General features: G+C 35.4%; 11 protein-coding genes and 3 non-coding genes across 22 annotated transcripts; 4 read left to right on the forward strand and 10 right to left on the reverse strand.

Annotated features, from left to right (window-relative positions):
- The first annotated feature begins 5695 nt into the window (after positions 1-5695).
- Positions 5696-11558, forward strand: LOC140183627 (uncharacterized). Its single transcript, XM_072232091.1, has 5 exons — positions 5696-6017; positions 6072-6153; positions 6442-7428; positions 7499-9363; positions 9538-11558. Exons 1-5 carry the CDS (start codon positions 5696-5698, stop codon positions 11556-11558), a joined length of 5277 nt encoding a protein of 1758 aa, XP_072088192.1.
- Positions 11559-18234: 6676 nt separating this feature from the next.
- On the reverse strand, positions 18235-22957 carry LOC112733964 (cyclin-D1-1). Of its 2 annotated transcripts, XR_003168309.3 has the most exons (7): positions 22441-22957; positions 22192-22278; positions 20346-20444; positions 20062-20263; positions 19682-19812; positions 18792-19566; positions 18235-18647 (listed from the first exon to the last, which is right to left on the reverse strand). XR_003168309.3 is itself a non-coding variant. In XM_025783106.3 (6 exons), the coding sequence occupies exons 1-6, from the start codon at positions 22708-22710 to the stop codon at positions 19318-19320; spliced, it is 1038 nt and encodes a 345-aa protein (XP_025638891.1). In that variant the 5' UTR covers positions 22711-22957; the 3' UTR covers positions 18235-19317. The 2 variants fall into 2 exon arrangements, 1 of the variants encoding a protein (XP_025638891.1); XM_025783106.3 differs by having other exon boundaries at positions 18235-19566.
- A 20466-nt stretch (positions 22958-43423) lies between these two features.
- Positions 43424-43497, reverse strand: TRNAV-AAC (transfer RNA valine (anticodon AAC)). Its single transcript has one exon. It is a non-coding gene; the product is annotated as a tRNA-Val (tRNA).
- A 50-nt stretch (positions 43498-43547) lies between these two features.
- LOC112733965 (uncharacterized) lies at positions 43548-49542 on the forward strand. Of its 2 annotated transcripts, none has more exons than XM_025783107.3 (9): positions 43548-44057; positions 44398-44556; positions 45265-45348; positions 45968-46063; positions 47108-47197; positions 47284-47427; positions 48238-48345; positions 49007-49058; positions 49142-49542. In XM_025783107.3, the coding sequence occupies exons 1-9, from the start codon at positions 43722-43724 to the stop codon at positions 49168-49170; spliced, it is 1098 nt and encodes a 365-aa protein (XP_025638892.1). In that variant the 5' UTR covers positions 43548-43721; the 3' UTR covers positions 49171-49542. The 2 variants fall into 2 exon arrangements, 1 of the variants encoding a protein (XP_025638892.1); XR_011880394.1 differs by having other exon boundaries at positions 43550-44057; positions 48527-49058.
- A 1714-nt stretch (positions 49543-51256) lies between these two features.
- On the forward strand, positions 51257-51330 carry TRNAN-GUU (transfer RNA asparagine (anticodon GUU)). Its single transcript has one exon. It is a non-coding gene; the product is annotated as a tRNA-Asn (tRNA).
- Positions 51331-51373: 43 nt separating this feature from the next.
- On the reverse strand, positions 51374-56300 carry LOC112733966 (protein PLASTID REDOX INSENSITIVE 2, chloroplastic). 2 transcript variants are annotated; one of them, XM_025783110.2, is made up of 4 exons: positions 53281-56300; positions 53079-53183; positions 51567-51777; positions 51374-51468 (listed from the first exon to the last, which is right to left on the reverse strand). In XM_025783110.2, the coding sequence occupies exons 1-3, from the start codon at positions 53536-53538 to the stop codon at positions 51583-51585; spliced, it is 558 nt and encodes a 185-aa protein (XP_025638895.1). In that variant the 5' UTR covers positions 53539-56300; the 3' UTR covers positions 51374-51468; positions 51567-51582. The 2 variants fall into 2 exon arrangements, with proteins under 2 accessions (XP_025638895.1, XP_025638894.1); XM_025783109.2 differs by having other exon boundaries at positions 51374-51777.
- Positions 56301-56313: 13 nt separating this feature from the next.
- LOC112733967 (uncharacterized protein At4g14342) lies at positions 56314-58757 on the reverse strand. Of its 2 annotated transcripts, XM_025783111.3 has the most exons (4): positions 58109-58757; positions 57773-57858; positions 57570-57693; positions 56314-56554 (listed from the first exon to the last, which is right to left on the reverse strand). In XM_025783111.3, the coding sequence occupies exons 1-4, from the start codon at positions 58112-58114 to the stop codon at positions 56507-56509; spliced, it is 264 nt and encodes an 87-aa protein (XP_025638896.1). In that variant the 5' UTR covers positions 58115-58757; the 3' UTR covers positions 56314-56506. The 2 variants fall into 2 exon arrangements, with proteins under 2 accessions (XP_025638896.1, XP_025638897.1); XM_025783112.3 differs by lacking the exon at positions 58109-58757 and having other exon boundaries at positions 57773-57864.
- A 128-nt stretch (positions 58758-58885) lies between these two features.
- LOC112733970 (probable inactive purple acid phosphatase 1) lies at positions 58886-64075 on the reverse strand. 2 transcript variants are annotated; one of them, XM_025783114.3, is made up of 13 exons: positions 63769-64075; positions 63512-63688; positions 63238-63329; positions 63063-63132; positions 62839-62961; positions 62312-62404; positions 61968-62097; positions 61656-61737; positions 60983-61115; positions 60460-60665; positions 60245-60370; positions 59523-59832; positions 58886-59353 (listed from the first exon to the last, which is right to left on the reverse strand). In XM_025783114.3, exons 2-13 carry the CDS (start codon positions 63686-63688, stop codon positions 59048-59050), a joined length of 1848 nt encoding a protein of 615 aa, XP_025638899.1. In that variant the 5' UTR covers positions 63769-64075; the 3' UTR covers positions 58886-59047. The 2 variants fall into 2 exon arrangements, with proteins under 2 accessions (XP_025638899.1, XP_025638900.1); XM_025783115.3 differs by having other exon boundaries at positions 63872-64049.
- A 2095-nt stretch (positions 64076-66170) lies between these two features.
- On the reverse strand, positions 66171-67821 carry LOC112733971 (uncharacterized). 2 transcript variants are annotated; one of them, XM_025783117.3, is made up of 3 exons: positions 66918-67821; positions 66648-66704; positions 66171-66491 (listed from the first exon to the last, which is right to left on the reverse strand). In XM_025783117.3, exons 1-3 carry the CDS (start codon positions 67720-67722, stop codon positions 66361-66363), a joined length of 993 nt encoding a protein of 330 aa, XP_025638902.1. In that variant the 5' UTR covers positions 67723-67821; the 3' UTR covers positions 66171-66360. The 2 variants fall into 2 exon arrangements, with proteins under 2 accessions (XP_025638902.1, XP_025638903.1); XM_025783118.3 differs by having other exon boundaries at positions 66171-66369; positions 66918-67819.
- Positions 67822-74992: 7171 nt separating this feature from the next.
- LOC112733974 (DEAD-box ATP-dependent RNA helicase 22) lies at positions 74993-80055 on the forward strand. 2 transcript variants are annotated; one of them, XR_011877735.1, is made up of 8 exons: positions 74993-75451; positions 76072-76362; positions 76707-76820; positions 76920-77353; positions 77719-78046; positions 78888-79040; positions 79150-79331; positions 79477-80055. XR_011877735.1 is itself a non-coding variant. In XM_025783122.3 (8 exons), exons 1-8 carry the CDS (start codon positions 75146-75148, stop codon positions 79527-79529), a joined length of 1731 nt encoding a protein of 576 aa, XP_025638907.1. In that variant the 5' UTR covers positions 74993-75145; the 3' UTR covers positions 79530-80055. The 2 variants fall into 2 exon arrangements, 1 of the variants encoding a protein (XP_025638907.1); XM_025783122.3 differs by having other exon boundaries at positions 79280-79331.
- Positions 80056-80157: 102 nt separating this feature from the next.
- Positions 80158-80230, reverse strand: TRNAR-ACG (transfer RNA arginine (anticodon ACG)). Its single transcript has one exon. It is a non-coding gene; the product is annotated as a tRNA-Arg (tRNA).
- Positions 80231-82253: 2023 nt separating this feature from the next.
- Positions 82254-83532, reverse strand: LOC112733976 (peamaclein). Its single transcript, XM_025783124.2, has 4 exons — positions 83158-83532; positions 82981-83034; positions 82817-82856; positions 82254-82669 (listed from the first exon to the last, which is right to left on the reverse strand). The coding sequence occupies exons 1-4, from the start codon at positions 83233-83235 to the stop codon at positions 82485-82487; spliced, it is 357 nt and encodes a 118-aa protein (XP_025638909.1). The 5' UTR covers positions 83236-83532; the 3' UTR covers positions 82254-82484.
- Positions 83533-85181: 1649 nt separating this feature from the next.
- LOC140182808 (serine/threonine-protein phosphatase 7 long form homolog) lies at positions 85182-88504 on the reverse strand. Its single transcript, XM_072230242.1, has 4 exons — positions 88242-88504; positions 87072-87814; positions 86903-86990; positions 85182-86800 (listed from the first exon to the last, which is right to left on the reverse strand). The coding sequence occupies exons 1-4, from the start codon at positions 88305-88307 to the stop codon at positions 86546-86548; spliced, it is 1152 nt and encodes a 383-aa protein (XP_072086343.1). The 5' UTR covers positions 88308-88504; the 3' UTR covers positions 85182-86545.
- A 1369-nt stretch (positions 88505-89873) lies between these two features.
- On the reverse strand, positions 89874-93255 carry LOC112733978 (IAA-amino acid hydrolase ILR1-like 6). Of its 2 annotated transcripts, XM_025783126.3 has the most exons (6): positions 93207-93255; positions 91928-92719; positions 91206-91331; positions 90839-91135; positions 90641-90769; positions 89874-90357 (listed from the first exon to the last, which is right to left on the reverse strand). In XM_025783126.3, exons 2-6 carry the CDS (start codon positions 92318-92320, stop codon positions 89980-89982), a joined length of 1323 nt encoding a protein of 440 aa, XP_025638911.1. In that variant the 5' UTR covers positions 92321-92719; positions 93207-93255; the 3' UTR covers positions 89874-89979. The 2 variants fall into 2 exon arrangements, with proteins under 2 accessions (XP_025638911.1, XP_025638913.1); XM_025783128.3 differs by lacking the exon at positions 93207-93255 and having other exon boundaries at positions 89874-90367; positions 91928-93139.
- Positions 93256-106406: the final 13151 nt, after the last annotated feature.

The following is a 106406-nucleotide window of genomic DNA, read 5'->3' on the forward strand; positions in this document are numbered from 1 at the left end:
ATCCAACTATTATAAATAGGTTGCTTAGGTAATTGTAGAAGGCATCAGACAATAGAAAGCAGAAGGCTAAGAGTACTCATATGCTAGGAGAGCAAGGAGGAAGCTGTCGAGGCGATTCTATAGTCTGAGGAAGAATTCCCTTAGGGAAAAATAATTCTAAACTTCCCTCTGGAGTTAGTATCTACAATCTCCCCTCTGAAGATAAAAACACCTTATGTAAAATATACTAAATAAAGGAAGTTTTTCTCCAGAAAGATACATCTTCATCCTAGTCTTTAAATTATGAATTATTTAGAAAGTTTAGAATTAACAGAAGAATCTGATTATTTTAGATTAACTGCTTTATTAGATAATGAAAAACAGGCTGTGCTAAAAACAGAATTAAATCTCAAATCAAATGAAAACTTTAATAAACAAAATCTTTTAAAAGAAGTTTTTAATAGAAAAAATATAATATACTATGGAAAAATTCAACTTGAAGTCCCTATAAAGATAAAATCCGCCAATGGAGAACTTGAAATAGCTTTGATAAATGATGAAGAATTGAGTAAACAGATTGAGAAAATTAAGGATCAACAAAAAAGATCTAAAATTGTATGGATTCATATTAGTACTATACAAGTCTTAATCAAATCTACATATATGAAAGGAATTAATTCACCAATAAGCTTAGCAATCTGTGACAAAAGAATTACTGATGACCCAATAGATCAAATAATCGGAATTGTTCATGGAAACTTGACAAACGTAAATGTCAAATTCAATGCCCATCTTGGATATGCTATACCTTTATCAACTAAAAATCTTGAAAGATCTATAAGTTTGGCTTATAAATTTCACAGAAAGAATCTAATGGAACAAGATGATGAACCATTTTCAATTACATATGCAATAAATTATGCTTTAACAAATAGCCATTATAGTATAATATTTAAAAACAGAGAAAGAATTTATGTCGATGAATTATTTCAGAAAATTGTAAAAACAGAAATACCAAAATATAAAGCTATTGAAAACTCGGTTCTATTATTAAAAGAACCATCAGGAAAATTAGTTTCATCAAATTTTCAAATAAGAGAATCTAAAATTAATAACCCTTTGAGTTTATCTAAGTTAAAGATTAAAGAAGAAAATTCTGAAATAAAAGAATTAACAAAAAATGTCGAAAAATTAAATGAAATCCTAAACACTAAATTATGACAATAAATAAAGAAGAAATATATGTAACTTATCAAGACAAGAAACAAGAGCTCTTTGAAAGAGAAAATCGTTTGAATTATTTACAGTTCTCTGAAATAAATCAAAGAGCATTTGAAGCTCTAAAGATAATCTATGACAAGTTGAAAAGAGAAGTTGAAGAGTTAGAAAAATTAATAGAATCTCTAGAAAATAGTGATGAATCGATGATAGAGTTCGCGGAAATTCTAAAATAAATAATGAAGCATAAAAAGATTGAAAAACCAGAAAATAAAATAAAAAGAAAAAGGGCGGAAAAATTAAAAAGTAAAATAAAGGAGTATAAAAGGGAATTAAATAATGTTCAGATCGAAATTGATGACCTTTTAATAAAAAGGATAGAAATAAGAATAAATATAAATAAGTTAGAATTGAACTTAAAAAATTTATAAATGCCTGGAAAACCATATTATGACTTAAAAGAATTAAAGCTGTTGAAAGAAAAAATGGAGAATGAAGTCGAAAAATTAAAAAGATATTTAGAAACAACAGAAAGTGTAGAAATAAAAGAAGTTTTTGAGGATTTGAGAAATTATATTAAAGAAAAAGACAAACAGATAAAAGATTTTATATACCATAATCCATGCAAAAAAGAATATTATAAACTAAAACAAGATTGAAAAAATTATAAAAATGAAATCAGAATTATAAATATACATCAAAGACTAGTAATAAATGATCATATAACAAATACAAGAGAAATAATAGAAATGGTCAATACTTTAGATTATGAATTTGCAAATTATTATCAAAATCCTTTAAATAAAGCACCACCAATTGAATCCATACAAATTATAAATTTATTCGAAGTAAAATATGAAGAGTTAATAGAAATTTCGAAAAAGAAATTAAAAGAAAAATCGACTCTAAAAAAATTGGTATCAGAGTCAAGTTAACGATTAAGGGTAATACTTTCTCTTTAAGCAACACTTTTAGTGACACGCTTTTAAATCAATAACAACCACAAAATGAAAAAAATCTTTAGAAAAAGTTGAAATTGACAACTTTATCAGAGTGGCCCCCTTTTACCAAACCATCATGTCTTTTCATAACTACGTATGACTCTTCAAAAATTTTAAACTGATCCGTCGCCTTATAACTCGGTTTTTATTGTGCATTATGAGTTATAACTCGGCCTTAATTATCATTCATTCTGTAGCTGACACCTTCATTACCGACTTAATGACAATTATTCTAACTTAATGATCAATGGTCATACTATCAATTCTATTCATCAACTTTATGCCTATAAAAGGCACCAATCTCTATATATACTATACATTCTAGAGACATTCTAGATATATTCTATATTCATAAAATTATTACACACAACACATAATAACTTCTATTTCATGTTTTACATTCTATATTCATAGAATTATTCTTATACCTCTTAAACACTTACTGACTTGAGCGTCAGAGTGTCTTTTGCAGGTACCCACCCCCTTGTTCTCTCATTGCCGACGTATACCTCATATTGACGGAGAGCTTACAAGTATTTACCAGCGGACGAGTTATACACCGGCCAATCTCAACAAGAACAATTGGCGCCGTCTGTGGAGACGAGTAAAATAATTCCCGCTCCCCTTAGGTTCATAAAACTTGATTTACATTCAAATTTTTGAACCAATCTCAACAATCTTGTTTAAGATTTTATTTAATACCTCTTATCAAATTTTAATCTATCGTAACTTTTTATAAGGTTTATATTTTATACCTTTAAATTGCTTCACTTTTACGTATCATAATATTTCACATCTTATAATCGATCAATTAACCAATCCGAGAATAAACTTAGCTTTCAATCAATCCGAGAACAAACTCAGTTTTCAATTTTGCTTTCTTTTTCAAAGTTCTCTATTTACACAAGTAAAATTATATATTTTATTCAACATACATTTGCATTTATATTTTGTATAACTAATATTTATTGATTTATTAGTTATATTCAAACCTCAATATATGTCCTATACAATAATGACATATAACAACCATGTCAATTACGTTTTTATTTCATTATTGCTTAGTGATTTCATTTATACAATTAAATAATAGTAATGATGAGTTCAAATTTTAAAATTGGATTCCATCCAAAATTAATTGTATATCAATTGTATATAACTGTCATACTATTCACTTTATGCTATTAAATTTTATGTTACTAGCTATATGATTAGTGCAAAAAGTTAAGCAAAAAATAATTACAAATATGCAAATTTATTATTTTTGCACAAAAAATATACCTCATAACTAAACAAAATTTATTATATCATTAAATGACTAATTATTTTATTTTTTTATTATCAAATTAAAGCATGTCCTACAAAACAAAATTCAGATATTTACATTTGGCATGTATGACATTCATATATGTCGTCTTCTTCTCTACAATTTCAACTTCAAGGTATATTTTTTTTACTTTGAACTATTTTACTTTTACAATATATGTTGCGACTTTATACCTATTCATTTTCTCAATTTATCTTATTCATGTTACATCTTCATTGTAAATTGTAAATATTCAATAACTAATTGCTTTGAGAGAGAAATTTATCAATAAGTTGTTGTGGGTCGAAAAAATTTCCAAGACAATTAACCATTATTATATCCTCGGATCATACAATCGATTCCGTCAATGGATATCTATTTTTGAACTTTTCAGTTCACATACAATCAAATGCTAAAATTGTTCTTAAGCGGAAAAGTATCCCCCACACAACTATCTTGATTGAATGACTCTTATCATTCAATTATTTTTTGAATAAGCGCCGACATAATAACCCGACTAAGCTTGGGGGCTCACCATATCATTATTCACTTATCTTTTAACCGAGTTATAAATCATTTTATTTTCTAAGTTTAGCCGGATCATATGATCGGCAGACAAAGCTTGGGGGCTATGATCCGTCACCTTATAACTCGGTCTTTATTGTGCATTATGAGTTATAACTCGGTCTTTATTGTGCATTATGAGTTATAACTCGGCCTTAATTATCATTCATTCTGTAGCTAACACCTTCATTACCGACTTAATGACAATTATTCTGACTTAATGATCAATGGTTATACCATCAATTCTATTCATCAACTTTATGCCTATAAAAGGCACCAATCTCTATATACACTATACATTCTAGAGACATTCTAGATATATTCTATATTCATAGAATTATTACACACAACACATAATAACTTCTATTTCATGTCTTACATTCTATATTCATAGAATTATTCTTATACCTCTTAAACACTTACTGACTTGAGCGTCGGAGTGTCTTTTGCAGGTACCCACCCCCTTATTCTCTCATTGCCGACGTATACCTCATATTAACGGAGAGCTTACAAGTATTTACCGGCGGTCGAGTTATACACCGGCCAATCTCAGCAAGATCATAAACTATTAAATAAAAGTACAAAATAATTATTTTTTTTACAATATTTTTTAATTTGCGAATTCAAACACTAATTATATATTTAATATATATCTTTTTCTCTCACACAGTAATCTCTCTTAAACATAAAGCATAAATTACATTTACACATAGATCTAGTTGTCTTAAGCTAAAAATATATTTTTAAAACGGTTAACATAAAATTATGTATTTTAAAAATTTAAGTTGTTTATTAGATAAAAACACAACAATATATATAAATAGAGAATAATATTACACCAATATCTTAAAAACCGAAAAAACTTGCATGCATGCATATTCGTTTTTTACACTAATTTTATATAAATTGAAACTATTAATTTTAATTTAAAAATAAAAATTTCACTCGGTAATTTTTTATTTTATAATTTACTTTCATATTGTGATAATAACCACTCAGATAAAGACGTCTAAAATGTCTTTTTTAAAAGATATTTTTTAGTAATAAAAATTTAACTCATATAATTAATTAAATTATGTTATTTTTGTCAAAATTATGCCAGATAAATTAATTTGACTAAGAAAATAATGAATCAAATCTTGAACTGATCTAAATTAATATTATTTTTATAAAAAATGACCACAATATCTCTATTATAGAAAATAATTAAAATACTCCTATTATATATATTAATTTTGAACATCCTAAATTATATCCATTTACTTCTCTGCCGCCATAAGGTTAGGATTTAGAGTTTTCAAAATTAATATATATATGAGTATTTTAGTCATTTTCTATAATAAAAGTATTATAGTTATTTTTTATAAAAATAATATTAGTCTAGACCGGTTCAAGATTTGATTTATTATTTTTTTGATTAAATTAATTTGTCTGGTTTAATTTAGACAAAAATAATACAATTTAATCGATTATATATGTTAAATTTTAATTAAAAAAGATATCTAAACAACACTCTGCTAGGGTTTCTACTCAGAAAGACGATCTAGTACAGAGAAGTACTAAGAAAGTCAAAACACGAGGAGAGGTGAATCTTAATCACCCTCCTGATTGCATGGAAGTTATACCAATGGAGGAGAGGAGCACACCAATCCAAAAATGTTCTTATAAGGATTCTCTTCTGACCGGCCCTGGTTTAGGGAATGATCATGAACCCGAATCCCTTATGGAGGACGATGAACCCAACCCGGAGGACAAGTGGTACAAAGATGACGAAGACGGGGTAAATGGTGAAACACCTTTCAATCCATGTCCTGAGATTCCAGTGTCAAAAGAAGAATTTGAGGAGTGGTGCAAACCATGGAAGAATGCTCTTATGGTCAAAGTATTGGGGAAGCGTGTGACTTTCGCCTTTATGGAGCAACGCCTACGGAGAGACTGGGAAGGTAAAGGTAAGATTCATGTCATTGATATGAATCGTGACTATTTTTTGGTTCACTTTTCAGATGAGGAGGACTACACTCATGCACTTATGGAAGGGCCTTGGATGGTGGCTGGGCATTATCTGATTGTTCAGAGATGGAGACCGTTCTTTTTATCAGGACATACAGAAGCTAGGAAAATCGCTGCCTAGATTCGTATCCCGAATCTCCCTATCGAACTCTACAACCACCGGTTCCTTTGGAGGGTAGGCTCGGCCATTGGGCATATGCTCAAAATCGATCGAACCACGTCTATCCACTCGAGGGGAAAATTTGCCCGTATCTGTGTGGAGATCGACTTGGCAAAACAACTTGTCCCACGTATCTCGGTGCTTGGATGTGAATTACATCTGGAATATGAAGGTCTATATCAAATTTGTTTCTCATGTGGCAGGTATGGGCATAGATCAGAGCAGTGCTCGGAGAACCTCTCAACCAATGGAAATCCTATGGATGGCGCCGTCGCCGGAAGCAATCCACCGGTGGATAGTACGGTTGAGCATGGTGATGACCAAAATAGAAAGTTTGCGGCTCCACAGAATCAGCACATTAATGTTCCCCATGGCAACGGCCAAAATATCCCTGACTTTGAGCCTTGGATGATGGTGAAAAGATACTCTAATAAAAAGAGAAATCAAATAGGAACGAAAGAATCTCAAGGTAATCAAAGGCAGATTACCAAAAATAATGAGGAGAGAGACAAGTCTCCAAGAAGGAAAGATCCTGATGGATCTCGCTTCATGGTATTGCATGAGAAAACTTCGGAGGAAGCCCAGAGAAGCGTAGATCATGGCGAAAATGGACTAAAGGAATTAGAAGTTGATGGGCTGCAACACTCCCAAGCCCAAACTGATGTGGCCAAAACACCGGTCCAAAAAAGAGTGCTGAGAAATGGGGCTGGGAAAAACCCACAAAGCCACAAGAAAGCCACACCCCTCTCCAAAGGTCTATCCGATTCGGGTGGAAAATTGAACCACGCAAGGAAAAAGGAAAGTAACCCGGTAACTGACTCTCCCGACCCTAAAGGGCTGGAACCACAACCAAAAGCTACCAAAGGGAAAGAATCTGACCCTGACCTCGAAAGCATGGAGCTGGTGGTTAGAGATTATATGAAGAAGATGGAGCAAGAGAAATGGGAAGCCTTCAATTTCTCAAAGAGTGCCTGTATGAGTCTGGACCATCACGTCGTCCGAGAAAATGTGCTGTACAACTCTGAGACTAACCACTACTTAGCCGGTGATCGCTCTGAGAGTGGTGAGCCCAGAAGGAATCATGTGAAGCAACCAGATGTGTTGATGATAGAAGCGGGTAGCAGAGCAAGTAAGGAGGAATCGTCCTCCAAGGGCCGTAGTGGTCCGGAACCAAGGGCGTCTGCCCGTAAGTAAGTCTGGGTTTGATGGCCCCTTCCCCTTTACATCTCTGATTATGAATATCATCAGCTGAAATTGTAGGGGTGCTGGTAGTAAAGCCTTCCCGTCAATCATTCGGGACCTGCGGCAGGAATATGATGCAAATTTCTTCATTTTGTTGGAAACACATGTTAGTGGACCACGAGGTAAACAAATTCGAGATAAGATGGGGTTTGACAAATCCTTTGTTGTGGATGCTATGGGTCACTCTGGAGGTATATGGTGTCTTTGGGATTCTGCTGTTTGGAACGTTGATGTGGTGGATCAGGACAGGCAATACATCCACCTTAAAGTCTCTGGTAAGAACTCAAACCCCTGGCTCCTCACTGCTGTTTATGGTAGCCCCCAAAGGGTGACCAGAAAAGCCCTGTGGAATTCTATTGAAACATATGCCAGGAATGTGAATCTACCTTGGTGCCTATTGGGGGATTTTAATGCTATGTTACATAACTATGAAAAACGTGGTGGGGCGACCAACAATAATCAAAGTGCTTGTAGGGAGTTTCAAGAATGTGTTTCAAATTGTGGCCTAGTCGATTTGGGCTACTCAGGTTGGCCTTTCACTTGGAAGAGAGGTAACCTTGCGGAGAGATTGGACAGGGGGTTGAGTAACCTGGAGTGGCAACTTGCCTTCCCTGAGGCGTATGTTAAACACCTTCCTATGCTCAAATCAGATCATTCACCTATTTGTTTACAACTTTCCAATGCTGCTACACAGAATAAAGGGAGAAGGCCTTTTCGATTTCTTGCTGCCTGGATTACTCATCCAGACTTTGGAAACTTTGTTGAAGCCAATTGGAATGTCAAGAATTCTTGGGGCCAGGGAATCGCTGAGTTCAAGAACCAAATCAAGGAGTGGAATAGCTCAGTCTTTGGTGATATCTTCAAACGGAAAAACAGAATCCTCCGCAGGCTCCAAGGTATTGCCAATAGGTTAGGATATTCTCAAAACTACTACTTAGAGAAACTGCAAAAAGAGTTGTGGTTGGAATACGAAAACATTCTCATCCAGGAGGAAATCTTATGGTTCCAAAAAGCTAGAACCAAATGGATCGAGTTTGGGGATCGGAATACCAAATTCTTCCATGGCTCCACAATGATTAGAAGACGAAAAAACAAGATTACCTCATTGCAAAATAACAACGGGGACTGGATAACAGATAGGACTGCTCTGGAGGATATGGCAACCACCTTCTTCTGCAATCTTTACTCCGACGATTCTACCTACACTCCTTTCATCCTGAAGAATAACTTTCCTGCTCTAAATCGCTCTGACTATAACCTTCTGGCCCAAAATGTGACCAACGAGGAAGTAAGATATGCTGTTTTTGGTATGGGAAGTTGGAAGGCTCCTGGCAGAGACGGGCTTCAAGCTATCTTTTATCAAAGTCAGTGGAACAAAGTCGGCAATGATGTGTGTGATTTGACCAAGAGCTTTTTCGAAGACCCGAGTAAGATCAAAGAGATAAATGAGACTTTAATCACTCTGATCCCGAAAGTGGAACCTGTATCAAATTTAAAACAACTGAGGCCCATAAGCCTCTGCAATGTTTCCTACAAGGTGATTACTAAAATTCTCGCAAACAGATTAAGGAAAGTGATGGACAAGTTAGTGATGCCTAACCAGTGCAGCTTTGTCCCCGGTAGACAAAGCTCTGACAACATCATCATTACCCAAGAGGTCATCCATTCTATGAGGCAAAAGAAGGGGAAAAAAGGATGGATGGCTATCAAGATTGACTTGGAGAAGGTGTATGACAGACTAAAGTGGTGCTTTGTTGAGGAGACCCTGGCAGATATTGGGCTTCCCCAGAATCTTGTGAACCTTATTCTCTCCTGTATCTCAACTCCCAAGATGAGGGTCCTGTGGAATGGGGAAGAATTGGAAGAATTCACACCTTCCAGAGGTATTAGACAGGGGAACCCCATCTCCCCTTACATTTTTGTGTTGTGCATTGAGAGGCTATCCCAACTCATTAGCGCTGCAGTGGATCATGATTTTTGAAAACCAATTCGACTCAAGAAGAACGGTCCCCCAATTTCACACCTATGCTTTGCAGACGATATTATTCTGTTTGCAGAAGCTAATATTGATCAAGCAAATGTCATCAATAAGTGTCTTAAGGCTTTCTGTGGTAGCTCGGGTCAAAGCATTAGTAGAGAGAGAACTAGGGTCTTCTTCTCCAAAAATGTGGGACATACAGTGCGAGCAGAACTGAGTAATGTTTTGCAATTTGCCAGAACGGATGACTTGGGCAAATACCTAGGCGTTCCTATCCTGCATTCAAAAGTCTCCAAACACACCTTTGAAGGCATCATCAACAAGCTTCAAGCAAGGCTCAATGCTTGGAAAGCTTCCTCCCTCTCCCTTGCGGGAAGAGTAACCCTGGTGAAATCTGTCCTCTCCTCTATGCCTTTATATAATATGCAATCTGCTGTTTTACCTTCCTCTACTTGTAATATGATTGACCGTATTTGCAGAAACTTCCTCTGGGGGAATACAGAGCAAACAAAGAAAATCCATCTCATTAGTTGGAAGAATGTTTGTGAACCAAAAAGTGGTGGGGGACTGGGTATTAGACATGCAAGCCAAGTGAATCAAGCTTTCATGATGAAGGCCGGATGGGGTCTGATTGCACAAAAGGAGGCTCTTTGGGCTAGAGTTCTAAGATCAAAGTATGGAAGTGGTTCGGATATCATACCAAAAGTGGAAAGGAGGCGAAACAGTTCCAACCTTTGGAAGGGCATATGCTCCTCCTGGGAAAATGTTCAAGCAAATTGCATTTGGAGAGTGGGAGATGGTTCCCTTATTCGCTTCTGGGATCACTACTGGATCCCGGATGTAGGAAGCCTAAGTGCGACTATAAACCAGGTTAGTAACATTACTAACTCTTCCGATATGCTAACAGATTTCCTTGATGTTTCAGGGCAGTGGGATATCAGAAAGCTCCAAGAAGTTTTACCGGAGGACATTGTCAAAAGGATCGCAACCATCTCCCCACCATCCCCTTGGAAGGAAGCTTATCACATAGTGTGGGGGCTATCCTCAGATGGTCAATTCAGCATCAAAATAGCTTATCAGAATCTTAGGGACACTCAAGCTACTCCCAACAAGATATTTCGGTTAGTTTGGACGTGGAAGGGCCCTGAGCGTGTGAGAACTTTTCTCTGGCTTGTAATACACAATGCAATCCTCACCAATGTAGAAAGAAGCCGCAGGCATTTAACCATGGACAATGCTTGCCCCAGATGCAGACAGCATGAAGAATCAATTCTCCATCTCCTTAGGGACTGCTCCTATGCTAGAAGAGTGTGGCAACGACTTATACCGACGAATGGCATCAACTCCTTCTTCAACACCAGCCTCCATGATTGGCTTATTCTGAACCTGACTGCGAATAGCTATTGGTCTTGCCTCTTTGGAGTTGCAATCTCATCTTTATGGTTTTTCAGGAACAAACTAGTCTTCAATGGAGAGATTGTCGATGCTGCTAGTGGTAGCTACCAAATCCAAGCGCGAACCAAAGAATTCTTGAAGGTGGCGACTAGCAACCTGAAACCAAAAAATAATCAAGATACCAGCGGGAGTATTGTTAGATGGGTGAGACCGAATGGAGAGTATATCAAATTAAATGTGGACGGGTCCTGGTTTGCTCATAGAAGTAATGCTGCTTGTGGAGGAGTTTTCAGAGATTCTGCTGGAAGATTTCTAAAAGGCTTCGCAGGAAATCTAGGTAATTGCTCGATTATGCACGCGGAGCTATGGGCGATTGTTCATGGGCTGACCATTGCCATCACTCATGGATACCAAAACCTGATGGTTGAATCCGACTCAGTTGCTGCTATCAATTTCATCAAGAACGGAAGCTCCCCGGGCCACCATTGTGCTCCTCTGATCCAGGACGTCCGAGTTCTAACTGAACGCCTTAAAAAAGTCTCTTGGATACATGTCTTTCGTGAAGCAAACACGGTGGCTGATCAATTAGCTAAGAAGGGGCATGATCTCCCCCTTGGTCTGCACATCTTTGACAGCTCCCCTCCGGATATCAATTATGCTTTGCTATGCGACTGCATAGGAACCGTTAGGCTTAGGGGATCTTAAGTCCTTTCTTTTTGTTTCTGTTTGTTTTCTTTCCTTTGCTGGGGTTTAATCCCCCCATACCATCAAAAAAATATGTTAAATTTTAATTATTAAAAAATATTTAAAAAAAAAAACGTTTTGCATGTCTTTATCTGAGTGGTTCTCATTATGATAAAACTCTAAAAAGATCCAATACTTTTAATTTCACAAAAAAAAAAAAAAAAACCCATATATAACAAATTAGAGAGCATATTAATTCTATTATGCTTTATCGGAATTTTTCAAAGCGACAATAAAAGGGAACAGAGAAGAGTATAATTGTATGTTGCATGTAAGCCTATAGTTAATTACAAGTGCTATGAATCAAATTAACTAGCAAGAATCAATGATAACATACAATATATATACAAAGAGAGTTTTACGTGTAAATATGATATGATACGAAGGTTCGGTTACCATAATTTATAGGGAGTGATTCAGATAAAGACACTAAAAACGCTTTTTTATAAAGATGTTTTTTAATAATTAAAATTTAACATATATAATTGATTAAATTGTGTTATTTTTGTTAAAATTAGACTAGATAAATTAATCTGACCAAAAAATAGTAAATTAAATCTTGAGCTGGTCTAAATTAATATTATTTTTTATAGAAAATGACTAAAATACTTCTATTATATATATTAATTTTGAGAATCCTAAATTTTAGTCATTTATTTTTCTATCGTAGAGTTAGAATTTAGAATTTTTAAAATTAATAATAATAATAATAATAATAATAATAATAATAATAATAATAAGAGTATTTTAATCATTTTCTATAATAAAGATATTGTACTTATTTTTTTTATAAAAAAATAATATTAATTTAGACCAGGCCAATTTAAAATTTGATTCACCATTTTTTTTATTAAATCAACTTGTCTAACCTAATTTTGACAAAAATAACATAATTCAATCAATTATATATGTTAAATTTTAATTACTGCAAAATATCTTTAAGAAAAGACATTTTAGGAGTCTGCGTCTAAGTGGCTCCCTAATTTATATTGTCTAATAATAATAACCAGCGTTCACTTTTTTCATTTGTTGCTTTTCCCTAACGTACCTTTTTATTTTTATTATCTGTCTTTTATTCTTTCTAAAAAATAAAAATCCAATTGAATGGGACATGAGTGTCTGCATGACTTTAGAGTAGTAGTGCTGTGTCTTGTATTCAGCATCAGAATCCTCAGCAAAATAACCATATATCTCATGAGAACTCACTATCATTCTCGCTTTATTTTTAAACCCTCAAGGGACATAAATGGAACTTTATTTTTTCAGACACCCATACCCACCAAGTATATGCTTAAATTTTACAACCAAAAGACCAAATAATTTTCCATCAGGGCGTGGTTTTTCTTTAGGGAGAATCTTTGCACGTTATTATAGCTTTTTTTAATACTTAAAAATATTTTTAACCAATTAATAATTTTATATTTAATTTGTATATTATTAGTATTATTATTACTATTATTATTATATAATTGAAATAGATGGTTATATCTTTTTTTCCGCTAAAAGACACATTAAATGAATTTTAAAAAAATGCAATAATCTCTTCCTCCTTTACACATGGCCACCAAAAGTTGGAATAAATTCCCTGACTATAAGAGAGGATAAAGAGCTATATATATATATATATATACCCAAAAGCCCTACCAATTTTTTGAGAGGAGAAAAGTATGGTTGGCTTTTTTGTTGTATACTTAGGATTCCTAAATATTCCCACTTTAAAGTTCATTTTGTTTACACAAAAAAAAAAAAAAAAAGGAGCTTCGTGGGGGAGGGTTATATTTTTCTTTAGTGCAAGATAAGGAAAGCAAATAAATGTAATGGATTACTATATACATTTAAGACAAAAATAAAGGAAACTTGGTAGTGCACAATTGGTCCCCAATGCCATGCTCTAATATACACAATGTTGATTATAGTATAACTACTTGTAGAGTTTTCAATAATAATTATTGACATGATTATTATATTCCTTATGTATGCCATAATAATAAGTAAATCATAAGCCACCCCATAACAAGCTAAGGTCTTCAATATTGATAATGAAGAAAGCCCAAACTCCCATGTGTACTAGCTAGCTAGTAGCTAGTATTTTAGGCTCATCATGAGAAAGCTAATGGCCTTAGAATCTATATGTTGTTATTATTATTATTATTATTATTATTATTATTATTTACCTTACTAGTCAATCAATAAAAACTTGTACTTGACATAAAAATAAGTAGCACAATGAAAAACTCAATTGCCCACCCCGATAAATTAAATCTTCTGTGAATTAGGTACATAAAATTTAAAAATAATAATGACTAATATAAGCATTTCCATCCAAGTCCTAATAATAAATCACCGGGTTTGGTAGCCTCGCACCATTCATATATAAAAAATATATATTATTCAAAAGGGTCCCTAGCTAAACCCATAAATCATATATACTTACGTCATCAAATCATCATGATAATAATAAACCCTTTACTTATCTAGCAATTAAGGGAAAAATAATAGTATATATAATATGTAAACATTTCATGAAACGAGCTATAAATCTCATCTGCTTACTTAGCTAGCTACCGTGTTCTAAGGTTTGTTTGCATCGCAAACATACAAATTTGTGTCACTTTTACAAATTGGTTAGGAACGGGTCATCGATTTTATTATGTTTGTTATATTAAATTTATGTATTAATTGGTAAACAGCAATGTTAGAGAGATAATATTAAAATATTTATAATTTTATACGTATGATATTTATAATTATATATTTATTATATTTAAAATTATATATTATTTTAATAATAATTAATTAATATTAAATAAAGTCACTTTAAATTATTTGAACTAATTTTTATTATTTTTTAAATATTATTGATTGACAAACAAAAAAATATTAGTCAAAATTTATCAAAGTTTATTATTTTTTATTTTATTTAATATATCTTATAATAAATAAGATAAATTTAAACTATTTGAATTGATTAACTTTTATCTCTCTAATTTGACTGATTAGCAAATTATTGGATTCTTTCCGCTCCCGTGTTTGTCTTAATATCCGTCCTATTAACCTTATAATTTAAAAGCAAGCTTTTATTTAATTAATTAATGTCTAAATTTTTTGTCGCACATGAACCGTGAGTAACAATTATGTTTCTTTATATGTATTGTGTATAAATATCAATGATCAATTAGATTTAATTAGCACTTGATTCAAATTTTTGGATCACGTCCCGTAGTGTCGGTCTAATGAGGGATATGCAATTAAATTGATTGATTGGAGATGCAGCTACCTTTAATTAATTGGCACGTCTCTGAAAAAATTGCCAAGTGTGGGAATAAGACATCTAATTTGGGTTAGAAAAAGTAACCCCATATGAAAAGAGATTATGACTCGGATGACTTAGATATTTTTATGGCACAGAAGAATTCTTGTGTATATCATAATTAAGAAGGATAAAAATATGTATAATAATTACCAATTTCCCAAAATTTAAATTAATTATTTTATTTTATTTTATTTTTATACACATACAGTTCATGCTAATATCCAATTAAAGCAATGGGAGAAATAAAGAGATACTGAGCTATAGGATTGTTGTCACAAATCTATTATAAGTTGCTATAATTTTCTTTACTCAATTAAAAAATTATTTAATACAGCTAGATCTAGTCTTTATTATAGACAGATTTTTGGTTATAAACAAAATTATTGACAGATTTTGTCTTTCTGTAAAAGTTTCGTTGAAAATTATTTACCGACGAATTTTTTTCCATCGGTAATTTACCGACAGATTTTTACTAGTTACCGACAGATTTTTTTTCGGTAAATTCTTCTCTCCATTTCTCTGAAACATCGAACTTTTCGATGGATTTTTCGTCGGTAATTAGAGACGGATTTTTCGACAAATTTTTCGTCTGTAATTGAAACCTTGGAAAACTATCTCTACCTCTGAATACAGACAGCAAATCCGTCTGTAAATCCGTCAGTAAGATAAAATAGAATTTTTTTTTAGATTTTTCCATTGCAAAATAAACCTGTTTTCATACAAAATAAATATAAATTTAATACAAATTTTTATCTAATTTGTATTCGAATATTTATAATATTTCAAAAAATAAACAAATTTATCGTATTATCAAACTAAAAGAAAAGTACTATAAACAAGCAAGTCAATATAATTCAAAACACAAAATCATGGGACGCACACGGTCACAAATTCATGGGACACACACAGTCACAAAATCACAAACACAAATCAAATAATCAAATAAGAGAAATGAAAATTCTGCTAATACTCCAAACGCAAAACTACCAAGAAGAAGCATTACCAGAGAAGAAGCCATTAACTGAATTAAATTTTTGTTCTAGACAACTATAGCATTCATCAAGCTCATATTAACAATGTTCAGCAATATTCAGCAATCCAAATTAACAATCTAAACATTTCTCAACTATTCATAATCAAAACCTAATCTAATCCTATTTTAACAACCTGAAAATCCACTAATCAGAAAACAAATCTAACTAAACTAATTACTAAAATCAAACTAACTAAACAAAATTAATTGAACTCAACAGAAATTAAAAGAATTTTAAAACCAAAACCTGAAAACAGAGACAATCAAAACATGACAGAGGAAAAGAAGGATGCCCAGGTCTCTACAGTTCGAACAGGGAAAAAGAGAGAGGTGAAACTGCAGCTGACGGTGGAACCAATTTTGGTCGTCACGGAGCTAAGGCTTGCACAAAGGTAACCGCGGCATTGACTGGAGGAGATGATGGCTGTAGCGCTGAGAAGATATGCGAGCCAGAATTGAGGGGGATAAAAGGAGAGAGAGAGAGGCGCGGCGGTGGTGGAGCTTGAACTTGCTTTGTTCTGCAAACGAGAAAGAACGAGAGAGACAGGGTCTGTGTTTTACTGGTTTAGTGTTTAAAAAAGAGGAGAAGAAGGAGAAGGTAGCTGCGGCGGTTAGGGTGGCCGGCGGTGGCATTGTGGGTGAGGAAAGAAGAAGAAGAAGCTCGTCGACGGAGAGGGGAATACTAGGTTTAGCTCGTTTGATTTGTGTGCTGTAAATGGAGCTCGGACAACCTTAGGTTTAGCTCAATATTTCCGATGGAATATTTTAAATTATAGATAGATTTTTTATCTGTAATAATTTAATAAAATGCAGCGTTTTTATTTATTTAATTACAGACAAATTTTCCATCAGTAACTACTTTTCACGAAAAAAAATTAATTTTTTCGATAGGATTGTCGATGAATTTTATTTTCTGTTTGTAATTTATGCTAATTTATTTTTTTTTTTAGTTTTTAACAAAAAAACTTCTCAAAAGTTCTATCTATATTTTTTGAAATAAAATTTGTCAAAAATATCCGTTTATAATAACTAATTTTCTAGTAGTGAGCATGTTCCCTCCTCTGGGAAGTGGAATATATATGGTTTGATGAACATAGATTAATTAGACTTTAGACACAAGCTTATGGGATGTGATGGAGAAAATGGAAATTTGTGCCAATAATATAAGCTGTCATGTGGTTGTCATGCAAACGTATAGAAGGATGATAAGATTTCATGACAAATGGTTAACACTTATTAACATGCATGTTTATTACTTTTTCTAAGAAAAATGAAAAAACAAAAAAGACATGGTGGTGGTATGTTAGTGCTACTGGATGCAAAAATAATATACCTTATGTCGGAGATAGGGGGCTAAATGACAACGTCTTATAGAGCTGGACATTTCACTATTTGAAGAGACTACATAGATATTATTATTAGAGAAAAAAAATTCTTGATTAAAGTATCTTTTCTGAGATCTGTATGCTTTTTCCAGCTTTTGCTCTTGTTTTTTTCTCTCTCTTTTTGAGCTTGGCACTTCTAGCTTTAATTTGTACTATTTGTTAGCATAATAATAATTATTGAAAATAATAGTTGCTTCTCAAAAGATAGAAGATATATATAGAGAGTAATTAAAAGACCGGGTTATATGTTCCTATATATTGGTTTCAAAGCCCCCTCTTTAGATGGCCATTGTTAATTGTTGCTACCCCATGCATGTTCCACTTCATTATGGATCATTTAATTGTCTAATGTGAAAAAGAAACATGGTAAATAATGATATCCACATGTTTGGATCCAGAAATATAATGGAAGAGATTGTTGGGGGGCTAATTCAAGATGGTTTGTATATATAGAATACCATAATAGCACAGGCTGGAGAGAAGGTCACGAGGCTCTTAAGATCAGAGGAGTCATAGTCACTGATTGGTAATCTTTTATGACTTGAGGGACCAAGCATTGCACCCCCTACTCTTCACTAGATTCCACACAGCACAATCTTACATGCAATTTTCTTTTCTTTTGTTTTCCCCATTCATTCATTTGAGTAATAAGAACAAAGGCAAAACTACAAAATGAATCACATGAGAGCTTTGAAAGGAACAACCAGATGAATATATACACAAATATACAATACATTTTTGAGTGGACTAATAAGGTCACAAGTCTAATAATTCAGGGTGTAAGTTAGGATTTGCATGGATATATATTACATTATGTTCAGTTTTGAATTATTTAGGGGTCAGAGAGAGCAGCACATAAAATCACATGATAAGACTTTAAGATTAAGAGGACATATGACCAAAATATGAAATTAATAAAGTCATTTATTAATGAATTCAATACAAAGCACACACAAATAAAAGGCCCCAAAGACCTTTTTCTCTCATTTTTATAAGCCAAATTTAGGCCACTATGAAAAAGAGGGTTCTCTCATGATCCCTCTCTCTCTCTCAAACAAATAAAAGAAATCCAAAGTTTAAACCTATAAACACGTATTTCCCATCACACGCGTGGACACCAGCCAATGGAGTCCTGTATAGTTAGGCCATACCCCGAGGCCAAAGAAGAAATAAAGAAAAAATGTAAAAAAAAAAATTAATAAAAATATATCACACTCACACACACGTAATTGGCACGTGAAAACAGCACCATCTGCACACGTGCCACAGTAAAGTCCACAAAATGTAGCCAACTCCAAACTGTTGCTGAGTAGTGTTGACTGTAGAAGAAACAATGATGCATGTTGGCAAAGATGAGAAGCTTGACTAATATGATGACATGAATAATGATGAACAGCTACCCCCCAACCTTCAAAGCTTCAAATTCAATCCCTTAAGTTATATATTTATGTAACTTTACGTACCTGGCTCCACTATCTTCATCTATTTCACCAATAATCAATGCAACCTTTGAATATTCGTCCAATCTCCAACCCCCTCTTTCTTTCTTTCCATGCATCCACACTTGCATTGCAAGACCAAGCCATAAATGAATCTATCAGTACTCAGTAGCTAGTTACGTTCACAGCATTTCCCTTTCTCAATTCTCACTCAGAGCAAATTCTATTTATGTTACAAAATCTTCCCTTCCCCAAGGGAATCTGCAAAGCCATTAATGAATGGCAATGCCAACCAACTTGAAATAATAATTATTATAAATTATAAATTCTCCAAGCTCCAAACCCATCAAACTCACATCATACATATACAATATACACTTTATAGTAATCTACACCATCACTCATGAGTCAATTTTTAATCACAAAAAAAAAACCTTGTAAAAAATTTTGAGGTTTCTACATAGACAGCATGGACCACCACCTTATTTCCTTCCTTTTCTTTTTTGTTTCTCCCTCCCTCATTATTTATTCTTCCCCCACCCCCTCATTTTCACACGGAGTTCCCCTTTTCATCTTCATTCACCCACAAACAGTCATTTAATTTTCTCCTTTTATTGTAAGACAAGGATAATGAAGAAGAGGGCGAGGGGAATGATGATGCAACAGTAGTAGTACTCGACCTCATTCGGGTCCTAGTTGTTACTCGCATCTGTGGCAAATACTTAGGGGGATTTATTCTCCGATTACTGTGAATCACAATAAGTTCTTGCATCAACTGGTAGCACCCTATAATTTTTTCCTGCAACGACCACATGCATATATATATCTTATTTGGAACCTGATCTGATATCTATAATAATATTGATAACTTGTATATCTATATCTATTAATTATTTAGCATAGTACATGCTTACTTTTCTTAGTCCCTGGCACCATGATTCAGCATTCTCAGGCTTAACAAGAGAGCAATTAGGAATTTCATTAGCTGCACAGAGTATTGCTGCGGCAGCAATACATGATGGCCTGTATGCAAGAAAGCTAGCCTCTGTCCACCAAAAATTAAATTATAAGTTTATAACAAAAAATAATTATTAATAATCACATTGAGCAACTAACAATGCATGCTTTAATTTCATTACTTTCCACTAGTATTTGATTATGTCAAGTTTCAACGGTGTGATTCATTTATTGTCTATGACGTCCAGCTACCTCAACAACAGTTAACTACCATAATGTCCAACAAATTGAAGGAAGGGCTCTTTGAAAATATATGCATTTTAATTTCATGACCTACCTTGGATATTAGACAAGATGATTTCCGTAGCTCGAGAAATGAGGAAGGGAGTAAAAGTTCCAGCTGAATCAACTTTGCACGCAAAGAAACCAAGGAAGCTAAGTGGGGTAACTGATCTCAGCCTCCAATCCAACACACTAAGAACAAGTAGCTCCATCCTACGTATGGTTCGCGGCTCAAATACGTATTTGGCTCCTTCCACCTGTTTAAATAATTACACATGCCAAATCAACATAGTTTCTTATTAATTATCTATTTGAACTTTGAAAGGATTCCTCATATACCTGAAGGTCCAAGAGAGAGGGAACAAGAGGTTCCTCCATCTTTGCCGCTAAAGACAAACAAGCAACTGATAGAAGCTGAAGAGTCCACCCACTTGTTTGCTGTAATCAAGTGTCAACATAACCGAAATGCTAATAATTAAGTAATTATCATTATCTTCATTCATGATCACTGTATAATAAACCATTATTTCATAGCTTCTATATGTCTTAAATAGTATTCACACATCAGCCATGCACGTGCCAGGTTAGAGAGTATATACTAGAAGCTTGCCCGACCTGTCATTTTCCATGAGTATCCAAAAATCTACAACAGTATACTTTTACAAATAAAAAATGCCAGTAGTATATTAATGGGCAAGAGGAATGCTAGGTGAGCAATTTTTGTGATTTGTAGCCATTAAATAGTCATCAATGATGGTTTTAATGGTGTGAGATTTCATCCAATAGCTCATTTTTCTTTGCTAGTTACATGACCAGAATTTAATAAAGTTGACCCCCTAAACTTTTCCAATGGGTAATGCTAGGTATACAAAAAAACAGTCAAAACTTGCCTTATTTAATGCTAAATAAGACAAATTTTGGCTATTTTTTACTGATTTTCTTTGATTACCAAACATTTATCTATTATTAAAATTAGTCACTAATATATTTATGTATAAATATAGATATAATTTAATTATTTTTAATATATATTTATATTTTAATATATATTTTATATTAGTAATTAATTTTAGTGGCTAATTTTGACACATAATATAATCGGTTCCAAATACGCATACATTATGAAAAAATGAATTATATATGTATTCTGTGTATATATGTTTTTGTATTTTTTATTAAAAGTGATGAAATATTAGGTAATTAATATGTTTTTTTGTTTTTAAAAATTAACCAATTTTATTTTTTACTAAAAATATTAGCTAGCTACTTGATATTTGTTTTTACGTGAAGAATTGACTTGCTAATAGTATATATATTATTCGTACACAATTATAGCGAAAAAGGTACTTTTACATATATATATTTATAAAATTCAAGACTATTTTATCATTTGTCGAATATAAACAAGTGCTTTATTTAATCAATAATTGACGAGTTAATGTTATAGTAGCTGCGCTGCTTTTGGATTCAACTGAAAACGATCCAAAACCAATTAGAGTCCTAGACACAATAATTAGGTCTTAAATATGAATACGTAACAAACAAGATAATAAAGGGAGTAGGTATTTGCACACTACTGTAGCCCAATCTAAAGTTTGTTAAGCAATTAAGTAATCAAGTAGCAACATATTATTGACTCTTGCCGATGTTATCACGGATAGTCATACCATGGGTTGCTATAATGAAATACTTTTTCCTTTTTATTTTGGTAGACAATGAAATGAAAAACACAAGAAACTTAACACAAGAAAAAGTTAAAAATCAAGAGTAATTAATTTTATATACAATTAATAATTAAAAATTATTAAATTATTTTATAAATTTAATTATATTATCATTTTGTTAAAAACTCAGGTAAAATAGACTTCATCAAAAGTTGATACCTGATAACCGTTAGATGAAAAATTAGCTAAATCAATTAAATCATTTATTCACTCTCAGATATCAACTTCACGTAATGTCGACTGCATTTGAGTTTCCACCTTATCGTTTAATATCTTTTAATTATTAACTTGAGATGAAAAGAGAGTACATGAGTTTTCACCATGCAATTAATAAGAAGTTTTGGCATTTGAAAAGTTGTATGTGTAATTACTGCGTTAGAAAATTTCTTGCCACGCACGTGACAATATGATTTGATTTGACGAAACGTAAATTAAAGGTGCGGAGAGATGAGAGTGCTGACCGGCAGGTGGCGAGAATCCAAAAACCGATCCAAGTAATTAACGGAGAGGTATGCCGTCAGAGGCTGAAAGCCATAGTACGAGTGAACCTGCGAAACACGTAATAATAATTAAGTAATGGATGCAGGGAAAATCGAAGATCTAGAAGTTACTAGAGAAACGCAGTAGTTAGTTACGGCAGTGGCATTAATGTAAAATGAGGCAATTTTGGAAGGAACGGAACGAGAGAAGTGATTTTCAGTTGTAACTACCTTGAGGATCCATGCAACGGATTGTTCTCTTGCGTTGGCGTCGAGGGAGCGAGACTGAAACCTGGAGAGGTACTCCAATCCGGGGACGAAGTTGCGTTCGTGCTCCATGAAACACGCGATGGATTCCTCCGTCCACGACGACGACAATGAAGAAGATGAAGAAGACGATGACGAGGGTGATTCCGGCGAGTGTTGTGTGGAGAGGATTCCGGAGGAGTCCTCGCAGCAGAGGAGGTCATGGTGGCAATCGGAGCAGGTGGAAAGAGGCATGTATGTGTAGTTAATTCAGTTTGCTGCGGCCATGTGGATGGTTGAGTCGGCGGAGAGAGAGTGATGGACTTTAAAAGGAGTGTGTGAGAAATAAAGACAGAGTGTGATGAGTGAGTGGAGGAGCGGGGTTGGTGAAAGAGATGTATGTGTTGTTGTGTTTGGTTTGGTTTGTTTTGAAGCTTCAGCCTCTGCCTGTTTCACTTAAAATATGAATTCATCAATTATACATTTTTTTTCAAATAAGTATATATAATAAGTGCGTATTTGATTTGATAAATAGAAGCGTGGGGACAGTAACAGTAGTAGATATCAAACTGAGATGTGGTGGCATGAGATGATTGGGCTTCCATAAATCACCCTAATGAAACTATTTGAGCAGTATTGATAGAAAGATGAAGATGAAGATATTGTTTGGATTAGATGGAATTTGAGACAAGTCATTTTCTCACTGTTTGGATTCACGGTTGGTCATTGGAATTGAAATAACGGAAATGGAATACAACACTATTGAACATCAATTTTATCGAGGAAAAATAAAGCATCACGCATACTATATTTAAAAAGAAAATGAACAAAAAAAATATAAGTAAATAATGAAAATATTAAACAACGTGAATAATTGATATATTGGATGTTCATTTTACTAGGTATGCAGATGATTATTTTAATATTAAAATTTATGTAGGTAATTTGGATATGTAATGTATTTTGATTTGATTGGTGGTTGTTCATATTGTTTAAGAAAGTTATTGGTTACATAACATTATCCAAAAATAAATAAAAATGACTGGGTATCATATATTATGTCTGCAATATTATACAATTAACAAATTTTATTATTGTGAAATTTCGTAGTTGGAGAGATTTGGGCTCTCATCAATCTCTGTCAAGTAAGTCCAAAGGTGAAGGGTGAAGAAGTTAGAGAAGGGAGTGAGAGAGAGAGATGAACAGAGGAGGAAGGTGCAAGCGAAGAAGAAGCTGTTAGTGAATTGGAATTTTGGAGAATTATTAGAATATGCAGAAGGAGAGAATTGGAGAAGATGAGAAAGAGGAATTTTGGCGAAGATGAAAGTTGTTTTCATTCATCATCTGTTTTTGCATTACATGCTTATCTTTATATAGTTACGGAAGAGCTAATTAACTTAATCTACCAACTAACTTTGCTAGCTGGCAACTCTAACTGACTAATATTAACAGCAGCAATTTACTAACTAATTCTAAGTCTGTTATATCAGGTTACAGCCTCCCTCAAACTAGGACTATGAATATCCAAAAGGCCTAGTTTAAAAATGTTGCTTGAGAAGGGACCAGGGGCTAAGGCCTTGGTAAGGAAGTCAGCCAACTGGTTCGATGAAGAAACCGGCATGAGGTGTGTGAGACCTGAGAGATGTTGGTTTCGAGTAGTGTGTCAATCAACCTCGATGTGCTTAGTTCTCTCGTGGAAGATAAGATTAGTGGCTATGTGGATGGCTGATCTATTGTCGCAAAAAAGTGTGATGGGCTCTGTCAGTGGCATGCCCAAATCATTCATGATGTAAGATAGCCATTGAGTTTGGCATGTTGCCAGGGCTAGAACTCTGTACACAGTTTCTGAGGACGACCTCGCAACAGTGTTCTGTTTCTTGCTTTTCCAACTAATGAGTGGCTTTCCAATGTAGAAGCAATGGCTAGTGATGGATTTTCTGGAATCTGCACACGTTGCTCAATCTGCATTCGAGAATCCTGTGAGTTTAAGATCATTGGTAGGCAGGAAGAACAGACCAATTGAGGGACATCCTTTTAAGTACCGCAGCACCCTGTGAGCATCTTGCAGGTGTACATCTATGGGACAATCAATAAACTGACTAAGTCTTCCCATTGCATAAGCTAAATATGGCCTTGTGTTGGTCAGGTACAAGAGCCTGCCAACTAGTTGTCTGTATGGGGCTTGATCCTCTAATGCATTGCCGCTTTTCCTTGACAATTTTGATGCAGAAGTGTAATCCATTGAAGTGCTAGCTGGCTTGCATTCTAAGAAGCCGAAGTCTTTGAGGATGTCTAAGACATACTTGCGTTGACAAAGATGGATCCCTTTTAATGAGCGGGTCACTTCCATGCCTAGAAAGTACTTCAAGTTCCCCAAATCTTTAATTTTAAATTTTTGATCAAGTAGCTGCTCGATTGAATCAATCTTAGCAAGATCATTGCTTGTCAAGACCAAATCATCCACGTAAACTATGATGATTGTAACCTCCTGAGCTGTGATTTTAGTATATAAAAAATGATCCGATTCTGATTTAGAGAAATCAGCTGAGCTCAATGTTTCAGTCAATTTTAAATTTCACTGCCTACTAATTTGTCACAAGCCATAGAGCGATTTTCGCAATTTATGACATTAAAAATGGCTGATTCTATATTATATTTGTGTGTACGGACTTTTTTTTTAATCTGTTTTTTTTTTTTTTTTCCCTTCAGTCTCAACGTAAATGATTTGTTTTTTCATTGTCAAGAGATTGAATTATTGAAGGGCGCATAAAGCTATTATACATTGCTTATTATTAAGTGCAAATAACCATGATAAGTGACAAGTTACTAATTAACACATTGCATGATCAAACATGTTTCAACAGACAACACATCGCAAAATTAAATTACAGAGGGCAAATCGCAAATAAAACTATGGTGAACTGTTAAAAAAATTATTCATTAATGACATGTAATAATTACTTAAGTTTACAATGTTTTTACTTAATAATCATGCATAACCATATTATTTTATATATTAAGCATAATTATAATAAGAGTTTAGCTAATATATATTTTAAAGAGACATGATAAATTTAGCATAATTATAATAATTAATGATAACTGAACGTTGGTTGATCAATTTCATTGATATATAAAATAATAGATAATATTTTTAACAGTTAGAGTTATTGGATGAAACGCACAAATGATTTAAAAATTCAAAATGTCCATGAGTTACACTAGCTAGCTAGCTAGTACGAAAATATTCTTGAATTTGTTTTATATAACACGCTGAATTGATAAATGAAGCTAGCTAGGAAACTAGCTAGTGAACCATATTTGATATTAAATATTGGTGATGATTAATTAAATTTGGGACCTTTGAATATCTATTATTAACAATCCTGCTAGTTAGATAATAAGAGATGCGAACAATTTGAATAATGGACTATATTTTAGGTTTATTAACTATTTAAAACAAAAATTATATTTAATTAATTTAAAATTTAATTTTTAAAATTAAAATTAACTTTTTTTCTAATCTATTATTTAAATTGTTTCAAAAAAAAAACGTTATTTCTGTATACTTTTTTATTATCAACTTATCACCCCAAAAATGCAATTGGATTACCATTTCGCTTTCAGCCTTGTTCCCTTTGTGTGGGCCATCATAACATTTTCGTATATAGTATTTGTTTGTCTTTTGCATGTAGTTTCCTAAGCGCCAAGTGCCCAAATAAAATCCAATCACATACAAGTTCATATTTTGTTTGTCTAAAAATTAATTTGCACACTGCAAGCGTGTTTTTTTTTTTTTTTTTCTAATTGAATCCCTATAATTAATTGGTTGCATATATAATTATTTATGTATCTTTTAATAATTTAAAAGTTTAAAAAAATTAGTTTTATAACATACATAATACTTAGTCAGAGTTTTTATAGTCAAAATTAAAAAAAAAAAATCTAAAATTCGATCTTTCTTTTAATTCGATATGAAATGAATTTATTTATTATTTATACTTCAAATGCAAAAGATATAAAGATATAATAGATAAGTAAGATTTAAAATTCAGTAAAATTTATTATTTTTTATCAACATTTATAGTTATTAATCTAATTCTTTTAATTTAGTAATTTAATAACATACTTATAATTTACATTTTAAAATATTATTAACTAATTATTGATAAAAAATAAATTCTGCTAATTCTCTTGCATTACAATTTTTAGAAGACTTCCATGATTGCTTTTAAATTTAGAAGAATAAGAAAATAAAGTTTAAAAAAAAGTTATTTTCGTATTTTTCCTTGTCTTTCGTTGATTAAATAAATGACATAGCATTATTCTTACTTAGTAGTGTTACTCTTAGACATGGATGTAGCATAGGTTGGGTATGGATAGGGGTGGCAAGCAGGGAAGCCCGCCCTGTCCCGTCAGAAGTCTGTTCTTTGGCGGGTTGGTTCGTTCCGTCCTGTCTAGTAAGGCGGTCCCAAAATTTCAACCCGTTCTGTTTAACGGCGGGCTGACGGGCCAGCAGGTTAAGTCCGCCAAATATCTTTTTTTTAACTATTAAATAATATATATAAAAGTATAAAAAAATCTCTTCTGTTTTTTACTTTTAATTATTATAATTTCTAAAAGTATAAACAAAGAATAAATTATCATTTGTACCAATGAAAGATATAGACGCTGACAAATATACTCGTATAAGAATCAAACGACAATTTTAACCACGGAAGATGTCTTCCATGTACCAAGAGTACCCGGACGTTGGTTAAAAATACCCCTTACTAAAAAAATACTAAGTCCGACGAAGAAGTTCGCCCCGCCAAAATCCGCGATTTAAGCGGTGCGGGTTAGGTGGACTTATGCTATTTGACGATCCCAATTTTCTAGCTTAACTTGCTTTTTTTGATGGATTACGTAGATCGACCCGACGAGTTTAGATCCGTTTACCACCCTTAGATATAGAGCAATAAGCAATGTGAAGCACTAGGTTGTACCTTCCCAATAGGTAATATTTGTGTACAGCTTTGTATGTTGAGTTTATAGACGCAACGAAACTGAAATATGCTCTGGCTAGTGGCTACTCTAACAGGGCATTATTGTTATTATTCAACCACTCCCTAAAAAATTAATTGAAAAAATTACTGTGTCTGTCATTCTTAGAGACCTTAATCAAAATGCAAATAATATCAATAAATAAATAAATAAATGACTAGATATTTTTTTAGATCATTTATCAGAATTCGATCCATAAAGAGAAAATTTTTCTATATGAATATTAGTCATTCTTTTTTACATTATTATCAAAGATAAACCAATATACTAGCAAGCTATAAAAAAGAACAAACAATAATAAAACAAACAAAAACCATCAAAGCAAATCTAATATATATATATATATATATATATATATAGAGGAAGAGTTTCAAGTATATTGAAAACACCGTCCAATTATTTTAACCGTTGATCTAAATAGATTATTGAGTTTAGAATTTAAAATTAAAACACTCATACATACATGTGGTACAAAATTAAAATTTCCTGCATCTTAACATCAATGTCTTGCTGATGTGGACCTGATGGCTCTCTAGAAGTAGTTGTAAATATTGGTCATCAAATAATACACTTATATAAGTTTTAATTTCCTTTTGAAATAGGAAAAACTACCATTTGTACCCATGAACTTTGCAAACGCTGACAAAAGTATCCATAGAAGAAAAAAAGTGACTTTGTACTTATGAAAGACTGGATCCGTCTGTCGATAGTACCTGAACGTCAATAAAACGTTAGCTCCGTTAACTTAAAGGCCAACATGGCACGTTAAGTGCTTACCTGGCTTTTGATTTTTAATTTTTATTTTTTTAAGAGTGAGAGAGAAGAGTGAGAGATAAACGTTAGAAGCACTCCGCGCCATTCCATCTTCTTTCTCACCACCTCTCTGCATGCCCTAGCAGAGAGAGAGACGTGAACCACGGACTGAACCCTACGCCACCCACCAATCCGTCCCACCGCCTCCGTCCGCACGAAACGACCACTGGCGACCAGCATTGCCCAATCCTTCTTCCCTTTTCTTCTCCATTTTCCCATTTCTTCCCTCCTTTGCGCGAAGTCACCCTGTTTCTGCGCGAACAGCCCCTGCTTCGCATCTTCCAGTCCAGCGAGCAACCAACGGCGGCGAACTTTTGTGCCGCTGCGAGTCTGCGACCACCACTCATTTGCCTCGTCCACTTTCTTCGTCCTTCCCTCTCATCAACGCATGTTCCATTCCCTTCCCTTACTTTCCTGTCTTTCTTTTCTTTATTTTTATTGTTTTTTCATTCTGTTTTAGTGATCTGGTTAGGTTAAGTTAGATGATTTCTGTGTTTTGGATTGAATTTGTTTGTTGTGGCTGAATTTTCTGGGTTGTTTGATGCCTACATCGAACTAAACATGCTGTCTGAATTTGCTACACACCACATGCTCGATATATCGCCTGAATGGAGTTTTTGATTTAAACTTTATGTCTAATCAGCATAGGGCTTAAGTTTTATTTTCATTAGGCATTTTAATTTACAAATATGCAGTTTTCTGAACTTCTTGATGATGATTGTGATTAAACTTTGGTTATGCGCTAGTTGAATGTCCTTGTTGAACACCAAATTGGTGAATTTGGTTGGTTAATATGTACAAATTTTAGCTCTTAATCATATTTTTGGTGAAATTTGTAGCAGTGCATACCATGTTTTGTTTAGTGAGTTGCTGAGTTGCTTACTCATGTGTTCTTGAACATATACAATAGTAGGTGTATTGATATGGACTATTCATTTTTTTATGTTTTATTCATGTTTTAATGTTAAAAAAAATTGGGTGTTGGGTAATGATATAAACTGATTATATTTGTTGATGGTTCATTCAATTTTTTATGATTCATTCATTTGGGTGTTGGGTAATATTAGAAGATATGAAATTTTTTTTTGTTATTGACAGAAATGGCTACCACGACACATATCACGTTAGTAATACACCATAGAGGTAGACTTGAAAGGGGGTTGGATGGCAAGTTGTGTTATGCAGAAGGTGAAATTACTGAGGTGGAGAGAGTTAACGTGGATACTCTGAATGGCTTCTTCATTAGTGACCTACTGAAAGACATTGGGTATCCAATCATATCCGATTTCTACTGGCGGCAGCCTGGAATGAAAATTGAGGGTGGTTTGAGGCTTCTGCGACTTGACATGGATGTTGTTAAGATGTATGAAGCTGCTGTGGAGAATGGGTATAAGATTGAGTTATACACAAGCCCATTAGCCAAGCAGACGTTATATATACGAATGAAGAAGCTGTTGTAGAAGCACCTGGTGAAGTTAATGTTACTCCATCAAGGAGGAAGAGGAAAGTTTGTGTTAGGAGGACTCCAACTCCAAAGAAGGCAAAAGGTCCTAAAAGAATTCTTCAACTGGAAGGGGTACAAACTAAAGTCCAAATTACAGAGGAGACCCATGGTACAGAAAAGGCCCAAGCAGATGCCAGCCCAAATCTATCAGTTCCAGTTACACCAAACACAGTTCCTGTATCTGAAGAATCTGCTAACTTCTCAACTGCATATGTGCCACCTAGACCTATCATGAATCCAACCATGTCCAAGAGACCAATTAGGAGGAGAAACGTTAAGAGGCCACCACCGTCCCAACCTTCTCCCCTCAGACCTGCCCCACCACAACCTACTCCCATAACGCCTACCACACCACAACCTTCTATTGTTAGGCCTACATCACCAACTAACCAACCTCCTCCAAAGGTTACCAGACAAACAATGCATGGTGCAAGTCGAGGGACGACTACAAGATTTATTTGATTCATGCCAACTCCACTATCCACAATTCAAACAGCAGGCAGATGGCCAGCACCTGGGTTCCGTCCACCAACAGAAGCATCTTCAAGTGGCAACAACAACGGGGTTTCTAGTGGTAGCAGCAACTCCACACCCAACAAATAGGAGTTTATAGTGTGACTTTATTTTTTGATCAAGGACTTACTGTAATGAAAGCTCTATCAACTCTGATACTATGGTTTTTTTGTAACTTATGCCTAGTGCTTATATTTCACAACCTGATGCTTTCATGTTCATGGTTTGTATTGGTACTATTAGGTACATTTGATTTGCTATTGCTACATCAGACTCATACACTTGTTTTGAGGCTTTTGTTGCTAAATGCTTGTGTTAAAATTATGTCAAAGTTTATTATAGCTTATGAAATGAATATTTAGTTCCATTTCCAGGTTACAATTTCGCTATTTAGTATACAATACCAGGTTTTTGGCTAGATTTGTCAAATCACGACATTTATATGTCTTTTTTGTCAAAATTGTGTTAACTCCAATATCACAGATATCAAATACATTAACAATCATGGACATTAATGGTCATAACACAACTTGACTTTTTTCACAACAGCTGAATATATTAACAGAGTTTTGAAGTTCATCATCATCGAAACCAAACAGCTTTGAAGTTCATCATCATTGAAAACCAAATAGCTGCACAAAAAGACCCCAGGACAACATACACCATACGTACAGTTACATATTGATTAATTGGAGTAGATTCAGGCCTACACAAATCAATAAACTCAAAAAAATTGTTATAATCCATGATCTAATAGTTCTAATTTCACCCTGGAGCTTCCCTATCTTTAACAAGATCTTCACACTATTCTCTTGAATCTCTCTTCTTTACCCAGTGACATTGACCTCATGGTTACCACAGGAGCTATCTTAATTTTTTCTAACAAGGGCTCTTGCCAGTCCCTCCCATCCTTCGTTAATCTCATCCACCCATACAAAATACTTGCAATCCATCGTCTGTAGCATAAAAGGGAGGAATAAGAATCGTTCACAAATAAGTTAATTTGAACAGAACCACAAAAACAAAAAAACTTACCTTCCATAGAGGACACCTTACGAACCATCTCCCAAGATTTGTTAAGGTTCTAGATTGTAGCAATACCACACCCTGTCCACAAAAGCATCTCCCAGACAAAGTCTTCTCTCCACCCCTCTTGGAAGACGAAGTTCCTTCTTTGCTGATGCTTCCATTCGAACCTCTGCTTCTCCTAGACATTCTAGGGTTTTCAAATTGAAATTAGGAAAACAGTTGACGATAAATTAGGGAATTGAGTGATGTTATAACGGTAACAACATGCTGGACACATCAGACTGCTGATTCAAAGCCAGGTAAGCACTTAACGTGCCATGTTGGCCTTTAAGTTAACGGAGCTAGCGTTTTATTGACGTTCAGGTACTATCGACAGACGGATCTAGCCTTTCATGGGTACAAAGTCACTTTTCTTCTTCTATGGATACTTTTGTCAGCGTTCGCAAAGTTCATGGGTACAAATGATAGTTTTTTCTTTGAATAAATGCCAAAAAAAAAAACATTACTTTTCGAGTATTGTGTTCATCTAAATTGCAAATTGACCTGAAGACTTGCATACTATTATAGACACAGAATAATGCTATATACTTTATTGGTTGGGTTGAATTGTCTTCTTCCTTGAAACCAAACATTAAAAATTTGACTCCCACAAATATAGTGGGAGGTGCATAGTGGTGCTCTGAGCTGTGCATTTCCACATCAATCATATAATAAGTGCCTTCAAATTAAAGATAGCTGGAAAATACTAATTTGACAATTAGACATGAATAAGCAATTAATAATTATAATAAATAAGTTTGAATTGTCTTTACTAGTTTACTACTCTCTTAACTTAGCATAAATAATCACAATTAAAAAAAAAGCACTTAAATTAAATAATCAGATAACCAATATAAATGCAATCTTGTATGACTTTTAAAGATGGCATATATGTATGTGGATGATTTATTTATTTATAAAAAAAGTGGCTATCATAGAGTTTTCGATCACCAAAATTTAAAAAAAAAATAAATAATAGAATATAAATTGAAAAAATATTATATTTAACACAAGAGAACAACTAGAGAACCAAAAACATATCAGCAAAAAACCAGCCAAAATGTGTTTGGGTTCCATGAAAAATTGGATTTTGGTTTGTATTCCGTGATCCTAGGAGCAGTTTTTAAACATATTATTCAAAAAGTGATTCTAATTAAACGGTTTTGTTTACTTTTTGGCTGATTACCTTTTGGTTCCATATACTTTTCCTTAACACAAATATTAAAGTATTAAATTAATAAATTTTTTATTTTTTTATTTTTTTATGTGCGACTAATTTTATGCATTTCTCACGTTCTGTTAAGCGTTAGGTGGTTATTATTGGTCAATCAATTTGGCTTTGCCAAACATATATGGTTAGAAACTAGTTGTCTTTCATTCGAACCTAAAAAGGAAAACTTCAATATAATTGAACTAAATAATTCCATAATTTTGTTACGAGGACTAGTGTACTACTAGTAGCTAGTACCCATGGAACAGTACCCTGTATTAGTAAAATCTAAATGAAGTCGAAGTTAAATCGAATTATAGAGTACTTAGAAATGGTCAAGTGAATTTAGATAAAAATAATAACACAATTAGCTAGTTACCATTATTTAATAATATATACTCAAAATTCACATATATAAAACTTTATTAAATAGCCCTGGCCTTAACTTTAATTGCTTTCAATAATTGAGATTACAAATAAACTAACCTAGCTTGGCTAGCTAGAATATGCAATTGATAACCTATCACTAGCAAATCCCTTGGTATTACTAATTGGTGAATGTTGTGGTGTTTATAACATTGTACCCAATTTTACTAAAAAAAAAATAAATAGATAATATTTAATAAATTTTAAATATTTTATTTTTATTTTACGTATTTTATTTTTTATTTATAAAAACAAATTAGATAATTTAAATATCACAATAAAAAGTATCATAGAATTCATCTTTTTAATTTGGTAGATGGGTTCTTTTGTCAAAATATTAAGTATTAACATCATTCATTATGCCTATATTTAATGATATATAGTAATTTTTATTTAAAAAAGGGCAAAAATCCACTTTTATTTGTATAGAATTGCATCAAGATGACATCATTTTTTTCTTCTTCTGGTTTTTGTGTTAGTCACAATGAGAAAATTGAAAAAGACTTTGCTTCTGTTTGACTAAGACAGCCCATGCCCGGAAATAGGGATATGTTCACCCAAAAAAAAAAAAATCATATGTGGTTGTTTTCTTTCTTTGTAGTTTATAGCATATGAATTTATCTAGTGATAATTCATAATTGATTACTTTAAAAGAAAAAAAAAATGCAAAGTAGCTAAATAATTTTCAGTACTATATAGTTTATTTTCTTAGCCTTTTTCCCTATTGGCTATTTGATCCTTGTATTATCTAGTTTCATAGATATGAAGAGCCAAGGCATTGCATCTTTTTTCAACACTTTCTTGTTCTTTTCACATTTTTGGTTTATGTTTCTTTTTCCTTTTTCATGTTATTTGAAATGAATTGAAGAAAAGAAACTTAAAAGTGGCATGGATTGTGATAAGTACAATTGAGTTTGATTTAAGGGCGCAATTCCTATCAAAGTTAGGAGGCTCTCACAAAAAGAAACCCCATTATTATATATCTACATGCTTTTTTCAAACTTTGGTCGGTCAACATATAGATTGAAACACAAATCCTCAATTAATCCACATTAAGAATTGGGTTTTTGAATGTTTGATCATGTGGAAGAAGCATAAGGATTAATTCGAGCAAACTATTATTTTTTTTTATATATCTAACAAATATTTTAACTATAAAAAAATACAAACTAACTTTATATTCATAAAGATTAGTTGCTTCAGTAAAACCACTTAAAATGTTCGACAACATTATTCAATTAATTACTCATTTTAAACATATTTGATAGATAATTTGTTAAATAATTTTGTCAAACTAATTCAATATCCATAAAAATTGGATTATTAATTTTATGAATTCTGTCTAATATTATATCAATATCGGGCTAGGTAGTATATATATTTTCTCAAAGACTAATAGGCCATTGAATTAATGTCAAACCTACATTATGATTATGTTCAACATGGTTGAGATTTTGGTCGTTTGAATAGTTGGCTTAATAATATATATGGTAAACTATTCAAAATATATTCGAATTATTTTGTAGTTGACAAAAAATATTATAAATTTTATTATCGACAAAAATATTATCAATTTATTTAAGAATATGATAAAAATAATTCAAGAAGCTTGAGATTTTGGCCGTTGGAATAATTGGCTTAATATATATATATATATATATATATATATATATATATATATATATATAAGTTAAATAGTCTAAATTCACTACTAAACTGTCTTTGTTATATGTTATCTAATCCCTTTTTTTCTCCCCTTTCAAAGTGGCTAGGGTCATAGGTTACCTAAAAGTTTTTCCTCCCAATTTATTTGTTCGTGGTAGCTATATAGAGGCATAACCCACCACTTATGTGCACTGTTAGTTGAAGTTTGTTTGATGTCTAAAAATTAAGATAAATCTAATACTAATTTTTCTCTTAGAATAAATTTAGGGGTTAAATACGATTTTAGTTCTCAGGATATAGGTCGAAAATTTTTTTCCTCCCCAATCTTTTTATACATACAAAATTGTCTCTAAAATTTAACATGATTTTAAAATTATCCTTACTTTAGGGACCAAAATCATACAGAGGTGGCGGCAGAAACGTAGGCAGAGGTGAATCGTGAACAACTTTTTCTTTTTTTTCTTTCCCCTTCTTTTTCTTTCCGTCCTCCTTTATAGAGCAGAAACACTCTCTTTCTCTCTTTTTTTTTTTAATTTTATAATCTTTTTGTTATGGGTGATTTGGTCCAAAATTTTAATATTTAAGTAAAAATGACAATTTTAAAATTTAATTTTAAACTTTAAACACGATTTTGTATGCAAAAAAAGATTGAAAATGAAAAAAAATTTCGATCTATACCTTACTTAACCTAAATTTTAAGTTCTTTACCAATCTATTTTTTCACTATTATTCGTGTTTCTTTTATTGATTTTAATTTAAATAGTTAATTGATTATTATATTGTACTTGTACTTGTACCTCCAGCCACGTAAGTTAGACCATTTTGATAAATTGGAGAAACGGTTTTTGTTTATAGTAAGTTTTTTTAAAATTATTTTAAATTTATTGATTTTTTTTATCTCCATACCAATGGTCTAAAATTCAACGTGATTTTATTGAAATAATAAAAACTAATAAACTTTGTATTTTAATTGTTCATGGTTTTTCTTCAACATCGTGCTAAACAAGTAGTGACGAGTCTACTATAAAGTTATGTATATTGTGTTTACTGAAAAAATATCGATCAATATACATAAAATACTGATGATGATATTATTATTTTTTCAATGTCCATTTCAATCTTTTCCTTCTTTTTTATGTGGCATTGGCACAGTGGGCATATAGTTGTTAATTGTAACATAAATATTAAATAAATGAACTGACCCCATGCATTCAAATTTTCAACGTACAAAGAAAAGAAAACAAATAAATTAAAATATGAATAAGAAAAAAATTTGAAAAGATCCACAATAATGTGGCTGCAACTGATGACAAATCGGTTTGTCCATGGTAAGAAGACTTTTGCCTTAATTTCTCATCAAAACCAGTTAAACTAAACTGAAATAGCTTACAATAATATATTCTCCAAGCAAATTGTATTAATAAATAGCTCGGTGTTTTCTTGTACCCTATAAAACATTAAGCATGTCATATAATAACAAATCTAGATATGGATAAGGAAACCGTATATTATAAGAAATCCAAACTTTTAGAAATCCTGAAATTAAAAGCGAGCTTTTGCAACAAGATTCATAGAAGTTTCTACTGTTGTATATAAAAAATCAGATATTAAAACGGTTATTTATATAAATTATGTAAAATTTGCATGTAAGCATAGAGAAGAATAAGAACAGAGAAGTCAAGAAGGAATTGAGAATTGAACTTGTATAATGATGAGATCGATTTAAAGAATACAAAGTTATAATTTGCTATTTATACAAACACTATTTCTAACAGAATGTTATAGCTGCTCTAACTAACTATACAACTCAGCATGTGCAATCAAACCTACTACTAACAACTTTCTATATAAAAAAGAAATAATAGCTTATATTAACAAATTTTAACTAATAGAATAAATATCAAGTAACACCCTCCCGTAAGCTTGGAGCATTGGGAGAAAAGAGATCCAACAATCCAAGCTTAGAATAACCTGCATTGAAAGGCCCAGGAGCAAGAGGTTTAGTAAGAATATCGGCAGCTTGATTATTGGTGAAAATGGGAAGAAGATGAATCAACTTTTCTTGCAATTTGTCACGGACTATATGGCAATCAGCTTCGATATGCTTGGTACGTTCATGAAACACAGAATTAGTTGTAATGTAAATAGCTGAATTGCTATCACAGTATAAATTAATAGGCTTTGTGATTGGAACACCAAGATCTTGAAGAACATAGCTCAGCCATTGGGCTTCTCTGGTGGCCAGAGCTAAAGCTCTATACTCTGCTTCTGAGGAGGAGGCTGCAACTGTAAGCTGTTTCTTACTCTTCCAAGTAACCAATGATAGTCCCAAATAAAAACAATATGCCGAGATGGATCTTCGAGAGTCAACACAACCAGCCCAGTCAGAGTCAGAGAAACCAGTAAGTTGGAAATCAGATTCTGCAGAAAAGAAGAAGCCTGCAGCAGGGAAACCTTTTACATAACGCAGCACTCTATGTGCTGCCTTCAAATGCTCAGTAGTGGCGCAGTCCAAAAACTGGCTTAGCTTCCCAATGGCATAGCTTATATCAGGCCTAGTATTTGCTAGATATAAGAGCTTGCCCACAATTCTTCTATACTGACTAGAATCAGTGAGCAATTTTCCAGCAGTTTTACTGAGCTTTGCTCCATAATCGATGGGAGTGGTGGCAGGTTTGCACCCTTCAAATCTTGTTTCCTTGAGTAAATCAATAACATATTTTCTCTGGTACAAAGCAATTTATGTCTTGGATCTTGCCATTTCTAAACCAAGGAAGTACTTCAAGTCTCCCATTTCTTTGATCCGAAATCTCTCATGAAGAACATCTTTAACTGAGTTAATTTCATTTAGATCATCACCTGCCAATACTAAATCATCGACATACACGAGAATTGCTGTGAATCCAAGTGAAGTAGTCTTGGTGAAGAGGCTGTAATCTGATTTACATTGAGTGAATTTTAGCTCGAGTAAAACAGATTTGAGCTTGCAATTCCACTACCTACTCGCTTGTTTCAATCCATACAAGGACTTTTCAAGCTTGCAAACTTGACCAGGCGAGGCTTCTAAACCTAGAGGCACCTTCATATAGACCTCCTCATCAAGTTTACCATGTAAAAATGATGTGTTGACATCAATTTGTTTAAGGTGCCACCCTTTTACTGCTACAACAGCAAGTACCACTCTCAAAGTCTCTAGCTTTACTACAGGACTGAAGGTATCTCGATAGTCAACACCAGCCACTTGTGTGAATCCTTTGGCAACAAGTCTTGCCTTATGCCTCTCCACTGTACCATTTGGATGGTATTTGGTACGAAAGACCCATTTACATCCAATTGCTCTCTTTCCAATTGGTAAAGAAGTTAGCTTCCATGTTTTATTTTTTTCCAAGGCAGTCAGTTCAGCTCTTATTGCCTCTTGCCAACAAGTTTGAGTGATTGCATCCTTATAGGTTTTAGGCTCTAAATTTTGAATAGCAACAGAAAATACAAAATGTATGGGGAAAAGCCTAGTATAAGACAAGACATTAGAGAGAGGATACCTTTGAGCTGTAAGCTGCGATGAGGGTGAAACAGTGTTGATGGTTTGACACTCATAGTCCTGCAAGTATGCAGGTGGTTTAGTTTGCCTAGTTGATCTCCTTACATCAGCAACTTCAGGCATAATGGATGATTCAGGCAGAGCAGCAGAATTATGAGTTGAAAATCCTTCATGTGATGCAGATGTGGTTTCCAAATGATCATGAATTTTAGGATAGGGGAGAATTTCATCAGTTTCATTTAATTCAGAAGAAGCATTATCTTCCTGCTGGCTGAGATTTGGGTGATGCAAGCTTGGTTGAGTGGCTGCATCATCAGTGTTTAAAACTTGTATCTGACTCCTTTCCAAAAATTCATAATCAAAGGGATGAGATGCAACATGAGATGAATGAGAGGAAGCTGAAAAATTGTCATTGTTGGTATTAGTGGAGTGAAAGTAAGGAAAGTAATTCTCATAAAATTGGACATCCCGAGATAAAAAAAATCTCTCGAGTTTGCAAATCAAAGAGCAGGTATCCTTTTGTGCCCTCCCTGAATCCAAGATGTAAGCACTTTCTTGCTCTTGGATCCAGCTTGCCTCATTATCGTGCAAGGTTGCCAGCATATGCTAAACAACCAAAGACTCTGAGAAGGGAAAGATTTGGCAAAGTCTTATAAAGAACTTGATATGGAGACTTGTTTTGCAAAAAGGGTATCGGCAGTCGATTAATTAAATAGACCGCATGTCCAACACTGTAATTCCAAAAAGATTTTGGTAAATGAGCATGAAACAAGAGAGTTCTAGCCATAGCAAGAATGTGTTGATGTTTGCGCTCAACAATGCCATTCTACTGTGGAGTTTCCACACAAGTTCTTTGGTGAGATATACCATTAGAGCTATAGAATGCAGGCATTAAAAACTCAGGCCCATTATCTGTGCGAATTGTTTTAACCACTGCATCAAATTGAGTTTTAGCAAAAATGACAAAATCTTTAACCAATGAAGAAGCCTCAGCTTTAGTTTTCATGAACAAAATCCAAGTAAATCGAGAAAAATCATCCACTATAGTAAGAAAATAACGCTTCCCAGTAAAAGAGGGAACAGAAACAGGTCCCCAAATATCAACATGAATGAGGTCAAGTACATTAGCTGCAGTATTAGAACTAACAGAAAAGGGTAATCGCTTTTGTTTGCCAAGATGGCAAGAATGACACGGTTCTGTATATTTTGTACAATTAATAAACTCAAAATTCTTTTGCAATGCAACAAGCCTATCATGAGATGGATGCCCTAATTTAACATGCCATAAAGACTGAGAAAATTGGCTGTGGCAAGTTGCTGTGATGTGAGGGATAGCTTTGACTTCTTTGTGCAGAATGTACAAACCATCAACATTGCTAGCTGTACCAATCATCTTCAAAGTGTGCAGATCCTGTATCTCACAAACCTTGTCAATAAAACTCATTTTGCAATGTAAAGATGCAGTAAGTTTCGAAAATAATATGAGTTTGAAGTTAAAAGTAGGAATAAACAATGCATTAGTGAGAAAAAGATTGTCAGAAAACATAATGGTACCCATGATGCAGCTAGTAGTGAGTGCTCTATTAGGTAATTTGACAATAACTAGAACAACTTTAAAGTAATTTTGAAAATCTGCCAGGGTATATGATACATGGTCAGTAGCTCCAATGTCAAGTACCCATGGCTTGTGTTTATTGATTGAAATATTTAGAGCTTTGACATGAGAATCAAATTGTAAAATGTTTACCATTCTACCTGTATAAAGAGAAGGATTTGCTTTGGCTGAAATCTGGTTGACACTATGAGAATGAGGTACATCTTGTTTGCTGAGCAGGGCTAAAAGAGCTTCTCGTTGCTCTGGAGTGAATTCATTAATGGTTGGTTCACCTCTAACCAATTGTGGAACACTGAAGTCATCATTTTCATCTTCAGGATTGTCTGCTGCAGTTATACAATTGAGGATAGGAGACTTTTTCTCAAACCGGGGTTTGAAGTTAGGTGGATAACCATGCTTCTTATAGTAGTTATCCACAATGTGTCCTGATTTTTTACAACGAGTGCACTGCAATTTGATGCGATTTTGCCCCTTTTTAGATGAATTTATACCTTTGTTGTCAGGCTGAGAAGAGGCTGCCAGAATCTTAGCATCTAAGGCATTATCAAAGCTGAACAGCTGCCTTTCTTGCTGAGTGATCATTGACAGAATTCTATTCACACTAGGCAAATCATCCATTAACATAACATGTGACTTAACAGTGAAATATTGCTCTCCAAGACCACGCAAAAACTTGGTAACTCTGTCCTCTTTTCTGTGTTGCCTAACAATGCCTAAGCCACATTCACATTTAACATAATCGCAACCGGGTATACTTCTAAAGTCATCAATCTCTTTCCAAAGATTTTTCAGTTGGGCAAAATAAACTGTAACAGACAAATCCCCTTGTTTTAATGCATAAATCTCCTGATTCAATTCAGCTACTCGAAACCTATCACCCTGATAGTAGCGATGCTTAAGGTCATTCCATAATTCGTAACCTATGTTGTTCCAAAGAACACTCTGATAGATTTCTGGACTAAGGAAAAGATTAATCCAAGCAACTACATAGATATTGCATTGTTGCCATGCCTTGAAATTAGGATCAATTTTCTCAGGTTTCAGGATAGTGCCATCAATAAATTCAATTTTATTTTTGGATGTAAGAGCATTAGTCATAGCTTTTCTCCACGCACTGTAATTTGAACCAGTAAGGATTACATTGGTAATAGGTATACCTGGATTTTCAGAAGGAAGTATGTAATAGGGGCTTGAGAGATCTTGATTCGGATTTATCTTGTTGATATGGCTCTGGATCTGTGCCACTTGACTGAAGAACGCTGTGAATTGCTGCATGTCCATCGTAGGACCACCTCCTGTGGATCCTTCACTTGAATTTGATTTTCCTTCCATTGCTGCGAAGATACCAGAAGCGGTTGTAATCTTTCTCTCTTGATCTCGTTGATCAGAAACTCGTTATCTCTCCTTAACGAGAAGACAGTTAGATAACGAAGCTCTCATCAAACTCTACGGTGTGAGTTCAAGAAAGAAGAAGAAAAGAAATAGATGAAAAAGAAGAGCGGATGCTGAGATTTCAAATAGGTATGAAGAAAAGGGAGAAGAAATTGCGTGAGTTCAAATCAAACAAAGGAAAAAGACGGAAAAAAAAATTCACGAGCCAAGAACAGCGAACGAGCGCTTCAACTGTGAAGCTGGACTCATCATCCTTCTCTAATCACATCGACGAATTGTGAATTAGAGAGCAAATTTTTCATCCTTCAATCAGGATCTCAACGTTCTCCATCCACGCTCACCGCACCATGTAAAATTTGCATGTGAGCATGGAGAAGAACAAGAACAGAGAAGCCAAGAAGGAATTGAGAATTGAACTTATATAATGATGAGACTCAAAGAATACAAAGCTATAATTTGCTATTTATACAAACACTACTTCTAACAGAATGCTATAGCTGCTCTAACTAACTATACAACTCAGCATGTGCAATCAAACCTACTACTAATAATTAAATTATTTTTTTCTAAACTACCCTTCAATAATTTTTTTAATTATTAAATTATGAAGTTACCAAAATTTTATTAATAATTATTTTTATATTTTACTATCAATTTTCTGATATCAATATATATTATTTTAACATTAAATAAAAAAATCTTACCACTATTAATATGTATAACAATTAATTAATATATATTGATATTGAAAAATAATCTTACCAAAATTTTTGTATTTAATTTTAAAATAATATATATTGATAAAAAAATTAATAGTAAAATATAATTATAATTGTTAACGAAAATTTTGGTAAAATCATAATTTAATAATTAAAAAATGATTGAAATGTATCTTAGAAAAAATATTAACTATTAATTTTTTTAAAAATATTTTGGTAAAAATATAATTTAATCAATAAAAAAATTATTAAAGAGTATTTTGGTAAGCAAAATTTAATGACAAAAAAATAAAATTTTTGCTAAAAGGTATTTTTATAAAAAATAATTTATTTTTTCTTAAAAAATAGATAAAATTAACACAAAAATTTTAAAATGGATTAAAGAGAAGGTTTTTTAAAATTTATAAAAAAAGAGAATGTATATTTTACAAATAGAGGAGATGAGAGTGTTATTTTAGCATCTCTCAAGAGAGAATAAAATTTTCTCTAATAAAAATTAAAAAAGAGAAAGATTAAAGGGTGTATTTGATATGTGGTACTTTTAGAGATATAATTATTTCCATTATTCTTCTTTTTATGAGTTTAACTTTTTATATAAAATAATTTTATGATATAGTATATGAATTTTTATAATTGAAAAGTTTAAAATTTGATTATTGTTTGGACCTTAAAAAAAGTAGCATAAAACAAATAAAAAATAAAAATAATCAATGCAAAAATTTGAATAAATTCAAAAAAAAATTTTATTTAAAGAGATATATTAAAAATATAATATGTACCTTCTCCTATTAATATAAATTTCTAGTAGAAGTGATTTTATAACAATATAATAAAGATAAAAAACAGAGACAATTTTTTTTTCTTGTGTTTTTGTTTCGGGTTTAATTACAGTGGACATAACTTAAAAATGTTTTTAACTTATATATGATAACTCTGGATAAAAAACAAAGACATATAGAAATAGCAAAATTATGTAATTTTTTTCATCTGAAAGACATAAAATCTGTGTCTCGTGCATCATGAAATACAAATTTTTATGTGTGTGTTTTTGTTTCTACAATCAAATAAGATTTGTCCGTCTATCTCTTTGTAGAATACTGAGGCACAAATCAAAGCATTAAACGCATCCAAAGAAAAACATGGACCATCATATGCAAAAATTGAATGTGCAATCGTGTGTGATTTACTAGCCGACGAAGATATATGCATGACAGAATTTAGTGATGAAAAAAGGGTTGTAAGCTAATGGTAAGATGTGGATGTGGGCATGTACCAATTAGTGCACAGACATGGGAAAAAAGAGTGCCAGTGGTGCCTTATTGGGTAATGGACATGTGAATACCGAAAAGAGAATGAAAATTGCTTTCTACAACATAGTTAGAATTTAATTATTGTTTTAAAAAAACTACAGCCAGTTCGTTGAATATAGGAGAGAGCCCAATTTGGGAGCCAATAAAAAAACTGGCGTCGCCCGGACTCGAACCAGAGACCTTCAGTGTGTTAGACTGACATGATAACCAACTACACCACGACACCTTCTGTGTTCATTAATTGGGTTTATATTAAAATAAAAAAAAACAATTTGAGCCGAGCCCATCATAATTGAGACCAAAAAGCCGCCAAAAACAAAAACCCCAGGTCTGAGACCTCAGCTCAGCTAGCTACAGTCTCAGCATCGGGCACATTCTCCCTGACTCTAACCAGTAACCACCGCTTCGCAGGGGAAAGGAATCGGTTGCAACTAACCCTGCAGCTGTGTCATGAACTGCTTCTCCAACCTCTCATCCTACACTGCCGCCATCCTCGCTCGCTTCCTATCCAGCCGCCGTTCCCTCTGCAACTTCCCCATTAAGCTAACTCTTCCTCCTACTCTCTCTCCCCGCTCTCAATTCGTGCTCGCTAGGTTTCCCTCTCGCTGCTGCTACTCCTCCTCCTCCTCCGCCAAGAAAGGCCGCAAGAAGAAGGTGGTGGAGCCTGAACCTGTGGCGTCGGTTATGGAGCACGAGGAGAAGGACGCCTTCTTTGTGGTCCGAAAAGGGGACGTTGTTGGAGTATATAATACACTCGTTGATTGCCAGTCTCAAGTTGGATCCTCTGTAATTATTCTCTTTTGGAACCCTATATTATCTATAATGCTCTCTTATTCATGTTTCTAACAACTAGTTTCTATTGTTGCTACTATTCGAATTACTTTTTGTTGTTTCCCCTTTTTAGATAATTATTCTCTCCTCTGCTTGTAACCTTCTAGCATGATTACAATGGGTGGTGGTGTTAATTTATCTGTTTTATTGGACAGGACACTAGTGGCTATTTATGTGGTTGTTTTGTTTGTGGTTCTTGTTTCCCATGACAATAGTGAAATGTAGAAGGAATATTCAAAGGCTATTGAGAATGAGGTATTGACTTTTCCCATTGTGTTATTGTCTTGCCTTTCAGGTATGTGATCCTCCTGTTAGTGTGTACAAGGGATATTCTTTGTCGAAGGACACTCAGAATTATCTTGTTTCGCGTGGACTCAAGAATGCCTTGTACACAATTAGAGATGCTGATTTGACAGAGGATTTGTTTGGCATGCTTGTTCCTTGCCCTTTCAAGGTATGTAACTTTTCCATTGTGTTCAATATTATTTTCATTTTGTCAAATCTGTTACTTCTTGCCTGACCAACATAGCATGCGAAGAAAGTTAGTATAGCTGTTAGTTGAAGGTATTCCATTCTATTAAAATTTATATCCACTTCTAAGTTCTACCGATACTATTTTTTCTCTTGTCCATATTATTTATCATCTTTGATCCCACCCAAGCTTATATCGCATCCTTAACATTAATTTTGAATTGAAGGTCTTGGCCAAGTTTTGATTCAGAGTAATTTGAGTTGATAGTCGAATTTGCTCCAAGGTTGTGTAAAATATCTATTACATTCATATTAGAAGGGTATAGATGACTCTTATGGGACATGGGAGTATTTCCTGTATGGCCTGCACGCTTCTATACTCTTGCAAGATAATATTTTCCTGTATGGCTTAAAATTCTTTCTTTTTCATTGATAGGCTCTGTTACTTTTTGATAGAGATTAGAAATCCCCATTTTATCATGTATTCTTATATATCATCTAGGTAGTGGGAAGTTGTATGTTGTGTTAACTTTTTCCTTCTGTAAACATATCATCTAGATTTATGGCTGACACATTGCTGTTTTCTTCATAAAAGCTTATGCTTTCTCCCTACATAGTATGTACCCTCTAAATACCATTTACATAAGTATGAGGTTTATTCATTAAGCTAATCATGGATTATATGTCTCAGGATCCTGCTTCTATTGAAAGGGCCACTTCAAGTAACGATGTATCGAAAAAGAGATCTGTAGAGATGCTTGAACTAGATAATGTGGTAAGTTTCCTACAATTTGGAAGTACATGGTTATCAAGAAGCCAAATATAATAACTACATGCCTAAAAATGTTATTTATGTCAAATATGTTGTAAATTTTAAATGTGTTAAAATTATCAATTCTTGAGCAACTTTCATATTGAGAAAAGTTTGGATATCATTGTTATTATAGATATCTGAATTATGTTATCTCTATGACACCCATTACATGTCTCTACACTGTACTCTTTTATCTGTCCCTCTAACATGAGGTTACATTTTGCTGCATTGGTTCTTAGTTAGCTGGAAATTTATAATAATTGTCACCCATTTTCTGTCACATGGTATTAATCATATGCATCTGTGTAAATATATGGTAGTAAAGACGAATAATAATGTGCTACGTATGCTGGCAGAAGTTTAACTTATATAAAGGCTTGAATTATTGTTTGGTAGTAATGTAATAAAAAACGTACACTGGACTTTCTGTACCAGATACTACACTTGTACTGGCATCATCTATCACTTTTTCTTTTTTTTTTAAATTTTAAAATTCTGTGTGTTTCCTAACTGGATGCAGAGTTCAAACTCTTTTTTGGCACTTTTTTAAATCTATTTAAGACATTTCATTATTGCGTAGCAAAAGGTAACTGGAATGGCCTCCATCTCCGAAGATCCCTTCAGAAAGCAAGTCAAGTTAGATCATATTGCAGCAGCTGCAGAACCTTATGGAAATGTAAGCAACAAAAGATAATATACTGATGCGCATGAATCCTTTTTTTTTTGGTTGCTTGGTGCTACTGTTATTTCAACAATAACTACCATGCTTAAGCCATGAGGGATTATAATAATTAAACTATTGAGTGACAGTCTACAAAGTTACATCCACAATGACATGTCACTTTCCTTTTATTTGGAAAAAAAAGGTATTTAAGGGAATGATTGAATGGTGATGCTCTTAGGGTTTTTAGTAAAATATTGACTAAAATGCACATGACACCATGTTAGTTCAGTTGGCTTATAAATAGTTGAAAGTAGTTGCATTTTATATATAAAATATCAAGTGATACACAAGTTACACTATTTCCTTCACATCATTTTATGCATAGTTTTTTTGCCACTTTGCAACGTTATAACCCACATTTGACCAAGACAATAATTTCTCGTCTGTCCACGATGCACTGGGCAGCATGAGATGTTGATAAGTGACAGGCCCTTATTTGAAAGTCTATATGAGGAGAAGAGCGAGGGATGATGGGCCAACAGCCCAAGTTGTAAATCCAGCAATAATTTAATAAACTAAGGATGGTAGTCAGGAATGCATTGGGGGAATAAATATCTGCTATAAGAGTAGTTAGAGCCTTAGAGATTGTTCAGTTGGTTGAGTACAGTTAGCTCTCGGAGAGTTGGAAAATCCTTCCAAATTAGGGAACAGTTAGCTCTTGGAGAGTTTGAGCCACATTGACCAAGATCAGTTCAATAACACAGTGACACCTCTTTCATCACTTTCCCTCTATACCAGTTTCATCAGAAGCACTATTCATTGGTTAAACTCGAATAGATTGCTAACTCCTTTATTAGAAAGGGGAGAAAGAAAATGCAAATTCAAGTTTTATAGGGTGATCTCAAGTAGTCCTATTGAATATTGATGTTCTGAGTGAAATTTTCTTATTAACTTAGGATTCATTTGATTATGTGATGCTTTTAAATCTCTTTTTTGCTTATAGAAAAAGTAAAAATAAAAAGAAAATCTTTATAGTCATCTATCCCTTTGTATCAGACTTGCCTTCTTGAGTTTGATGGTGCATCAAAAGGAAATCCTGGAAAAGCCGGTGCTGGGGCTATTTTGCGTTCTACTGATGGAAGTGTGGTATACATTTGATGTTGCTGTTTATATATGTATCATGTTTTACAACCCTTAATCCCATTAGCTATTATTAGTTTATTACTTTAAAGATTTGTAGGTTGCGCGAAGGTGTGGGTATAGCAACATGCAATGCTGCTGAATATCGTGCAATGATATTAGGAATGAGATATGCTCTTAAAAAGGGATTTTCTTCTATCCGTATCCAGGGCGACTCCAAGCTTGTTTGCATGCAGGTTGGCCATCTTTTATGCTTACATCAGTTTGTTTATTCTGGTACACATGAGCTATTTTTGTTGTTTCCTTATAGTTTGCATCTAACGGCTCCTTTTCTTCTCTGTATTTCAACATTTATGTTCTGATCTTGAAGACCTCTTGTTGTCTGTTTAAAGACTGTCTTAGTACCAAAATAATAATAATAAAAAAAACTGTCTTCACCAATGGCCTTGTAACCTTGTGGCACACCCAGCTTCCTTGAGAAAGACTTGATGTGGTGTTTGGCTTACAGTTACTTTGATTTGAGCTGACCTTTCATCATCCTGCTCACCAGGCTTTTGGATCTTTGGTTAACCAAAGAACAATAACCTTTGCTTTTGTTAGCAATCATCGTAACTTTAATTTCAACCCATCAATTCTTGTAGCCCTTAAATTTTAGCATGCTTATAAACATTGCATACTTGCGTCTTACCAAGTTATAGGATATGCAGGCATGATGCATCACCACACTGGTGACTGATATTATCAAAATACTGACACTAGTAAACTACAAATCTTTTACTTTGGGACTTGATAATGAAATAACCCACTGGGTGCTGAAGTCAGTTATTTTTAAAGCAAATTATGGGTTAATGACATGGTGGGAAACCTGAATTTTAATTTGAAAATATCCTCTAGAGTCTAAGTAGAAGAAAAGTATATGATTTCATCTATGCTCTTCTTTATCTTTATCTTTATCCTAGTTTCATTTGCAACTAAATGGTTACCAATTTCTATAATTTGTAGTTTTTCTTCCCCTCCCAATAATCTCATGCTATTGAATCAAACAGATTGATGGTTCATGGAAGGTCAAGAATGAAAACTTGTCTACATTGTATAAGGTGGCAAAAGAACTCAAGGATCAATTTTCTCTCTTCCAGATCAGCCATGTTTTAAGGGTAGGTACTATTGACTTAGCTATTGGTATGTCTGTAATGTTTTTGGGCTTTTTGTAGAACTCCTTGGTCTTGTAAAGTGATCAATAAAGAGAAAATCCCTATAAAAACATCAACAAAGGAAATAGACGTTTACTGTAAAATTGATTTATTTAACAATCCAATAATGTAATGCTTTTTGTAGCCTCCTAAGGGTGCCAATTTCCCTACAAAAAGACGTATTTGTGTAAAACACAAATGAATTATAGGAAGCTGTTCAACACTTCAACCCAGGCTATTATTTCTTAACTGAAAAACCAATGGTATTGTCTCCTTAGTGATTAAGATTCGTTTTACTGAATTCTATAAGATGAACATTGATATTTTGGTTGTTTTTTTATGTTTATCTTATTTATTTATTTATTTTATTTAATAACGTAATGGCTATTATTTTCTGGATGCTTAATATTACTCCAGAAAGGACATTAAGGTTAGCCATGTCCTGAATTCAGTTTGTTGAGTGTTGATGAAATTCCGGTTCCCCTTTTAGTAATCATTTATCTAATAAATCACTTGTTTCCTTTTAGATATTTCTGTGTTTCCAGAATAGCATCTTTTATCATGTCAGTGCATGGATAAGAATTATTCTTTAATTTATGGAAATAATTTTGTTTCCCTTGTGAAGAACTTGAACTCTGAAGCTGATGCGCAAGCAAATTTGGCAATCAATCTCGCTGGTGAGTCCTTCTCTAATTCGTAGATTACTTCAGCTCCAAGTATATACCTGCATTCAATTTTGAAAACTTTCTCTGGTATACAGATGGCCAAGTACAGGAAGAACGTGTGTAGATTAATTCAATCATGCTAGATTCTGGTTATGTCTTGCGTTTGTAGCTGACATATCTACAAATTGCAGAGTAGTGCCAGCGCTCTTTAAATTAGTCCACCTTATCACTTGAATCATTCTGATTTTGATGGTAAGTTGGTAACTATTAGCATTAGCCTTTTCAATAGAATATGTGGGACTGAAAGATGCTCATTAACATTCTTGGGAATATGGAAGGACAGAAACTTGATTCTTCCTGTGTTTCGTACCCGATTCTTGTTCAGTTATACTGCAAATTGCAATGTACATTTCTAGCCCTAATGTGTGTCTTGTAATTTTAAGTTATTGCGTGCATCGAAGAGTATTCGTTAATGCAATCGACGTTCATCGTTAAACATGGCTGATTGTAATTATTTGTGCTTTTAAAACCTTTGATATGATCATGCATAGTTAATCACCATCCTGCTGCCGATGTTGTGTTGGTCTCTTGGGTGTATACTGCTTATTGCTTTCGCAAATGTCAGAGCTTTCTTGCTTTGAGCTTCAGCGAGAAAATGGCATGATTATATTACGTGAAGTAATAAGATAGGTAGATCTTTGAGGAATTTTGCGACAGACTTGGAAAATAAAGTCTTTCAGAAAATTTTGCGATGGTTTATGTTTCTGAAGAGGAAAAAAGTATACGCCTGTCCTTGAAAAATTGTAACAGTAGGGTTATGAGTCCCTAAATGAAGAATGGATCATGTGTTAGTAACATTATTTCGATCTGATAAGTCCATCACAAATTTTTTCAGAGATGTATTAGTTGTCCTATTTCAACATTATGTGCTAGTAAGTAGTAACATTATTGAATGTCATCCACCACCACGTAATTATATCTCGTTTAACCAATAACCATGCGCTGAATTGATATCTCTATGCGATGTTCAATGCTGAATAAAATAATTCTATATGTCACGCCTTTTTGGCATCATGATAATGGAGAACACGACGGCGTGCCCTATCAATGTTTTATGAAAAAAAATGCAAATGACATTTATATATGGTGTTTTGATTATCCAAAACGGTGATTTGGATCTGAACGTGAGGTCTAAGCTCTTTTAAAAGTTGTGTCCGGCATCTTTTCCAGCAGGGATGAAGTCGTCCGAATTTCTCGTAAGGAGGGTGGTATCTGTAAGGGACTCCGATACTTAAGTTAGTAAGAGTTTAAGCAGGTTTTTAGTAGATTTGCTTCGAAGTATTCCCAGAGTGTCAAGATATTTTATACATGTAGATGTAGAGTTAATAACCATTTTTTTGAGTAGTTCTACCTTTAATGGTGGATATCCGTTCCTTTTTATTAGGAAGGTTAAACATATAATATTTTTCAAGAATAACGTAGGATTTTTTACATGTGTGGTTGATGTGTTATATTATTTATATATACAAAATTAGCATAGGAAACAATATATTTTTTCACTTAATATATTTACACATTTAATTTTATTTACTAATATACTCATAGGTGATATTGCTAGTTACCTAGTTTCAGAAAATTTGGTCTTCCATTTAAACTTCTGTTAAATCAATCTCATTGGGCATATGCCTTTTATAATAAATATCATTTTAACATTAATATGTTCTTAATAACTAATATTTATTTGCCAATGAGTTATAGCTCAAATGGCATAGACTCTTCATACTCAATTAAGAAGTTGCCAGTTCGAGTTACATATCTTTCCAAATTTTTCGCCAATCAGTAATAGCTCAAATGAGATAGTCTCCTTAAGAGGTTGCGGGTTCGAGTCTCATATTTTTGGTAAAAAAAAAAATAACTAATATTTATTCTCTTTACTTTGTTAATTAAAAAAAATCTAAATACATAATTAATTAATAATAACAATTTTTAATATGAATATAAAAAATATTTGATATCCGAATAATATTATTATTGTTAAATTAATAACAAGCTAAAATGGGTTTTACGAACTTTGTTTTGGGCGGGTAAAGTAATCTTGAAACACTTCTATTTCCATGGTGGCGTAGTAGTACAGTTGATCAAAGTATATCTATCTCCATGCTGCCTGATTTAAAATTTAAAAGATAAAAAATATTACCTTTGTACATATAGCTGGAGTAGCTCAGTTGGTTAGAGCGTGTGGCTGTTAACCACAAGGTCGAAGGTTCAAGCCCTTCTTCTAGCGTTTTTTTTCCCTGGTCTAAAGTATCTATATTTCCTAATAGATATATCAAATGCTTCATGCCCCTCTTGCATAGAATTTCCCTACAATCATTCCACAAATACTATCTAGTGTCTTGTTTTTTTGAGGTCCATCTTGAGTCTGGGAGAAAAATAAAATATCAAAACTGCTTATTTAGCTCCTACAACATAAGCATCTCAAACTCAGTTGTTAGAGAACTAAGTAATTGATTAACATACATGAAGAGGTACCCTCTTAGTTGCTATCACCGCCATTCCATTCCCTCCAGTCTTTGTCAACATTACTTTGGGCCCATTTTACAGCGGCACGTGCAGCTTGTGGTCCTCCCGGCAGCCCCCTTTCGCTTACGGCATCAGCCATGTCAATGAATGGAATGACCAAGAGAGTCCCCGGACCTCCATACTCAGAATGTAAGAACGTGCTAAAAATCTGTTCAACTCAATCATTCAATGTGTTATTGCATAAGTCACAGCTCTCATTGACTTATATCATATATCACTAATTAACTCAAGCACAAGAATAAAAGCACTGATATACAAAGAAGATCCACAACAATGAACTACCTTAACGAATCAAACACTTATCAGATTCATGTCATGCCAATGAACACAAAGAGTGCATCAAGTTAGCATTTGCAATGTTGTGTGACAAACTGACAATCAAATATGAAAGGCATTCAAGTTATTATCAACACTTCCTAATTCCAAGGACAAATAACATGGAAAATGGAAACATTTGACATAAAAACGGATAAAACTTCATCTGCTCCTTCATCTGTTCCTTTTTCCTGGTAGTTAAAATATCCTCCTGTAGTCAACTTATAGGGGCTCGATTGTCCTAAAAGTATAGCCCTCTCATCACTCATCAGTGAAGAAAAGAAAAAAACAGAAATGCCACAAAGTAAACTACTAAACATTGATTTATCTAACCAGGCATTACAAATCACTTCTAAATTCATTAGTTCCTTACGACCTCAGTACACATGTCAACCTGAATATATACCTCTCATCACTCATCACTCACCAGTGGAAAAATAACATTCAGAAATTCCACAGACTAAATAAACATAAAAAAGACTCCAACATAAGCATTAAAAAATTGACTTCAAAATTCAACGTGTTCCCTTAGACCTTACTTCACATGCAGAGGTCACAGCACTCATCAATGAATGAAGGGGGGTAAAAGGGAAGAAAAAAAGAAAAAGGAAACCAGAAATGCCACAAAGCAGGGTCACAAGTTTGGCATGCTGAAAAATCAGAGTGATATGCTATAATCAATTAATCATTAACCTTATGAAACAGATCATGTGAACATATGGGTTGCGAGACACCGGGCCGACTCATACCTCATCCACAATTGGATTATCTGTAGTAGTCTCACACCCCATATGTAGTTATTTACACAAAACAGAACCCTTAATCTTATTCCTATTCCCTAAGGCTGTTTATGGTAGCCGAGACAAGACACATACAAATTTCCGTCTCTGGATCTTTGTCCTGCCCAGCTGCCAAACACTGCCTATCTTCACCATAGTCAAGGATAGGAGAACCTTCAAAAATGGGATCTTTCACAATACTAATACTAAGCTATTACAACATATACCATATACACAAACAGAACTCGGCACTTAACACAAACAAAAGAGCAAAATATCCATCAATAAAAATCTTGTGAGGAACCAAGTTAGCTAGAGAAAAGTAAAATGGGGGGCATGAAGCAGGAAAATCTACCTCGGTGCATACTCCCACAACTTCTTCAACCGATTCTCCATACGTGTCTTTCTTTGAAGGCTTTGAAAGCTTCTGCAGAAGGTGATTTCTGAACTTCTCTGTCTCCTGAAACAAACACAAACCAAAACAGGTACAAAAGAAGTAAATTTACCATTAAAATAAACTGAGCGAGCCCAAAAGAGTGGAAGGGAAAAAAGCTCACAGCATCTGCAAATTCTGGAATAGGGTCGGGGAATTTGTACTCAGAAAAGCGGGTGGTGAGCCTATTAGGGGATGAACGTGGTAAAGTTGCGAACTTTTCGTTTGCAAAAGGAAACGAGAAACGTTGGTTGCTTCTGGGTGTGGTGCCACTTGTGAAGAAGCATAACGAACGCAAAGACGGGAACGAAGAAGAAGAAGAAGAAGAAGGAGGAGGAGGAGGGAAGAAAGGTGCAAGACACGTAGCAGTAGCGAAAGCCATGGTCTAAATTCTAAAGAACAAAGCTTTATCTCTGGTTTCTTTTTCCTAAGCTCAAATGTCTTGAGACTCAACTCACTGTTTTTCTCAGAGATTTTTTTATCTTTGGGAAAATTTGTGTGAAGGACCGTTAAGAAATTTTAATTATCAAAAGGGATCAATCATATTAAAATTATTAAAAAGAATTAAATAGATATATTTTATTAAAGAAGAATTAACAAATAAAATTTAAAAAGATAAAATTATTCTATTTTTCTCTTCAGCCTGTTTTTTGTTTTCTAATTTCTCCTATTTTAAACATTTTTATTTTTTCGGTGTTTTTTCTTTCTCTTTTTTTGGTATATTTTTGTTTTTATTAACTTCATCCTTTTGTACACATATGCTTTTGTTATACTTAGATAGTTTTGTTCTGTTTTTATTATTATTCGGGCTCTTCCAATAAATTCTTATTCATTTCTGAGTTCTCCATAAATCTATTTTTTTTAGATGTATTATGTAACTTTTGCCAAAATTATTAACTTTTTTTTTTATGTTATAGAATTTAACCGATTTTGTGTTTTATCATTTGTTTGAATTGAATAGAGATACTTATGTTTACTTGTTTGTCTATGATAAATAAAAAAAAATATCATCAAAGATCTATATATGCTCCATTTTAATTTTATTTTGCTATTGTAAAAAAATAAGTAATTTGCTTTATTAAGTATATTATCCATTTGCCTTAGTTACAAATTGAAATAGACACTTGACTAGACTAGAAACCAAAGCAGAATTCAGCTAATGTTTTGAAAGGTCTCTTATGTCTTATGTTATGTTAGGAGAACTTAAAATTTTTAATCTCATGTTCTGTATTTTGCTTTTCTTTTGTATTGATAATCTTTATCCAAATTAAAAAACAGTATCTTACTCATGAAATTTGTATAATTTTGTACTTTGTTTGATATTTATAATAGACTGTAACTTGATAGTTTTGTTTTCAAAATTCAGGAAATGAAATTTTTTTTAACATAAGAAAATACCCAAACAATCAATTATCCTATAGTATATGCTTCTATTGTTAGCCTAATTGTTTTATTTTGAGTTTAATAGAATTTTATTCAGCTCATATCATCAAACGAGTCTTCACTCTTATCTTAATAGAATCCTATTCAACTCATCATTAAACGACTCTTTATTCTTATCTATTAGTTGTTTTATTTTCATCTTATTTATGTCTTTGGAACTTAGTTGTTATACTAACAAATTAAGAAACTTTTGAATAATATTGGGGATGATAAATATTCTAAGTCAAAATTTAAGCTCAATAATTTGCAAAACATGATAACTATGAGCAAAAACATGCTAATTACACAACTAACTCAAATTTAAAGAAAAACTCTTGGTTTTAAAGAGGAATGCTAGGGGCCAGCAACTTTTGTGATTTGTAACTATCAAATAGCCATCAATCATGGTTTTAATGGTGTGAAATTGTTGTGAGATTTCATCCAATGACTCACTTTTCTTTGCTGGTTACATGTTGGCAAAAATTTAACAAAATTGCTAGTCCCCTAGACTTTTTCGGTTTTAAATGTGAATGAGTTGGTGGTTATGATTTGAAATTAACTGCCTAATGAAAAATACTAGTAAGCTTTGACAGTAGGTAACGTTTTCTTTAACTTAAGTGAAATTCTAAACTTGAATTGCTGCATGTATTTTATTAATAATGTTATATTTAATTTTCTTTTCAAATTGTGTAAACTTATACACATTGTCAAGATATGCCAATGTCAATGTCAGATTGTCAGTATCATACTGAAGCTTTTCAGGTAACTGAGTCTATGCAAGATAATACCAAGCCAAAAAATGATGATATTAAAATTAAAAATTTGAACTAAGGCTTGCTCAACTTCAACTTCAACTTTACTCGAAAAAACTTAGTGCACTAACATCTACTTGTATAGAAGCATAAGAAATAATAATATAAAAGCATTAGAGTTGTCTATCTTTAACTAATGCATAAATATGCAAAAAATATGTATAAAATACTTGTCGTTTATTTTGCTAGCTACTCCATGATAATATGCAAAAATACAATAATTTTTAATCCAAACTGATAATTAAAGAATTTTTATTTAAAGAATGAACTGACAATTAGGTCTTTGAAAATTTCAACTTCGATTAATTAGTTCTTAAAGAAAAAAGTACTAATTTAGTTCTCCACGATAACAAACAGTTAACGGTAATATTTATATGTACCGTTAACTATTGTAATGTGTCAATTTATGAAAGATCGTCATATAGATAACAATTTTTGAAGTAAAACTTCACCTATTTTTGTAAAATTTGTGATAAATAAAAAACAGTTGATAAATATTAGATGAAAACTAAAAAAATAATAAATACTTTCGTATCCAAAACTACCTTATTTCTATGTTCATATGACAGCAATAAAACACACACCACTATAAATAACAAAATACATAAAAAATCCTATTTCGTTTCGTACTATCCATTAGTAAAAGGAGATATATGTCCACTATTTATTATTGTAAATGACCTAATTAATTCTTTTTTTTAGAACTAATTAATCTAAAATCGAAATCTTCAAGCTCACTTTACTCATATTTAAATTAAAAAAAAAAAGTGCCTATTGCACTTTACCTTCTAGATTCTACTATTCTCCTATGTCTTATAAGTATTCCTTTTCTTTTCTCATGCCAAACGCATACACAAGCTCATACAATTTATAAAGACCATCCTTTAAGCCAAACAAAAAAAAAAAAAAAGCTAAACTCAACCTTTCAAGAGCCAATATTCCAAGCTGCATTTAACTAAATCTTAAGGATCTACAAGAAAGAGGAAGATGATTCAGTAACCTCTAAGTCTCTAACAACAACCATACGTTTTCAATCAGAATAACAGTACAATGAATTATCAAAGGCTACAAACTTTGTGATTAGCCCTTTCCCCTTTGTACCCCAGACGGAAATTCTCAATCTTCTTCTCTTTCCGGAGGGAGACCACAGGGTAGAAGCATTTTCTGCACACAAAGTGAATTCATCAATAAAACGAGTAAGAACTTCTACATCTACAATATGTAGCACACATGAAAAATTCTCACTCCTAGCTCTCATACTATATAGTAACAATAAGCATAAAATATGCCTAATTAAACATACATTAAAATATTAAATATGCAATTGAAATTCAAAGTGCCAACTGCCCAACTTTCCCAAATTGCTTGGCACAGTCTTTTGGAGGCATACAGTGTGATTCAAGATCCTTACTTTATATATATTCTTACGATCTAACTTTTTAAGAAATGAAAACTAGATGTATTCCATCTCATCCCCCATCTAGATGTCCTTTCTCACTTCACAACTCAATCATTTCAACTTCTTCTAACATCAAGTTTACGATATAGTTCTACATATCAAGAAGATTACCAAAGAGAAAAGAAACTAGTAGCTTCACAATAAACACCTATGAACTTTAAATTTGAGAAACCAATTTCCAAGTTCCAACCAATATGAAATAAAAACAAAATATAAAGCAAGCAACATAAACATATAATCCTTCGAAGTTATAACTAGAGACCTATTGTTAAACAATGGCCACGACCATGTGCAGCACAAATGGAAGAACCTAGAGTGCGAAAAGTGTCGCTTGTCGGGAGCGGGGCTAATACTCCCATGGAAGAATCTAGATAATATTTTACCAAAATAAGAATTAAGTAGTATGATATTCTTCATATCCATCAGAACAAAATGTATATAGCAGTAACAACTATAATTCTCATGAGCCCTATTCAAAACCTGTCTGGCCTCGACATATCTGACTAAAACAACACTCATGCATACATCAAGAAATAAGAACTTGATCATCAAACAGGACAATAGATTTAACAAGCCAAATTGCAGATACAGGAACACAAGCATACTGTAATCTACAATCTATATATCAAAAGGAATGGCAAAATAATAATAATTGAATCTTGCAATTAATAAGGTGACTGAAATAGAAAAAATAAAAAGAAAAAGATCTCAAAGCATAACCTGCATAAAGGTGTAGCGTTCTCTTCCAATGGATTCATTTTCAGCAATAGCAAAGTATGCAAGCAAAGGGTAGTGCCCAATATATGAAGCATAGCTATCACGCTGAATATTCACCGCCCACTCACTGCACATTCGAACAATAAATAAATAAAAAATACAAAAAAAAAAGTCTTTTTTCCCCTAAAGGAACAAAGAAATCTCACAATCTGTTCAAATCGGCATGCCCAGTTCCAACATATTTAGCTTGGAGATGCTCAAGCTGGGAATTGATGTTAAACCTATCACTTGCCTGCATAAAATCCCCCAAAAATTGAAAAAGGAACCATCGAACGTAGACTTCAGCAATTAATTTCAAAACGAAATTTACAAGAATTTGATTCTATTTTAATTACATAGAGCTTGAAAAAAATGGGAGAAAAAACAAATCTGTACAATTGTTTGAGAGCATGAACCTAAGAAGAGAACAAAAGCATCGAAAGCTGAAGAGAAAAATTAGGGTTTTGAAGAAATTAGGAAGATGTGAGATTGAAGGTTCGTACCTGCATATTCCTTCTTCAGAAATTAGGAGCTACCTGTGTGTGAGAGAGAACAGAGACAGAGAGAGAAGTTGAGCTGCACTTAACTCAAAGCTTTGAACTTGAAACTTGAAAGCTCTGGGGAAAATTAAAAAACGCGGTGTTTTATTTTTATCTATATATTATTGTAAAGAGAAAAAAAAAAAACTGTTTTTTCATTGATTATATTCAGAAATATCATATTCCTCAGTTAATATTAAAAAATATAATTAAATCTTAAATTTTGGAAACATATTTTTTATTTCTAAAAATTTTAATTTTTCAAAATATTGATGTAACATTCTCAAATTATTATGAAACAAAAGCTCCTAGTCATAGGGCTTGATCACGGCTCTCATATTTTTCAACTTCTTTAATTTATCTTAAAAAATATTATTTTCGAAATTTTACAACAATTATAATTTGAATGTTGAGATTATAAGATTAAGCTTAACGTGGGTGTCCATCAGGATCAAAATATGCATATTAAAGTGGCATAATGTTATATTTCATTATACCATAATGATATCAAGAACTCATAAACTTGATTGAAAAAGCCATGTGCATGACATGAAAATTTGTTCGACAAGAAATACTAGATATCCATCAGAATTTATTATTTTTGGTCAGCAATTAATTATTAATATTTAAAAATATAGACTAAAATATGTTGTTAAATTACTAGACTGAATAAATTTGATCAATAGCTAAAAATTCTGATAACTCTAGTATTTCTCTTTGTTAGACACTAGAACAGCAACATTAGAGATATATACCACTTATATATATGCTCTACATTGTTTACATAATTACAGTTCATATGAAGATGGGGTAACATCAACATGAGAATTTTATTGAACATTATTGAAGTGGAAAAAAGAAAGAAAGCAAATAAACATCTTTCTTTGGGTTTAGATATTTAGATCAAGATGCTAGTGTTGTAGGTGAACAACCATCAACATTACAAGCCAAGATATCTCTATAGTCCCTTGATATCTTAAAAGAATCGTAAACTTGGCCATCACTGCTCTTCTTGTACTCAAACAACAGGTTTGAATGGTCAAATGCTGTGAGTTTCACAAATCCGAAGTCATGGTCTTTGAAGATGCTCCATTTCGTGTTAATGGGAGCAAACTCAGCAAGGGATGCTCCTCCTCCTCCAACTACTACATGTATTGTCCCATTCAAGTTGCCTATGTAATTGTTTTTCTCTTTGTTGGTGCAGATATTCTGAAGCAAGAGTTAAATAAAAAAAATATATCGCCTTAATTTTTTCTCTTTTTGTATCTGTTTTGAGATAGAAAGTTACCAAACATGCCTAAAAGGACAAGGTGAATCCTTGCGAATCGGAGCTAATGGAACAAAGTGACACAACAAATCTATGAAATTAATGGAATACCTGGTATATTGGGCATGTTCTTTCATAGTTATGGACATGGCCATAGAAGGCTATATCAACCTTATACTTTTGCCATAGAACTTGAAGGTCTTCCCTCCCCATTGGTTCTTCAAACGAGCCTTCGGCTGCATAGAACCCGGCGGAAGAATAACCAAGTACCCTATGTGCAAGAAATATCAGCCATGGCTGTTTCTGTCTGTCAACAGTGGATAGGCACTTCTCAATGAACTCATATTGCTCTGTCCCTTTTCTCCAATCAAGTTCTGTGTGAGCTATGCAGAATCTGAACATGCCGTAGTCTATGGAGTACCTGGCAAAGAAATGCAATGTTCAAGGAGCTGGCATAATTTTCGATGCCTATGAAAAATCCTGATTCAGATACTTGACTTGGAGAAGGCTAATTAAGTTTTATTTGACGCAATACATGGCTATGGTAATTTGATATTTTAACTAGAGTTGCTACACACCTATATCTAGAAAACTGTTAGGAGTGAATCAACAACCTACCACAATCATCCTGAGTATGATATATGAAAAAGTTGAGACAAAGTAATGATCTGGCATCCTAGAAATCATCCTAAACATTCTCTGAAATACTAAATGAAGTAAATTGTGGATACTGTTCATGTCTTGAAATCTTAAAAGACATTAAATTCTTCATTCATTTAGTAAGTAGGAGGATCTCTAAAGAAGATTCATCATTTCTTTTCGGATATATTTACCAGAATTTTTCACGATTCTCAGCGGGTACATAAAACATGCTCTGAGCAAGCACACCGCATTCACCACCTGAATCCATGCTCCCATAAAACGATCCAGATCCTGGCCAGTCGCGCTCATGGTTTCCACTAAAGGAACAAAGTAGAAGAAACTAAGATAAATGAGAAGTGTAAAAGATAAAAGGATGCAACCAACTCATAATAATGACAAACCTTACCTTGCTGTCATATAAGGTACAGCTGAGGCAATTGGCTCAATCTGTGCAGTAAACTGGTCCCATTGTGAAAGGTATCCATTAGCATAGCATAAATCACCAATGTGGAAGACAATATCTATGTCGTTTAAGTCTTGAATAATTTGCTTAGTAGTGTTGAGTGAGCCAGGTTGGAAATTGTTGTACTCATTGGAGCCATCAGCTTCAGCCTGCTTGTGGCGTAATCAAATTAGAAGTTTATGTAATAATAATACAAATATCAAGCAAGAATGATGATATCTTTTCTTGCTGTATTATATTGACAGTGCCAATTATTCTTACTTTCACTAGTCTAACAAAATCAGCCAAAGAAGTGTAAATCATCCCTATATAATTGGAGTTTTCTTTGGATGAAATAGTGGAGAGAGAAGTGGTACAAGAGATAATATCAATCTGAATCTTAACGCAAATATGTAATATACATTTGTTCATAACTTCATATTTTATTTTCAGAACATGATTAGAAACTAGAATTAAAGAAAATTACCTTGCCCATATCACCAAATATGACTACACGTTGCACGGAGTTTTGGCCAGGAAAAGGCGGGGACTTAAACTGATATTGTTCACTCCAAATTATTGTACCATTAAACAATTTATGCCCAAGCTTGTATATGTACCTGCAAGTGTGGATCATTCATACTAAATTTTTGCTAATAGTAATAATAATGTTTTAGTAGATTGCAAAAGTACTAAGTGTAGAGCATAAGCTACCTGCTGCAGTGGATGAATGGACAAGATCATAATAAAGATATTACAGACACACTGAAGAGAATATTTATGGAGGATAACTTGATAGACTAACATAGGCAAAGGCCAACCAAGAGAATTCTATCATTAAATATCAAAATCATAATTACTTTTTCTCCTGATCATTTTGCTGTTCACAGAAAACAGTAGAGTTATTTATACACACAGCTAAACCCACCTAGTAGAAAAAGAACTTTTTGTTGTATTATATATAGCATCAATTTTAAAGAAATACCATCCTATCCAATCCCATCATGTAATCCTATTTCTCCTGTAACTTAAAACTTATTCCCATAAAAGAAATATTTAATTAGCTTGGTTTTGTTTAGTCAACAACTGAAACACTGCAAGTCAATAAGATCAATTCTCATTCAAACAATTTCATTATGCTCATACAAGACATGACATACACTTTGTTAGGCCACAACTCCTTCAGAAAGCCAGTGTGTATGAACCCAGGGTCACGCCATCCAACAGTCCTTGCAGGTGCACCTATATGTATAGATGAAAAACAATCATTTTGTTTTAAATTTTATCAATTATTTTATGTTAACAATCATTAGTAATTTCTAAACATTCTTTTAAAATGGCAAATATTATAATACTTATTGCAGTGAACCATGTTATTGATGATGAACACAGTTTTGTCGACCAAAATACCCATTTTCTAACTCTCAAGTGTCAAAATACAGGTAAAAATCACAACCAAAAGATTTGCATACCGCACATGGTATTGCGGTCAAAAGTCAGTGTCCCGGCAGGAGATTGGATGAATTTCCCTCCTTTTGGTCCCCATTCAACAAAAGCCTCAGCTTCATTAATCCCATATCCACTAGTCCATGTTACTGTCATCTGTGTAAAGAATGTGTTAAAACTTCAAAACATAAGTAAGCTTTTAACAATCTAAGATATTTTGAATGTCACACACATAGATTGGCCCATTTACTGATATATTTATTCAAAAGAGACATTTCAAGTTGCAATAAGATATTCCATAAGAATAGTATCACAAGTTGGAAAAAGAAGATGACTTTTGAGATTTTAATATGAAGGAGTTTAAACTTACTTCATCCCATGTTTTCCCTTGTGCTAGTCGTGGATATACTGGAGCATTTGGATTGCTGAATGATACTTTGTTTGATACTGTAACAAGCTTTGGCTGTTCCAAAAGGAAAGGAAGAAATATAAAGTTCAGAACAAGATCTTCAGTCATAGAGTTTATACATACAATTGCTTGAAATAAGTAAAAGTATAGTGACAAATATAAACCGCATGAAATAAAATCAAATTAACCAAGAACTATAGAAATATAAACATGGAATACATGGAAGAAAACTACATTCTTGGCTTGTTTCTCAATAAAATTTGCAGTAGAACTCAACATGGTGTATGTAAGCTTGTTTCAAATAAGAACTAATTCAAAGATATCCAACTCTAGAGTTAACTCATAAACACTTGCAAGTTTACAATTTGAGTTTCATGATTCAAGTTTACTTAGGCTCCACAAGTTTAGGCAAACTTTCGAGTTTGATAAAATTGACTAATCTTATTAAAACAAATAAACAAAAAATGTAGTAGAGTTTAGGAGAATACATTTGTCAAGCCACCTGTGAAAAGAGCAAATGAGAAATCTGATCTTTGATTAATCAACTGAAGCTTCAAGTAACCTTTTCCTGATTTCTTATAATTGGGACTGGAGAAATTTGCATACTGATACTGAAAAAATAAAAAATAAAAAGGAAAGAAAAAAAAGTTATTGTTAAACATCTTTTTAGGTCTTCTTTAGGCTAAAAAATGGATAAGGTTTCTGTGCAAACCTTGATAGGTGCGGAAGAACAGAACAATGGAGGACTGGTAAATTGATTTTCTGCAGGGCAGGTAGAAGCACTGGAAATTGTGTAAGAAAAGAGAACTCCAGTTAATGTAACTAGCTCTTGAATCATGTAACATATGATTATGTATGTTGCTAGGTACCATGATGTACAAACCTACCTGAAATTTGCTGGAGAAAATACTCCAATCCAGTCATCCATTGTTGGTTTTGGATTATAGTACTGCAGTGTAACCCATTCTGTATTTTGTCCCTAAAATAAAAATTATAAAAAAAAAAAGTAGACTTCATCAATTTCTTGCACCAAACCTTGTTTTTCATCACAGGCAAGATAAAAAGGCAGATACTGACTCAGCTAGAACTTTAAGCAAACATAAGATATGCATTGAAAAAATATAATTTCCGAATAGGTTGTGGAATCAAAGGGTATTATACCTTCAAGCCAAGGACATTAGGGTTGGCTTTGACATAAGCATTTTGATCAAGCTCAGATATTATATTATGAATGGCAACTTTAGAGAGTGGTTGATGCTCATCTGACACTACTACTTGTTGAAAGGTTGCAAGAATCAGCAGACACATAAACACCATTCTAGGCTCCTCCATCATCATCTGAAAAGAGCAACTACAGTAAATATAACAGAGAATTCTAAAAGCAAGAAAGGGAAAAAAAAAAAAAGATCAAACTTTACCTACTAAAATTCAAGCCTCAAATTGATAACAACACTATAGTGAGTCAACAACCAATCCTCATTTAATAAAATGGGTATGGAGATATAGAATGCAAAAAGCAACCTTTGGAGAAGGAATGACAGCTAAGTTTTCTTATCACTTCATTCACATATAATTGAGTATAAGTCACCCTTGTGTTTTCACACAAATATATACATTTTGATTTAGGAATATCTGAAAAGAAGATTCTCTTAATTTGATTTCAATGTGAAAGCCAATTCTCTGACTATTATTTTCCTTCATTGACTTCACTTCATGAATCAAGATATTAAAAATATTTTCTTTTGGATTTCTTTTAAATAAATAATTTAAATATGTTATTTAAGGATATAAGTAATTTGTAGCATATTTATCAATTTCTATTTTTTTACATTTTTCGTTTATAGTGAAAATGAATTAAAATTGCTTATACCTAATTTACATTATAAATAAGATAAGACACGATTTTATTTGACATTATCTCGTTTGTAAACGAGATATATGAAATTTGAAAAAATACATATATCTCGTTTATAGTGTAAGACGATATATATAAAAAAAATAAAAATTAGCAAATAAATTTTTTTTTGTAACTAGACAAGAAAGAAAAGAAAACAAAGAAAACAAAGGAAACAAAAGGGAGAGGAAGGCTCCCTAAGTACCAGCAGCTAAGTTTATAAGTTATAACTAAGATATGAAACTGATCTCAAGGCTCCAACAACTCAGTTTGGGGATATTATTCACTGCTGCAAACTTTGTCATAGCATCCGCAATATGGTTGGCTGATCTCTGAGTTACCTTGACATGAGCTCTCAAATTCCAAGTCAAAATATCATAAATTTTAGAAACCAAATCATGATAAGCACTTTGAATGTTAGTAAAACGGTTTTGGACTAGAGGAAAAGCTTCCAAACAGTCTCTCACATACACTGCCTCGTAACTTTTGACTTGGAAAAATTAACAAATATACTACAAATTACCTATATTCGTAAATAAAATATTTAAATTATTTATTAAAAAAAAACTTTTCTTTTTCCTACTTGATTTAATATATAGAGAACGTTTAAGAATATTTTTACAATACTTTATATAAATCATAATCATCAGAAATAATAAATAAAATAATATGGTGGTTACCATTGACATTTGACAGGCTACATTTGCTTAGATCCGAACTTTGAGCTGCAAGTCTATGTTTTTTTTTAATAAAGACAAAAAATATATAGTATTTTACTTGTTCATTCTTGACCCAATAAAAAAATCTACTTGGAGTTTACATCGAAATTAAAACTTAAAATGGATACTACTTAAGAAGGTTGTTTAGTAGGAATAGATAAGTTACTAACAATTTGGCAATTGATTGATTTAAATTGTTACTAAAAAAATATGTCTTTTGTGTCTTGTTTTTAGTGTCTTATCTTATCCTATTTTTAAAATCAAATGCAGTCTTAGTAACAATGTATGATCATCATAGTTGTGTATGAAGTTTAATTTAGTCTTACCCCATGAATCTAAAGAGCATGTTGCTGTTGTCACCTTAGAATGCAAATATCAAACTGCTGTAAAGTGAATCTCATATGAATCCTATGTCAAAATCATCATTATATTTGACATTTATCAAAGGGACAGAACACTTTAGTACTATATTATTTCAAGTTTTCAACACATTCAAGTTCTTCACAAGCTAGGATATTTCAAGTTTGGGGTAGGGGACACAACTCACAGCTAAGATCCAAGGTAAAAAAGAAAAGGATTTTTTTTTTTCAAACTTTCACGTTATATGTTGACAATCATTTTATTATCTTTAATTTTTAGTGTGCACTAATATTTTAATTTTCAAATTAAAATATCTGTACAATGTGTACAATGGAAGTTTAGGGATGTCCGATTCAATATTAGAGATATCACCATTAGTGTTACTTTCTCCTATCAATTTAAGTTTTTAGGATGAATGGTTTCATGACATGATATTAGAGCTTTCGATCCGAAAGGTCAAGAGTTCAATCTTTTTTAAACCCCAAAATCAGCTTAAGTTTTTTGGATGAGTGGGATGAGTAGTTTCATGTTATTTATTATCCCTGATACTCGGATGGTTATTCTGGATAGTATGGGTTTATTTTTTAACTCATAACCCATTGTACACATTGTACAAATATTTCATTGGCTCCCTAGCGGGATTTCTTTTATCATTAATCGTGTATTTATTTGATTGAGCTAGCCACTAGATTCCATTCTTTATAACTTACTTGCCCTCACTATTTCCTCACTTCTTATCAATTATTTTTAATACAAAAAATAAAAAATATACGGGAAAAGTATACACAAAAAGTTATATATATAGCATTCCTAGTTAAAATATTCTATTCAATCCAACAACTATGAATTAAAAACAGATGCTTGCTTGCCATTTCAATTTGATATAAATTACATATATTTGGCCCTATCTGTGCTTTAGAGTCAAATAAACAAAATGAAGCACTAATTAAAATGGTAAGACATGTTTCTTCTTCATTCCCTAGCCCTTTATTTGTTTTGTCACTATCTGCATTGGATGAGTAAAAACATCCAAGACATTACAAGTCCTGCAGAAACATCATCCAGCCACACCAATTAATAACTTCAGTGAACACAAGATAATTAAGAAGAGTGCATATTCCCATACATCTATAGTTATATGGTGTATGCAAATTATTCCATATACATTCTGCAGACAAGTGTAAATTAACTTGAATGAGTATGAGTTACAACAAGAGAGAACAATTCTGATGTTATAGGGAAAAAAATAGAATAAAAGAGAGCTGAAGAAAGAGAAACAAAATAGTTGATACTTCATAGGAAGACAAGTAATATCAATCTTTACCTCCAATAGTCAACACGGTTTGAATTTTCAGTCCCCTTGTCCCACTTAAAGCATTTCCTATTCAAATGAAATAATTAAATATCAAGCAAACAAGGATTGTAAAGAAATTGCACACATGGAGTAGTACAAATAGTGAAGAACTACTACTATTTTTTGTTAGTTTTTGATACATTAAAAAAAAAAATTCTGTATCTAGATTCATTGATTAAACATTAAAGTAACTCTCAAAACTACTTGCAATGAAACTACCCTATTATGAAGAGTACTAACCTTGTCCAAAACAATTGGTGGTGGTGTTAACACCATTGTTGCAAACACAAGAGAATGATTCATCCAAACTAGCAAACCCACAAAAGCCTCCACTTGCTTCACAATCTTTACAGGCATCACTATAATTATAAGAATCATTATAATTCAATGATACCCCAAACTTCCACTTCATGGGGTCCCCTTCATCTCCAAACTCATAAACAGAAGCATAAGAAGAGCATTGAAGCTTTGGAAGGTCCAAACTGTATCCCAACCCAATTCCAGTAGGGTAGTCATATACACAACATGTTGATATTGGTGCATTCTGTGGCAGCCCAATCCCTGTCACTCCTCTGCATGAATACATCCCTCTACAAACCCGGGAGCCGGATCCTGTGTCGCAGAAGTCTTCCCTCGAATCGAACATTGGAGAGGTGGTGGAGCAGCCAAGGAGGACAAAGATGTTCTCCTTGGCCAATGTGAATGGTGTGTCATCACCTAAGGTAAAGCTACCAGAGTTTTGCATCTCAGTGCAATTTGACATCAAAGGGTCTATGATTATAACTGTGCTACTTGCATAGTCTATTGAGGAAACTGTGTAGGCATTATTATTGCTGGTGGTGGTTCTTGTTGATGAGTAGTATTCAAGAGTTCCAAGATTGCATTTCATGTGCTTAGAGAATGCAGGGTGGCCACAACCATAGGCAGTGCCAAAAGGGTATCTTATTGGTATTGTGCCACATGTGGTTTGGCATGTTGGTGTTGCAGAAGAGCCCTTCTGAACCAACAATATATGAATGCTGAATAGGAGAAGAACTGGTGACATTATTGAAGTGTTTTTGCAAAGTATATTTGTTATGGCTTCTCTCTTCTTTGGTCATTCATATACATGATGTTAATTGAGGACATTCTTTTCCTTTTTGGTGGAATTGTTATTATTACTTTCAAACAACTATTTTCTTTTTCTTCCTAAAAAGAAGAGACCTGTTATTATTAGACAGCAAATCAGCAATATTTTATTAGTATAGTGCATTGTTTTGTTACTAAGGAAGTAGGATTTAGGAGTGAGCATATAGACTTTAGTTTTAGACTTTTAGGCTCAAAGAAAGAAAGAAAGGATGCTATTGATTCATGTGCATCTGTAAAATCTGTGTGTACTGCTGCCCGTGTTGAATATCCACAACAAAATGCTTGGCCTACCATGTGAAAAATTGTTGACTTTGTATAACTCAATGGAAGGTGTTTTAGCAAAGACTAAAACTTTGTTGTAACTCCCAAATTGAAATAACATCTCAATCTCTATTATATTTGCTTTATTGATAGAAGATGGGAAAGATGTTGTCATAAAAAGTGGAGGAACCGAGGAAGTATTTTAAAATTGATCATTTTTCTCTTATCAAATTTAAAATAAAATCAAATTTTTTTTTAAAGAAAAGAAGTATATCAGAACAAGAATTGTGTCCAAATTCATTGATTTACTAATCTATAAAAAAAATAATTATTATGAACGAGACTTAATTAGGAGCATAGATTAATTTATTTTTAAGTGTATTGACTGTTGTCAAATATATTATTGTTATATTATTTTTATGGTTAAATTAGTGAATTAATGAGTATTAGTATGCTTATTAATTTATCTTTTTATAAATTAAATATGTAAATATATATTTATAGTGAAAAAAAACGAGTGAAAGTTTTCAGAGTGATCTAGATGAATGGTGTGAAGGAATAAAAAAAATCACTTGTATAATATCGGCCAACTTCCGGTCAAGCAAAGGATCCAAGGGTTTGGAATCGAGAGGAGTACGTTTGTCTGGAACGGGATTCGTTTAGCATCTTTGTGGACAGCTTACCAGGGGATATCTCGAAGCGGGAGCTATTTGAACTGTTTGCATGGATGGGGAGGATCAACGACATCTATCTCGCAAGAAAGACGAGAAATGGGATGTTATACCTGTTTGCATTCATACGGTATACTACAAAGGGAGGAGCCATGAAGACAATTGCAGAGATGAATCGTATGAAGTTACGGGGGAAAGAGATCTTCGTCGGGGAGGCTAAGTTCAGGAGGGATGAGGTTAAAAGACAGAGCGATCCTTTGGCTGGGGACGGATACAACACCAGCAGGTGGGGGTCAATCCTGAAGGGAGGGAGCATACAGTTGGGATTCCTCCATCTCATGCAGTGAATCCTCCTACACATGCTCCTACGGAGAGTCAGCCGACAGTGGGGCCAAAGGGGCTGAAAGTTTCTGCAGATTCGACTAACTTGGAATGGTTGCAGAGGAGTGTGATTGGGAGTGCCACGAGTTTAATTGACTTCAGGTCTTTGAATGATATGGCCGGGAAGGTATGGCCTCACGTTGTTAGAATCTGTGAATTGGGGAATTATAAGGCCGTTTTAATATTTGATAGTGTAAAGAGCGCGGAGGAGGCACTGGAAGGGTGCGGAGATGGGCTACGGCAGTTCTTTCATAAGGTATGCCGTTGGAATGAGAATGATAGATATGACAAGAGAAGAGTGTGGATTGAGTGTTATGGTGTTCCGCTACACGTATGGACGGAGGATACGTTCCGTGCAATTGGTGAGCAGTGGGGTGAGGTAGTAGTTTGTGATAATGGAATAGCTGTGGGCACGTCCTTCCGAGCCAGACGCATGTTGATTGATACATGGCGGTTTGGAACTATTTCAGAAAGTCTCCGATTATCTGTAGGTTCGTCTGTGTATGAGGTATTTGTTAAGGAGGTGGGCAGCGGTGCAATTGGGTATTCGAATGGATTAGCAATTGAGGCTGAGAAAGGGCAGTATGGGAAGTCTGCCAGTAACGCCGATCGTCATGAAAGTTGCATGCAGCTGGGAGGGTGTGACACGACGGATGAGACGGTGGCCCTGCTGAATAGGCCGAAAGAGGTGGAGGAGGGTAGAATTGTAAATGATCATGAGATTTTTGATGAATGGAGTAACAGTTTTTTAAATTCAAACACAGTAACGGAAAGAGATACGGGTTTTGATCTCAGAAGGGAAATGGCTGATGTGGCAGAAGACACGTCGGAAAGGACACAATCCTGGGCTTATGAGAAGGATCAGGTGGTTGCTATAGGTGATATTACAAGTAAGGTGCGTTTGGGCTTGTGTGCTATGGAACAAAGTGAATTGGGTCAAAGGTCCATGACCTATAATGAATTAACCAAGCCACACGGTGAAGGTTTGGGCTCCAACATTCGAGGCCCACACGCTATGCCTCATTCCGGGTCAGGAACGGAGATCTCCCTTGGACCTAGTAGCGGGCGGGTTGGAGGAAACATGGATGGGGATGTGCTGTTGGATAGGGCTAGGAAGTGCGCTCCTCCATGTCGGTGCTGTGAAGCTGGCGTAGTGGAGCAGGGCAGCGCGAATTTGCCGAGTGCAAAGAGGGGGAGGGAGGCCAGCATGAACTGCAAGGCGGAGGCTGTGATCTTTGCGAGGCCACCGGCTGTGGTTGGATGTTGGTTGCAGTATTCCCCGGCGATGAATGATGCTGGAGAGATGGCCGCTGCTGGCGAAGGGAGTCTGATCCGATCGGAGACTTGTGCTGGGGGTAGTGGTGAGAGTCTGGGGTGCGTGGGGCTGCCACTATGTGAATCGGGCAGGTCCCATGCGAGGAAGGGGAAGGGAAGAGAGCCACCGGGCAGAGATGAGCGGGAAACCAGAACGGGGGGATCTGGTACGGGGATGGCGCCGGCGGTGGCGGATGGGTTGGCAGCGAACCGACATGATGGGGGTTCCGGATCTCTAGTGGCTGGTGAGGGCAGCCAAAATGTTGTGTCGTGTTGTCGGTTGGAAGGGAGTGAATCAAGGGAGGGAGCCCAAATTGTGGCACAGACATGGAAGGGGAGTGGGTCAGATGTGCCATGTGTCATGACGGATTGTTGTGAGGGTTCTACAGGGTGCAGGGCTATACATGATGCTCAGGGGAGTATAGATGTAGCAGCAGAGGTAGGGACCGGGGGTAAGGGGGGAGATTCGGAGAGTTTGCGAAAGGTTAGTTATGATGAAGGAAGCGAAGCCGACACGGAATCGTCCGAGAGAAGATGGACAGCTGAAATGGAAGAAAATAGGGAAGCATGGAAGCTTGCAGTGGAATCTGGAGCTATGCAGTATGATGAAGAAGATGACATTATGGCAATACTTCAGGCACAGAATGAGGCAATAGCTCAGAAGAAAAAGCTGGCAAAGAAGAAGGAAAAGGCAAGAAGGAGTCGCCCGAAAAATCGAAAAAAGGTGTGTATAAATGCTTTACAATGATATTTAGTTCCTGGAATATTAGGGGGCTGGCGGAGTTGGTAAACTGAGCATGATAAATAGTTTTCGAAAGAAGTTTAAAGTGCATATGCTAGGTTTGATAGAGACGAAGAAAGAAATGGTGACTAAGTTTGATATAGGGCAACTGTGGGGTGATGGTGCGGTTAAATGGGAGTTTGTTGGGTCGGTTGGTGCTTCAGGTGGACTGCTTTTGTTATGGGATGGAACAATGTTTCAAATGAACAACTGCTATAAAGGAGCTCGGTGGTTATGTGTGGAGGGTGTGATACTGAAAAATAATTTTCCTATGCTTTTTGCCTAGTTTATGGGCCGCATGATAGGGCGGAAAAGATGGTCACGTGGGAAGAGTTAAGCTTTTTATCTGGGTTATGTCAAGTTCCTTTTTGTTATATGGGAGATTTTAACGAGATAACTCATCTGGAAGAAAGGAAGGGCGCTACCTCGTTGCCGGTATCGGCTATAGAGTTTACATCTTGGATCTAGGATATGGAGTTAGTGGATCTAGCAGTCACTGATCGCTCCTACACCTGGTTCAGAGGCCAATCATGTAGCCGCATTGATAGGGGTCTGGTTAGTTTGGAGTGGTTAGAAGAGTTTCTGGGAACAAGGCTGAGAGGGGGGCCGAGAGGGTTATCTGACCATTGTCCAATGGTTATGGACAGTACTCGGTATAGAGGAGGGCCAAGACTGTTTCGGAGCTTGGATCATGGTTTACGCATGATGGCTTCTTGAGGATGGTAAAGGAGGAGTGGAGGAGCTTGGGAGAGGAACATTTTCTGGACAAGTTAAAGGCTCTAACAACTCCGCTAAGCAGATGGCAATGGCATAGAGATAAATTTGGGGACATAGACCAACGGATTACACAGTTTGAGGATGAAATCAAAAAATCATATGACATGGTTAGTAATGGAGTGGCTGATGGGACTATTGAAGCAAGGAGGAAGGCGCTAGTGAGCTTCTGTAAGAAATGGTATATCAGAAAGGAGCTGCATTGGAAGCAGATGTCAAGATCTCGTCATGCAAAGGACATGGATAAAAACACCCGCTACTTTCACAATTTAGCCTCAGTGCGACGAAGATCCAATCAGATTTATGCCTTAATGGTAAATGGGAGGATGGTCAGGAACCAAGCAAGGATTAAGGTTGCTATTCGGGACTTCTATAAGGAGCTGTACCACCTGGAGACTTCTCCGAGGATTGGATTCCGGGAAGGGCTTGTTCAGCAAATCAATGAGGAAGAGGCAACAGAGTTAGAGGCGATGCCAACGCCTGATGAAGTCAAGGCGGCTGTTTGGGATTGTGAGTCAACAAAGGCACCAGGTAGTGATGGGTACAATATGAATTTCATCAAGAAGTGCTGGGATGAATTAGGGAAGGAGTTCACTGCGGCAGTGTTAGGATTTTTCCAGTCATCTAGGCTACCTAGCGATTCGAATGTAACTTGGGTGACGCTGGCACCAAAGTTTACTGGAGCCAGAGAAATTAAGGATCTCCGGCCGATTAGTATGGTGGGCTGTGTTTATAAGGTAATTTCTAAAGTATTGGTTCGGAGGGTGCGGAAGGTGATGCCGGGGTTGGTAGGAGAGACTCAGAGCGCCTTCGTAAAGGGGAGAAAAATATATGATGGGACGCTGATTGCCTGCGAAACGGTGCACTGGCTGAAATCACGGAAGAAGAGTGCCGCGATAATAAAGCTGGATTTCCAAAAGGCTTATGATAGAGTTAAGTGGAGCTTTCTGGATATTGTACTGCAGAAGATGGGCTTCGGTCAGAAATGGCGAGGGTGGATTAAGGAGTGTGTATGCTCTGCATCTATGTCGGTTCTTGTTAATGGGTCACCTACGAAGCCTTTCAAAATGGAAAGGGGCTTGCGACAAGGAGACCCGCTGTCCCCATTTCTGTTTGTTTTAGTTGTGGATGTTCTCCATAGAATGATTGGCAAGGCAGTAAGGAATGGTCGTATATATCCACTACTACTTGGGAGGGATCACATCGAGTTATCTCACTTGCAGTTTGCGGATGACACAATTCTCTTCTGCCCTCCTGAGGAGGAGACCATAAGGAATTATCAGCGATTGCTCCGATGTTTTGAACTGATGTCTGGGCTGACCAATAATTTTGAAAAGTCCAACTTTATCCCGGTCAATTGTGATTGGATGTGGGTCCGTAGGATGTGTTTGCTATTGGGGTGTAAGGAGGCATCACTACCAGTCAGATATCTGGGTATTCCCCTGGGAGCAAATCCGAGGCTGGTAAAGACATGGAAACCGGTGATTGACAAGGTTGAAGATAAGCTCGGTTTGTGGAAAGCAAAGACGCTCAACAAAGCGGGTAAGCTGGTCCTAATTAAGTCGGTTCTTAATAGCTTGCCTATTTACTACCTCAGCTTATATAAGATGCCGAAGGCAGTGGCGGAAAAGTTGATCTCCCTACAGCGACGATTCTTGTGGAGTAAAGAGGATGGGAGGAACGGGTTACCGCTTGTGAAGTGGGAAATAGTTATGGCTCCTAAAAAGGCAGGTGGTTTGGGAGTTGGGGATGCGGTGATTCGAAATACAGCTTTGCTGTTCAAGTGGTGGTGGAGGTTCTCAAAAAAAGACTGTCCTTTATGGAAGCAAGTTGTTTGCTCGTGCAACAACATGAATCCCACTGTGATGCTGCGAGGCCAGCCAGTTCCCATAAGAGGGGGTCCTTGGCGGGATATTTTCCAGCTACAAATTAGTGAGCCGCAGCTGAGAGAAAAGATGATCAGCGGGTTGGCTATGGAACTCGGTAATAGCAGAAAAATCCGGTTCTGGGAGGATGGCTGGTTGCCACCTGGGGTGTTGAAAGATATGTTTCCTAGACTCTTCTCAGTTTCGGCCCTTCATGAAGCTGTTATAGGGGATTGTGGGTTTTGGGATGAGCTAGAGTGGATCTGGAGCTTTCAGTGGAGGAGAGAGTTGTTCCAATGGGAGTTGGATTTAGTACACCAGCTTCATGAGCTGTTACAGTCGGTCAAGCCCACCATTGGAAAAGAGGATGGCGTGGTATGGAAATTTGACAAAACATGAGTTTATTCAACCGCGTTATTTGGGCAAGTTTTGCAGGCGGAAGTTCTACCGGAGGAAATCACAAGCTATAGTTTCACTCGTGCTATTTGGAAAGGTATTGTCCCTCCGAGGGTTGAGCTGCTTACTTGGTTTGTCTTGGTTGGAAGGGTGAATACTAAGGATCGCCTATGTAGATTCCGGGTTATTGCTCAGTACTCAGTAGGACAATAGGTGTATGCTATGCGGTAAGGCTGAGGAAACTGCTTTTCATTTGTTCCTCGAGTGCGAGATCACATGGCAGGTGTGGTGTGCTTGGCTGCTGGCCTTGGGACGAAGGTGGAGCTTTCCAGGTACACTAAAGGATCACTTTGAAAGCTGGACGAATTTATCTGTAAGGAAGGTAGACAGAAAGAGGTGGTTTATTAGGTTCTTTGCGGTTATCTGGACAACCTGACTAGAAAGGAATGGTAGGATTTTCAGAGATGATAATACTTCCAGCGTGGAAGACATCATAAATAGGTCGTTTAGGTACTCTGAGGAATGGAGTGGTGATGACCCCTTTGGTTGTTGATGGCCATACCGAATATGACTAGGTGTTGGTTTATTGGATTTGTTTTCATGTAGCTCTTTTAATTGCTCCACTCTGTGTGTTGAGCTCCCTTTGATTCCAAAAAAAAAAAAAAAAAAAAAAATAATAGATAAGAATTAAAAAAAAACATAGGTGGGATAATAGTCTAATAGCTGTAATTTTTAACAGAAATTATTTTCAACCGTTAGATCAAACTTCAATGCAAATCAACGGTATGAAAGACATGACCATAATAACGAAACCATGAAGACGAGAAGCTATGCCTATGAAATTGGAAGTGCAGCGAAACAAAGCTTCCATTTTGCCGCGAGCAAGAGAGAACCACAATGATTCTAACGCGTTCCGCTTTGAATTTGATGCTCCATCTCCACAATCCCCAAACTCCCTTCCAATTCTTCAACCACCGTGCTTCCACTTTTCTTCTCCGCACCACCACCACTTCTCTCCTCAAAGCTCGCTTCTTTTCTTCAACCTCTGTAGCAGCAACAGCAGCGTCATTATCTGCGCAAAGTTCAGAGGGTAGAGACACTTTCTTTGCTGAGGATAACGTTTCGTGGAGCTCACTTGGTCTCTCTGATACCCTTTCTCGTGCTCTCTCTAACATTGGCCTCAGTAGACCCTCTCTCGTTCAGGTCCCTTTTCTAGTTTTAACACTTATCACGATGCCCCTTTTTCGAATTATGGTGCCCTATGTGATTTTCTAGGAGATTGAATGACCCATTATGTATATATATTTAGAAAAAAAGCCTCTTTTTTTTTTGTTGTTTTTGTCCTTAAGGTGTTTGTGAAAATGCTAATGACAAAATGAAATCCAAACTCAGTTGCAATGTCAATATTCTGTCTTAGGCGTGGCAGCAGAGTGAAGAGTAGTGTGTAATTGTGTAGTGCAAGAAAAGAGAGAGAGCATAAATTGAAACTCCTCTGATATTAGTCATATTACTAATCAGTTTTATGTCTAATAATACAATATAAGGTTTGCTTTATGAAGAGTAATGAGGAAAGACACATAACAGTTGCTGTCATTAGTAACAGAAAATAACAGAATGAAAAGTGAAAACCAATAAGGAAACTATGCCAACTAACCTATATCTACACCTACTCTCTTCATGCTGTCTTAAACCAAACTGTGAATTAGGATGCTGCCTGTATTGCAAGCTGATAACTAGTTTTAGGGCTTCAATTTAGTTTTATCTGCATTACATGCTATTGCTTATGATGTGTGCTTTGTTGATAAATAATTCTGTGGGTTCAGGCTTCTTCAATACCATCTGTTCTTTCTGGAAAGGATGTGATTATTGCAGCAGAGACCGGAAGTGGTAAAACATACAGTTATCTAGTTCCTCTATTTGATAAGCTAAGGGACACCCATGAACATTCTCAACACAATGTATCTGATCAAGAAGTTCCTCTGCCCCAAAAGAATGTTTTCCTCATTCTTTGTCCAAATGTACAGCTTTGCGAGCAGGTAGTCAGGATGGCTAATAGTCTATGTGGAGACAATGGTGAACCAATTGTTAGCGTGGCAGCAATTTGTGGCAGACAGGTAGTGATGCATTAGCTTGTTAATTTTAAATATATTGTATTTCAGGTTGTAGTTCCTTTAGGGTTTTAGGTCAAGCTGTATTAATGACTTGAGTTTTAAATCTTCAGAGTTTTAATGACTTGAGTGTTAACATTGTACACAATAAGACACTATGCGTTGTCTGTGATCTATCTAGCTGATCCTATTTGGTGGAACATGGCTTGATTGTATTTCAGGTTATAAATTTATGAAGTTGTAGTTATATGGAATTTGTGTTCTGATACACTACATGCTTGGTTGTTTCTATACACACGTTTTAATAGTCTGATTTATTATACGGAGAAAATTTTCTCTTTTTGATGCAGGGATGGCCAATTCGTGAGCCTGATATAATTGTGACAACACCTGCTGCCCTTCTGAATTATGTAGACACTGATAGAAGCCGCCGCATGGAATTTATGCGTGGTGTTAAATATGTGGTATCTTTCTTGTTTTATGATTTTATATACCTATTCTGTTCTAGTAAACTATGAGTTGAATTTAATTATAACTGTATGTTTTCTATTTCTAACTGGCAGGTCTTCGATGAAGCTGATATGCTTCTTTGTGGGAGCTTCCAGAATAAAGTGATCCGCCTGCTAAACTTGCTTCGCTTTGATGAAAAGCTCTTGTCTCGTGCAAAAGAATCAAAAGGAGATTTACCAGAGAAACCAGAATCTTCCTTGTCAGCAGATGATGCTTTGGAAGATGAAGAGGAACATCCTCCTGAGGCCATGTCAGAAGAGGATGATGATACTCATGAGGATATTGTTGATACTAATAATGAAGCTAAATCTGTTAAACAAAAAGACTGGAGGAGGGTCAGGAAAACTTATAAGCGCAGTAAACAGTATATTTTTGTTGCAGCTACACTTCCTGTTAATGGAAAGAAAACAGCTGGAGCAATGTTGAAACATATGTTTCCTGATGCTACGTGGGTTAGCGGAAACTATCTTCATTGTCACAATCCAAGGTGCTTCAATTTCCCCTCAAATTTCTAGTGATTACATTTTTTTTTTGCCCCCTCTTTGTTACTCAGCTGAAATAATGTCATGTACATCAAAGTACTCAGGATAGTAAAGTTTGTTAACTAACACCATTATAGTTAGCATTTAAGATAAGATGATCAAGTCATCACTTTTCTTCTTTTGAAAAGAAAATTTTGGCTTCACAATCAAGGCACAAAGTGTTATAATGTCATGCTTTCTCTGTTGAGAATCATATGATGTATATTTAGAGATATTTTGGAATATGTAAGCTGTCATGGCCTGCTGCTAAATATTGTTCCTGTTTTTGCATTTCTATTTAGATTCGTTATTGTGGCTTTTCAAATTTTAGGTTGGAGCAAAGATGGGTTGAAGTTACGGTCGAGTCGCAGGTTGATCAACTCATAAAGGCTGTGCGTCATCCCTTCAAGCCAACAGATCTGGATAATGCTGGTGGCATCCAGAGAACAATGGTGTTTGCCAACACTGTTGAGGCTGTTGAAGCTGTGGCAAAGATATTGCTCCGATGTGGGATTGAGTGTTTACGCTATCATAAGAATTGCACATTGGAGGAGCGAGCGCAGGCCTTGGTTGAATTTGAAGAGAAAGGTGGTGTTCTTGTATGCACCGATGCAGCTGCTCGTGGTGTGGATATTCCTAATGTATTACATGTTATTCAGGTACCTTTTTCTTTTACTATAGTTTAAAGTTTCATGTTCAGTTATTTTCTAATTTGTGGATTGCCAGAAAACTATGTTAGTTCTAGCCTTAGGTTTCAATACAAAATAAGGAGAATTCAAGATCAGTTCCAGTAGGATGACCAAATGGAAGCATTGAGGTATATGCACAAAATCAATATAACGCGTATAATATTAATATGATGGAAATAAAGCTTTCCATCCAAGCAACCTCACAACCTTTTTCATGAAGACAACTCGTTAGTTGCTTCATGAAACACCAATCGATATCCTTTCCTTTCATAGTCCATATTTTGAGATTAGATTATGCATGACAAACAAGGTGCAAGGAAAATTGCATTTTGAATTCATGGTTTTTATGCAATGGTTTTGTTCAATGCAAGTGGTAAGTTTGTAATGAAAAGGAGCATTTTTGTGATGGAATAGAGTGAAGTATGTCAAAGAAGTGAATAAAGGTAAGTAACCACTGTAGACGTGAACAGAGTTAATAGATCTATTTTGTGCTTGAGGCCAAACTCCTTTAGGAACCCCAAAAAATAATAGTGCTATAACAGTAATAATACAGAAGATCGAGTGAAATGGAAACTTACTTGAGCTTTTAAGACCTTGAGTGAGAAGGGACTGATACAATATGGGAATGGAGAAATCATTCAAGTCAAGCTATTAAAAAAATTTAAAAACCAATATCAAATGTTCACAACCTTGCTTTATTATGAGGCTTGCATGCTTTTATTGTCTTTTTCTGTTTTAATGTTAATTTTTCGTTGGTGTTATGATTTATTGTATGTTGGTGTTCACTCTTGTTGTTGTGCATTCATTTCAGGCAGATTTTGCTACTTCTGCCGTGGACTTTCTGCACAGGGTTGGTCGTACAGCTAGAGCTGGTCAATTCGGACTCGTTACTAGCATGTATACTGAATCCAACAAGGAGCTTGTTCGTGCCGTTCGTCGAGCTGGAGAACTTGCTCAACCTGTGGTAAATTTTGAAACCATAATCCTTGACAAGCGCACATAGATGTGATTTCTTTTTAGAAAAACATAATAATTTTCAAATGCTAAATTTGGATCTTCAATTACTTCTACAGTTAATGCTGGTCATGTATGACAATAAAAACCAATGATGGACTATAAATAATTCAGTGTATAAGTTCGAATTGCACAAGACATTTGATGGATTCCAAAAATTTGCAGTAATAGCTCTCAATTTTACTGCAGGAGGCGGCATTTAGCAGGAAAAGAAGCTTCCGTAACAAACTCAAAAAGAGCGGTAAAAGTTTATTTATCTCCAGAAAGCTTTTATAGAAATGCATTTGAATCATGGATCAGCTACTATGCAAGCTTCTTAGAGAGATTCAAATTGCTAATGGGGTGTGTCTATCTTGACCAAATTGTCACTTTTGTATTTGTAGCAGGTGCTAGCAAAGTCAGAGATTCAGAAACTATTAAAGAGAGTGTCGTAGCATGATAATAATGCAAAGGCCATGTGATACTCAATATCTAAAACAGCAAGCACCAATGAAGTTCCTTTAAAGTTTAATGTGTCATATGGCTGCATGCCTCAAGAGTAAATGCCACACATGCATGCAGCACCTATTGAAGAATCCCTACCAGTTTCTTGGGAATTACAAAGTTAACCTTGAACTCCCATCCAACGAGTTTAATCAATGCAAGACTTTATTGGGATCCATATTGTGGTCAACTGGTCATTCATTATGAGGAAAGAAAAGTGTCTATTGATCAATTCTAGTTTTGTGGAATGACAAATATTTCCGCCATTTTTGTTGTGTTTACTGTTTAGCAAGTAGTGGGAAGCAGTCTTTCATGTATTGCTATACTTTCCTTAATAATGTAAATTATGAAGCGTTTGTTTTTGTTAATCACTGATTGTAACTCACATAGTATTGTGGATACAAATAAGGTGCCAATTGAAGGAAAACACTGTGGTGTAAAAAGTAAAACTTATACTAGAAAGCAGCAGAATTTTGCGGCTATTGATTATTTTTTATTTATTTAGTCTTTTCAGGTGATGCATAATCCAATTCAGAATTTCTGAATTTCAGCTGTTTGTTTAGAAAAATATTAAAAAAGAACAACGACTCCACTGGGGATCGAACCCAGAATCTCTGGTTCCGTAGACCAGCGCCTTATCCATTGGGCCATGGAGTCTTAGACCGTTTTGATGTTAGTTTCTTGCAAAGTTTTAAATATAACCTTTTTAAGTTTTGCCAAAACAAGGCGTGTTTTTTTTATTATTAAATTTAACATATGTATTCTTTAATATATTAAATGTTCACTTAAACTTAATCAATGGGATAATAGAAATTAATATTTAAGGTGAAATTCGTTAAGTAGTGAAAATAATTATATACATAAAAATTTCTCAACCATAATTAATCTTTTTTCTCACTCAGACTATACTATTTATTATTTTTGACCTGGCTAATTATTTTTATAAATAGTTAAGTTTCATCTATTTTTATTAAAAAACAAATGTATATTTGCCCCTAATTAACAGTTTTTTAAACTGAGAAAATTATAATAAATAAACTAAAAAAATAGACAACCAACAACTTTGTAGCTATGCTAATATTATTACGCTTTATTCATTCTCATGTCTACAAAGTATTTATAAAAAACACGCGTTATTTTTTAGTAAAATAATATTTTTGTCTTCTAACATTTGAGTTAAGTTCTAAAATTATCCTTTAATAATTAAATCATCCTATTTAAGTTATTGACGTTTTAAAATTGTTTCAATATTATCCTGTCATTAGTAATCTATTAATAGGATTGACAGAATAATAGGATTGAGATAATTTCAAAAAAACGATACAATATTCTTATAAAAATTACTAAATCAAGTAAAATAAAAGTTGATTCATTGAAACGAATTCATTATGATTATTATAACACAAAAACACACACCTTGAAATTACAACTAATATATCTCGCACGAGAAGAATAGAGTGAAATTAACGGTCGCACAATCTATTCAGCCGTTTTTCTATTATTTTTTAAAGAGATATATATTTTTTGTAAATGTAGAAGTCTTTTGTTAAAATTATATTTTATTTAAATATTTAAAAAAATTAAAATAAAATTAATTTTGTAATTTAAATTTTAAAATACAAATTTTTATATATTTATTAAATCTATGTTAATAGAGAGGTATAATTATTCTGATAAGTATTAGTAATTTTATTTTTTTTAATTTATAAAAATAATTTATAAGAATATAAAATTTTACCAATTAATATGTAGTTAAAAAATTATCTTTAAATCTTAGTCATTACATTAGCTTTTGGCATAAGACAATGAAGTTACACAAATAAAAAAAAATTCATTTAGCTAGAACCTCAAATACAAATCAGCAGCAAAGAATACAACTCATACATAAACTACAGCGGTTTCCATGCTGTCACATTTCAACATAATTCGTGGCTGACAGCAGCAGATTCTACGCTACTGCCAGTAACGATTTCTATAAATACATGAAACATTGCGTCTTCATTTTGAAAATAATGCATTTACATAATTTTAAAGGTGTAACAATTTATTTACGTAAATTACCCAAATAATTATTTAATTATTTTTTAATCACATCCCAATAAATTATTTTTAATTATATTATTTTTATTCTAAATAAATTTATTTTTAATTAAAAATAAATTAAATAATTAATTAAATAATCATCTATCTATCATAAAAAAATCAAAAAATAAAAATAAAATTTATTTTAGAATTAAAAATAACGTTTAATTAAATTAAATATTAAAAATTTTAATATATTAAAAATAAAAAATATAATTAATATTTTTTATATATATACAAATTTTTTTCTCCTTTCCAAAAATTTATCTATTATTCATTTTACAAACATAAATAAAAATTTTGAATTTAAAATAAAATTTATTCTATTAAATTTTATTTTTATTTTATTTGATAAATAATTTTTTACGAATAATATATTATTTTTATCTCTTACATTTTCATTCTATTTAGATTTCTAACATTTTAAATTTATTTTAATCTTGTCCTATTCTATCGTCAATTTTATTAACAGATCACTAACAATAAAATAATATTAAAATTACTAACAATAAAATAATATTAAAATAATTTTAAAGCGTTATAAATCTAAATATAACGACTTAAAGTTAAAAAAAAAAACTTTAAAACTTCCTCTATAGGTTGGAAATAAAATCCATACTTCTTTATTTATTCATGAAACCATTTATACCAGCAATCCAGCATTATCATTGTGCACTACAGATAGCAGAACATACATAGATATGATAAAACACAGTAGATAGATAATTACAATTTATGAAATACTAAGTCCAGAGGGAAAATAGATATATATAGATATAACAATATTATAATAAGAATAGTAAGAGAAGAGGGTTGGACAGCTTAGATTCTAGGGGCACTTGGGTTTGTTGCCATGAGTAACCATGTCAGTGTAACACCTTCCACACACTTCTCTGTTGCCATAAGTCCCTGGTGGAACACACTTGCACCTTGAACAGCATGTTCCACATGCTCTTGTGCATATCTTCTTCCTTGAGTGTGCACTGCACCTAGCCTCACACTTTGCTCCACAATCTTCATTTTCATTCATTATTCATTCACCACCAACAATTTATTTAAATCACAATAATATTCTATATGATTCGTTTATCCGATTAATAAGTTGGTCTATATTGCTTAAATTAAACATAGCTAATATGTACAGAAGAATATATATCATACCCACAAATGGTAAAAGCCTTCTAGTGGGTCCTTTCACTACCTGAAAAATTAAATCATTATTTGTTAGAACACAAATTAACAATTAATTAAGTACTTTATTGGTTAGAAGTTAGAACTTATTAGAACACAAATTAAACATGAGATGAATGACATGTCATACAAACCTCAGAGCCAGTGACATGGTCATGGATCTTGGCTTCAGGATCAGCACATGACACCTGATGCATGTAAATTAAATTAAAATAAAAAAATAAATAAAGGGCAACTTAAAGATTATTTATTTGGATTCCTCAACTCATCAATGTTTTAGAGCACTACTTGATTACTACTATACTCTTTACCTTTGCCATGCAGAAGAGCAACATCACAAGCATGATAGAAAGAAGAAATTGTAGAGAAGCTATCATTTTCTTCTCCATTATTATGAATTTTATGCAACTTGAAATGTGTCTTGCAGCTAACTACTACTAATATGGTTTTTATAGTGCTAGCTAGTTCTCACAGTTACAATTACAATCACACCCTTTCTTTTTTGTTATTATGTAAAAATTTGTATTATTACTAAGAATCAACTAATGAGTGTCTTAAAAATATTAGACAATAAAAATTTAAAAAATTAATTAAATTCTGAAGATACTCTTAATTAGAAAATTGATTTATGTGGATGAGTATTATTTAGCGCAGGCAGGCAGGAAATGACAGGTGGAATTGTGAAGGCATCAAGTAAGCATGCATGTAGATTATTAGTGGCACACACACGAAGACATATGTACCTGAAAATAAAACAAATTTAATGTTATGTATGTACTAATAATAATATCAATATGTATGTCCATATATAAGCTACAAAAAAGTCCTCCGCATGCTTTGAAAGGGCCAAGAATACCGATTCAGGTAGTATTTGTATTTATTCAACTTAGAAACATTTTGTCACCAACCACTTATTCTAAAAGAGGGCTGTTACACATATAAATTTTTTTGGCTTATAAATTTTATAAATTGGTACAAGTCCAATAAAATATACGTATTACACTTTTATATTTAAGAGTAAATAAATACACGTTATTCAATCACTTCCTGTTTCTAAAGCACGCTACTCACTATGCATTATGAACGACTCTTCTTCTTCTTCCTCCATGAAAACGAGTTTCTTGCCAAATTTGAAGATAATGGAACCTCAGAAATACACTCAAACAATTATAGAAATACATCCAAAGGATTACAGAAATACACTCAAACGATTACAGGAATTCACCCAAATAATTATAGAAATACACCAAAAGGATTATAGAAATACACCCAAAAGATTACAAAACTACACCCAAAGGATTTAAGAAATACACCCAAAATTCGTTGAAGTACACCTTATACATAATTCAGAACTCTTTATCTTTCTCCTCCTCATCTTCTGCTACTTCTTCTTCTTCAAAAACGATTTCAGAGCTTGATGTAAAAAAACAATGAAAATCGAAAATAACAAAGAAAGAAAATAGAGAGAAAAACACGTAAATGAAGAAGGAGAAAGAGAAGGTAAGAAACGAAAGAAAAGAAGAAGAAGAGGAAGAGGACGTGTAGTAAGAAGAAAAAAAAAGTGCAGTGAAGATGTGCAGTAATAGTTCGAAGTACGTTAATAGAAATAACTTATAAAGACTTGTATAAAAAAACGCTTGTATGCAGAGAATTTCTCATTCTAAAAATCTATATTGATAATAAAAAAAATTTTAAATACTTATATTTTTAATATTTATTTAAACAAAAATTTATTTTAAATTTATTTAATTTTTACATACATTTTATTTTTTAGTATTTATTTTATACTTTTTTGACTTTTAAAATTTATTAAATAATTATATTCCTAATATATCTCTTCGTTCACCGTACCACCGATGGGTCCATATATTGCTCAAATTTAGGCATACCACGATTTATTCCATGAATGAAAATATTAAAAAATTCAACAATATTACTATTAGGACCACGAACCGACCTCACATACAAACATACATACATCTATATCATGAATTTCAATATCCGACCGTACTGTAGATATCTCTTTCCTTGATTATTTCATCTGCCATGCATCCATTCTTATCATCATATCATTTCAATATCACATGTCTGCTTCTCATTAGTCATTAACATATTTTAACACAATTTTCTCAATCAAATGAGATATATATAAGATCTTCATATGACGCAGGTAGCTAGAATATCGATTTTAAGAAATTTTCATATTACGATTTAGAATACGGTTATTTAATTTTAAAATTATTTATTAAATTAGAAGATTTTGCGATTTAAATAAAAATATAATTTCAGGTTTTGTGTTTTTAATTTGTTTTATTAATTTTACATAAAATTCTGATTTTTACTATAACTTGACCAGATATATAAATAGAAGGGCAATTTACGCATCTAAATTGTTTGACCCCCAATATTACGCAAATACATTGTTTTCAAATTCAATATGCAAATGCATTGTTTCACTATTTTATGTAAACCGCTACTGGCAGTAGCGGTTTATAGGTGTGCATAAACCGCTATAACCAGCCGCGGTTTATGTGTGTGAGTGTGTGAGTGTAAACCGCTGCTGCCAGCAGCGGTTTACGTGCGTGTGTGTGAGTGTAAACCGCTACCGGCAGTAGCGGTTTACGTGTGTGTGTGTAAACCGCTACTGCCAGTAGCAGTTTACGTGTGATGGGCTGAATGGGGCTGCCTATATAAACCATAGAGGGGCCAAATGTGGAGAGGTAGAGTGTTATTCACAAATGGAGGGGGAGGATAGTTTTGTGGCTCTGGTTCACTGCTCTGGAAAAATTCAAAAGAGCAAAAGGCACGGTGTAAAATTCACAGATAGAGAACCGCTTAGTGTTTTTATCCGATCGTCGAATACGTTGGCCCGAGATTAAGCAAAGCATATTACGAAAGCTCGGTACGTGTGGGACGAAGTGGGTAAAAAACAAGATTCCCATTGACGTTATCTCAACTGGTGTGAGATATGAGACCTTCGTGATCGGGTCGGATGAAGACTTGCAGGTCTTGTTTCACTGCAGGCGTAGTTTTCTAGAGGTGAGGATAACTGAGCTGTTTGCAAAGTTGGAAGATGGTGTGGATAGCTCTGGAGCATCGGCACCTAATCCTCAGTCGACCCCAGCTGGTGGTGCATCAACATCGATGCCTGTGGTAGCAGTGGCCGTTCCGAATGCGGAGCCCGAACGTGCTGGGGCTGTTCATGCATATATTGGTCATGTTGTTCCTGATTTTGAATGCGATGCCGGACCGGATCGAGTTGAGAATACACTGTTTGACGATGATTTAGATGAGGAGCATGTCGATATTGGTGGGGATAGTGATGATGATATTCCAAGAGGTGGACGTTCAGCCCATGGAGGTTCCGGTTCTGCAACACAAGAGTACCCTCCCCGCATCATGTAACCATCGCCACTCTCTCCCAGTGTCCCTAGTACCAACACGACGGCGTCTCTCCACACGACGGTTATCCGGCATATCAGGTAGCTGTGATCTGCGTGGGACCTGGGAGGATCCTCTCTGAAACGCCTCTGGAGGTATCTGGGTGCCTCTGTGATCCGCGAATGCAGCCCCCAGACTAAGAAACCGCTGAGCCTCGCGGAACCACCAATCTAGGTAATCAGCAGATGGGCCAGGATCTGCCACTCGATCAATGGAAATGACTGCATCAACTCGGTTCCCCCAGTGCAAATGCCAGACCTAATAGTAATGGGGGAACCACCTGTCCCCTCCCCTCCCGTCCTTAGCATGCAGCCAGTCTACGTTCAAAGCGTCCTCGGGGATATGTTGTACTCCACCCAGCTGTGGAACAACCCTGTCAACCTGATGCCACTCGATGACCGCAAAGTATATCAAACTGGTCACCGCTCGCCATAGGCGACTATGCTCCTCTGTAAGTATCTCTGGATGGACAACGGCAAGTACATCAAGTGCGGAGTAGGGCTCCCATACAATCTGAAATTTCAAAACTCATCATACATTACAAGAACAAGTATATATCTAGTCACATTTAGATAGCAAAGCAAAAATAAAAACTCTAACTACTATAAAACTTACATCACAAGCGGTCAATCGATCCAATGCAAGCCGATACCTTATGACTCTCTGCTCCTTTCCATCGTTAGGAGGTAAGTAGGCAGACCACCTAAATTTAAGTCATATGAGACACAAACTACCATAAAAACGCCAAAGAAATTTGTTAACAGTAAAAAAACATAACACATACCTGGATGCCAGCGGGAAAGAGAAAGCCTCAAACCCTTCCGGCCTCAAAGACGAAAACCGCCAGAATATCCAACTCTGTAGCAACTGGAGCGGGCCCGCAAGATTAGTCACATTTCTGTTCGCTACCCGACACATGCATCGGTACAGCCATGCCAGAGCGGCCGACCCCCAGCTATACCTCCCCATGTCATCAAGGTTTGCCACAAATGGCAACCACCGTATATGTACCCGGTTCGCACTCTTGTCCCCAAATAACTGAGTCGATAACAACATCATGATGTAGGCCCGTGCGTAGATGCGGACAGTCTCCTCGCTCGCATCTGCTGGTAGCACCCTAAACCTATCGCGAAACCATGTAAAGTTTACTGTCATCTGCTTGACCTTATTCGGTGGAGGCCGCTCACCAAATAGGTCCTCAAACCACTCCCAAGATGGTCGGCCACCCTCCATGTATGTCTCAAACTCACCAAGGCAACCACTCACAGCCTCCCCATCCACAGGAAGCCCTAGCTGAAATGCCACGTCCTGCAATGTCACTGTGCATTCTCCGAAAGGCAGGTGGAACGTATGCGTCTCAGGACGCCACCTCTCAACGAACGCACTAACCAGTGGCTCATCCAACCAGAACCATTCGCTGTTTAGCCTGGCCAAATGGTACAATCCAGCCCTCTCTAAATACGGGATGATCCTATCATGCAAGGGTATATTCTGTTGCCGTCTCACACTGTATATACACCTAGTGGGCTGCACAGAACAAGAAAGATATACAGAGTCCAATTAAATTCTCCTATCCTTAAAAAATTTGCCATAACTAACCGGATACAAATATATTAAACCATCAACAGATTCTCCTAAATAAAAAATAAAAAAATTTTCTAGTCACGATAGGAAAAATAACAACATCCATACTTTAATAAATAACAGCCAGAAATGTTAAAATACTATAAAGCTTTAAAATTTAAAACTTCATATCATACAAATACCCTAACCAAACTAAAATAATTCACTAACGTCAGCTATCCCTTTCCCTAACCAGTGAACTAACATCCTAGCATGCGAAGCCTAATTTCAAACTAGAGGGAATAATCTATAAATTCTAGTTCGTCTACCTAACCTACCATTTTTCTGACTAACATATGCAAAGCCTAGAAAAAAATAAATGTTAACTAACCTCGTCACCAATAGAACCGGCAATATGCGCAACACCGTTCAGTCGGTACAGGGTCCTGCCTGCCATGATAACTGGCCAGAAGTCGCCGCTGAGATACCTCGGACCCGCTCACAACTTGCTCTGACCTCTCTCTAGAATTTTCTCTCTCTAAAAAACTCCACAAACCATCTAAATGCATAATCCGCGGCTACAACCACGGTTTATATAGGCAACGCAACACACATAAACCGCTACTGGCAGTAGTGGTTTACACACACACACACACACACGTAAACCGCTACTGGCAGTAGCGGTTTACACTCACACACACACGCACGTAAACCGCTGCTGGCAGTAGCGGTTTACACTCACACACTCACACACATAAACCGCGGCTGGTTATAGCGGTTTATGCACACCTGTAAACCGCTACTAACGTAATATTGAAACAACGCATTTGCGTATTGAATTTGGAAACAATGCATTTGCGTAATATTGGAGATCAAACAATTTACTAACGTAAATTGCCCTAAATAGAAGCACAAATATAATTAACTCGATTCCCACTACTCACCATCAAGACTTTTATTTTTGTTTTATTGTTTTGGCTAAGCAACCTAACACATATATTAATTAACTAGATTATTATTAACACACATTTTTTATTATTATGAAAAAAGTAAGATCCATTTCATATAAATCACACATGCAGCATAGTCAATTCATGATAAAAAAAAATGTGTTAATTTAATGTAGGATATAAGAATAAAAAAATTGCTCAAAGATCAGAAAAATTTATTATTTTTAGTTATTAATTTAATTTTTTAGTATAGCAATTTAATAATATATTTTTAAATATTAGTGACTAATTAATAGTCAAAAAAATAAATTTTACGAACTAGCCTTTTAATATCTCTCAAAAATAAATATAACTAACATATATATATATATATATATATATATATATATATATATATATATACCCAACAAGTGAGAAAAAAGATTTATATGAAAGCAAATGTTTTGTTGTAAATATTGTTAATAACTGGTGATAAAAATAGCAAAGACGATCAGAATTTTACTTTTGGCTATTGAATTGTGTACAACAATTAAATTCTAAAATCACCAAATTGGCCAATACAAAAAACTTTACCAACTCATTTCTATTTTCAATGTAGAAACTGAACAAATCAATTCTAGTTATAAGTCAACTTCAAAGATTTAATTTTATGCCTAGACTCTTTTTGGAATAAGTAAAAGTATGCTGACAGTACACAACTTTCCCATAACTTTATGTGGTCAATATTGCTACTTTGAGATGCTGAACTAAATCATCTTAATTTTAATCTATTATACATGGAATATATGTATAATAATTCTTTATAACTGATACTCCTTTAAAACTTTAAATAATGATACCTAACTCTGAATCTGATTTTTCATTTTTTCCATTTCTTTCATAAGCAAATTTACATGAAAGTAATCATTTAAGAGTAATGTTAGGGGATCAGTAACTTTTGTTATTAGTAGTCATCAAATAACCATTAATGATGATTTAATGATGTGAGATTGATGTGAAATTTCATCTAATGACTCACATTTATCTACTGATTATATGCTGGCTAAAATTCAATAAAATTACTGGCCGTAGACTTTTCTATCATTTAATTCATTGATAAATGGAGTGAATTTTACTAAAATACTATACAAATAGAAAAGCAAAAGTAGTCCTCCCCTGCCACTGTAAGAATGAATGGAATCAAATGTAAGAATTTGTTGAATAGGAATGGAAGGAGAGAGCAAATGCTGCATGCAATGCAGCACCAATCGGAAGCGCGTCTTCGTCGACGACATAGTAAGGACTATGAGCAGGGTGAATGGATCCACTCTCATCATTTCTCATTCCAACTAGAACGAAAGCTCCAGGTACCTTCTCCAAGTAAAACGCGAAATCTTCACTTCCGGTGAACACCGGTGCTACTTCTGTCTTCTCCTTTCCTACAATCATGCCTGAAACTTCCCTAACCACTTCATATATTCTCTCGTCGTTTCTCGTCGGAGGGATTGTTGGATGCTCATCGCCGTTGAAAATAACCTCCGCGCTGCACCTGTGTACTTCTGCCTGCGCTATGATTACCTGAACAAGGCTAATTTTGTAAATTAATCATGCAGCCAACTCGAGAGTGCATTCTCTCAATTATTCTGTAAAATGTCATCTCTTTGTTAAATGATTTGACTACATTTTTATTTAAAGGCTCTTTGTTATCTATTTCACGTGAAGTTGACTGCAATTGAATTTTCAGCATATTTTTTTAGTGTCACTTAAAGAGTGTAAGGTGAGATATAATACTTTACCAAAAAATTAAAAAAAAAATTGAGATCTCTACTTCCAGCTCTATGAACAAGAATGTGGTAGTTACCTCTTCGATCCTTTTCTTTAGCCAATAGAAACTCTTTCTGCTGAATGCTCTGTAAGTGCCTCCAATGGTGGCTGAATCGGGGATTATGTCCAGGGAAGATCCTGCATTCACCATGGCCACGGAAATCACCTGCCATGACAATAATTTTTTCAAATCAAAGAAAGAATGGTTTGAATAATTGAGTGTTTGAAGATCTACCTGAGAATCTAAAGGATCTGTCTCCCTTGAAACGATGTTTTGCAAGCTAATCACTGATGTTGAAGCAGCCAAAACAGGATCGAGGCAAGCTCCGTCTCTTCCGTTTATGTTAGCTTTGAAGCTTCCGCAACCGGCCAAGAACTCTCCCGGCCGCGACGCCACAACTCCTAAGGGATACTCCGGCACCAGGTGCAGGCCAAAAACAGCTGCTACATCTTCCAGCACCTTTTCGGCGATAATGTCCCTTGCTCCTGTGCCTCTTTCCTCAGCTGGTTGGAATATTAGGATCACAGTGGCCTGCATATGTTTTACAAAGTCAATAACACATTTCCTAATGTTTATCGTTTTCAACTTCTACTTTCATTACCAGCAACTTCTCCTTCATTTCTTGCAATATTTTTGCAGCTCCAAGGAGCATAGCTACATGTGCATCGTGCGCGCAAGCATGCATTTTGCCATCAACTTTGCTCTTATGGTCCCAATCAACCAGTTCCTGTTTCAATATACCATTCACTTTACCCATTTAAAACTAAACTTTTAGTCTCATTTTAGCTTAAACAATAAAATTAAAATCTGAGGTACGAAATCTGAAGAAAAAGGAATAAAATGGAATATAGTATGAGGATTGTGATAGAATCCCCAACTCACACTTGCTTAAGTGGATCAGTAAGTTGACCACTCCACCAATTCAAGTTGGTTTGAGGATAGTGATACATTAATTGAATTGAAGACTTGTACAAAGCATAGAAAGGAAAGTTCAAAATTGATGTTAATGTGACCCATTTCAGTTAATATAGCAAATTGAAAACTCTGGTAGAGCCGTGGAGATCTCAAATTGGAATTGTGGGAAAGAAAAAGAAATTTAAAAAATGGAGAACAAGTGCGCGTGATTGTACCTAATTGACTTCAATGATTTTTCTCTGAAAACAATTCTAATTAAAACTTCATGACACCAACAAATATCTTCCAAAGGATGTAGTTCTCAAATTCTAAGTTGCATTTACATCAAGAAAGGCCATATAGAAATAAAATTGAAGTTGGAGTAAAAGAGAGAATTTGAAGCAATAATAATAGTTAAAAGCAGGGAACCTGAATAGGCAAAGCATCCATGTCAGCTCGGAGAGCAACAAAAGGAGGATCCCCAGAACCAATCTTTGCAACAACACCAGTGTTGGCCACAGGCCACTGGTAAGAGACACCAAGTTGATCAAGCTCATGTCTTATGAGAGCACTTGTGTTGAACTCTTCATATGCAACCTCAGGGTGTTCATGGATTTCCCTCCTTATTCTCTTCATCCACTTCAACAAGCTTGCCCTGTTTGCAAGCTCTACAATCTCATCTTGCAGTGATGATGATGATGATGATGATGAATAATAATAAGAATTAGAAGAGGTTTGGTTCGAACACAAACATTCATTGGAGAAGCATGTGGGAACAAGGAAGAAGAAAAAGAAGAGCAGAACGTGTCTTGGAGAGTCCATGTGTGGCCAAGTAGAATTGTAGATATGGAAATTTGTTAAAAAACGATAGATATATTTGTATGTATGCTATGCTTCAAAAATCATGCTTCTAATAGTAAATTGGATTTCATGAAACACCTCTTTTTTTGTAGTCTTCCTATTTTCGTCAAGGATTCGAGATTTTTTGCCTCACAATTTTCACATTCGGTTACTGTAGAAACACAATAATTTAAAAATGGGAAAATACGATGAGCCAATAGAATATTTGTACAATGTGTATAATGGAGGTTTAGAGAGTATTAGAGATATAATCATTAGTGTTATCTTTTTCTATCGGCTGAAGCTTTTGAGATGAGTGGTATCATGACATGGTATCAGAACTCTAGATCCGAAAGGTAAAGAGTTCGATCTTTGGTGAACCTGAAAATCAGTTTAAACTTTTGAAAAGATGTTTATTATCTCTAGTACTCTAGCGGGACTCTTTAAAAATTATTTTATTTGATTTAATGTTCATAATTTTATATATAATATTTATAATTACATATTTATTACACATCTAATAAATAATAATTAATAAAAATATAAAATAAGATAATTTTGAGTTTTTTAAATTAATTTTCTATTATATGTCGGATTTTTTTTACATTAAAGTTAAATTTAAAACAATTAATGGAATTAATTATGCTTTAATTAGGAACTAAGGTAGATGCATGACTAAACGAGGGCATTAACTAGTTAAAGTAGTAGTGAATAAATTTAACTGAGTAATTGTAGATCTTTTAAATGTATTAAAAAGTTTAAAACAAGTAATGTTTTGTGTAAAGAATAACTAACCTAATTAACCGTAAGTGTATCATTTGGAAAATTTATAATCTAAAATAGAACGTGTGAGATCAGTGTTACTCACTTGATGTCTGACATGTGCATTTCCAACAATGAAAAATATATATTAAATTAGTGAAGTTCTTGTAGAGGGTTACATATATCGATGGCTTCTGCGATTTTATTCTAATTTTGTGGGTCTCAAATCAAATATTCAAAGGTGATTATATTCTTCCAAAAAGAAAAAAAGATTTTCTCCAAAAATAAGAGATGCGAAATAAATCGAAAAGGACAGAACACCTATCAAAATGGCATCTTATTCAAACTCAATTGTTTATATTTTTAAATTAAGCATGCATTTCAGTCACACCAAAAGCAAGTGAAACCTAAGCGCGAACCCTTTATCCTAAAGTAACTTATTATAGCATTTTCTTATTAACTACTTTTTATTTGTTAACAACAGTATAGCAACTTTCTCTGTACTGTACCAAAAAAAAAAGGGAACTTTCTAATACTGTAATGCAATGCATGCATGCATTCCATGCCAGAAGTGGTTTTTTTTTTTTTTTTGGAACCAGATAAAAATGTTAAAATGTCTTTTTTTAAAGATATTTTTTAAAAATTAAAATTTAACACATATAATTAATTAAATTATATTATTTTTATTAAAATTAGACCGAACAAATTAGTTTAACAAAAAAATTAATAAATTAAATTTTAAACCAATATAAATTAATATTTTTATAAAAAATCATTACAATGTCTCTATTGTAAAACATAACTAAAATATTCCTATTATATATATATATATATTGAAAACTTTAAATTCTAATCCTACAACGACAAAGAAGAAAAGAGTTAGAATTTAGAATTTTCAAAATTAATATAATAATAATAATAATAATAATAATAATAATAATAATAATAATAATAAGAGTATTTTAGTTATTTTATATAATAAGAATATTATAGTCATTTTTTATAAAAAATAATATTAATTTAGATCGATTCAAAATTTGATTTACTATTTTTCGGTCAAATTAATTTGTCTGACCTAATTTTGACAAAAATAACACAATTTAAATGATTATATATATTAAATTTTAATTATTAAAAAATATTTTTTTTAAAAAATATTTTATGCATCTTTATAGGAGTATTTTTTTTTTAAGTTAGGATTCTATGCCAGAAGTTATTATTATTAGACCTAAAAATTATTATTTCCTTAATTAGACCTAAAAAGATATGCATTAAATTAAATAAAGTGCAATAATGTAATTTACCTTATATAAAAAAATATAGTTAAGGATGTATGGGATAGGAAAATGATAATGTTATTCTATTTTATTAATATCAACTTTTTTTCTATAAATTTATACAAATATATAAAAAATATAATTATTAAAAATGGGAATGGAATTATTATTTTCCATTTTTATACAATATGTTATCTGGATGATATCCTCTTTGCTTCAATTAATTGACACTGACCTCTACCTCCACATTGACATTTTCATGTCACCGCTTACTCCTCTGATCAATTATTCATATTTAGTAAATGTCGGTCTCTATATCTCATTGGATTGGATGCCTTCTTTTATAATAATAATAATAATAATAATAATAATAATAATATGTTCTTACTTATATATAGTGACTTTTACAACTCACCTAAATTTTCGTTTTATTTTTATATATGTTACGGATCCGACCCACGGACCCCCGCATACCCGGTTACCCGAGGACAACCCGCTTTGACACGGAGGCCCAAACACCGGCCCTTCAAAGCCTCTAACCCTAATATCTCTCTTATCCTAACCAAATAAAGATAAGATAAGATATTCACCGTCACCTATAAATAAGAGGACCCAGGTCCCCCCAGGTATTCATTCATTCCACACACTTTCTACCTCTTAGATCCATTCTGACTTGAGCGTCGGAGTGTCTTTGCAGGTACCCCCCCCATTGCTCCAATCAAGCGACCCGGCTCCAGCACTGTCCGCGGGTTCCCGATCCACCCTTCAAACCGTACCAGAGACATCTCGTACATTGGCGCCGTCTGTGGGGAATCTGCATAAGCTGGGCCCAATGGGGGACGTCCTAGTGGAAACCCCCTCAAGCCAGGATGATTCTCAACCGATTAATCCAACCCCCGAACACCGTGAAGTCCCGAACCAAGCAAGAATAGCAAGCGCTATCCAAAACGCGAACAATCGCGACATCACGGACCAACGACACCCTGAGAAAGCCAGCGACAAAGCGGCACAGATCATCCAAGATCTCTGCCTCCGAGTCCAAGAACTTGAAGGCAAGATAACCAATAAAGGAAAACACAACAACGAGCACGGAAGCCATGCAACCTCCAGATCAAGATCTCACCGCGGTAGGTCGCCAACCCGACGACACGACCGAAGAGACGGTCGCAGCTCATCACGCGACCACAGACACGAGAAATCGCCAGAACGGCGATACAACAAGAAACACACCCGTAGCGCTTCTCGAGATCTGAGTTATCAACATTACTCGGACGAAGATCGGAGGGACCGAAATACTAAACGCACAAGAAACGACCATACAATAATGGGAGCTACACCCTTCACGGAAAGAATCCTAAGGGCAAAACTCCCCAAAGGCTTCGACAAACCTACCGACATGAAGTACGACGGAACTAAAGATCCCCAAGAGCATCTAACAGCTTTTGAGGCCAGAATGAACCTAGAGGGAGCGACCGACGCGGTCCGATGCAGAGCCTTCCCGGTAACCCTCGCCGGGCCAGCGATCAAATGGTTCAACGCCCTCCCGTACGGATCCATAGCCAGCTTCCACGATATTACACGAAAGTTCATGGCCCAGTTCACTACCAGGATCACCAAAGCCAAACACCCCATCAGCTTACTAGGGGTCACGCAAAAACAAGAAGAATCCACAAGGAAATACCTCGACCGCTTCAACGACGAATGCCTAACGGTCGACGGACTCACAGATTCCGTCGCAAGCCTTTGCCTGACCAATGGGCTAATGAACGAAGATTTTCGCAAACACCTCACCACCAGACCGGTATGGACCATGCATGAGATCCAGAACGTCGCCAAAGATTACATCAACGACGAAGAAGTCAGTCAGGTCGTTGCCGCCAACAAACGGCAGCACGGCAACGCCCAGCGCGGCAACTCGGCTTCTCACCAAAACCCCACACTCAAAGAGAATCAACGGGACCACCCCAGGCCGACCAGCCGACCACCGAGAATAGGCAAATTCTCAAACTACACGCCCCTGACAGCACCAATTACCGAGGTATACCACCAAATAGCAGATCGAGGCATCATTCCGAAAGCACGGCAACTCAAAGAAAGGACAGGAGGCAACAAGACCCTTTACTGCGAATACCACCGAGGTTACGGTCACAGAACACAAGATTGTTTCGACCTTAAAGACGCCATTGAACAAGCCATACGAGACGGCAAACTCCCAGAATTCGCCAAAATCATCAGAGAACCGAGACGCACGGAGAGAGACAGATCGTCGGAGAGGGAAGGACGTAACCCGAGAACCCAAAAGCAACCCCCGAGGGAAAACCCAGAAGAAGATCCAACCATCATAGTAAACGTCATCACAGGCAAAGACATATCAAGCAAGTCAAAACTAACAATGAAGAAAGACCTCAAGATAATGGCGGTAAGGAACCAAGTCCCAACCTCCGCGGACGACAATACGATAACGTTCTTACCAGAGGACTGCCAACACGGCACCTCAGCCGAGGACGCTCCTTTCGTCATCTCAGCTAGAATCGGAACAGGACTTGTACGAAGAATACTGGTAGACACCGGGGCAGACTCAAACATCCTTTTTCGGGGAGCCTTCGATAAACTCGGACTCCGCAACGACAACCTCCAAACACACCGCCACGGCGTCACGGGACTCGGAGACAACTTCCTCAAACCAGACGGCTCAATCACACTCCCCATCACCATAGGAACGAGCAGCCAAAAGAAGACAATTCTATCTGAATTCGTAGTCCTAAAGGACTCCACAGCCTATAACGTGATTCTCGGAAGGAAAACAATCAACGACTTCTCCGCAGTTATCTTTACCAAATACCTCCTTATGAAATTCAGAACCGACGACGGCTCCGTCGGCACCATTCACGGAGACCGAGAAGTCGCAGCCGAATGCGACAACACCAGCCTAGCCCTAAGGAAGAAATCACGAGATGCGGCCGGTGTATTCCTAGCCGATCTGGATGCCCGACAAGACGGCCAACCCAGGCCGGAACCAGAAGGGGATATGGAAAAATTACAAATAGGGCCAACCAAGGATGAGTACACCTTCATTAACAGGAACCTCCCATACGACCTCAAAGAGGAGCTCTCTCAACTCCTGAAACAAAATAGGGACCTGTTTGCATTCACACCGGCCGACATGCCGGGAATAAGCCCCGACCTAATGTCTCACCGTCTAGCCGTGGATCCCAAAGCTAAACCAATAGCACAAAGGAGAAGAAAAATGTCACCGGACCGAGCCACCGAGGTCAAAAAACAAGTTAAAGCCCTACTCGAGGCCAACTTTATCCGAGAACTCCCCTACACGACTTGGCTAGCCAACGTCGTACTGGTGAAAAAATCTAATGGGAAGTGGCGAATGTGCGTCGACTACACGGACCTCAACAAAGCTTGCCCGAAAGACGCCTTCCCCCTACCAAACATCGACGGATTGGTAGACGCTGCATCCGGTCACCGATACCTCAGCTTCATGGACGCATACTCCGGATACAACCAGATTCCGATGCACCGACCAGACGAAGAGAAAACAGCGTTCATCACCCCAGACGGGACGTACTGTTACACAGTAATGCCCTTCGGCCTAAAAAACGCTGGAGCAACCTATCAAAGACTAGTTAACAAGATATTCCGAGACTTATCCGGTAACAAATTAGAAGTCTACATAGACGACATGCTCGCCAAGACCGAATCCGGCGAACAACTAACCGACGACCTCAAAGTCATAATGAACACCCTACGAAAGCACCAGATGCGACTCAACCCGGCAAAATGCGCCTTCGGAATGGAGGCAGGAAAGTTTCTCGGCTTCATGATTACGCAACGCGGAGTTGAAGCAAACCCAGAAAAATGTCGCGCCATCCTCGAGATGACGAGCCCCAAAAACCTCAAAGACATCCAAAGGCTTACCGGCCGACTAACGGCGTTGTCACGATTTCTCGGGGCTTCGGCCCAAAAAGCGACCCCCTTCTTCAAACTAATGAAAAAAGAAGCCCCCTTCAAGTGGGAGACGGAATGTGAAGAAGCATTTCAACACTTCAAAAAGGTCCTAGCGGAACCACCAATCCTCGCCAAACCCCAGACGGGGGAAACACTTTACCTATACCTCTCCATAACGGAAGAGGCACTCGCAGCAGCACTCGTCCGTGAAAACGAGAAAAAGGAACAAAAACCCATATACTTCATAAGCAAAGTCCTACAGGACGCGGAAGCCCGCTACTCACGCTTAGAAAAGCTAGCTTTCACACTCCTTACGGCCTCCCGACGCCTACGACAATACTTCCAAGCTCATCCCGTGACGGTTCGAACCGACCAAGCGGTCAAACAGGTGTTACAGAAACCCGACCTAGCTGGAAGAATGCTAGCGTGGTCCATTGAACTATCTCAATTCCAGATCAAATTCGAACCCCGGAATGCGATCAAAGCACAAGCTATGGCCGACTTCATCGCCGAGATGACCCCGGGAAAGCTCACCCCCGAATCATGGAAACTACATGTCGACGGCTCATCAAACTCCACCTACGGAGGCGCCGGAGTCATACTCGAAAATCAAGACGGAATCACGATCGAACAGTCAGTACGATACGAATTTCCAGTATCAAACAACCAAGCAGAATACGAGGCCCTCTTGGCAGGCCTATCCTTAGCCCAGGAAGTCGGAGCAAAGGTCCTAGAAGTAAATACCGATTCACAAGTAGTCAGTTCCCAGATTAACGGAGACTACCAAACACGAGACCCCCTACTCCAACAATACCTCGCTAGGGTAAACAAACTAAGAGAAGGATTCGAACACATCACCATACGGCACGTCCCTAGGGAACGAAATGCCAGAGCAGATCTACTCTCCAAACTGGCCAGTACCAAACCCGGACACGGTAACAAATCGTTAATCCAGGAAGTCGTTAAGACACCCTCCGTGTCAACAACAACCAATGCTCACCTAACAATTTCGAACCAGGGATCTTGGACCTACCCGATCCTGCAATACCTCCTCGATGGAACACTACCACCAGATCCCAAAGAGGAAAAGCGAATAAAGAGGGAAGCCGCCAACTATACCATTGTCGCAGGACAGCTATACAAACGCGGATTCTCGCAACCCCTGCTCAAATGCATCGAACCCGAGAACACGGAGTACATACTCCGAGAAATCCACGAAGGCTGCTGCGGTCACCACGTCGGAGGCAAGACCTTAGCCCAAAAAATCATCAGAGCAGGCTACTTCTGGCCCACGGTCATCCGAGATTCCATGCAAATAGTTAAAAACTGCGATAAATGCCAAAGACACGCCAATATCCACCAAGCCGCACCACACCAGCTCAGCACTATATCGGCAGAGCGGCCATTCGGCACTTGGGGCATCGACCTCGTCGGACCCTTCCCTACGGCACCTGGCCAACTCAGATACCTCATCGTCGCCGTAGACTACTACACTAAATGGATCGAAGCCGAACCTCTGTCCACCATAACGGCAACCCAATGCCGAAAATTCCTCTGGCGTCAGATCGTCACCCGATTAGGGATCCCCGAGATCGTCATCTCGGACAACGGAACCCAATTCACCGACAAAAAATTCAGAGAATTTTTAGAGGGGCTGCGCGTATCCCACCGTTTCAGCTCGGTAGAACATCCCCAGACAAACGGACAGGTGGAATCCGCAAACAAAATAATCGTCAAAGGACTTAAAAAGCGGCTCGACGAAGCCAAAGGGCTATGGGCCGACGAACTCGGATCGGTCCTATGGTCATACCGAACCACACCCCAAACGACAACAGGAGAAACACCTTTCCGACTAACATACGGCGTCGAGGCGGTCATCCCGGTAGAAATCGGAGACCCAAGCCCCAGGAAAACGGTAGGAGGTAACGACGAAGAAGCAGAACGAGACCTCATTGACGAAACCAGAAGCATAACTCATCTCAGGGAGCTAGCCCTCAAGCAAAGAATCAGCCTGAGATACAACCACGGAGTCATCTGGCGAGAATTCGCGGCCGACGACCTCGTCTTACGACGAAACGATATCGGTCCCCCGACCCCAGGAGAAGGGAAGCTCACCCCCAACTGGGAAGGACCATATAGAGTCAAGGCTGTAATCGGAAAAGGAGCGTACAAACTCGAACGGCTCAACGGCGACGAAGTCCCAAGAACGTGGAACGCCGCCAACTTGCGACGATACTACGCCTAGACCAACCTACAAAGGACGCACCCTCGTCCTCATTTCTGTTTTCGTACTTCTCCTACCAGTTTACAAATTCTAAGATTTTATTTCCCATCTAAGTTTTAAACTCGGGTACTCTTTCCCGCCACCAACGGAGGGTTTTAACGAGGCCCATCAATAAAAATTCCATTAGAACGGCTATTTCTATTTTCTTTAGTATCCCAAAAACGGAACAAAGACACGGCCGCAACTGGGGGACTGATCACCCCCCAGGCCCAAAAACGCGGATATCCACAAAAGAACCCGACCAAACGACGGTCCGGGAAAACAAACGAAATACACACGAAATAGTCTAAAACGGAATGCATAATTGGCCCGGACGGCCCAAAAACAACAAAACGGAACATACAAAAGGCCCGAACGGCCGACAAGTACCACTAAAACGAGAATAAAGTGTTCCAAAATCAAAATACACGGCCCCCGGCCATCCGAAAATATCCAAAAGCACAAGAAAAAATCCAAAGAGATAAAAAGTAAAAACTACTCGAGGTCAACGATCTGGCCATCACGAACTGTCTTGAAGGCCCCCATCACGGACACATCCACACCAGGAGCCAGCACTGAAGCTTGAGCCCTCATCGTTTCCTCGGTAGCCGCAATTGCGTCCTTCGCATCAGCTAGCAACTCCGTCTTCTCCCTCCTCAAGGCAGCAACCTCGGCCTTTAGAGCCTCCGACTCGGCAAGAAGCATGGCGGCCTGAGAACCTACATCGGAAGCCCGCTGCCGCTCCTCTGCCAACTGAGAGAGAAGCGAAGTTTCAACCTCGGCAAGTCGAAGGATCTCTGACCCAGCCTCCTCAGAAGACTTCACAGCCCTCTCCCTCGCAGCCTCGGCAGCCTCAAGTTCCCCCTTTAACTTGGCTACCTCAGCATGAGAATGACGAAGCTTCTTGTCCAGCAAACCGACCTGAGCCATCACAGGCTCAGCCTTCCGAACAACAACGGCAGATCGGAGGAGGGCACGATACACCGACTTGTCCTGGAACGAAACGTCGCAGCCATCAAAAAACGGCTCCGTTCCAGGCATCAAGTGCTGATCAATAAAACCCGGGGCATCGAAACGTCGATCCATCACACTGGGCACAAGACCCTCATCCTCAAAAGTTTCACTGCTCGGGTCCTCAGGCCTTTTCCTCTTCCGAGAAGCCTCAGCAGCCGTCACCACGACGACTTCAGGAGAGTTTGCAGGGCCGGGGGAAACTTGAGCATCAGCCCGCGCACCCGAGGAAATCACCTCCTGAGAAACTGGCTGAGATTCCACGGCAGGATTAGAAACAGGAGTAGCCGGGGACGACGACCCCTCTTCCTGGGCCATCGCCGCCTTCAGACGCGCCAAGGATGTCAAACCACCAGCCATCTCAACTGCAAAGGAAACAAGAGACAAAAAATCCAAGTTACGAAACGGGAAACAAAACATAAAAAAAAATAATAAAGAACAAGCACACGCAACACACACCAACATACGACCGGCAAGCAACCGGATCGCCCATCACGTCCGAGGATTAAGAGGACGCTCCCCAAATAACTGCCACAAGACAAGAGCGATATCCCGCTCCTCCGAAGACAAGAACTCCTTCGAAACACGAGTAAACACAGACGGACCAGCCTTAAAGTTCCAGTAAGTGGGAACCGACGCTCACCCTCCAGCGTCAACCAAAAGGGGTGATGTCCCCCCGCGGACGAACCTTAAAATAACCACTCTTAAAACCGTGGAAGGAGTCTTCATACAAACCGAAGATCCGACGATGGGCTGAGCTCGGAAAGACACATACCCCTTTTTATGCTTCCCCTCCTTAGTCGGAAGAGTGCACAAGAAAAGGAAAAGAAAAACGTTTACCGAGGCAGGCAACTCTAAATAATCACAAACGAGCTCAAAAGATCGTATTGCCGCCCAGCTGTTCGGATGTAGCTGGGACGGCGCCACGGAGCACCGATTTAACAAATGCTGAACAAAAGGAGAAAAGGGAAGCCGAACACCAAGCCGGGTGAACATCGCCTCATACACCCACATCCAATCCGGCACTGACGGAGAGTCGAGGTTGGTATAGCAAACCCTCTCGTCAACCCCAGAGAGGGCAAGCTCGTAGTGGCGTTCGGCATCGCCACCCCCACAAACAGCCCCTTCATCACGGAGCCGTTGGAGGTCCGCCTCCGTCATCCGCGACGGCGTCCCCCAAACATCACTGGTGACCCAGGAAAAAAGGTCAGGGACACCCCCCGCCGGGGCCACCGGAGCCCTCACACCCTCCATCCGTCGGCGAGCCATACCTAAAATATCGACGAGCACCACCGTCAGCCAAACCTTACGGCAGAAAACGGCGGCGGGTAAAAAACCAAAAATACCGCCACCGCACACCACCAATTATACGATGGCACTCGCCCCAACCCTACTCTAGGAACCCAACAGAACTATCTAAACCACCATACAAACACCACAAAACTACTCTAAAACAGCTACACTTAGCAAAAACAAAAACAAAATGCTGCAGAAAATAAAGCAGAAGAAAGCAAAAAACAAGAGAAATGCTAACCTGATAAATCGAAGGAAGACAACCCCAAAGAAAGACGCCGCAGAAGAAGACCAACCAAAACCAAAGAAAGCGAAAATGAAGAATGGGAAACGCTGCAACTAGAAAAGAGAAGCAATAAGAGAAGTAAAAGCAGAACGAGGGAACTAAAGGAGGAAAACCAAAACGGTTTTTGAAAGAAGTACAACGACGAAAAAACCCTTAGAAAGCAAAGCAAACACAAGGGCAAAAAAGAAAAAGCACAACCTGCAATAAATACCCCCTCGAAAAAAGGTAACGCCTCGAAGAACGCAACAGACGCGACTGATACGGAAGAGTCACGTCAGACCTAAACGGTCAGACGAATCTTCCACAACACGGAGACCGAGGCACCGACCTCATCTCAACGAAACCAGACGGGCACCCGAGAATAATCGAGCCCATAACAAACGTCTCCCAGCGACAGACCGACCTCGCTCGCTCTCCCGCTGCGGGGGCAACTGTTACGGATCCGACCCACGGACCCCCGCATACCCGGTTACCCGAGGACAACCCGCTTTGACACGGAGGCCCAAACACCGGCCCTTCAAAGCCTCTAACCCTAATATCTCTCTTATCCTAACCAAATAAAGATAAGATAAGATATTCACCGTCACCTATAAATAAGAGGACCCAGGTCCCCCCAGGTATTCATTCATTCCACACACTTTCTACCTCTTAGATCCATTCTGACTTGAGCGTCGGAGTGTCTTTGCAGGTACCCCCCCCCCATTGCTCCAATCAAGCGACCCGGCTCCAGCACTGTCCGCGGGTTCCCGATCCACCCTTCAAACCGTATCAGAGACATCTCGTACAATATAAAACTAAGAAAAATTACTGCACTTTAATTCATCAGTATCATAAGCATGTGATGTGAATTTGAGTTATTAACATTAATATATTTGGTGCAACGGGACGAACGAGCTATAATTCAAATGAGATTGTCTCTTTATATTTATTTTTTTTTAATTTCAAAATTTTTTTTAGTGGTCCAATATCTCAACTAAATATAGCATTTGGTTCTGAAAAATAATAAGATAAGATAAAATATTGAGAATAAAAAATAAAAAATAAAAAAATAAAAATTAGTATTTTTATATTTTATTTGGTGATAAATTAGAACAAATTATAAAAGTCTAATTATTTTCATTTTTTTCATTCAAAAAATTTGGATAAAAATATAATTATAAAAAATTAACAATAATAATAAAAAATAAAAAATAAATTATATTTTTTGTTAGTATGTTGTGTCTTTTCTATCATAATAAATACAAAATATACTAATCAATATCCCATTATTTCTCTTCATATCTCATTTACTAAATACCATTTTATATCTTAATTAATATCTTTATTTTAATGTCTTATACCAATAAACAAACACAGTAAAAAAAACACAAATTTATTAACGGTGTATCTTCAATAATTAACCTAGCTAATTAGGTTATTACCCAAAAAATCAATAACAACAATAAATCTTCTCAATTTTATTCTTAATTTTTTTATAAAATATAATCTCTTATCTTATATTTTTAAGTGGAACCAAAAACATATCAAATAATAAAAAATAATACTTTACAAAAAAAAATTGAGACCATCCATCTCTCCGTACATTTTTAATTTTTTTTTTGGTGACTGTACACTTTTTAATTTAGATATGGAAGAAGGAATGATGCAGGACATAGTTATGGAGTGTATGGGTGCTTTACGCAGTTGTGGTATCAAAAACAAATCGGACCCTCCGATTTGTGTTTAAAAAATTAAAAAAATTGCATTACACAAATCGGACCGTCCGATTTATATTTTAAACAATTAAAAAAAATTAATAATAAAATCGGATCATCCAATTTTTGTTTTTAAAATAAAAAAATTTAAAAGTACAAATCGGACCCTCCGATTTTCTCTCCCACACAAATCGGAGTTCATAATTTTTTTAACGAAGAAATCGGACAGTTCGATTTCTTCATTTCATAATTTAAAAAAAAATTATCCCACATTCATGTCTAATACCACTCTACTTCCATACCCATACACAACACACACAATTTGCATATAAAAAAAAAATGAGCCTCTCTCCGTAAGCCATAACTGATCCTACATTATTATTGTAAGGATACCGTCTCTAATAAATAAACAAGGTACTTTTTTGTGTGGGCCTATCAAGCATTGTTCTTCTCCAGCTATCATGGTACGAACCAATAATTTTTGTGTTTTAAAAGCCAAACATAGTCACACATTTTAATTTAAATAACATTCTTTCAAGTAGGTTGCAAAATAAATACAGTAGTTAGGAGATTATTTTGGTCAAACTTTTAGTCAACAATTACTTGTTATTTATAATTTTTCAATTTCGGAATCACTCGTCAATCAATGTACAGTAATATTCACGTTTCATTATTTATTTCTTCCAAGGAACCTTTTCCGCACCATTAGTTTTTTCTTTATGACGCGTAACAATTTCCATCTTTATAATGACATTATTATAACTTTTAAATTTGGAATGAATTTAAAGAAAATAAGGACCTAGCCTAGCTGTAATAATCACGTGTAATTGTACAGAAAAATATAAATATCCACGTTTTAGAAAAAAAGCACAAATTTCACGCCGTTAATTAATTATATAAGGAAGAACATATTCACATAACGATTTAATACTGACGACTATTACTATATACTATATATTAATAAAGTTAAACTTCTTTAGGGTAGCACTTTGACTATTCCAATTAAATTCTTGATATGATAAAAAAAAAAAAAAAAAGGTGTCAATGTCATGAAATAAATGGAGTTTGCTGTATGTGAGTGTCTTTTATATGAACATGACTAAGCTTATTATTCAATGAGTGTTCCATTGGCCAAACTCTAAACTCATATGTGTATGTCTAATTATTAATAACCCAACTATACACAGCAAAAAATAAAGAAGCACGTGCAACTTTTATTAATTATTATACTATGTACTACTTATATAAGATTTGTTTAGCTGCCTAGTTTGAAATTTGACTCAAGCACACCTATTGTCTCATCACAACTTCACTCGTCAAGATTATTTCAAGTAATTAAACCAACGCTGATTATTTTTGTATCAATTATTTTTTTTGATATTTTGCTAAAAATACTTAGTCCCATAAATTATAAAAGAGTGGACTCAACGAGTCTTGAGAATTCTAGGGTTGCGTTTGTTTACAGAGACAGGACACTAAGACAAGGATACAGAGACACAAAATCGTGTTTGACAAGAGAGAC

The sequence above is a fragment of the Arachis hypogaea genome, chromosome 3 (assembly GCF_003086295.3).
Source record: "Arachis hypogaea cultivar Tifrunner chromosome 3, arahy.Tifrunner.gnm2.J5K5, whole genome shotgun sequence".
In the NCBI taxonomy this organism is placed as follows: domain Eukaryota; kingdom Viridiplantae; phylum Streptophyta; class Magnoliopsida; order Fabales; family Fabaceae; genus Arachis; species Arachis hypogaea.

Excerpts from the sequence above, each read along its gene's own strand:
- LOC140183627 (XM_072232091.1), top strand. The coding sequence starts at position 5,696 with ATGGAGGAGAGGAGCACACCAATCCAAAAATGTTCTTATAAGGATTCT. Across the intron at positions 7,429-7,498 it reads CCAAGGGCGTCTGCCCGTAA|GGGTGCTGGTAGTAAAGCCT; the intron begins GTAAGTCTGGGT and ends CTGAAATTGTAG. Across the intron at positions 9,364-9,537 it reads AGAATTCACACCTTCCAGAG|AAGCTAATATTGATCAAGCA; the intron begins GTATTAGACAGG and ends TTCTGTTTGCAG.
- LOC112733964 (XM_025783106.3), bottom strand. The coding sequence starts at position 22,710 with ATGCCTCTTTCCACCTGCTCCGATTGCCACCATGACCTCCTCTGCTGC. Across the intron at positions 22,279-22,440 it reads CCGTTGCATGGATCCTCAAG|GTTCACTCGTACTATGGCTT; the intron begins GTAGTTACAACT and ends CGTGTTTCGCAG. Across the intron at positions 20,264-20,345 it reads CCTCTCTCTTGGACCTTCAG|GTGGAAGGAGCCAAATACGT; the intron begins GTATATGAGGAA and ends TTATTTAAACAG.
- LOC112733965 (XM_025783107.3), top strand. The coding sequence starts at position 43,722 with ATGAACTGCTTCTCCAACCTCTCATCCTACACTGCCGCCATCCTCGCT. Across the intron at positions 44,557-45,264 it reads TTGTTCCTTGCCCTTTCAAG|GATCCTGCTTCTATTGAAAG; the intron begins GTATGTAACTTT and ends TATATGTCTCAG. Across the intron at positions 47,428-48,237 it reads CCAAGCTTGTTTGCATGCAG|ATTGATGGTTCATGGAAGGT; the intron begins GTTGGCCATCTT and ends TGAATCAAACAG.
- LOC112733966 (XM_025783110.2), bottom strand. The coding sequence starts at position 53,538 with ATGGCTTTCGCTACTGCTACGTGTCTTGCACCTTTCTTCCCTCCTCCT. Across the intron at positions 53,184-53,280 it reads TTCCAGAATTTGCAGATGCT|GAGACAGAGAAGTTCAGAAA; the intron begins GTGAGCTTTTTT and ends TGTTTGTTTCAG. Across the intron at positions 51,778-53,078 it reads TTGTGGGAGTATGCACCGAG|ATTTTTAGCACGTTCTTACA; the intron begins GTAGATTTTCCT and ends TGAGTTGAACAG.
- LOC112733967 (XM_025783111.3), bottom strand. Across the intron at positions 57,694-57,772 it reads CATGCCGATTTGAACAGATT|TGAGTGGGCGGTGAATATTC; the intron begins GTGAGATTTCTT and ends TCGAATGTGCAG. Across the intron at positions 56,555-57,569 it reads AACGCTACACCTTTATGCAG|AAAATGCTTCTACCCTGTGG; the intron begins GTTATGCTTTGA and ends CTTTGTGTGCAG.
- LOC112733970 (XM_025783114.3), bottom strand. The coding sequence starts at position 63,688 with ATGATGATGGAGGAGCCTAGAATGGTGTTTATGTGTCTGCTGATTCTT. Across the intron at positions 63,330-63,511 it reads CTAATGTCCTTGGCTTGAAG|GGACAAAATACAGAATGGGT; the intron begins GTATAATACCCT and ends TTTTTATTTTAG. Across the intron at positions 61,738-61,967 it reads TGACCGCAATACCATGTGCG|GTGCACCTGCAAGGACTGTT; the intron begins GTATGCAAATCT and ends CTATACATATAG.
- LOC112733971 (XM_025783117.3), bottom strand. The coding sequence starts at position 67,722 with ATGTCACCAGTTCTTCTCCTATTCAGCATTCATATATTGTTGGTTCAG. Across the intron at positions 66,705-66,917 it reads CACCAATTGTTTTGGACAAG|GAAATGCTTTAAGTGGGACA; the intron begins GTTAGTACTCTT and ends TCATTTGAATAG. Across the intron at positions 66,492-66,647 it reads AACCGTGTTGACTATTGGAG|AATGTATATGGAATAATTTG; the intron begins GTAAAGATTGAT and ends ACTTGTCTGCAG.
- LOC112733974 (XM_025783122.3), top strand. The coding sequence starts at position 75,146 with ATGATTCTAACGCGTTCCGCTTTGAATTTGATGCTCCATCTCCACAAT. Across the intron at positions 75,452-76,071 it reads GTAGACCCTCTCTCGTTCAG|GCTTCTTCAATACCATCTGT; the intron begins GTCCCTTTTCTA and ends CTGTGGGTTCAG. Across the intron at positions 78,047-78,887 it reads ATGTATTACATGTTATTCAG|GCAGATTTTGCTACTTCTGC; the intron begins GTACCTTTTTCT and ends CATTCATTTCAG.
- LOC112733976 (XM_025783124.2), bottom strand. The coding sequence starts at position 83,235 with ATGGAGAAGAAAATGATAGCTTCTCTACAATTTCTTCTTTCTATCATG. Across the intron at positions 83,035-83,157 it reads TGCTCTTCTGCATGGCAAAG|GTGTCATGTGCTGATCCTGA; the intron begins GTAAAGAGTATA and ends TACATGCATCAG. Across the intron at positions 82,670-82,816 it reads AAGGCTTTTACCATTTGTGG|ATTGTGGAGCAAAGTGTGAG; the intron begins GTATGATATATA and ends ATGAAAATGAAG.
- LOC140182808 (XM_072230242.1), bottom strand. The coding sequence starts at position 88,307 with ATGGCAGGCAGGACCCTGTACCGACTGAACGGTGTTGCGCATATTGCC. Across the intron at positions 86,991-87,071 it reads TCTTTCCCGCTGGCATCCAG|GTGGTCTGCCTACTTACCTC; the intron begins GTATGTGTTATG and ends ACTTAAATTTAG. Across the intron at positions 86,801-86,902 it reads ATCGATTGACCGCTTGTGAT|ATTGTATGGGAGCCCTACTC; the intron begins GTAAGTTTTATA and ends TTGAAATTTCAG.
- LOC112733978 (XM_025783126.3), bottom strand. The coding sequence starts at position 92,320 with ATGGACTCTCCAAGACACGTTCTGCTCTTCTTTTTCTTCTTCCTTGTT. Across the intron at positions 91,332-91,927 it reads TGGATGCTTTGCCTATTCAG|GAACTGGTTGATTGGGACCA; the intron begins GTTCCCTGCTTT and ends ATATTGAAACAG. Across the intron at positions 90,358-90,640 it reads TAAAGAAAAGGATCGAAGAG|GTAATCATAGCGCAGGCAGA; the intron begins GTAACTACCACA and ends AGCCTTGTTCAG.